The 139,815-nt window shown below is 53.8% G+C and overlaps 6 protein-coding genes across 60 annotated transcripts; all 6 read right to left on the bottom strand.

Moving 5' to 3' along the window:
• Window positions 1-20,361: 20,361 nt before the first annotated feature.
• TMEM121 (transmembrane protein 121) lies at window positions 20,362-23,804 on the bottom strand. 4 transcript variants are annotated; one of them, XM_049899394.1, is made up of 2 exons: window positions 23,718-23,804; window positions 20,362-21,771 (listed from the first exon to the last, which is right to left on the bottom strand). In XM_049899394.1, the coding sequence occupies exon 2, from the start codon at window positions 21,576-21,578 to the stop codon at window positions 20,625-20,627; it is 954 nt and encodes a 317-aa protein (XP_049755351.1). In that variant the 5' UTR covers window positions 21,579-21,771; window positions 23,718-23,804; the 3' UTR covers window positions 20,362-20,624. The 4 variants fall into 4 exon arrangements, with proteins under 4 accessions (XP_049755351.1, XP_049755354.1, XP_049755353.1 ...); XM_049899397.1 differs by lacking the exon at window positions 23,718-23,804 and adding an exon at window positions 23,607-23,706; XM_049899396.1 differs by lacking the exon at window positions 23,718-23,804 and adding an exon at window positions 23,408-23,592.
• A 22,892-nt stretch (window positions 23,805-46,696) lies between these two features.
• TEDC1 (tubulin epsilon and delta complex 1) lies at window positions 46,697-58,408 on the bottom strand. The gene is made up of 8 exons (XM_049899392.1): window positions 58,232-58,408; window positions 58,061-58,139; window positions 56,842-57,044; window positions 56,248-56,415; window positions 54,515-54,613; window positions 51,590-51,676; window positions 50,222-50,401; window positions 46,697-48,713 (listed from the first exon to the last, which is right to left on the bottom strand). Exons 1-8 carry the CDS (start codon window positions 58,382-58,384, stop codon window positions 48,390-48,392), a joined length of 1,293 nt encoding a protein of 430 aa, XP_049755349.1. The 5' UTR covers window positions 58,385-58,408; the 3' UTR covers window positions 46,697-48,389.
• A 3,234-nt stretch (window positions 58,409-61,642) lies between these two features.
• CRIP1 (cysteine rich protein 1) lies at window positions 61,643-63,692 on the bottom strand. Its single transcript, XM_049899403.1, has 5 exons — window positions 63,588-63,692; window positions 62,328-62,422; window positions 62,018-62,075; window positions 61,880-61,926; window positions 61,643-61,774 (listed from the first exon to the last, which is right to left on the bottom strand). The coding sequence occupies exons 1-4, from the start codon at window positions 63,625-63,627 to the stop codon at window positions 61,886-61,888; spliced, it is 234 nt and encodes a 77-aa protein (XP_049755360.1). The 5' UTR covers window positions 63,628-63,692; the 3' UTR covers window positions 61,643-61,774; window positions 61,880-61,885.
• A 4,166-nt stretch (window positions 63,693-67,858) lies between these two features.
• LOC126084692 (uncharacterized) lies at window positions 67,859-69,700 on the bottom strand. Of its 3 annotated transcripts, XM_049899400.1 has the most exons (3): window positions 69,137-69,700; window positions 68,653-68,813; window positions 67,859-68,108 (listed from the first exon to the last, which is right to left on the bottom strand). In XM_049899400.1, the coding sequence occupies exons 1-3, from the start codon at window positions 69,483-69,485 to the stop codon at window positions 68,034-68,036; spliced, it is 585 nt and encodes a 194-aa protein (XP_049755357.1). In that variant the 5' UTR covers window positions 69,486-69,700; the 3' UTR covers window positions 67,859-68,033. The 3 variants fall into 3 exon arrangements, with proteins under 3 accessions (XP_049755357.1, XP_049755355.1, XP_049755356.1); XM_049899398.1 differs by lacking the exon at window positions 67,859-68,108 and having other exon boundaries at window positions 68,122-68,813; window positions 68,981-69,700; XM_049899399.1 differs by lacking the exon at window positions 67,859-68,108 and having other exon boundaries at window positions 68,122-68,813.
• An 845-nt stretch (window positions 69,701-70,545) lies between these two features.
• Window positions 70,546-77,246, bottom strand: CRIP2 (cysteine rich protein 2). The gene is made up of 8 exons (XM_049899402.1): window positions 77,136-77,246; window positions 73,859-73,953; window positions 73,596-73,653; window positions 72,434-72,574; window positions 72,287-72,355; window positions 72,108-72,202; window positions 71,664-71,721; window positions 70,546-71,586 (listed from the first exon to the last, which is right to left on the bottom strand). The coding sequence occupies exons 1-8, from the start codon at window positions 77,176-77,178 to the stop codon at window positions 71,519-71,521; spliced, it is 627 nt and encodes a 208-aa protein (XP_049755359.1). The 5' UTR covers window positions 77,179-77,246; the 3' UTR covers window positions 70,546-71,518.
• A 4,469-nt stretch (window positions 77,247-81,715) lies between these two features.
• On the bottom strand, window positions 81,716-132,384 carry MTA1 (metastasis associated 1). Of its 50 annotated transcripts, XM_049899391.1 has the most exons (21): window positions 132,320-132,384; window positions 114,871-114,938; window positions 107,968-108,061; window positions 104,350-104,400; window positions 103,708-103,834; window positions 103,571-103,634; window positions 98,881-98,998; window positions 94,779-94,881; window positions 94,030-94,129; window positions 93,178-93,366; window positions 90,548-90,622; window positions 89,992-90,050; window positions 89,320-89,435; window positions 88,821-88,972; window positions 88,533-88,722; window positions 88,211-88,300; window positions 86,519-86,671; window positions 86,380-86,415; window positions 83,118-83,149; window positions 82,523-82,674; window positions 81,716-82,433 (listed from the first exon to the last, which is right to left on the bottom strand). In XM_049899391.1, the coding sequence occupies exons 1-21, from the start codon at window positions 132,345-132,347 to the stop codon at window positions 82,283-82,285; spliced, it is 2,148 nt and encodes a 715-aa protein (XP_049755348.1). In that variant the 5' UTR covers window positions 132,348-132,384; the 3' UTR covers window positions 81,716-82,282. The 50 variants fall into 50 exon arrangements, with proteins under 50 accessions (XP_049755348.1, XP_049755305.1, XP_049755307.1 ...); XM_049899348.1 differs by lacking the exons at window positions 103,571-103,634; window positions 103,708-103,834; window positions 104,350-104,400; ... (1 more) ...; window positions 114,871-114,938; window positions 132,320-132,384 and adding exons at window positions 84,528-84,539; window positions 100,851-101,712 and having other exon boundaries at window positions 98,881-100,806; XM_049899350.1 differs by lacking the exons at window positions 103,571-103,634; window positions 103,708-103,834; window positions 104,350-104,400; ... (1 more) ...; window positions 114,871-114,938; window positions 132,320-132,384 and adding exons at window positions 84,528-84,539; window positions 100,851-101,712 and having other exon boundaries at window positions 98,881-100,769.
• Between the last annotated feature and the right edge of the window lie 7,431 nt (window positions 132,385-139,815).

The following is a 139,815-nucleotide window of genomic DNA, read 5'->3' as shown; positions in this document are numbered from 1 at the left end:
CCTCAGTAAAAAGTTACCTAAGAGGAGGTAGGAGGGGAAGGAGGCAAGAGAAGGCATAACAGAGAGGATGAACACAAAAGGAAGGAAAGAAGGGAGGGAGGAAGGGAGGGAGGGAGGGAGGGAGGGAGGAAGAAGAGGAGAAAGATGAAGGACAGTAGGAGAAAGGCAAAGACAAAGAGGAAAAAGAAAAGAAATAAGGAGGAAGAAGAGGTAGAAAACAAACAAACCAGTAGAAAAAAATGGATGGAAGGCATAAAAAGTAATTTTACAGGAGAGAAATTGAATATGGTCAAGACACATGTAAAGAGATGTTCACCATCATTTGAATCCAGAAAATATAAATCAAGACCCCAATGCAATACCATTTTGTACCATTTAGTTGGCAAAAAGTCTGATAGTGCCATGTATGGAAGAGGATGGGAATGTTAAACTTAAGGAGGCAACATCCCAGCATTCATTAATTGCACACCCTGGCATTTCACACCCTTGCCCATGTACAAAAAGAGACATGTACCTGAGTGTTCATAGCAGCGCTGTTCACATTAGCGAAATTTGAAAATTATCCAAATACCCATCAATGGGAACATGATTGAATAAAATGTAGAATATTCGTATATTGAGTTTTAACTGGTAATCATGATGAATAAAATAAGACAACAATATGGACGAATCTCAGCAATAAAATACTGAATTAGAAAAATAAGTCTCAGAGACTATGCATAGCATTATATACTTTTCATACAGTTAAAAACAACTAAAACCAAAAATATACATTTCAGAAATACATACAGATTCAAAAAGACTGTATAAAAAGGAAAGCAAGGGAATGGCACTCAAGATTCAGAGAGATGGTACCTCGAGCGACTGAGGCAGGGAATGGGTTGGTGGGAAGACCCACAGTTACATGGAGGTTATTGTCAAGATTGTAACTTTTGAATGAAGAAGACTAAAGACCCAAGGGAAAGATTAGTCCCAAGGACTAATAGACCACAACTACCACAACCTCCGCCAGACTGAGCCCAGAACTAGATGGTGCCCACTTACCACCACCAACTGCTCTGGCAGGGATCATAATAGGTCCCAGATAGAGCTAGAGAAAAATGTAGAACAAAATTCAAACTCACAGAAAAAGACCAAACTTAACTGGTTTGGAAAGAAACCCCCAGAGTATGGCCCCTGGACAGCCTTTTAACTCAGTACTGAAGTCACTCTTGAAGTTAACCCTTCAGCCAAAGATTGGACAGGTCTATAATGCCAACAATAACACACACAAGAGATGTGCTTCATAGTTCAATCATATATACGAGACTAAAGGGCACAGCAGCCCAAAAGCAAAGACCAGAAGGCAGGAAAGGACCGGAAAACTGGACAAATGGACACAGGGAATCTGGGGTGGAGGAGAAAGCATTGACACATCGTGGAGTTGGCAACCAATTAACAAAACCATTTGTATCTTAACTGTTTAATGAGAAACTAACTTGCTCTGTAAACCTTCACCTAAATCACAATTAAAAAAAAAAAAAGAGATTGTAGCTTTTGTTTGGGATGGTGGGTTTGCAGATGCCTATTACATTATTAAAAACAACTAAATACGCAAATAAACGTGGACCTAGTATGTACCAGTGAAGAGAGCATATTGTGAACCAAGGATAACGATTCCTCCAATTATGTGCAGCAATTAAAGGTTCAATTAAAAAATTTTGTAACCATAATATACAGGAGTCCTCCATATTAATAATACACACACACACATATCTATATGAATGGCCAATAAACATATGAGAAGATGTCAGCTTCATGTAATGCAAATCAAAACAAGTAAATTTTATGTCAGCTGTATCAGATACACAAAAATTGACAAGCCCGACCAGACCAAGTATCAGTGAGGTGGAGCAACTAGAACTCTCATGTACTGTTGGTGACAATGGAAGTCAGTCTGACTGCTCTGGAGAAATAATTGTGAAAAAGTCTAATACGGTGAAAAGGTGCATCAACCCTGCTCTTTCATGGTTGACCTCTCAGCAGCATCCAGGCCACTTCTCCTTCTGCACGCTCGCTTTTCTGTGCATCCCCTCTGTTGGTCCTCCACCTCTGAGGCTGCCACTCCTATCTTCTCCCTTACCCATCTTCTTGGCTCTCAGCTCTTGCCTCCAGCTGCCTTCCCTGAAAGGAATGGCTCTGCTCCAAGGTGCTCCATGTGCTAACTTGTCTATTTATGCACTTAAGCTCCACCCCCCAAGATGATCCTTTGTGGGCAGTGCCAAAACCAACCAAACCCACAGCCGTCATAGCAACCCTATATGACAGAGTAGAACTGCCCCATAGAGTTTCCAAGGAGCACCTGGCGGATTTGAACTGCCGACCTCTTGGTTAGCAGCTGTAGCACTTAACCACTACGCCACCAGGGTTTCCTTGTGGGCAGTACACTCCCTGAAATCCTGTGATGGGGTGGGGTTTTTTCCCCGTAGTCTCTCTCAGTTAAGTGACAGTTACGGAGTTTTTACAACAAGTCAAGCAAGTGACGATGTCGTTTTTTGGAACCCTGGTGGTACAATGGTTAAGAGGTAGGCTGCTAACCAAGAGGTCGGCAGTTCGAATCCACCAGCCACTCCTTGGAAACCCTATGGGGTAGTTTTACTCTTGCCCAGGTTTCATTGGGTTTTTGATGTGATTTTTCAGGCTGCCTTCTTTCTTCTGCCTGTGGCCATTAGCAATAAGGACCCCAGGAATGAAGAAGAAATGGCAGCCATTATAATTTGGGCAATTATTACTATGGCTTTTTTCTTCTGGGGTTATAAATTGGTGGATCACTATTATTTTACTGTACAAAATGAATCTGATAATGTGAAATTTTAAATATCATTTAAGATGAGTATGTTTAACTTTTGCCAAAATGTGCTTTTATTATTATGAGGCTATTTTCCCACAGAGAAGTTAAGTGTGATTTTGAATGGAGGATGATGGGTGAGAAATTTCAATGTTTTTTAATCTTTTTGAGTGATCCATTTTCTGTCTGCAGGAGAGTGGGCTGACTCTGACTTGTCTCCCACAAGCAGGTGAAGGCAGGTCTGGCCAGACCCCCACCATCCAGGAGAAGGGATGAGGGATACATGGTAGGTCCCTCACTCTTCACCAAGACGGGAGGGGTGGGTCTTTGGCCAGGGTGGGCCCTCAGGTGAGCAGTGCATGGTGTTCCCCAAGGACTCAAGGGTGGATTGAAGTTTTTGGACCGAATCACCTAGGGAGAGAAATGATTAGCATCATGATACAGAGTTGGAAATTGGATGCACTGTTCTTTGTTTAGGGACTTAAATATGGGCTGATTTTATGTAGAAGAATAAGCAATTGATCCTGATCCTAATCTTTGTATGGCCAAAGGCAGTTCAAAAGCCCAACACTTCTGCAGAAGATGAACTGAGACAAATTTGTGAAGTATTTGGTGCCTGCAAAATGTCTGATGCCACGTTGGAGCCTCCTGAGAAACGTCAGACGGAGGGTGGGCTTCCACCAGCTGTGTAATACAGCCGACTTGTATCTGCAGGACCCAGCTGGGCCCTCTACATTTCCCTCGGGGGCTTGCATGCTGATGTGGTTGATGCCTGCTGCTGTGAGTAAAAACGCCTTCTGTCTCTGACCCAGGAGTCTGTGTCTGGTAAGCTCATCCGTTTGCTTTCAAGTAAGGTGAAATCAAATTCCTGACCTGACTAGTCATGGTAACCCCATGTCCCGTTGCCAGAAATTGGTACAGGGGTTGTCATGAGAAATGGTTTCGGACCATGGAGCCTGAGAAGACACAGGCCAAGGACTTCTAAGAAAGATTTTCCTACCAATAGTAGAGAGAATCACAAGGATTTTGCCCCTTTCCTTCCTGCATTTGGATGCTGTTTTTGAGAGGTGGTGATGCTTGGTGCTGTTGGCCCCCTTGAAACCCTGTGGAGAGATGTCGCCAACCCACCAAGATGGCGGAAAAGAAAGACGGAAAGACCCTGAATCTTCCATGACATAGCAGAGCTGCTGATGCAAACCTAGAAGGGCTTGCCTCAAACTTCTCCCTAATTGAGATGACAAACGTCCTCATGGTTGCAATCTGTTCTTCACGCTCAGACACACCGTGGTCTTTGGTTATTGCCTCAGATCTTGACAAGGCAAGCTCCATGGGGGTCTGGAAGTGGGTCACTCTCGCCAGTACGGTTCAAGCTGGGAGAACTGCAGATCCCACCACCATGGATGGTGTCTGGCAGCTGTTAGTGTATTTAGAGATGGAGTTTTTTTTCTGACCCTTGATTGACTCTCTTGTCTGCAGAGGTCTGTAGGGAGGGACCATGGGAGAAGGAAGCACCTGAACTGCCTGGGAGGAGGGGGCGGCCAGGGTGGAAAGGCCCCTGATGATGTCAGCAGTGGGCTAGACCCATGGGAGTGGGTACTGCACTTGGAAACAGCCCCTTTGTCAGGACCATGACGGAAGCTGCCTAATTCCTCTCCCCACTTCTCTCACCCCGTCTTTTCTAAGGACTTGGCTGCACTCCATGCCTTCATTCCACCTTCCCACTCACCCTTCAACACCTTCAAGTGGAGCTTCCATCACAAGTGACTGAAACTGTTCTTGTCAAGGTTACCGATGCTGACTCAGTGAGTACTCCTCAGACCACATCTCACTCAGCATCTCACAGGCCTTCAGCACAGCTGACCACCACCCATCCTCCTCCTTCTGAGCCACCCGCCCATCTTCCTCCCCTGCTCCTTTCCAGCCTCCAGCCTGACCTCTGTAATGCCTACATAAGGAAACTCCAGTGAACACTCTGGATACAGAGCTTCCTGGTTAGTGAAAGACATCCGTGCTCAGGACGGTGACACACCCCTCGAGACATGGGAGTGCCACACTGGCAACCCTCCCAGACCTCCTACCATGTTTCTTCATTTGTATCTTTTTTGCTACAATAAAACAGTAATTGTACTTTCCCAAGTGTGTCATTCTAGCAAACTATCAAACCTGAGGAAGCAGTGGGAACCCCCAAATTTGTAGCCAGCAGGTCAGAACTGAAGATGTTTTCGGGACCCCCGAGCTTTCAGCTGGCACCTGAGGTCTTGGACAGTCTTGGCAACCTGGAGAACTTTAACGTGAGCTCTGACCTAGCTCTGGCGGTCAGGGTCAGAGGAAGAGCATTTGTAGTTGCTGTCAGAGAGAACATTTAGGGTGTGTGTTGGAGAAGACACACATTACAAAGACACTTCAGAAGCCATCCACCTCTCTCCACTCTCACCTGGATGGTACAGCGGCATCCCTTCTGGTCCCACTGGTCCCCCACAGCCATGCTGGTTCCTCTCACATTGGTTCCTGTAAAGGTTGGAATGACCTTCTCCAGTGTTACTCAAACCACATCAGTCCCAACCCTCCCGGGGCTTCCACTGCTCCAGAGCCCAAGGCCAAACCCCTTTCCTGGGCCTGGAAGGAAGGTCCCCTGGGATGGCTAGGCTGGAGTCTCTACCCTATCCCCAAGGGAGACTCCAGAGGGCAAAAACCTCAGGCACAAGCCTGACAATGGCCCCTGGGTTCCCAGCCCACCAAGGTCTGAGGCTGGAGCAGCAGTTCACACCAGAGAGATGTGGGGGTGGAGAACGGGGCATCCATGCAGATGCTCTCAAAAACGCAGTCAGGAGGGGCAGATTGTGAGGGCCACGAACATACAAGATGGGTCCTGCCTGCAAAGAACTCTGGGGAAGAAGCAGAGTCCCTGACCGAGCAGTGACCTGGGCCAAGAAAACACACACCAAACATCTGACTTCGTGGTAACATCAATTGGAACCCATTAACTAGTACAAAAACAACCCCATCCATAGTAGATTAGACATGTTTTTTCCTGGTCCCCTACATGTACTCTTGCACCTAAGCACTAGATATTCAAACCCACACCCACGCTGTCCTGCACGGACCCCTAACCAGGTGACTCAGCAACACTGTCCATCACAGGAATCTTGGTGCTGACCTCTGTCTATAAGTTCCCTAATAAAAGCTAGATCTGATCAACCCGGCTTTTTCTGCCTCTCTTTTTGGAATCGGATCTGTGCCCCCTGGAACGTCTCCTGTCACTGGTCCTGTGAGGTGCAACAAATGGTGCTGTGAGCAGGATTCCGGAAAAATGGGCTAAGAGAAGATTCCTAGGGGGAAACCCCTGTTTGGCCCCAGGCTTCAATGTGGAGGGCCTGTAGTAAGTCTGCCTGATGTCTGCAGACCCCTGAGGGAGTATGGGGACAGCCCCAAAACTCCCACAGGACTGGCAGAAATTATAGAAAAATTAAAGCTGATCAACCTGAGTAAGGATGGCTGCCATGCAGTAGCCAGCATGGAATGGCTGTTATTCTGGGTAGTGGGGCAGAGCAGTTAGAAACAGAAGCAAAGATTAGAAAACTTGAAGAAGAGCTAAGACTACCAAGGAATATTAGAACTGCTTTTATGTTGGTTACTGACTTCACTGGAAAAACACAACAAAAGAAAAATAATTGCGAACAAGGAGAACCTTCAGCTCTTCCCTTAGAAGAGAAAAAGGGGCTGGAGGAGCAGCCAGGAAGAAAGTTCCTTTGTCCTCTCCCCTGTCCCGTGAAAACCTGGCCAAGGTTCGGCGCAATGTAAGGCCATTCGGGGCGCCGGGGAGGTTGGCTGACGTTGGAACTGAAGGTACTTTGATTCTTGGTAATCCACATAAAATTGCAGGTCACCTTTTGAGTTTATATTTCTCCTATTCCTGAAAATATACTGGGCATTGACACCTTGCCCAGAGCCTCCAAAAAAAACAAGAGAGTGTTCTGCTTGGCTTGTGGGCTAAGAGTATAAAACCAGTTCTTGAGGGTTGGACTAAGTGGTAGAAAATCTCCAAACTATAATGGATTTGGAAAAAATGTAAATTATTACTCAGGCCCAAAGCCCTTACAATGGCCCATTGTGGCCTGTTTCTAAGCTGGAAGGTATGTGGAAAATGAAAGTAAATTACCAGAAACTCCTCCTATTCTGGAGCAGCTGACTACCTATTCAAGAGACTATCATACGGTTTCAGATTCAGCAAATGCCATTTTCAGTATTCCCCTCAGCCAGACTGTGAGGGACATGTTTGCCTTCAAGTGGAAGAAAAGGCAATGGACTTTCCAAGTACCACCCCAAAGATATTTGCATAGCCCTACAATTTGTCATGGCACGGTAGCTCAAGATTTAGCTGCTATCCCCTTCTCAGAGGGGGTACACATGGAACATTATGTAGATGGTATCAAGTTAACCTCTAACGATTTGAGTCTTTTGCAAATGGCAACCAATCTAGTAGTAGAACACCTCCAACAATGAGGATGGGCTATAAACCCACAAAAAATACAGGGACTGGGGCTCACAGTCAAATTTCTAGGAGTCATCTGGTCGGGTGAGATTTGAGTCCTGCCTGCCGTGTTACAGATAAAATCACTGCCTTTCCCCATCCCTAGAGTGTTAAAGAAGTACAAGCTCTTGTGAGGTTATCAGGATGTTGGGAAGCCTGTCTCCCACACTCGGTTCAGCGCCTTCAATCACTCTATAGACTGATGAAAAAGGGAACTACCTGGGACTGGGAAACCTCACACTCAAGCCAAAGCACTAGCGCAACAAGCCCAGGCATTAGAGGCCTTAGAGGAAGGGGTGCCTTTTGAATTAGAAATCACTGTTGCGGAGGATGGCATGGGTTGGGCCTTGCGGCAGGGGACAAGTAAACAGGGGCAGCTATAGGGCTCTGGTCGCAGATATTCAATGGTGCAGTGACATGCTACACCTTGATAGAAAAACTATTCTTGGTCGTGTACAATGTATTATTGCAAACAGAAGCCCTCAGCAGAGAAGCACAAGTGGAAGTTAGAACAGGATACCCTATCACAGGTTGGGTAGAGAGTCTCCTTGCCAGGCCACACTCAGCAGCACCTTGGTAAGGTGGCTTGCCTATTTGCAACAACATGGTAAACTGTCCTCTAGCTTCCTCTCTGAAGAGTTACAGGAATACTTGGGATCTATCAGATTTACACAGGCTCACATGTGTGGATACCTACAGTGGGGTACTCCAAGCTTTCCCTACTATAAGAGCCAATCAGACTGCCTCCTTTTTAGATTTGGAAAAATGAATACCCATGTATAGCACTCTTAAAGAAACTAACAGACATTATTGAATATCACATGCAAGTAAAACTTTGCTGAAGATAATTCAGAAGCGGCTGCAGTAATTCATCAACTGGGAACTGCCAGAAATTCAAGCCAGATTCAGAAGAGGACACAGAACCAGGGATATCATTGATGATGTCAGATGGATCCTGGCTGAAAGCAGAGAATACCAGAAAGATGTTTACCTGTAGTTTATTGACTATGCAGAGGCATTCGACTGTGTGGATGATAACAAACTATGGATAACACTGCGAAGAATGGGAATTCCAGAACACTTAATTGTGCTCATGAGGGACCTGTACATAATTCAAGAGACAGTCCTTTGAACAGAACAAGGGGATACTGTATGGTTTAAAATCAGGAAAGGTGTGCATTGGGGTTGTATCCTTTTACCATACCTATTCAATCTGTATGCTGAGCAAATAACACAAGAAGCTGGACTATGAGAAGAAGAATGCAGCATCAGGATTGGAGGACGACTCATCAGCAATCTGTGATATGCAGTTGACACAACCTTGTTTGCTGAAAGTGAAGAGGACTGAAGCACTTACTGATGAAGAGCAAAGACCACAGCCTTCTGTATGAATTACACCTCAACATTGAGAAAAGAAAAATCCTCCCGGCGGTCACGGTCCCCAAACCTTCTGTTGGCCCAGGATAGGAGCCATTCCTGAAGACAACTCATCAGACACGGAACGGACTGGACAATGGGTTGGAGAGAGATGCTAATGAAGAGTGACCTACTTGTATCAGGTGGACACTTGAGACTGTGTTGGCAGCTCCTGTCTGGAGAGGAAATGGGAGGGTAGAGGGGGTTAGAAACTGGCAAAATGGTCACAAAAGGAGAGACTGGAAGGAGGGAGCGGGCTGACTCATTAGGGGGAGAGTAAATGGGAGTATGTAGTAAGGTGTATACAAGTTTGCGTGTGAGAGACTGACTTCATTTGTAAACTTTCACTTAAAGCACAACAAAAATTATTTAAAAAAAAAAAAAAAAGAAAGAAAAATCCTCAGAACTGGACCAATAAGCAACACCATGATAAACGGAGAAAAGTTTGAAGTTGACAAGAGTTTCATCTTACTTGGATCCACAATCAACACCCACAGAAGTAGAATTCAGGAAATCAAAAGACGTGTTGCATTGGGCACATCTGCTGCAAAAGACCTCTTTAAAGTGTTGAAAAGCAAAGATGTCACCTTGAGGACTAAGGTGGGCCTGACCCAAGCCATGGTGTTTTCAATCACCTCCTATGTATGTGAAAGCTGGACGATGAATAAGGAAGACCAGAGAAGAACTAACTCTGAATTGTGGTGTTGGCCAAGAATATTGAATATATCATGGACAGCCAAAAGAACAAACAAATTTGTCTTGGAAGAAGTACAAACAAAATGCTCCTTAGAAGCAAGGATGGTGAGACTACATCTTACATACTTTGGACATGTTACCAGGAAGGATCAGTCCCTGGAGAAGGACAAGATGCTTGGTAAAGTAGAGGGTCAGCAAAAAAGAGGAAGACCCTCAACAAGATGGATTGACACAGTGGCTGCAACAATGGGCTCAAGCATATCAATGATTGTGAGGATAGTGCAGGACCAGGCATCGCTTCATTCTGTTGTAAAAACAGTCGTTATGAGTCGGAACTGACTCAACAGCACCTAACAACAACAACAAAGAAATCAACAGTAATCAACAGTCTCACTTTACAAGGGTTTAAACAGAAGGTATAGACGAGCACTTTCACCTACTTTATATACTCAGGTAACAGGATTATCTGGAAGAAAAAATAGTCTCCCTAAGGGACAAATAAAAACACTGACTGGCTTGCCTACCTTGCACCATTGAGTGATTGTTTTGTCCAAAGGTATGATAGCGTTAAATAAAGTTCCTGCTATGGCAGGGAGAAGAAGCCCGGATGGCAAAGTGGTTAAGTGTTCAGCAGCTAACTGAAAGGTCTGCAGATTTGCAGTTTGAATCCTCCAGCCACTTCTTGGGAGAAAGATGTGGCAGTCTGCTTCTGTAAAGATTTACAGCCTTGGAAACCCTATGGGGCAGTTCTACTGTGTCCTATAGGGTAGCTATGAATTGGAATCGACTCAACAGCAGTGGGTTTGGTTTTGGATTTGATGGGAGGGAGATACTCATTTGAACAATTAGGTAGTGAGTCACCCCCAGGTCATGACATAATTCAAGCTGGATTCAGAAGAGGACATGGAACCTGGGCTATCATTGCTGATGTCAAGTGGATCCTGGCTGAAAGCAGAGAATACCAGAAAGATGCTTACCTGTGTTTTACTGACTATGCAAACTATGGATAACATTGTGAAGAATGGAAATTCCAGAACATGTAATTGTGTTCATGAGGAACCTGCGCATGGATCAAGAGGCAGTTATTCGAACAGAACAAGGGAATACTGAGTGGTTTAAAGTCAGAAAAGGTGTGCATCAGGGTCGTATCCTTTCACCATACCTATTCAATCTGTATGTTGGGCAAATAATACAAGAAGCTGGACTATATGAAGAAGAACAGGGCATCAAGATTGGAGGACTCATTAACAACCTGCGTCACGCAGATGACATAACCTTGCTTGCTGAAAGTAAAGAGGACTTGAAGCACTTACTGATGAAGATCAAAGACCACAGCCATTACAAAGACCATTACACCTCAACATAAAGAAAACAAAAAATCCTCACAACTGAACCAATAAGCAACATCATGGTAAATGGATAAAAGATTGAAGTTGTCAAAGATTTCATTTTATTTGAATCTATACTCAATGCCCATGGAAGCAGCGGTGAAATCAAACAACTCATTGCATTGGGTAAGTCAGCTACAAAAGACCTCTTTAAAGTATTAAAAAGCAAAGAAGTCAACTTGAAGACTAAGGTGCACCTCAACCAAGCCATGGTGTTTTCAATGGCTTCATACGCATGTGAAAGCTGGACAATGAATAATGAAGACTAAAGAAGAATTGATGCATTTGAATTATGGTGTTGGCAAAGAATATTGACTATACCATGGACTGCCAGAAGAACAAACAAATCTGTCTTGGAAGAAGTACAATCAAAATGCTATTTAGAAGCAAGGATGGTATTTCATCTCATGTACTTTGGACATGTTATCAGGAGGGATCAGTCCCTGGAGAAGGCAAGTACAGGGTCAGCAAAAAAGAGGAAGACCCTCAACAAGATGGACTGACACATGGCTGCAACAATGGGCTAAAGCGTAACAACTGTGAAGATGTTTCATTCTGTTCTGCACTGGGTCGCTAGGAGTCATCAACATCTTTAAGAGACTAACCAGACTTGAGAACCAATTTAGAAAACTCACTGTTAAAATTTTGTTTCTCTAGAACCACTCTTGATACCAAATGTCTTAGGCTGGGTTCTCTAGAGAATCAAAACCAGTGAGTGTATAGAGAGAGACTTGTATTAAGCAAATGGCTTACAGAGCTGTAGAGGCTGGAACAACCGAAGTCCGTGGGTCAGGATAGAGGCCTCTCCTGACCTGATTCACATAGCCACCGGAGCTGGCAAATCCAAGATCAGCAGGTCAGAGAGCAGTGCTCTTTTTCACAGGCTGTGAAGATGGACAAATCCGAAAATTGGCAGACAAGACCTCAAGTAAGCTGCTATCTGTAGTTCCAAGAACCAGAAGTCAGATGCACAGGAGCCTGCTGCAGGATCCAGAGTGAGCAAAAGCCCAGGAGCCTTGACAAATGTCCACTTATATTGGATGCAGGCCACACACCCAAAGCAACTCCTTTTCAACTGATTGGCTACTCACAGCAGATCCCATCATGGAAGTGATCACATTATATCAAATCTCATCATGGAAGTAATCACAACATCATATGACTGCCAAACTACATCATAACTGCCAAACCACTGAGAATCATGGCCCAGCCAAGTTGACACGCAATCTTAACCATCACAGTCACTGAGTCAGGACCGACTAGATGGCACCTAACAACAACAAATTTTAATAGAAAATAATGAATGTCATACTTATGTACCTGTTATGGATTGAATTGTGTCCCCCAAAAAAGTATGTCAACTTGGCTAGTCCATAATTCCCAATATTGTGTGATCGTCCACCGTTTTGTCATCTGATGTGATTTTCCTGTGTTGAAAATCCTACCTCTATGATGTTAATGAGGTAGGATTAGCGGCGGTTATGTTAATGAGGCAGGACTCAATCTACAAGATTAGGTTGTGTCTTAAATCAATCTCTTCTGAGAAACAAAAGAGAAAAGGAAGCAGAGAGGCAGGGGGACCCCATACCACCAAGAAAGTAGCACCGGGAGCACAGCAAGTATTTTGGACCCGAGGTTCCTGTGCTGAGAAGCTCCTAGACCAGAGGAATATTGATGACAAGGACCTTCCCCCAGAACTGAGAGAGAGAGAAACCCTTTCCCTAGAGCTGATGCCCTGAAATTGGACTTCTAGCCTCCTAAACTACGAGAGAATAAATTTGTTTGTTAAAGCTTCCACTTGTGGTATTTCTGTTATAGCAGCACTAGATAACTAAGACAGTACCTAATAAGTGTCTTTCTTCCTGCTAAAGGATAATTACTCACCCTTAATATTAGTAATACTATGGCTAAGACTGAGATTTTAGGAAATGTATCTCTTTGGCCTTGAACGACACCGAGCATGTACTGCCTGGCCTGAATGAAGACACTGCAGCCATGAGAAAGGTGGTGCTGGAAAACAAGATGGCTTTATACAGGAGCACTGCAGTGCAAGAGGGCACCTGCGCTTTACTTGAAACTGATAATGAAGCACCAGTAAATCACTGCCTTATACATTCACAAACAAACCTAGATAGAATTGAGCACCTGACAGTGGGTTGAGATCACAGGGTGGTTCTCTGGACGGGAAGCTTGATGGAAAAATTACTTTTTAGATTATTATGTATAAATATTGGTGGAATGTTTTGTTGTTATTTGCCTTTACTGTTGGGGTGGATTTTGCTTACAGTATTTTCCAAAATTGGGACTTAAGGCCCTGATAACATTACCCACACGTCTGTCAGTCTGTTGTACTGTGACGGCTTGCATGTTGCTGTGATGCTGGAAGCTATGCCACCGGTTTTCAAATACTAGCCAGAAAATGAGCCCCTCGGTTTGGAAGCTTTTCGAAATACAACGGGGGCAGAGCTGCCTCCTCAGAGTAGAGTTGACCTTAATGACGTGGATGGAGTCAAGCTTCTGGGATCTTCATTTGCTGATGTGGCACAACTCAAAATGAGAATGGAATAGCAGCAAACATCCATTAATAATCAGAACATTACGAACCCAGGAAAATTGGAAGTCATCAAAAATGAATAATTTTGCATAAACATTGATATTCTAGGCATTAGTGAGCTGAAATAGACTGGTATAGGCCATTTTGAATCGAAAAATCATATTGTCTACTATGCTGGGAATAACATCTTGAAGAGGAATGGCATTGCATTCATTGTCAAAAAGAGGATTTCAAGATCTATCCTGGAATACAACATTGTCAGTGACAGGAAAATATCCATATGCCTACAGGAAGACCAGTTAATACGACTGTTATTCAAATTTATGCACCAAACACTAAGGCCAAAGATGAAGAAATTGAAGATTTTTACCAACTTTTGCAGTCTGAAATTGATCGAACATGCAATCAATATGCATTGATAATTACTGGTGATTGGAATGCAGAAGTTGGAAACAAAGAAGGATCAGTAGTTGGAAAATATGGCCTTGATGATAGAAACGATGCTAGAGATCGAAGGACAGAATTTTGCAAAACCAACAACCTCTTCATTGCAAATACCTTTTCACCAACATGAACAGCGACTATATACCGGGACCTCACCAGATGGAATGAACACACAGGAATCAAATCAACTACATCTGTGGGAGAGACGATGGAAATGCTCAATATCATCAGTCAGAACAAGGCCAGGGGCTGACTGTGGAACAGATCATCAATTGCTCATACGCAAGTTGAAACTGAAGAAAATTACAACAAGTCGACGACAGACAAAGCACGACCCTGAGTATATCCCACCTGAATTTAAGGACCATCTCAAGAATAGATTTGAAGGGTTGAACACTAATGACCAAAGAACAGACGAGTTGTGAAACGACATCATACATGAAGAAAGCAAGAAGTCATTAAAAAGACAGGAAAGAAAGAAAAGACCAAAATGGATGTCAGAAGAGACTTTAAAACTTGTCCTTGAACGTAGAGAAGCTAAAGCAAAAGGAAGAAATGATGAAGTAAAAGAGTTGAACAGAAGATTTCAAAGTGGGGATGCAGAAGACAAAGTGAAGTATTATAATGACATGTGCAAAGACCCGAAGATGGGAAACCAAAAGGGAAGAACATGCTAGGCACTTCTCAAGCTGAAGGAATTGAAGAAAAATTCAAGCCTTGAGTTGCAATATTGAAGAATTCTAAGGGGAAAATATTAAACCACTCGGGAAGCATCAAAAGAAGATGGGAGGTACAACCACTTTGGAAATCGATTTGGCAGTTCAAAAAGCTAGAAATAGAACTACCATACAATCCAGCAATCCCACTCCTTGGAATATATCCTAGAGAAATAAGAGCCTTTACACAAACAGATATATGCACACCCATGTTCACTGCAGCACTGTTTACAATAGCAAAAAGCTGGAAGAAACCAAGGTGCCCATCAATGGATGAACGGAAAAATAAATTATGGCATATTCACACAATGGAATACTACGCATCGATAAAGAACAGTGATGAATCTGTGAAACATTTCATAGCATGGAGGAACCTGGAAGGCATTATGCTGAGTGAAATTAGTCAGTTCCAAAAGGACAAATATTTTATAAGATCACTATTATAAGAACTTGAGAAATAGTTTAAACTGAGAAGAAAACATTCTTTTGTGGTTACGCGATGGGGGAGGGAAGGAAGGTGGGAGAGGGGTATTCACTAATTAGATAGTAGATAAGAACGACTTTAGGTGAAGGGAAAGACAGCACACAATACAGGGGAGGTCAGCACAATTGGACTAAACCAAAATCAAAGAAGTTTCCTGAATAAGCTGAATGCTTCGAAGGCCAGTGTAGCAGGGGCAGGGGTCTGGGGACCATGGTTTCAGGGGACTTCTATGTCAATTGGCATAATAAAATCTATAAAGAAAACATTCTGCATCCCACTTTGAAGAGTGGCGTCTGGGGTCTTAAACGCTAGCAAGCAGCCATCTAAGATGCATCAATTGGTCTCAACCCACCTGGATCAAAGGAGAATGAAGAACACCAAGGACACAAGGCAATTATGAGCCCAAGAGACAGAAAGGGCCACATGAACCAGAGACTACATTATCCTGAGACCAGAAGAACTAGACGGTGCCTGGCTACAACCGATGACTGCCCTGACAGGGAACGCAACAGAGAACCCCTGAGGGAGTAGGAGAGCAGTGGGATGCAGACCCCAAATTCTCATAAGACCAGACTTAATGGTCTGACTGAGACTAGAAGGACCCCGGTGGTCGTGGCCCCCAGACCTTCTCTTGGCTCAGGACAGGAACCATTCCCGAAGCCAACTCTTCAGACATGGATTGCACTGGACAATGGGTTGGAGAGGGATGCTGGTGAGGAGTGAGCTTTTTGAATCAGGTGGACACTTGAGACTGTGTTGGCATCTCCTGCCTGGAGGGGAGATGAGAAGGTGAAGGGGGTTAGAAGCTGGCAAAATGGACATGAAAAGAGAGAGTGGAGGGAGAGAATGGGCTGTCTCATCAGGGGGGAGAGTAACTGGGAGTGTGTAGCAAGGTATATATGGGTTTTTGTGTGAGACTGACTTGATTTGCAAACTTTCACTTAAAGCACAATAGAAATTATACAAAGAAGAAGATGGGAGGAATACACAGAGAGAGACACTACACCAAAATGAATTGCTTGACCTTCAACCATTTCAGGAGGTACCACATGAGCAGGAACCAATGGTACTGAGGGAAGAAGTCCAAGCTGCACTGAAGGCACTGGCAAAAAACAAGGCTCTGGGAATTGATGGAATACCAATTGAGATGTTTCAACAAACTGATGCAGTGCTGGAAGTGCTCACTTATCTATGCCAAGAAATTTGGAAAACAGCTACCAAGCCAACCAACCGGAAGAGATCTATATTTATGCCTATTTCCAAGAAAGGTGATCCCACCAAATGCAGAAATTATTGAACAGTATCATTAATATCACATGCAAGCAAAATTTTGCTGAAGATCATTCAAAAGTGGCTGCAGCAGTATATGAACAGGGAACTGCCAGAAATTCAAGCCAGATTCAGAAGAGGACACAGAACCAGGGATATCATTGCTGATGTCAGATGGATCCTGGCTGAAAGCAGAGAATACCAGAAGGATGTTTACCTGTGTTTTATTGACTATGCAAACACATTTGACTGTGTGGCTCATAATAAATTATGGACAACATTATGAGGAACAGGAATTCCAGAACACTTAGTCGCGCTCATGAGGAACCTGTACATAGACAAAGAGATAGTCGTTTGAACAGAACAAGGGGACACTGAGTGGTTTAATGTCAGGGAAGGTGTGCATCAGGGTTGTGTCCTCTTACTGTACCTATTTAAGCTGTCGACGGTAGTGGGCGGGTTATTTAAGCTGTATGCTGAGCAAATAATTCGAGAAGCTATATGAAGAAAAAGAAGGCATCAGGATTAAAGGAAGACTTAATAACAACCTGTGTTATGCCAGTGACACAACCTTGCTTGCTGAAAGTGGGCTTAAATGACTTACGGAAGATCAAAGACCACAGCCATTACAAAAACCATTATACCTCAACATAGAGAAAACAAAAATTCTCACAACTGGACCAACAATCTACATCATGATAAACGGAGAAAAGATTGAAGTTGTCAGGATTTCATTTTACCCTGAATCCACAATTAACACCCGTGGAAGCAGCCGTCACGTAATCAAACGACTCACTGCATTGGGCAAATCTGCTGCAAAAGACCTCCTTAAAGTGTTAAACAGCAAAGATGTCAACTTGAAGTCTAAGGTGTGCCTCACCCAGCCATGGTGTTTTCAATGGCCTCATATGCACGTGAAAGTTGGACAATGAATAAGAAAGACCAAAGAATTGTCACCTTTGAATCGTGGTGTTGGTGAAGATTATTGAATACACCATGGACCACCAAAAGAAAGAACAAATCTGTTTCAGAGAAACTACAGCCGGAATGCTCTTTAGAAGCAAGGATGGCGGGACTACATCTCACACACTATGGACATGTTATCAGGAGGGACTAGGCCCTGCAGAAAGACATCATGCTTGGTAAAGTCAAGGGTCAGCGAAAAAGAGGAAGACCCCCAGTGAGATGGATTGACATAGACACAGTGGCTGCAACAGTTGGCTCAAGCGTAACAACGATTGTGAGGCTGGCGCAAGACTGGGTAGTGTTTCGTTCTGTTGTGCATAAGATCACTACGAGTCAGAACCGACTCGATGGCACCTAACAACGAGGGAAAAAATACAGAAGGACGCAGGAAATGTCAAATGAAGACGGAAGGAATACACAGTCACTGTACCAGAAAAAATCGGTGGACGTTCAACCATTTCAGGAGGTAGCGTATGATCAAGAACTGATGGTTCTGTTGTACAAAGGGTCGCTATGAGTGGGAACCGACTTGACGGCACCTAACAACGATAACATTACCCACTTCCCATGTGGGCTCAGGAAAGACTGCAGAAAAGGGAGGCATGTGAGATTGTAAGAGTTGGCAGAAAGGCACAGATTGTGAGGGCCATGAACATACAAGATGGGTCCTGCCTGCAAAGGACTCTGGGAAAGAACCAGAGTACCTGACCGAGCAGTGACCTAGGCCAAGAAAACACACACCAAACATCTGACTTCACAGTAACATTAATTGGAAGCCATTAACTAGTAAAAAAGTCAACCCCATCCATCATAGCTTAGACATGTTTTTTCCTGGACCCCTTACATGTACCCTTGCATCTGAGCACTAGGAATATAAACCCAAACCCCACTGCCCTGCACGGACCTCTACCTGGGTGACTTGGCATGGCTGTCTGTGGCACATCGCTGTCCTTCACAGGACCCTTGGCACTGATCTCTGTCTTTAAGTTCCCTAATAAAAGCTAGATGGTGATCAGCTTGGCTTTTTTGGCCTTTTTTCAGAATCCGACCTGTGCCCTCAGAGCCACTCCTGCCGCTGATCCTGTAGGGTGTGACACAGATGGGCTATTAAACTTGTGAAGACAGAGTGGGGCCAGGTTCCCCCTTTGGCAAAAGAGGGAAGCCAGGACACCATTGAGGGATGTGCTGGGGGGTGGTCAGGAAGGAGGTGAGAAGGAAGGGGTAGGAGGAGGTACTGAGCAGCTCCAAGGGGAGGTTTACCAGGGTGCATACCCCTGAGCAAGAGCTGGGGTGGGTGTGCCAGCACGGGGTGGGGGGCCAGGGGGTGGGAGCAAGGGTGGTTTTGAACCCTAGGCTTTCTCCTCGCCCCAGGAGCATGCTGAGCTCTGGATGGCGAGGTCCCAGCTTCCAATGCCAGATGTGAAAGAAGCCAAGCCAAAGCTGACGTCACAGCCATCACTCCCCATCAGTGACCCTCTGTCCCTGATGAGCCAGGAAGGGGACCCTCCTGGACGAGCCCCGGGGACTGGGCAGAAAGGGTCAGGACAGATGGGAACCGAAGGAAGTCCAGAAACCCCGGCCCCAGCTGCAGACCCTCCCTCTCCCATGTTGCAGTTGCAGAACCCTCATTTCTTCTCACAGACTCACCAGTGAGATGCCCAGGGCCAAGAAGGTACCCAGGGCTTTTCTTCGGGACTGAGATACAGCCTGAGCTGGGGCTGGGAGCCCACAACGTACAAGATGGGGCAGGGACTTCAGCAGGAGGAGACATGGTCTCAGGCCCCTTCCCCCTCGGGCCTCAACCAGCTGGGTCTCACCGTGCTGTGGCTTTAGTTCTAGCCCTGTCCCTCAGGAGCCCCCAGACCACACCCTGCCCCCCTACAGCCTCTCACACTCTCCATACTCCCACCGGCTGCACTTCTCCACGCCCCAGGGCCGCCCCTCCACTCTGCACCTCTCCTCTGGTGGTACCTATGGACCCGACATGTGCACACCCAGAAGCAGGTGCCCGTCCAGCTCCCTCTGCCCAGGGCCCTGAGCAGCCACACTGGGCACTCACAGAAGGGCTGTGAGGACTGGGAGGGCGAGGCCAGCAGCAAGTTTAGACAGTGGACGCTGGCTTCCGGCCCCCAGGGAGAGCAGAGTTATAGCCACAGTGGTAGCCGCTAGGCTCCAGAGGAGAGTGGTTCCTGAGGCCGGCTGCCTAGAACGCAGTAGTCTTCCAAAAGAGGTAGTCAGTGCACCCAGAGCTGGGTGGGAGTGGGGCCGTGCCCTGAGCTACTGCTGCTGGAGGGAGGCAGCCAGCCCAGTGTCCCTTCTGGGAGTGGTCACAGACACAACCAAACCTTGGCCTTAGTTCACTTGTTAAAAATGCGTGTCGTCACACAGAAAGTGAGGATAAACACAGTGAACGCATGCCTGGCACGAAGTGAGTGCTCCAGAGAGAACGTGTGCCGTGAGGACGTGATCCCACAGGCTGCTTATGCCCTATGAGAAGACAGGTCAGGGCCAGCATGGCAGCCGGGGGGTGGCGGGAGGCCAGGCTTTGTGTTCCTGGCCTGAGGCTATGACATACACCTGGGAGCAAAGCTGGACCCAGAGCCCACCTAGCTTTGGCTTGTCTTCGGCTGGCAGAGCCCACAGGCCAAGTGGGGCTGTCCTCAGGTGGGGAAGGCCAGGGTGCCAGGGCCTGGGGTGTGCAGGCCTGACACAAGAGGTCAGAACACACCTGGGGGTACTTGAGATGGGTCAAGGTATCTGGAAAGCTAAGTCTGGAGGTGGGAACAGTGAGGGGAAAGTGGTGGTCCACCCCAGAGCTTCCAAGAACCAGGCCCAGGAGGAGAGGAGGCCAAGGAAGTGGACCCGCCCAGCCCCCACCGCGTCACCCACCTCCCTGCTGACACACCCTTGTTGGTGACAAGGACACAAAACAGGCAGAGCAGTGTCGCTTTGATTACAAAACTGTAAACGCGAGTCTTTAAAACGACAGAGGCCTCCTTGGGCCCAAACGCCAGGACAGAGGTCTCCACTGGGGTCCAGACCACTGCCCACACTGCCCTCCCCTCCCACCCAGATGGCCTAGCAAGCCGCCTCCGCTCCGTGCCAAGACCCTCAAACTGCTCCAAACCCTGGGGCGGGCGAAAGAGCAAGCGAGGTCCTGAAGGGCCGCAGTCTGAGGGATTCCTGAGATGAAGAAGCGTCTGCGGCCCCTAGCATGGGGCTCATTGCCATGCCCCGCGGGAAGCCCGCCCCACCCCATTCCATGCAAACCGAGTGGCCCACGGCTCGCGTCTTTCCACCGCGGGGGCGTCCCTGGGGGCCCCGCGGGCCCTGTCACGTGTCCAGGACGTCCCGCGTGGGCGAAGGCCCGTGGGGTCTACCGGGCGGGCCATGCAGGGGCGGCGGCGGCGGCACCGAGTTGCGCTGCGGCGGCGGCTGCAGCTCCAAGGCGAGCGCCGGCGGCGGGAAGTCGCGCACCTGGCGTCGGTACTCAAGGAAGGTGCAGGCCTTGGTGGCGAGCGCCACCACGTTCTTGCCGACGAAGATGGCTGAGACGCGGCTGTCGCGGAAGAGCGCCATGTTGGCGGCGCGCGCCAGGACGGCGACCACGTTGACCGTGGCGAGGCTGAGCACCGGGTAGACCATCATCTTCTGCGGGGCGATGTGCTCCCCCTGCATGCTGACCTCGCTGAGCGCCACACAAGGCAGTACCAGCAGCAGCATGTAGCAGTAGAAGAAGGTGAGGCCCTCGGCCCATAGCGGTAGCCCTGTGCGCGGCGGCTCCCACAGGTTGGCCTGCATGTCCAGCAGGTCCAGCAGGTCGAGTGCCACCCAGAAGAGGCGGCCGCGCAGGTCCTCGCGCTTGCGGAAGGTGCGCACGTACTCCATGCGGTCGAGCGCCACGAGCAGCAAGAAGAGGCCGGGCACGCACACCGACAGCAGCAGCGTCAGCGCCTTGCGCGTCACCGGGTCGGCCACGCCGCGCCGCGCCGCCTTGTAGTTCTGGAAAATGAAGTAGAGCTTGATCTCCAGCACGAAGATGTACAAGAACCAGAGGATCATGGCGTAGCCACGCTTGGCCGTGCGCACTTCGGCGCCCACCCACACGGCCACGTAGCGCAGCACCAGCAGGAAGCACACGTCACCCACCAACACAATGATGCACACGCCGATCTTGCGCGGACCCTGGTTTTGCTCCACCAGGTACGCGTCCATGACTGCCATGCTGCCCATGATCACCAGCGTGGTCAGGCACACGTGGCGCCGGTCCGGGGGCGGCAGCACCATGATCGGCCGCCCGGGCCCCGACCTGGGCGCACGCCGCACCCACGCGAGGTGAGGCGAGGTCCTGCGGCTGACCTGGAGCGCGGTGGCAGCGCTCGGCGGCGCTCAGCCCGCGGGCATGGCCTGGCGCTGCCCGGGTCTGGGCCTATCCCGCTGCCCGGCGGACGCCACCGCTCCCAACCGGCGAGCTCAGCACCTGAGGATGACCAGAGGGGACAGGGTCAGTGCGCGGTTCGGGGCGGCCTCGGGAGCTGGGGAGGCTGGGCACGCGGCGGCCTTTCCTCCCCGGGCAATGTATCCTGCGCCGGGCCTCTCCCAGCCGCACGCCCAGAGTTGGAGGGGTGGGGGGAGGCCGGGAAGCGGGGCCTCCAGGGGGCGCTCCAGCCCTACCTGAGGAACCTGAGACCTCATTCCCGCCGTTAGGAAGGAAATGGAACGGAAGTGGTTTCTACCCGCCGCGCGCGCATCCCTGGAGCCCCGGTGGTTTGTCACTGCAGGGCCCACGCCGCCGTCCCTCCTGGCTCTGACAGCTACCAGCCTGGGTTCCAGGAGTCCTTTCTCCCAGCCAGTGCGTCACTGGCCAGGAGGGCCAGCTCAGCGGAGGCCGGAGGCCCAAAGAGACCCCAATGCTGGGAGATTGGGTTCTGGGCAGACTTTCTGCCCCAGGGCTGAGGGCCATTCAAGTCCCGGTGTCTGCTTGCATGTCCAGGCCTCCCTGCTCCTGCGTTGCAGCCCCATCCTCTCTCTTGCTCTGGGCCACCCGGCCTGGCCCCTTCCTATCCAGGCACATAGTGAACCATCAACTGCCCTGACCCACCATGGCTCCCCATTGCCTTTGGTGCCTCCTTCAGAGCCAGTGCACCCTAACGCCCCCTGTGGCTCGCTCTGGGCTTCCCCAACCTCTCACAGCCCTCTCTCACGCCAGCCCTGGTTGTCATTGCTGCCTCATCTGCCTTTGCCCCACAGCAGAGTTCCAGTCCGCACACCTGACCCTGTCTGGGAGACCAACACCCTCACCCACCCCAAAGTCACTGGCGGGCTCACACCCAGCCAGGCCTCGGCCCTTCCCTCCCCCCACCTCCCCAAGTCCTCTGGCCCCTATTTACTGCCCTGTCTAGACAAGGATGTAAAATTTAATGTCATCCATGACTGTCAAGCACTCAGGCCAACGCTGGTGACACTGCAGCCCCACCGACCCCAGAAAGCACAGGCCAGACATCCAACAGGTACAGACTGTGCCCTCCTTGAACTCAGAACCTGCCCCACCCAGTACCTACCCTGCAGGAGTCCCCCAACCACACATAGGACCCCCAGCTGTTCTGTGCGTCCAAATTCTCAAGTGGGTCAGCGGTCCATGGTCCATGTCCCCTGCCTCCACGGTTCCACTTCTTCCCCCTCCCCACCTACACAGTCACCTATTTTCATGCCCCTGGGTAGACACTCCTGACCCAGGAAGCCCACCTCCAGGGTCCACCTGGGGCTTCTCTGGCTGCAGGCACAGCCTGAGGAATTTCCAGGCCAAACAGCAGCTGCTCTACCAACCCTTTCCACCCCATCCGCCCATCCGCGTTCCCCTCGGTCTGTCAGTCAGTCGTCAAACCCGCGCTGAGCTCTCTGCGCTGGTGATTTGGCACCATCCCCGCCGCGAGCTCGCAGAGGGAGCCGGTCGCTCCGGAGAGCCAGCGCCTGGGCCGGCCACCCCTCCCCCATGCCTGCCAGCCTCTCCCCTCGGGATCTGGCCCCAGGCCCACCGGGCACGGTCTCCCGTGCCCGCCCAAGTGCCCCAGGCCCCACTGCCTGAAGATTCCGGAGCCTCCAGGCCCTTCACTTACCCCTTCCCTCCCCGCCCCGCATGGATCATCCCTAGAGCCCTCTCCATGCCCAGAGGGGAGAGGGGCCGGGGAAAGGAGAGGCTGGCAAGGCGGAGGCCGCGGTCAGGAGGGGCTCAGCTTCTCCGAGCCTGCTCGTCTCGCCCCACCAGAGCGTCCCCAGCAGGGCCTGACCGCCGCCACTCTCCGGGCCCGGTCCTACCGGCAGGGCCGGGTCCTCCCCATCCCCCGACCTCGGGGGTGGGAGTGGGGGTGGGCTCGCCCAGGCCCGGCCGGCCGCGCCTCCGGCCCAGCGCCCCAGCTCCGCGCCTACCCCGCCGCTGGCCGATGCTGCGCGGACCCAGCCACCCCGCCGAGCGCCTCTGCGACGGGCCGCGGCCGCTGGGCTCGGTTCGCTCAGGTTGCTCCGGCCCCGCCCGCGGCTGCGCTCCGCCCCGCCCCCATCCTCCGCCCCGCCCCTCCGCCCCGCGCCCCGAGCCGCGCAGCAGCGGCCCCGGGGACCGGGACAGGGTGGGGGGACTGAGGGGAGCGATCCTGGGCCCTGCGCAGCGCCTGTCTCCACGGCGACAGCACTGCGCAGCGGCGGCGCCCAAGACCGTGGTGCTGGGAGGCCGGACACCTCCAGGGTCCCCCAGCACCCCTAGGCCCCCTGAAGCCTCAGCTCCACGCCTTCCTCACCCTCTGCCAGTGCCTTGCCCGCTGCCCTTCAGTCCCACACACTCCCTGAAATTCCGCCGCAACCCCCTGGCTCAGACCCATGCGGCCCACCCCGGACACACAGACCCCACTCATCGCCAGCAGGCAGCCTGGGGACCCTCTGCCCGCGGCCCCGGAGGTGGAGGAGGGGCCGGCCGCGGGGCTCACTGAGGTTGGCCCCACAGGACCTCAGTCGTGGCCAGGCCGCGGCCGAGGGGAAGGCCACCGAGGGGACAGAGCAAGAAGGCCATGGGGCCTCCACACAGCTTCTGAGAGCTTGCCCTCTGTTAGCCCCACCGGGGGGCTGGGGTCCTTTATCTATCGCCTGCAGGGAGAAATCCAGGCATCCAGGGCTTATCCTGAGCCCAGAGGAGGGGCATGTGGTAGGCCTGCATCTGTTGCAGCCCATCAAGGGGGCAGGCTTGGGTTTGGGGACTCAGGGTTCATTTACCCACTCCTGATTCCCCACCCTGCCCTCCCCAGGCTCCCCAACTTCCACCCCTGTTTGTCCATCCTGAGGCAGGAGGCTGTCTTGTGTGAGCCAAAAGGCAGAGAGCACACCTCCTCCTTGCCTGTCAGGTCCCAGTCTGCAGCCAGGGCTCCTCTCCCCACAGAGTGCTCCCACTTCCCTTTGACAGAGGAAACTGAGAGTCAGATAAGAGACACCCAGGATTCCACAGCTATGAACTACTGGAGCCCAACTCCAACTCAGGTCTGCTTACACCCAGGTATTGTGCAGTGCCCAGGTCTGTGCAAGGGCCAGGGTCTGTGCAGGTGGGCCAGATGTGAGCAAGTGGCCTGAGTCTGAGCAGGTGCCAGGTCTGCAGCTCTCCCTCGGTGCTGGGACAGAGTGTATTAGAGACCAATGGGAAGAGTGGGGAGCAGGCCGTCCTGAGCCTTCCAGGAGCAGCCTAGATGGGGTACTGTGAGATGCTTATTGGGGTGAACCCTCAGCACGGAAGACTGGGGGAAACCAGTCACCCCCAACGCGCGCGCGCACACACACACGCACACATTCTCCATGTCTCCACCTCCCACTCACTCTTCCCGCCAAGGTGGACTTGCTCCCTTCCTGTGCTCACCTCAGGGCAGACTCATGCCTTGTAGAGAGCCAGGCACAGGGGAGTCTGAAAGGTGGGACAACTGGGGTGCTGGGAGGAGGGCCAGGCCCCAGCCCCAATTGCCAACCCTACAAGAAGCACCCAGGTCCTTCTTGCTTCAGGGGAGATAAGGTTGTTACCTGACAATGCATGTGAGGGGGGCTTCTGGCCCCATCCCTCACCTGCCCCACAACCTCCCCACTCCCAGTGACTGCTTAAGGCCCTGTGGGTAGAAGCAGACCACACCAGTGCCCAGATCTCCAGGACCACGGGAGCTGGGGGGCAACTGGAGAGGCAGGGAGACCAGGGAGGGGTGGTGAAGGCTGTGGCTGCAGACTTGAAAGGCCAGGTAGAACTTCTCAGGTCCTAGTACATCCCCTTCACATCTCACCTCTCCACTCTTTCTTCTCTATCAGGACTTCGGGGACCCCTCCTTATCTCAGCCCTCAATTACCACTGGCCTCAGATCCTTTCAACCGATAGTCATTTCTCCCACTCTGTAGCCAGGGTCATTTCCCCAACTGGCCCACCTGATTGTGTTTTTCCCCTGCTTCAGGCCCCACTGTGGCTCCCCATGGGCCTTGACAAGAGGACCAAGCTCCTCAGGCTGAAGTAAAGTCCCCCTACCCAGCTTCGGCCCTGTGAACCCCCCAGCTCTAGCTCTGCCGATCCCCATTTTCCCACCTTGGACTTTGTCCATGTGGCTCCCTCTGGCTGGGACCCTGGCACCCTTGCTTCTGCCTGCAGATCTGACCCCATACCACCTCCCTCTGGACAAAGTCTTCATCGGCCTCAAGGCCCAGTCAGCTGCTGTCTCCGTCTCTGTCCAGGCCTTCCCCTTAGCTGTGCCTTCCCCCTGGCTCTCACTCCTGCAATCAGCAGAGAGGCCTCTGTGCTCCACTGGGCTAGGAACTAGGAGAGGAGTTCCAGGATTGCTTAGACCCACATCCACCCAGGCCAGGCCCAGGGACCTGCCTTGGAGGGCTGATTGAGCTGAACTAAATCTGCAAAGTCACAGGGGAGCTCCAGTAGGGCTAGGATTCCCTGGAGAGGTGCTAAGTGTGCTAAGTACTAGTGATTAAGTCTTGGGGAGGAAAGGGTGGGGGTAGCCAGACTCAGAAGAAGAACAATGGCAGAGAGCCATAGCCCAGGATAGTGTCAACTATTTCCAGCTTGGAACACAGTTTAATGTGATCCAGGACTTGTAATGTTGTTAGGTGCCATTGAGTGGGTTCTGACTCATAGCGACCCTATGTACCACAGAACAAAACACTGCTGGTCCTGTGCCATCGTGGCAATCATTGTTATGCTTAAGCCCATTGTTGCAGCCACTGTGTCAATCCATCTCGTCAAGGGTCTTCCTTCCTACTTTTTGCTGACCCTCTACCAAGCATGATGTCCTTCTCCAGGGACTGATCCCTCCTGATAACATGCCCAAAGTATTTAAGACACAGTCTTGCCATCCTTGCTTCTAAGGACCATTCTGGCTATACTCCTTCAAAGGCAGATTTGTTTGTTCTTTTAAGAGTCCATGGTAAATTCAGTATTCTTTGCCAACACCCCAATTCAAAGGCGTCAATTCTTCTCTGTTCTTTCTAATTCATTGTCCAGCTTATGAGGAGACCGAAAACATCACGGCTTGGGTCAGGTACATCTTAGTCCTCAAGGTGACATCTTTGCTTTTCAAAACTTTAAAGAGGTCTTTTGCAGCTGATTTGCCCAGTGCAGTGGGTCTTTTGATTTCTCGACTGCTGCTTCCATGTGTGTTGACTGTGGATCCGGTAAAATGAAATTCTTAACAACCTCAATTTTTTCTCCATTTACCATGATATGGCTTATTGGTCCAGTTGTGAGAATTTTTGTTTTCTTTATGTTGAGATGTAATCTTTACTGAAGGCTGTGGTCTTTGATCTTCATTAGTGATTCAAGCCCACGTTAAGCAAGCAAGGTTGTGTCATCTGCATAACCCAGGTTGTTAATGAGTCTTCCTCCAATCCTGATGCCCCGTTCTTCTTCATATAGTCCAGCTTCTCAGATTATTTGCTCAGCATACAGACTGAATAGGTATGGTGAAAGTACACAGCCCTGACGTACACCTTTCCGGATTTTAAATCACACAATGTCCCCTTATTCTGTTCGAACAACTAACTACCTTTGTCTATGTACACGTTCCTCATGAGCACAATGAAGTGTTCTGGAATTCCCATTCTTTGCAGTGTTATCGATAATTTGTTATGATCCACACAGTCGAATGCTTTTGCATAGTCAATAAAACACATGTAAACATCTTTCTGGTATTCTCTGCTTTCAGCCAGGATCCATCTGACATCAGCAATGATATCCCTAGTTCTGCATCCTTTCTGAATCCAGTTTGAATTTCTGGCAGTTCCCTGTCGATATACTGCTGCAGCCACTTTTGAATGATCTTCAGCAAAATTTTACTTGCATGTGATATTAAGGATATTGTTCAATAATTTCCATATTTAGTGGAATCACCTTTCTTGGAAATAGGCATAAATATACATCTCTTCCAGTTGGTTGGCAAGGTAGCTGTCTTCCAAATTTCTTGGCATAGATGAGTGCGTACTTCCACCACTGCATTTGTTTGTTGAGACATCTCAATTGGTATTCCGTCAATTCCCAGAGCCTTGTTTTTCACCAATGCCTTCAGTGCAGCTTGGACTTCTTCCTTCAGTACCATGGTTCCTGCTCATATGGTACCTCCTGAAATGGTTGAACGTCAGGCAATTCTTTTTGGTATAGTGTCTCTCTCTGTGTATTCCTTCCATCTTTTTTTTTGATGCCTCCTGAGTTATTTAATATTTTCCCCATAGAACCCTTCGATATCGCAACTCCAGGCTTGAATTTTTCTTCGGTTCTTTCAGCTTGAGAAATGCAGAGCATGTTCTTCCCTTTTATTTTTCCATTTTCAGGTCTTTGCACATGTCATTATAATACTTTACTTTGTCTTCTGGATCCCCCCTTGAAATCTTCTGTTCAACTCTTTTACTTCATCATTTCTTCTTTTCACTTTAGCTACTCTATGTTCAAGAACAAGTTTCAGAGTCTGTTCTGATATCCATTTTAGTCTTTACTTTCTTTCTTGTCTATTTAATGACCTCTTGCTTTCTTCATGTATGATGTCTTTCATGTCATTCCACAACACGTCTGCTCTTTGGTCATTAGCGTTCAACACATCAAATCTATTCTTGAGATGGTCTTTAAATTCAGGTGGGATATACTCAAGGTCGTGCTTTGGCTATTGTCGACTTGTTATAATTTTTTCAGTTTCAACTTGCATATGAGCAATTGATGGTCTGTTTTACAATCAGTCCCTGGCCTTGTTCTGATGATCTTGAGCATTTCCATTGTCTCTCCCACAGACGTAGTCCATCTGATGCCTGTGTATTCCATCTGGCAAGGTCCACGTGTATAGTCACTGTTTATGTTGGTGAAAAAAGGTATTTGCAATGAAGAAGTCGTTGGTTTTACAAAATTCTATCGTGGAACCTCAGGCATCATTTCTTTCACTAAGGCTATATTTTCCAACTACCAAGCCTTCTTTGTTTCCAACTTTTGCATTGCAATCACCAGTAATTATCAATACATCTTGATTGCATGTTCAATCAATTTCAGACTGCAGAAGTTGGTAAAAAAATATCCAATTTCTTCATTTTTTGGCCTTAGTGATTGGTGCATAAATTTGAATAATAGTCATATTAACTGGTCTTCCTTGTAGGCTTATGGATATTATTCTATCACTGACAGAATTGTACTTCAGGATAGATCTTGCAATGTTCTTTTTGACAATGAATGCAATGCCATAACTCTTCAAGTTGTCGTTCCCAGCATGGTAGACCATGTGATTGTTTGATTCGAAATGGCCAATACCGGGAGGTGGGGCCAAGATGGCGGAATAGACAGATGCTTCTGGCAAGCCCTCCTACAACAAAGACCCAAAAAAACAAGTGAAATGAGTATATTTATTACAAGCTAGGAGCCCTGAACATCAAAGGCAAAGTTAGAAAATGAACTGAGCGGTGGGGGAAGAAGAGACGGTTCAGAAGCGGAGATGAGTTACCAAACCTGAATCACCGGGAGCCCTCAAGCACCATTCCCGGCAGTGGCTGCGGTGGGCTGGTACTAGCGTTCAGCTGCAGTTTCCTCAGGGAGAAGCAGCCAGCCACAGAGCCTACGCACACCTCCTGAACCAGAGAAGAATGGCGCTCTTGGCAAAAGCTAAGTACTTGTGTATATTTTACCATGCCCCACCCCCCACCCCCAAGCCGGCTTCAGCGGCTGTTGATTTCCCTGGGCCTGAGATGGGCCCTGTTCAGCACCTAGGGCCATCCTCCTGGCCTTGGAGAAGGAATAAATTTGCAACAGGGGGAAAAGATAATCTGCCAGCTCCACTAACCAGGGGAGTTCAGGACAGAAACGGCTCCTGTCCAGGCATAAACAGTCCGTGGACTTTGAGTACCTTTCACCCCTGCATGGACCTGTGTGGGCCTATTTCAGGATAATACACCCTTGTTGGCAGACTTCAACTGTTTCAGCTGTGCGGTGGAGAGGTGGGTGTTTGATGTTTGACACCACTTTGCCTATTAAACAGGGTCCTCACTTACCCACATCAGGGGCCTAAGGACTGGTGGCTCCACTCAGGTCACCCAGCCACTCATGACAGAGGTCCAAGGATAACTGGTACCTCCCAGTCCCTACAACCAAAAACATTGGGTGCCCATGGTCTGTCTGCAGAACCCACCCACCTGTACACTCTAGGGAAGAGGGACACGCTTTCCTCAGAGACACTTGGGGGATGATTCTCAGCCCCCTGCCTTATTCAGATACCAGTACCTACACCAATCATCCCTGCTCCTCTAAGACTGTAGGACAGAGCCTGTACCACACACTTGATCAGCTACCTGGACACCTGAGCTGAATTCATACAAGAAAAGGGAATGGACTCCTAGACTGATATACCTGATAACAGCTCTAGCCATCTGGGGACAGGACGTCAGAACTCAAAGGTGAAAATAATCAAGCTAGCTCACTCAAGCAACTCATTTGGGCATATCAAAACAAAGCAAGAAGCTACGATACAGTAAGCAAACATAAAATAAACTAATAACAATAACTTATAGATGGCTCGGAGACAACAGTCAATATCAAGTCACATAAAGAAACAGACCATGATTGCCTCAACAAGCTCTCAAAACAAAGAATCAAGGGATCTTCTAGATGAAAGTGCCTTCCTGGAATTACCAGATGCAGACTACATAATGGCCAATACCAGTCCATTTCAGCTCACTAATGCCTAGAATACCGATGTTTATGCATTCCATTTCATTTTTGACAACTTCCACTTTTCCTAGGTTCTTACTTTGTACATTCCACATTCCGATTATTAATGGATATTTGCAGCTGTTTCTTCTCATTTTGAGTCATGCCACATAAGCAAATGAAGTCCTGAAAGCTTGACTCCATCCGCATTATTAAGGTTGACTCTACTTTGAGGAGGCGGCTCTTCCCCAGTCGTCTTTTGAGTGCCTTCCAACCTGAGGGGCTCATCTTCGGGCACTATATCAGTGTTCTGCTGCTATTCATAAGTTTTTCACTGGCTAAATCTTTTCAGAAGTAGGCTGCCATGTACTTTTTCCCAGTCTTTTTAATCTGGAAGCTCAGCTGAAACCTGTCCACCATGGGTGACCCTGTTGGTATTTGAATACTGGTGGCATAGATTCCAGCATCACAGCAATACAAAAGCCCCACAGTACAAAAAACTGACAGACACATGGGGTCCAGGGCCTGACAGAAGTGCACAATTCATCTCTCTGGAGGAAAGTGCCTCCATCACAGGCCTCGACTTATACCTCAAGTAATTTGACCAATACAATGTACACCACAAAGTAGGCCCCAGGAACAAGCCAGCAGAAACACAAACAGAGACCAGCCCCAAAAGACTTCAGACACTGGAGTTATCAGATGCAGCCTAAAAACAACTGCATTTTCTGTGAACAAAAAAGTAGAGGCAAGCTTGAAATTTTTGGCAGGGAACCAGAAACTGTCCATATGACAGAGCAGATTTGAAAAAGAACTAAATAGAAATTCCAATACTAAAAAACACAGTAACTATAATGACATCAAAGGGAGAGTTAACAGCAGATTTGACAAAACTGAAAAGAGAATCTATAAGTTGGAGTGATCAGAAGAAACTATCCAGTAATCACTGTGGTACATACACACAATGGAGTACTGTGCAACAATAAAGAACAACCATGAATCTGTGAAGCATCTCATAACATGGATGAATCTGGAGGACATTATGCTGAGTGAAATAAGTCAATCACAAAAGGACAAACATCGTATGAGGCCATTACTGTAAAAACTCATGAGAAGGTCTACACACAAAAAGAAAATCTTTGATGGTTACGAGGGAGGGGAAGGGTGGGGATGGAAAAACACTAAATAGACAATAGATAAGTGGTAACTTTGGTGAAGGGTAAGACAGTACACAATACTGGGAAGTCAGCATAACTTGTATAAGGCAAGGTCACGGAAGCTCCATAGACACATCCAAACTCCCTGAGGGACCAAATTGCTGTGCTGAGGGCTGTGGGGACCATGGTCTCAGGGAACATCTAGCTTAATCAGCATAACATACTTTATGAAGCAAATATTCTACATTCTACTTTGGTGAGTAGTGTCTGGGGTCTTATACACCTGTGAGCGTCCACCTAGGATACTCCACTGGTCTCACCCCTTTGGGAGCAAGGAAGAATGAAGAAAACTAAAGATACAAAGGAAAGATTAGTCCAAAGGACTAATGGACCACATCTACCATGGCCTCCACCAGACTGAGTCTAGTACAACTAGATGGTGCCCAGCTACCACCACTGACTGCTCTGACAGGGATCACAATAGAGGGTCCCGGACAGAGCTGGAGAAAAATGTAGAATAACTCAAAAAGAAAGACCAAATTTGCTTACCTAACCGAGACTGGAGAAACCGTGAGAGTATGGCCCCCGGACACCGTTTCGGCTCAGTAATGAGGTCACTCCTGAGGTTCACCTTTCAGCCAAAGACTGGACAGACCCATAAAGCAAAACGAGACTAAAGGGGCACACCAAACCAGGGGCAGAGACTAGGAGGCAGGAGGGAGCAGGAAAGCTGGTTATAGGGAACCCAAGGTTGAGAAGGGAGTGTTGACATGTCGTGGGGTTGTTAACCAATGTCATAGAACAATGTGTGTACTGACTGATCAATGAGAAACTAGTTTGTTCATCTTCTAACCTTCCTCTAGATTACAATAAGAAAATTTAAAAAAAGAAAAAAGAAACTATCCAGAATGAAGCATAGAGACAGAGATGGAAAATGCAAAGATACAGTAAGAGATACAGAAGGTATGGCGAAAAGCTCTCATGTATGTATGTAATCTGAGTGTAATTAAAATCCCAGAAACAGGGACCAAATGAGCCACCAAAAATTAAAAAAAAAAAAAACCTGTTGCCGTCAATTCCAACTGATAGCGACCCTATAGGACAGAGTAGAACTGCCCCATAGGATTTCCAAGAAGCAGTTGGTGGATTTGAACTGCCAACCTTTTGGTTAGCACAGCTGAGGTCTTAACCACTGCACCACCAGGCCCAAAGCAATATTCAAAGAGAAGATGGCTAAGAATTTTCCATATCTCTTGAAACATACCAAACCAGATTCAAGTATACCAACCTACCCCTAGAATTATTTTTTTTTAATTATATCTACACCCATGTGCATCACATAAAGCTGGTGAGAACCAAAGACAGAGAAAATCTTAAAAGCAGTCAGATATAAAAAAAATCAGATGATCTCAAAAAGAAAGTCATCTGACATCAGACTTCAGTGTTGCAATAGTGGAAACCACAAAACAATGAGAATGGTATCTTTAACCTGCTAGAAGAAATGAATTGTTGTGATCAGCAGAGTATTGGTTCCCCCAAAGATGGCCATGCCCCAAAACCTGTGAAAACCTTACATGGAAAAGGGTCTTCTCAGATGTGATTACATTAAGGATCTTGAAATGGAGAGTGATCCTGGATTATCTGAGTGGGCCCAATGTGATAAGGGGATCACGAGAGAGAGAGGTGTTTGAGAGTCGGAGAGAGATATTGGAAGACGCCGTGCTGCTGACTTTGAAGATGGAGGAGGGGGCTACAAGCCAAAGAATGGAGGTGCCTATGTTGTTGTTAGGTGCCCTCTGTCGGTTCCAACTCATAGTGACCCTATGTACAACAGAACGAGACACTGCCAAGTCCTGCGCCATCCTCACAATCTTTGGTATGTTTGAGACCATTGTTGCAGCCACTATGTCAGTCCAACTCCTTAAGGGTTTTCCTCTTTTTTGCTGACCCTTTACTCTACCAAGCATGATCTCCTCTCCAGGGACTGGCCCCTCCTGATAACATGTCCAAGGTACATGAGACAAAGTCTTGCCATCCTCGTTTCTAAGGAGCATCCTGGCTGTACTTCTTCCAAGACAGACTTGTTCGTTCTTCTGGCAGTCCATGGCATATTCAGTATTCTTTGCTGACACCATAACTCAAAGGCATCAGTTTTTCCTCAGTCTTCCTTATTCATTGTCCAGCTTCCCATGCATATGAGGTGATTGAAAATACCATGGCTTGGGTCAGGCACACCTTAGACCTCAAGGTGACATGTTTGCTTTTTAACATTTTAAAGGTGGCCTCTAAAAACTGGAAAAGGCAAGGGAACGGATTCTTCCCTAGAGCTTCTAGAAGGAACCAGCCTTGATTTTAACCCAGTGGGACTTCTGATCTACAGAACTGTAAGATAATAAATGTGTTGCTTCAAGCCACTAAGTTTCTGGCAATTTATTACAGCAGCAACTGGAAACCAGTGCAGTTACGGACCTGAAATTCTTTACTCAGACAAACAGAAACAGTTCGTTCCCAGCAGGACTGCACTAAAAAATAGTCTAAAGGGTGCACTTCAGGGAAAAAAAAAAATAATCCCGAATATAAGGTCAAGGAGGCAAGAAAGAAGAGCAAAAAAGTGGCAAATATATGAGGAAATCTAAATGAACATGAACTGTATGTAATATTAATAATAATTAGAAACGATAAGGTTTTAGGAAACACAAAATTAAATATGAGCCAATAACACCAAGAGGGAAATGTAGAGGGGGTATTAACCCTTATAAGTCAAGGGAGCAAATTGTGACTTCTAGGATAAACACTAAAGGAATATAAACAGAATGTATAACTTACAAATATGTAGAAAAAAAAGTCGATGCAAAAGAAGAAAAGAAACGAAAAAAATAGAGCAGCTGGAAAAATTAGAAAACTTTAGAAAGATAGATTTAAGCCTTAGTATGTAAGTGAACTAAATCCTCAAATTGCAAGACCAAGGTTATCAGTCTGATTTAAAAAAAAATCAAACTAGACACTGTTTAAAAGAACCTCTAAATCATGAGAATATGGATGGGAAAAGATACATAAATATGCACCAAAAGAAAGATGGTGTATGGAATAACTGAAATTGTCTTAGGTGTGGTAATGGTCTTGTGGTTCCATAAGAGATTGTTCTTATTCTCGGAGACGCATGACGAACTATTTAAAGTGAATCGTTATGGTGCCTGTAGCTTACTTCCAAATGTCGTTGCTGTTGTTAGGTGCTGTCGAGTCGGTTCCTACTCGTAGCGACCCCATGTGCCACAGAATGAAACACGGCCTGGTCCTGCGCTATCCTTACAATCGTTGTTATGCTTGAGCTGGTTGTTGCAGCCACTGTGTCAATCCACCTCGTTGAGGGTCTTCCTCTTTTCCGCTGACCCTGTACTTTACCAAGCATGATATCCTTCTCCAGGGACTGATCCCTCCTGACAACATGTCCAAAGTCTCGCCATCCTTGCTTCTAAGGAGCATTCTGGTTGTACTTCTTCCAAGAAAGATTTGTTCGTTCTTTTGACAGTCCGTGCTGTATTCAATATTCTTTGCTAACACCACAATTCAAAGGTGTCAGTTCTTCATTCTTCCTTACTCATTGTCCAGCTTTCACATGCATATAATGCGACTGAAAATTCCATGGCTTGGGTCAGGCCCACCTTAGTCTTCAAGGTGATATCTTTGTCTTTCAGCACTTTGAAGAGGTCCTTTGCAGCAGATTTACCCAATGCAATGCATCTTTTGATTTCTTGGCTTCTGCTTCCATGGGTGTTGATTGTGGATCCAAGTAAAATGAAATCCGTCACAACTTCAATCTTTTCTTAGTTTACCATGATGTGGTTTACTGGTCCAGATGTGAGGATTTTTGTTTTCTTTATGTTGAGGTGTAATCTATACTGAAGGCTGTGGTCTTTGATCTTCATTAGTAAGCGATTCAAGTTCTCTTCACTTTCAGCAAGCAAGGTTGTGTCATCTGCATAACGCGGGTTGTTAATGAATTTTCCTCCAATCTTAATGCCCTGTTTTTCTTCATACAGTCCAGCTTCTCGGATTCCTTGCTCAACATACAGATTGAATAGGTATGATGAAAGGATACAACCCTGATGCATACCTTTCCTGACTTTAAACCACTCATTATCCCCTTGTTCTGTCCAAACAACTGCCCCTTGATCTATGTACAGGTTCCTCATGAGCACAATGAAGTGTTCTGGAATTCCCATTCTTCGCAATGTTATCCATAATTTGTTATGATCCACACAGTTGAATGCCTTTGCATAGTCCATAAAACACAGGTAAACATCCTTCCGGTATTCTCTGCTTTCAGCCAGGATCCATCTGACATCATCAATGATATCCCTGGTTCCACATCCTCTTCGGAATCCGCCCTGAATTTCTGGCAGTTCTCTGTCAATACACTGCCGCAGCCACTTTTGAATGATCTTCAGCAAAATTTTGCTTGCATGTGATATTAATGATATTGTTCGATAACTTCCACATTTGGTTGGATAATCTTTCTTGGGAATAGGCATAAATATGGATCTCTTCCAGTCAGTTGGCCAGCTAGCTCTTCCAAATTTCTTGGCTTAGATAAGTGAGCGCTTCCAGCTCTGCATCCGTTTGTTGAAACATCTCAATTGATATTCTGTCAATTCCTGGAGCCTTGTTTTTCGCCAATGCCTTCAGTGCAGCCTGGACTTCTTCCATCGGTTCCTGATCATACGTTTCCTTTTGATATGGTTGAACGTTGACTAATTCTTTTTGGTATAATGACTCTGTGTATTCCTTCCATCTTCTTTTAACGCTTCCTGCATCATTTAATATTTTACCCATAGAATCCTTCACTATTGAAACTCAAGGCTTGAATTTCTTTTTCAGTTCTTTCAGCTTGAGAAACGCTGAACTTGTTCTTCCCTTTTCGTTTTCTATCTCCATCTCTTTCCACATGTCATTATAATACTTTGTCTTCTCGAGCTGCCCTTTGAAATCTTCTGTTCAGTTCTTTTACTTCAGCATTTCTTCCTTTTGCTTTAGCTCCTCAACGTTCAAGAGCAAGTTTCAGAGTCTTCTCTAACATCCATCTTGGTCTTTTCTTTCTTTCCTGTCTTTTCAATGACCTCTTGCTTTCTTCATGTATGAGGTCCTTGCTGTCATTCCACAACTCATCTGGTCTTCAGCCATTAGATTCAATGCATCAAATATATTCTTGAGATGGCCTCTAAATTCAGGTGGGATATGCTCAAGGTTGTATTTTGGCTCTCATGGACTTGCTCTGATTTTCTTCAGTTTCAGCTTGAACTTGCATATGAGCAATTGATGGTCTGTTCCAGAGTCAGCCCCTGGCCGTGTTCTGACTGATGATATTGAGCTTTTCCATCATCTCTTTCCACAGATGTAGTCGATTTGATTCCTGTGTATTCCATCTGGTTAGGTCCATGTGTACAGTTGCCATTTATGTTGGTGAAAAAAGGTATTTGCAATGAAGAAGTCATTGGTCTTGCAAAATTCTATCATTCCATCTCTAGCATTGTTTCTATCACCAAGGCCATAGTTTCCAACTACCAATCTTTTTTGTTTCCAAGTTTCGCGTTTCAATCACCAGTCATTATCAATACATCCTGATTGCATATCCAGTCAATTTCAGACTGCAGAAGCTGATAAAAGTCTTCAGTCTCTTCATCTTTGACCTTAGTGGTTGGTGCGTAAATTTGAATAATAGTCGTGTTAACTGGTCTTCCTTGTAGGCTTATGGATATTATCCTATCGCTGACAGCGTTGTACTTCAGGATAGATCTTGAAATATTCTTTTTGACCATGAATACAACACCACTCCTCTTCAAGCTGTTACTCCCGGCATAGTAGACTATATGATTATCTAATTCAAAATGGCTAATACCAGTCCATTTCAGCTCACTAGTGCCTAGAATATCACTTCCAAATTGTCAAGAATAAAATATATATACATACACACGCACACACACACACCAATAAAGACAAATCAAATGAAAAATAAATTTTAAAGAGGTAAATGTGGCAAGATAATAAGAGATGAAGGGTTTATGTTTGTTGTATTATTCTTTTACATTTCACTGGTTCCAGTTTCTGGTGAGATGGAGTAAACACAGTTGACCGTCTCCCACAAAATGCAGCTATAAAATTGGACAAAATATGCGAAGTATTTGAGGACTCTGAAAAGTAAGCAGTAACAGGCAGATTGGGGGAAAAGGCAAGAACTTAAATTACTACCGAACTGGTGGTAAGTTTCCTGATTTTTCTCCTGTATGCCCACTTGGACTCAAGGCAGTCGAGAGCCTGAAATGAGGGCCAGGACCAGGAAAGGCCTCCAATTCCGCCTCAAGGAGTGGGGAAAGGGTTTCCTCCTAATGCTCCCAGAGTGTGACCCTTGGGGGATTTTAGGGTTCAAGACAGGGATTTGGGTTTTGTTTCGTTTTGTTTTTCTGGTGGTGGTGGTGGTGGTACTTATTATCTTCTTCATTCTCTCGTGCCTCCACACTGCGGCAATCCCATCACAGCCTTGAGAGTGGCAGCAGGATTCACAAGCACCTAGAATGCTGCAGGAGAGAAACGTTCCTCTCCAATTTGAGGAGCTGTGGTCCCAAGACAGTGGGACAAATCCTCGTTGTTTTCTCTCTCTGTCCACCCACTGCTTGGCCCAAGATGCAGATGCAGTCCTGGGAAGTCCAGGAGGTGGGGTAACTAAAGCCCCAGATTTCTAGCCAGAGGACTGAAAAGGAGAACTCCAAGGCACCAGAAAGATCATGGAGAGACAGGAGGCCAGAAAGTGACCCCATGAAGTTGTTTATGATTCTTGGGCTCAACCACAAGTAAGCACACATGAGACCGACCCTAGTTAGCATATCAAAGACTGTGAGAGCTGAACTACAGGAGACCGCTGCCCAGGTCCCAGGTTGGCCAGTGTATGGTGCACATGAGGGACAGATAAAAAAACACTGCAAAACTGACCTTGAAACCATAACCCACGGAAGTGTATTTGAACTTGTGACCTGAACACAACTGGGCTGATGGCATGCTGAAACTAAAATATCAGCATTCTCAATGGAATTTAAACAAGACTAGAGTCTCACAGAAAACCCGAGTGGTGTAGTGGTTAAGAGCTACACCTGCTAACCAAAAGGTTGGCAGTTTGAATCCACCAGATGCTCCTTGGAAACCGAATGGGGCAGTTTTATCACCAAGGTCTTATTTTTCAACCAGCAATGCTTCTTTCCAACTTTCACGTTCCGATCACCAGTAATTATGAACGTATCTTGATTTTGTGTTTGATCAATATCAGACTACAGAAGTTGGTAAAAATCTTCAACACCCTCATCTTTGACCTTAGTGGTTGGTGCATAAATTTGAATAATAGACGTATAAACTGATCTTCCACCCACATCATTAAGATTGACTCTAGTTTGAGGAGACAGCTCTTCCCCAGTTGTAATCTGAGTGCCTTCCAACCTGAAGGGCTCATCTTCCGGCACTGTATCAGACAATGTTCCGCTACTATTCATAAGGATTTTACTGGCCAGTTTTTTTTTTTTTTTTTTGGAAGAAGACTGCCAGATCCTTCTTCCTACTGTGTCTTAGTCTGGAGCCTCAGCTGAAACCTGTCCTCCAAGGGTGGCCCTGCTGGTATTTGAAATACCGGTGGCAAAGCTTCCAGTATCACAGCAACATGCAAGCCACCACAGTACAACAAACTGATAGACCCATGGGGGATTCAATATTAAGAAAATGCAAAATTAAACTATAATGAAATACCTCTAAACACCTATTAGAAGAGCTATGAGTTGATAATCTTTTGGATGTTATGGGTACTTGGGGGTTCATAGATGGTATATTAAAATGAAAATATATTAGTAATTACAGTAATTGCAAATAGATTAAAAGATTCAATCATAAGACAAATATATTGTTTCTACAAGACATACTTAAAATAACTATCCAAAAAAATACAAAATACAGTAAGTATACATACATACGCCATTGACCGTGGGAAAAAAAAAACAGAAAATAATAAGTGTTGGTGAGAATGTGGAGAAATTAGAGCCCTCATACATTGCTGGTGGGGATGCAAAATGGCTTAGTTACTGTGGAAAAGCTTGGTTGTTCTTCAAAAAGTTAAACACTGAATTACTATATGACCTAGCAATTCCGCTAATGGCATATATCCAAAGGAATTAAAAGCAGGAACACAAACATATTTTTACACCCATGTTCACTGCAGCACTATTCACAATAACCGAAAGGTGGAAGTAGCCTAGATGTCCATCAACAGATGAATGGATGGATAAACAAATGTAATATCTACATACAATAGGCTATTACTCAGCCATAAAGAGAAATGAAGTCCTGACACTTACTACAACATGGATGAACCTTGAAAACATTATGCTGAGCAAAGTAAGTCAGTCACGAAACATTAAATACTGTAGCATTCCATTTATATGAAATATCTATCATTTACAGTTGTACAGAGATCAAAGTTTACTAGTGGTTACCAGGGGAGGGCCAGAAGGAGCGGGGAAGGAAGACTCGATGCTTAAAGGACACCATACATCTGTCAGTGTGTCGTAGTGCAGTGGCTTGCCCGTTACTGTGATGCCGGAAGCTTTGTCACTGGTATTTCAAACACCAGCAGGGTCACCCATGATGGACAGGTTTCAGTGAGCTTCCAGACAAAGGCAGACTAGGAAGAAGGACCTGGCAGTCTACTTCTGAAAAAAATGGCCGGTGAAAACCTTACGAATCGCAGCAGAACATTGTCTGATACAGTGCTGGAAGATGAGCCCTTCAGGTTGGGAGGCACTCAAAAGATGACTGGGGAAGAGCTGCCTCCTCAAGGTAGAGTTGACCTTAACAACGTGGATGAAGTCAAGCTTTCAGGGCTTTTTATTTGCTGAGGTGGCATGATGCAAAAAGAGAACAGCTGGAAACATCCATTAGTAATCAGAATGTGGAATGTATGCGGTATGAATCTAGGAAAATTGGAAGTCATTAAAAGTGAAATGGAATGCATAAACATCGACATCCTAGGCATTAGTGAGCTGAAATGGATTGGTATTGGCTATTGTGAATCAGACAACCATATGGTCTACTATGCCAGGAATGACCAAGTGAATAGGAAAGCCATCTCATTCATCAACAAAAAGTACATTTCAGGATCTATCCTGAAGTATAATGCTGTCAGTGATAGGATAATATACGCCTACAAGGAAGACCAATTAATATGACTATTTTTCAAATTTACGCATCAACTATTAATGCCAAAGATGAAGAAATTGAAGATTTCTACCAACTTCTGCAGTCTGAAATTGATCAAACATGCAATTAAGATGCATTGGTAATTACTGGTGATTGGAATGCAGAAGTTTCAAACAAGAAGGATCTGCAGTTGGAAAATACGACCTTGGTGATAGGAACAATGTCGCAGATCGCATGATAGAATTTTGCAAGATCAAAGACTTATTCATTGCAAATACCTTTCAACAACATAAACAGGGACTGTACACATGGACCTCACCAAATGAAAACACAGGAATCAAATCAACTACATCCGTGGAAAGAGAAGATGGAGAAGCTCAGTAACATCAGTGAGAACAAGGCCAGCGGCCAACTGTGGAACAGACCATCAATTGCTCATATGCAAGTTCAAGTTGAAGTTGAAGAAAATTAGAACAAGTCCACGAGAGTCAAGGTACAACTTTGAGTATATCCCACCTGAATTTAGAGACCATCTCAAGAATAGATTTTACGCACTGAACACTAATGACCGAAGACCAGACGAGTTGTGGAATGACATTAAGGACATCATACATGAAGAAAGCAAAAGGTCATTAAAAAGGCAAGAAAGAAAAGACCAAAATGGAAAAATGGATGTGAGAAGAGACTCTGAAACTTGCTCTTGAATCTAGAGTAGCTAAAGCAAACAGAAGAAGTAATGAAGTAAAAGAGCTGAACAGAAGATTTCAAAGGGTGGCTCAAGAAAACAAAGTAAAGTATTATAATGACACGTGCAAAAAGCTGGAGATAGAAAACCAAAAGGGAAGAACACGCTTGGCATTTCTCAAGCTGAAAGAACTGAAGAAAAAATTCAAGCCTTGACTTGCAATTTTGAAGGATCCTACAGGCAAAATATTGAATGACACAGGAAGCATCAAAAGAAGATGGAAAGAATACACAAAGTTATTGTACCAAAGAGAATTGGTCGACATTCATCCATTTTAGGAGGTAGCATATGATCAAGAACCGATGATACTGAAGGAAGAAGTCCAAGCTGAATCCATTGGTGAAAAACAAGGCTCCAGGAATTGACAGAATACCAATTGAGATGTCTCAACAAACAGATACAGCACTGGAAGTGCTCCCTCATCTATGCCAAGAAATTTGGAAGACAGCTACCCGGCCAACCAACTGGAAGAGATCCATATTTATACCTATTCCCAAGAAAGGAGATCCAGCCAAAGACAGAAATTGTTGAACAATATCATTAATATCACACGCAAGTAAAATTTTGCTGTAAGATAATTCAAAAGCGGCTGCAGCAGTATTATCAACAGGGAGCTGCCAGAAATTCAAGCCAGATTCAGAAGAGGATGTGGAACTAGGGATATCATTGCTGATATCAAATGAATCTTGGCTGAAAGCAGAGAATACCAGAAAGATGTTTACCTGTGTTTTATTAACTATACAAAGACATTCAACTGTGTGGATCATAACAAATTGTGGATAGCATTGCAAAGAATGGGAATTCCAGAACACTTAATTGTGCTCATGAGGAACCTATACATAGACCAAGAGGCAGTCATTCAAACAGAACAAGAGAATACTCTGTGGTTTAAAACCATAAAAGTTGTACCTTAGGGTTGGATCTTTTCACCATACTTATTTAATCTGTAGACTGAGCAAATAATCCAAGAAGCTAGACTATATGAAGAATTTGGCATCAGGATTGGTGGAAGACTTATTAACAACCTGCAATATGCAGATGACATTACCTTGCTTCCTCAAAGCAAAGAGGACTTGAAGCACTTGCTGATGAAGATCAAAGACCTCAGCCTTCAGTATAGATTACACCTCAACATAAAGAAAACAAAAATCCTCACAACTGGACCAATAAGCAATGTCATGATAAATGGAGAAGATTTAAGTAGTCAAGGATTTAATTTTTTTTAATTAATTTTTATCGTGCTTTAAGTGAAAGTTTACAAATCAGGTCAGTCTCTCATACAAAAATTTACATACACTTTGCTATACACTCCTAATTGCTCTCCCTCTAATGAGACAGCAGTCCTTCCCTCTACTCTCTCTCCTGGTATCCATTTGGGCAGCTTCTGGCCCCCTCTGCTCTCTCATCTCCCCCCAGACAGAAGCTGCCCACATAGTCTTATGTGTCTACTTGATCCAAGAAGCTCATTCTTCACCAGCATCATTTTCCATCCCATATTCCAGTCCAATCCCTGTCTGAAGAGTTGGCTTTGGGAATAGTTCTTGTCTTGGGCTAATAGAGAAGGTCTGGAGACCATGGCCTCCAGGGTCCTTCTAGTCCCAGTCAGACTATTAAGTCTGGTCTTTTTACGAGAATTTGGGGTCTGCATCCCATTGCTCTCCTGTTCTCTCAGGAGTTCTCTGTTGTGTTCCCTGTCAGGGCAGTCATCGGTAGTAGCCAGGCACCATCTAGTTCTTCTGGTCTCAGGCTGATGTAGTCTCTGGTTTATGTGGTCCTTTCAGTCTCTTAGGCTCATAATTACCTTGTGTCTTTGGTGTTCTTCATTCTCCCTCCCTCCAGGTGGGCTGAGACCAATTAATGCATCTTAGATGGCCACTTGCTAGCATTTAAGACCCCAGACACCACTCTCCAAAGTGGGATGCAGAATGTTTTAATAGATTTTATTATGCCAATTGGCTTAGATGTCCCCTGAAACCATGGTCCCCAAACCCCCACCCCTGCTATGATAGCCTTCGAAGCATTCAGTTTATTCAGGAAACTTCTTTGCTTTTGGTTTAGTCCAGTTGTGTTGACCTCTCCTGTATTGTGTATTGTCTTTCCCTTCAGCTAAAATAAAGCTTATCTAGTATATAGTGAAAACCCCTCTCTCTTGCTCCCTCTCGCCCCTCGTAACCATCAAAAAATATTTTCTTCTCTGTTTAAACTATTTCTCCAGTTCTTGTAATAGTGGTCTTATACAATATTTGTCCTTTTCCAACTGACTAATTTCACTCAGCGTAATGTCATTTTTTTTAATGTCTTCCAGATTTCTCCATGTTATTTAATGTTTCACAGATTCATCATTGTTCTTTATCAATGCGTAGTATTCCCTTATGTGAATATACCATAATTTATTTATCCATTCATCCATTGATGGGCACCTTGGTTGCTTCCATCTTTTTGCTATTGTAAACAGTGTTGCAGTGAACATGGGTGTGCACATATCTGTTCGTGTAAAGGCTCTTATTTCTCTAGGATATATTCCAAGGAGTGGGATTGCTGGATTGTATGGTAGTTCTATTTCTAGTTTTTTCAGGAAGCGCCAAATCTATTTCCAAAGTGGTTGTACCATTTTACATTCCCACCAGCAATGTAGAAGTGTTCCAGTCTCTCCACAACCTCTCCAACATTTATTGTGTTTTTTTGGATTAATGCCAGCCTTTTTGGAGTGAGATGGAATCTCATTGTAGTTTTGATTTGCATTTCTTTAATAGCTAATAATCATGAGCATTTCCTCATGTACCTGTTAGCAGCCTGAATGTCTTCTTTAGTGAAGTTCCTGTTCGTATCCTTTGCCCATTTTTTAATTGGGTTATTTGTCTTTTTGTAGTTGAGTTTTTGCCGAATCCTGTAGATTTTAGAGATCAGGCACTGATTGGAAATGTCATAGTTAAAAACTTTTTCCCAGTCTGTAGGTAATCTTTTTACTCTTTTGGTGAAATCTTTGGATGTGCATAGGTTTTTTTTTTCCCAGTTATCTGGTTTCTCTTCTGCATTTTTAGTAATGTTTTATATACCGTTTATGCCATGTATTAGGGCTCCTAACGTTGTCCCTATTTTTTCTTCCATGATTTTTATCGTTTTAGATTTTATGTTTAGGTCTTTGATCCATTTTTAGTTAGTTTTGTGCATGGTGTGAGGTATGGGTCTTGTTTCATTTTTTTTGCAGATGGATATCCAGTTATGTCAGCACCATTTGTTAAAAACACTGACTTTCCCCCCCAATTAACTGACTTTGGGCCTTTGTCAAATATCAGCTGCTCGTATGTGGATGGATTTATGTCTGGATTCTCAATTCTGTTCCATTGGTCCAAGTATCTGTTGTTGTACCAGTACCAGGCTGTTTTGACTACTGTGGTGGTATAATAGGTTCTAAAACCAGGTAGAGCGAGGCCTCCTACTTTGTTCTTTTTCAGTAATGCTTTACTTATCTGGGGTGTCTTGCCCTTCCATATGAAGTTGGTGATTTGTTTCTCCATCTCGTTAAAAAATGTCATTGGAATTTGGATCAGAATTGCATTGTATCTATAGATTTTTGGTAGAATAGACATTTTTACAATGTTAAGTCTTCTATCCACGAGCAAGGTATGTTTTTCCACTTATGTAGGTCTTTTTGGTTTCTTGCAGTAGTGTCTTATAGTTGTCTATGTATAGGTCTTTTACATCTCTGGTAAGATTTATTCCTAAGTATTTTATCTTCTTGGGGGCTCCTGTAAGTGGTGTTGATTTGGTGATTTTCTCTTCGATGTTCTGTTTGCTTGTGTAGAGGAATCCAACTGATTTTTGTATGTTTACCTTGTATCCTGACGCTCTGCTGAACTATTAGTTTCAGTAGTTTTATTGAGGATTCCTTAGGGTTTTCTGTGTATAAGATCATGTCATCTGCAAATAGAGATACTTTTACTTCTTCCTTACCAATCTGGATGCCCTTTATTTCTTTATCTAGTCTCACTGCTCTGGCTGGGACAAGGATTTAATTTTACTTGAACGCACAATCAGTGTCAGTGGAAGAAGCAGTCGAGAAATCAAAGGACATATTATATTGGGCAGATCTCCTGCAAAAGGCCTCTTTAAAGTGTTGAAAAGGAAAGATGTCACTTTGAGGTAAGGCGCACCTGACAGAAGCCAGATTTTCAATTGCCTCATATACATGGGACAGCTGGACAATGAATCAGAAAGACCGAAGAATTGATGCCTTCGAATTACGGTACTGCTAAAGAATATCAAATATACCAGGACTGCCAGAAGAATGAACAAGTCTGTCTTGTGAGAAGTGCAGAGTGTTCCTTGGAAGTGAGAATGGTGAGACTTCGTTTCACACACTTGGGACATGTTGTCTTGAGGGCCCACTCCCTGGAGAAGGACATCATGTAAAATAGAGGGTCAGCGAAAAAGAAGACGACCCTTGATGAGATGGATTGACACAGTGCCTGCAACGATGGGCTCAAACATAGCAACAATTGTGAGAATGGCGCAGATCCACAGAGTGTTACGTTGTTGTTCATAGATCACTGAGTTGAAACTGACTTGAAGACACCTACCAACACCACCACCACCAGAGAAGGATGGGAGGGAGAGGGAAAGGAAGACTCAGTGCTTACACGGCACTGGGTTTCCCTTAAGGGTGATGGTGGTGGCTGGACAAGATGGTGACCATAATTAATGTCACTGAACTATACATGTGAAGATTGTTTCAGTGGCAAAGGCTTTGTTACCTATATATTTGCCACAATAAATTAAATGAAACAAAAATAAATTTTAAAAGGTATGAAGTACTGATACATGTCACAATGTGGATGACTCTTCAAACCAAAGTGAAGGAAACGACACAAAGTCACAAAGGGTATGACCCTATTTACGTATCAATAATAAATCCATAGACACGACACAGACTGGTGGTTGCTAAGGGCGGGGGGGAGAGGAGGATGGGGAGAACCTGCGTGATGGGCAACGGGCTTTAGTCTAGGGCCACGGAAGTGCTTTAGAGCTAGAGATGATGGCTGTACAACACTGAACGGACTACATGCCGCTGAATTGTTCACTTTAAAGCAGTTTATTTTGCATTATGTGAATTTCAGCTAAATAATTTATTTTTAATTTCAGTATTTAAAAAGCAAAAAAGCATTTACGTATACAGAAAAGTTGAAAACTAGAGAATGGAAAAGCTGTCATGCACACAGGAGCTAAAAGAAAGTGGCCGAGGGTAGACAGCTCCCAGACAGAGGCTCTGTAGCAAAATCAGTAACAAATAGCCTGGAGAGGAGACTCAGGAGGCCGACGTTACAAGCGACAGAGCTTCAGACGAGGCTGGTTCCTCTGGCGCAACTTCATGGCCACTGTCCCCATAACTGCACCCCGGACTCAGGGCTGGAGAGGACCTTGGGGGCTCTTGGAAAAGACAGTGATATCGTGAAGGCCTCCCCATAAGTTAAGTCAGACCATGCCAACAAACCAAATTCCTCTCCTAAATGTCACTCAGAAATCTCCTCCAACCAAAGTGGGATTTCAAGAAGACATTGGAAACCCTCCCCAAGGCGTCCCATGGGTATTGCCTGGAAGGGTGGGCTTCAAGACATCAACAGCCCAGGGTCAACTAATGACAAGGGACAAGACCCTGAGCTGAGTGGAGGGTGAGAGCTGGCCCAGTGGGTGACACAGTCAGGAGTCAAAAGGATCACTGAGGTTGGAACCAGACAAAACAAGACAAGCACAGGAACACGAGTGTGGTATTCCATTTTATGCTTAGTTTTTGTACATGTAACATCTGATACACCCAAAGGCCTTCAGCCTGCCACCTTCACCAGGCTCCTGTCTTCCAGGGTCTGAAACCCTTAGGCAGAGGCCAATGGCTATGTAGACAGAGACAGGCTGTCTGAGACCAGAGGCACAACAGCCATGGAAAGAGGAAGGTTTGGTGCAGGCAGCAGGCTGGAGGTAGCCAGGCTGCCTGTCCCTGCTGGTGGGGGCGGGGGTGCTGTGAGGAAGGGCCATTCCGGCAGGTGGGGGACACATCCTGGAACACAGATGGCTCTTTGTCTAGGCCTAGCTAGGATTGCCAAGCAATCTCTAAGACAAAGCCCCTCTGTCCCCAGGGTGGGCTTCCCTCCACCCAGAGCACCGCCCCCAGGAAGCGAGCAGAGCCCCCACAGGGCGCTCATCCAGCACCCCTCCCCCCCACCACACCAGGCACATCTCACAGCTGGGGGGGTGGGGGGGCGTGTCCAGGGCAGGGTATTGACACATCGGGCCAGGGAGGCCTGGGCTCCTGTAGAGCCTCCCCTACTCACTGTATCCCCTGAGCCCTCTTAGCAGGGCTGGTCCCCGACACCCACCCCGTGCTTCAGAGCTCAGACCAGGCTGGTCTCTCTGGCACTGGCCTCAGCTACTAATGCCCAGGTGTCTCCCCTCTGCCTGAGACTCATCTCTGCCCACTACCATCCCCAGAGATACGAGAGGACCCTAGAGGGATGGCCGGGGCCTAAGCCCCCAGGGAGGCCTCCACGAGTGACTTCTGAGCCCATTCCAGGCCCTGACACCCATGGCCACCAGACAGGACCTCTTGTGACCCCTGGGGAGGGGACAGCAGGTAGGGACTGCTGGCCAAGGGACTGGGATCTGGCCAGTCAGGACAGCCCCAGCCCAGAAGGAGTGCACCTCTCAGAGGCTCTGTGTCAGTTGTCCCTGTTGTCACTAGGGCAGGATAAGCCAGGTTCCCACTGGGGACGATGCAACCGCGGTCCTCAGCGTCCATGTGGCGGGATCCAGATGACTCCTGGCAGGGCTCCAGCCAGCTTGGCCAGCTCCTGCTGACTCTGTCCCTGCAGCCAGCATAGCACTGCCTCCAGGCAGGCCTCCTTGCTCCTCAGTGCCCCGATGGCCTCAGTGGCCCACAGGCCCTGCCCTGGGGGAGCCCCAGCCTCACTCCTCACCAGCCGGTTGGGCCTGTGGGGCTGGGCCAGGCTCCCCTCTCGCTCCCAGGCCTGCCACAGGGCCGCCAGCTCCTGCCCCACAGCCTCCTTCGAGGCCCGCATCTCAGCACTCCACTCGGGCCCCTGGCCGCGGACCTGTGGGAGGGGCGTGCAGCTCATAAGGCAGAGGGCAGTCTGCCCCACCGGGACCCTCACCCAGTGTTCCCTCGGCACTCCCCATACAGGGGTGATAGCCCAGACCTCACCTCGAGGCCAGCTCAAAAAGGCCCAGCCCTGCACCCCCCTCACCCAGCACCTGAGTCCCTAAGTCAGCAGACCATTCTGAGCTCAGCAAAGACCCTTGGGGATACCCAGCCCCCAGCCCCACCCACCAGTCTAGGCTCCCACCCAGCCCCTGAGCCCAGGCCACCACCCACCACACCCAGCCTGATCTACTTCTGCCCTCCAGCAGAGAGGACAGGCCCCAAGGGGCTGGGACTGAGGAAGGCCCGAAGGGAGCCTCACATGGCTGGCTCTCAAGGTAGTTCCTATCTCTGCGGACAGCTAGCCCAGACCCCACCCCCACAAAGCTTTGAAGAGGCTGGCTACGATGTGGTCTACAGCCCACACACTGTAGCCACCAGCCCACTCATCCACCAAGTCTGTCAGCCCAGTTCCAAGAGAACTGCCCAGAACCCCACAGGCTCTGCCTAAAACCACATTGCCCAGCAGCTTCCCAGAAAGAAAACACCATAGACCCAGAGAAGCCGCCGTCAGAGTACTTCAAAGGCACGCCCCTTTGGGGAGGGGGCCAAGAGGCACAGCCGTGTGTGGCCCAAACAAGGAGGCGCATGGGGCCATGAGGAGGTAGTGGCCCCTGGGGCAGTGCACAGCAGCTCCCATCACCCGGCTAGGGTGGTTGGGGTGAGGCGTGGTGAGCACAGAGGGCAACGGCCTGCTCTTTAGAGAGGCTAGTGAAGACTTAAGGCAGAAAATCATGCCTGCATTTTTTAAAAAAAAGAGTCAGGAAGAAAAAAAAAGAGCAGCAAATGTGGCAAAATGTTAATGGGTATAAAATCCAGGTCCTATGAGGGCACTCCTTCTCCTGTGCAAACTGACAGGGACCCTTGGAGTCTACCCCCTTACCTAGGCACTGGCCACCCCTTCTGGAGAGAACTACTTGACCCTCGACAGGTTAAACAGGTCTGGTACAACAGTATGGGGCAGGACACACTCTGTGCACCAAGGAAGGGGGGCCGGCATCTAACTGGTCTACCCACGTCTAAGTGCTCCAACTAACTTGAAGGAATGAAGGGCGTGAGCAGACTCAGGTGCAGCAGGACCGGGGCAGGGCCACCACGGGCTGGCTGACTTACGTACCCTGACAAAAGGAGCAAGACCTTCAGCAGGGGACCCCTGTAGGCCTTGGGCAGCTGGGGATGGGACATGCAGGGACTTCCACCCCAGTGAATTTGGGGCCATGTCAATGTGTCACACTCTCACAAGCTTAATCAAACTGAATGGTATAGCGCTCAACAAGTGGCTCTGTCCAATGCACCCTCGTGTGCCCCCCCTGCCCCCAGAGATGTCTTCTGGGGAGAACCAAACCATGAGGGGTGCTGCTGACTGAGTGGGTGAGGGGACAGGAGGGCCCAGGTGCTCACCTGGGCCTCCCACGATGCCCGCCGCACCTCCACGGCCTCCTGCAGCTCCTTCTGAAGGGCCTGCAGCTCCCGAGACACCAGTTCCAACTCCCCAGCCACTCGCTCAGGGATGCTGGGCAGAAACGTGGGCTGTGAGCCAGCGTTGGGGGAGTCTGGGGGGGAGGCACCCAGGACTGTGTCCTGCAGAGAGACCCAAATGAGAGGGGGACAACAGCACAGACCCCCAAAGCCACACCTGGCTTTGTAGCCAGCAGGGTCAAGGACACAGGGGCTAAAAGGGACAACACCCCCCCAGGCCTACCCAGCTGGACAGCTACAGTCACCCAGTAGATGCGGCATCCATGGAGCCCCAAAGGCCAGACCTCCAGGAGGCCACAACCTCTGAACCAGAGAAGTCTTGGCCAGAAGTGGGGCTCTCCAGGAGCGAGGAAGCCTGGGGTGACCACGCGTGGGCCTTGATCCCCAGACCACAACAGAAGATGCACGGTCTAGCCATGTATCCTCGCCAGTCTTAGAACCACCTGCCCCCTCACCCACGGTCCTAGCCCAGCCACACAGGACCTGCAGGTGGCCCAGGACCCTGGGGCCTTCAGAGTCCCCTAAACAGAGGCAAAATTCAGGCAAAGCCAAGTGGCTGCCAGCCAGGGGTAACAAGGGCACCCTGGAAGGACCTCTTGGCATCGTCCCTAGGTGGGGCCAGGGACCTCCAGCAGGTCCTGAGGTAGCTGGCTCCTGGCAGGGAGTTTCTGTTTCAGGACCCAGAATGGACACCCCGGCTACTGTGGGAAGCCCCCTTCCAGCACCTCTGACCCAGTTCTCCAGCCCCAAGCAGGAAGACCCGCTTGACTCTACGAGAGTGACCTAAGGCAGATGCCTTGCTACTCAGACAGGGCAGACAGAAGAAGGGGTAAGGTGGTGGGGGCAGTTGTGCGGGCTGAACAGGCTAGGGTCGGCACCAAGTATTCACGAACGGCGAAGGCAGACATGCCCTCGTTGCCCAGATGTCAAAGCCCACTCTGCCCGCAAGTCTGGGCCGGATGTGTGAGAGCCCGCATTTGCGCCTGCCACAGTGTCCCAGCGGTCCACAGTCGGAAAGGCAGCCCTTCGCAAGTTTATGGTTGCTGACACGGATGTGCTGTGGGACACAGCTCTCCTGGGCACTCAGTGTGAGATGAGGCTGCCAGAGGGATGGGGATGGGGCACCGAGGGATTTGCATCAACTTCCTGTCCCCAACCTCCAGCCCAGCGCATCAGGGCACCAGCTGCCATGGCTCCAGAGAGACAGCTGCTGTTCTCATCCGTTCCTGCCTGGGAATGGGGAGACCCACCCCTCCCCTGCTGTGGTCCAGGCCGGGGGTGCCGCATTACCATCCATTGCCAGAAGACCTGCTCTAGGCGCCGCCACTCGAGAGCGGCCTCCAGCCGCACGTTCTCAAACTCCAGCATCTGCAGCAGCTGCAAGCAACCGAAGCCAGTGAGGATCCAGGACCCAGATCCCCACACACACTCCCCCCACAGTACAGCCCAGCACGGGAACCTTCCCCACACACACACTCCCCACAGTATAGCCCAGCACGGGAACCTTCCCCACACACACACTCCCCCCACAGTACAGCCCAGCACGGGAACCTTCCCCACACACACTCCCCCCACAGTACAGCCCAGCACGGGAACCTTCCCCACACACACTCCCCCCACAGTACAGCCCAGCACGGGAACCTTCCCCACACACACTCCCCCCACAGTACAGCCCAGCACGGGAACCTTCCCCACACACACACTCCCCCCACAGTACAGCCCAGCACGGGAACCTTCCCCACACACACTCCCCCCACAGTACAGCCCAGCACGGGAACCTTCCCCACACACACTCCCCCCACAGTACAGCCCAGCACGGGAACCTTCCCCACACACACACTCCCCCCACAGTACAGCCCAGCACGGGAACCTTCCCCACACACACTCCCCCCACAGTACAGCCCAGCACGGGAACCTTCCCCACACACACTCCCCCCACAGTACAGCCCAGCACGGGAACCTTCCCCACACACACACTCCCCCCACAGTACAGCCCAGCACGGGAACCTTCCCCACACACACACTCCCCACAGTATAGCCCAGCACGGGAACCTTCCCCACACACACTCCCCCCCACAGTACAGCCCAGCACGGGAACCTTCCCCACACACACACTCCCCCCACAGTACAGCCCAGCACGGGAACCTTCCCCACACACACACTCCCCACAGTACAGCCCAGCACGGGAACCTTCCCCACACACACACTCCCCACAGTACAGCCCAGCACGGGAACCTTCCCCACACACACTCCCCCCACAGTACAGCCCAGCACGGGAACCTTCCCCACACACACTCCCCCCACAGTACAGCCCAGCACGGGAACCTTCCCCACACACACTCCCCCCACAGTACAGCCCAGCACGGGAACCTTCCGCCATCTTCCAGTTTCTTGGGGAAGCCCCCTGAGGCACACACTAGGCTGCCTGCTGTCACAGCTTACCCACACACCCCAACCTGTGAGCCCAGGGGCGAGGGGCTGAGACCCAGCCTGGTGGTGGGTGGATTCCCTCGTGGGCTCCCTGACCCAAGAAATCTGTGACCCCACTCCTAGGGAGGCTGTGAGCAGAGGTGAGACCCAGACTGGCAAGCCTGCTGGGCAGGGTGGGAGGGGGCAAGCCCCCTTCCCATGTGACCTCAGAAGCCCCAGGGGCAGGGAGGAGGTTGCAAGTGATCCAGGTAAGAGATGCTGGAGGAGAAGCCGCCAGGCCAGGCCAGGCTCCCCCCGACTCCCCCAGGTGCCGTCAGGTCCATTCCAACTCATAGCAATCCTATAGGACAGAGCAGAACTGCCCCATGGGGTTTTCCAAGTAGCGGCTGGTGGCCAGGCCAAATAAACCAAACCCATTGCCATCAACCTGATTCCCACTCATAGCAACCCTACAGGATAGAGCAGAACTGCCCCATAGGGTTTCCAAGGAGCAGCTGATGGATTTGAACTGCCGACATTTTGGTTAGCAGCCAAGCTCTTAACCACTGCGCCACCAAGGCTCCGGTGGCAGGGCAGAGGGCGGGGGTGGAGGAGGAGACAGAACAACACTGGGGATGGGTAACAGGGCTGCTGGGAGAGAAGGTAGTCAGGGCATAGTGGGTACCCAGGGCCAAGCCAGCTCCTCTCCAGAAACCCTGGAAGGAAAGTGGCCTCAGTCCAGTTTTTCAGCACCAGCGGGCACCAGAGGCCAGGGTCTAGCCCATGCCCACCATCCCAGGCAGGATCAGGGGGACCCGGGCAAGAAGCCTGGGCCCCGCTGAGTCATCCCTCAATGAGGATCAGAGCCAAGGACACACCAGGATGCCCAGACACTACCGCAGCACTAGCCAGAGCCAAGTGCAGGCCCTACACAGCTGGGCTCAGCAGATTTGGCCAGGGACATAGGCAGGGGCCAAGAGCCAGGCAGCCGTCACTGGCAGCCCTCCTGTTGGCCATACGCTCTCCCAGGGCCAGGACAGGCCAGAGCCTGACCATAGAGGACACCCAGCCAACACTGGCCCAGAGAAGGAGATGGTGCTGACAGATGGACAGACGACTGAAGAGGAAGGACAGGAAGCGGAAGAGAAAGGGTGGCAGGGTCAGGAGGAGCCAGGCACCCTGTGGGAAGGGGGTGGGCACGAGGGACGCCATCCAGAGCCTTGACCTGGGCCAACCCCAATATTCTTCCCATTAGTGCCTGGTAGCCCTGAGATGAAGAGGACACTCAGGTCAAGGGCGGGGATGGGATCTGCCCAAGATCACATAGCCACCCAGAGCTCAGAGCTGGGCTTTACCCAGGATCTGTCCAGGACCCTGACATCCCATCACTTGGGGAGGCCCCTGCCTAGAAGGCACTGTGCCCACTGCATGCTGGGTGGAGCCTGGGTGGCAGCCCTGTCCCCAGGACCAACATCTATGCCCAACTGGATGAGCTCCCCACCCCCTGCACCCCGGGCCTCCTATTCATCCAGGGGGTAGAGCTGCTTGGGCTTCAAGGCTGTAGGTGGTAACTCCAAGACTGTGTTCCTGGAATTCCAGTGGGGCAGACACAGTTCCTCCCCCTTGGGCCCTCCCTGACCACACACAGTGAAGACACATGCCTCTCACCCATGCCAGCGATGATGGTGAACTTGGTAAACACAAAAGGATACTCACAGCTCACAGCCCTACGACTGCCCTCCTCCTCCTTCCCCAGCCATCTCTCCTACTGAGCAGTGCTCACTCCAGCACCTAGACCAGCCTCACCTGCTGGCCACCCTCCGGGTCCCTGAGCAGCTCCGTTTCAGCAACAGACAGGTGGCCAAGGTTTCGGTCACTGTGGCAGCCCTGGGTGTACTTATGAATCTGAAAGAGACAGACCCCAGGCTGGGCAGGGAGCAAATACCTACTCCCAGCACTAGGGGCCTGCCCAGCGCTCAGGGCTCCAATGGGAGGCCCCCACAGAGGGGGACATCTGGGACACTCCAGGCTCTGTCGGTGGGAAATTCCACCTGTGATCTCCCCACCCCACCCAGCTTCCCAGAAGGGTACAATGCGCATGGAGAGGTCACCCCTGCTTCCCCGGTTGATAGAGTGCCCTGTGCCATGCATGGAGACAGAACAGCTTCCAGAGAGGCGCTGCAGTCCAGTGAGCCCCATCAAAGGGACAGGGGAGCGACTGCCTTGGGGCGGGGTCAGGGAGGTCACCCCAGCTGAGGGTGAACAGTGGGGAGTGTTCCAGGAGGGAGGGCCAGCTCAAGCCAGGGCCCGGAGCAAAGGCCAGCAGAACCACAGCAGAGGGTAGCCATCTGCCAAGGGCAGGATGTCCCAAGCTGGAAGCTTCCCAGAACCAGAAGGAAGGAGGCCAGGACTCTGCACAGGTGAGAGCCCTTGGCCACTCGCCCAGCCCTGACTTCTCTGCTGGGCCTGTGGGAACCTTGTGCAGATAGCCATGCCCCTCAGCAGCTGACTGCCCTACCAGCCTTCAGGGGCCCCACTGCCCACGTCAGCCTACCCTAAGACGACGGCTGTGGGCCAGGCCGCTTGTTCTCAGGAGGCAGGAACAGCAGTGGCTCCACCAAGCTCAGTGCCACGGGTCAACGTCAGGTACCCCTGGGGCACTTGGGGCCCCAGGAGCCCACAAGAAGCAAATGAGCCCCCAGCTTCCCTATCAGCCAGGGGTCTTGGACATCACAGGAAAGAACTCGCACGTGTTGATGAGCACACCAACACAGACACGGCTCAGCTTTGGGAAACGACACAGCAGAGCAGACCCTGCCGGAGTCTCGCTTGCAGGGGACCCCAGGATTCCTGCAGGCTCGACCCAAAGAGGGCAGCAGGAATGAGCAGCACAAGAAGGACAGAGGAGCCAGACTCCTGTTCTGAGGGTACCCAGAACTGTGGGTGGGGACGGAATAGCCTCCAGATGTGCCCTCTGCCTCGGGCACCTGCTCTAGGATAGGTGAGACCCCAGGTCACTGTCCCTCCGGCCAAACCCTCTTGCCCTTTCTGCAGTCTGCACCAGCCCCACCTGGGCAGTGGTGCTGACGGTAACCAGGAATCCATCCTGCAGGTGGCCCCACTCACAAGAGACAGAAACCAGGCTGACCATGCAGAGCAATGGACACAGGTGATGCTGCTACCCCAAAGGCCAGTGTCTCCCCCGGTAAGCATGCCCTCCATTGACAATAATAATTCATCAGGACTGTCCCAGCATGGTCTGTATCAGCCCTGCCCAGGCCACCTCTGGTCTTGCCTGCGTGGTATTCTCACCACTGAGCAGAGTCTGAAGACTTCTCAGGTACAGGCACCCCCAAAACCTGGCTTCTGCCCCCCAGCTGGCTCTCCTGCCCGTGTTGCCCAGCCCTAACTGCTCTGTGACCCCATCCCAACCCAGGACACCACACCAGGACAGTACCCAAATCCACCACCCCCAGTCAAGGCCAGTCCCCAGGTATGCAGGGTCCCCAGGGAAAGGAAGCCCGAAAGGGCAGCACTACCTTGCTCAGGAGGGCGCAGTGCTCCTGGTGACTGGAGATAAGGCTCCGCCAGCGGAACCGCAGCTTTCCCATCAGCCACTGCACATGACGCACGTCCACACAGCTGTCAGCATCCTTGCTCGGTGTAGGCAGACCAGGGCTGGCCCTGCCACAGGCTAGGTCCTCACACTGCAGGGCGGCAAGGGTCAGGCCTGTCCCCACACCCCCAGCGACACCAGGGTGCAGAGGGAGAGGAAGGGACCCCTGGAAGCGTGACCTCTGGGGTCTCGGATCCAGAGGAGCTAGGGCTGGGCCCTGCCCTGAAACAGGGCAGAGGGGTGGAGGGATGCGCACAGTCATGGGAGCCCAGGGGGCAGTGGGGCATAGCCACGAAGAGAGGTGCAGGAGTGTGTCACATGGACCTAACTGATACAGAGCCGAGCCTGTGCGCCCTCATGGGACAGCACTAACGACCACTTGCAGGACTGTCTTGAAAGCTAGGGCAGTGGGTGACACAGAGCAGGAGCTGGGCTGAGGCTCTGGCCACCAGGGTCAAGACGATGGAGACTTGGGCCCAGCAGGTGGCACCCCTAGGCCTCCTAACCACGAACTAACCTCGCACACGGGCATCTCGTCACCCAGCCGGACGCGGGTCCGGGCCAGCAGCTGCTCGATAAGGGGCCCTCGGGCCAGAAGCCAGGACAGGGCCAGCAGGAGCTCGCGGCTGCCCTGGGAGCCGTCCTCCGGAAGCTGGAAGAGCGCTGGCCGAGGGTAGCCCTGGGAGCGCATTGCTGACTTCACCAAGCGGACCTGGGCCTCTGGGGGGGAAGGGGGAGGTGTAATCAGCTCAGGGGGGTCCGCCGGGACAGATCCCACTGGAGCACCTCCAGGGACCCGGTCCCACCCCAAATAGAGGCCTGGCTTGGAGGTGTGGCCAGAGTCGGACAGAACCGGGAGGGCTGACGCAGGGTGGGCGAGGTCACAGGCTAATTGGTCGGGGTCTACATTGTACGGGGCGCCCTGGTGGCGCAGTAGTTAAGCACTCAGCTGCTCACCAAAACGTCAGCAATTCCAATCTACCAGCTACTCCTGGGAAACCCTGTGAGGCAGTTCCACCCTGTCCTATGTCGGAATGGACGGGACAGCAATGGGTTCTGTGGTTACATTGGGTGGGCGGGGCCAGGGACTAACGAGGCGGGGCCTGTGGAGCGGTAGGAGGCAGGGAGGGCGGGGCTAACCAATAGCGAAGTGGGGGGTCCTGCGGGTGGGCAGAGGTGAAGCTAACCAGTTGGGGCTTACAGGGGTGGAGCCTACAAGATGGATGGGGGTCACAGGCTAACCAGGAGATGGATGGGGTGGCTGGGGGCAGAGTAAGGGGGTGTGGCCTACAGCGGCGGGTGGTGCTACAGGGCAATTGGCCGGAGCTTTCACGGTGGGTGGGACAAGGCTGCTGGGCGGGGCTTAGAGGGGTGGAGCCCACAGAGACAGAGGGGGCTACCGGCTAACAGGAGAGGTTACACGGGAGGGTCGAGGGGGGCAGACTAGGGCGGGCGGGTGGGCGGGTGGGGTGACGGGGGGGCAGTCGGGGTGACCGGGGCGGGGACACCGGGGGGCAGTCGGGGTGACCGGGGGGGCAGTCGGGGTGACCGGGGCGGGGACACTGGGGCGGGGAGACCGGGGGGGGCAGTCGGGGTGACCGGGGCGGGGACACCGGGGCGGGGAGACCGGGGGAGGGGCAGTCGGGGTGACCGGGGCGGGGACGCCGGGGCGGGGCCCATCGAGGCGGCCGCGGCCACGGGCTAACCCGGCGCGCTCGCAGGGGGGCGCTATCTACCGCGGGTTAGCGAGCCAGTGGTGTCGGCCTCCGAGCGCGGCGAGAGCACACAGGAGAGCAGCCGCCAGAGCGCGGGGGCCTGTGGGGACGAAGAGCCGGCGGTCAGCGGGCCGCCTCCCCGCGCCCACCCGGGCCCCGTTCCCGCCCCGTCGCCGGCCCCGCGGGCCTCACCGCCTCCGGGAGGTCGAACTTGGCGCGACGGAAAGTCTCGGGGCCGGGCCCTGCGGGCAGCGTCCGACACAGCGCGGCGATGGCCTCGGGCAGCGCCCTCGCCCCCGTCCCGGTCCCGGCCGCCCGGCCCGCCGGACGCCGCCGCCGCCCCATGCAGCCGCCCCAGGCCTCGGCCTGACCGCCCGCCGCCGCCGGCCGAGCCTCCGCCTCCAACTACCGCGTCGGCCGGGGCCCACGTCCAATCACAGCGCTGCACGCGGACTGAAGTCCAATCACCTCCGCCGGTTCCGCCTCTGCGGCCCTACCTCCAACCACGGCTCTGACCTGGCTCCGGTGTCCAATCACCACAGCCGGCCTGGTCCTACAGCCCAATCAACGCTGAGAGTCTCCGCGCCGGCCCCGCCTCTGAGGCCCTGCATCCCATTGGCGGTTGGAGTTCCGTCCAATCCGGTGCGGGGGCGCTTCCGGGCCCCGGAGGGTGGTCCCGGGAGAGGGCTCCGGACTTCCGGCCTGCGGGCCCCGCCCCCGCCGGGTCCCCGACGTCGCCACCAGCCATTGCTGCTCGTCCCGGGCGCCTCAGCCGCGAGTGGGGACAGTGCAGACGCGATCGAGGCCGCCCCGACCTCCGCTCTGCTGAGAGTGGTCCCTTAGAGGAAGGCGGGCCGGCAGCTCTCCACGCCCCCGGAGCCGCCGCCAACCCGCCCGTGCGCCCCGCGCCCCCCTGCGCCGCTCTGCGCCCCCCTACGCCCTGCGCCCCCCGCGCCCCCCTGCGCCGCTCTGCGCCCCCCTACGCCCTGCGCCCCCCGCGCCCCCCTGCGCCGCTCTGCGCCCCCCTACGCCCTGCGCCCCCCGCGCCCCCCGCGCCCCCCTGCGCCGCTCTGCGCCCCCCTACGCCCTGCGCCCCCCTGCGCCCCCCGCGCCCCCCTGCGCCGCTCTGCGCCCCCCTGCGCGCGCGCCAGGGCCCCCGGCTCCCTCCGTCCCGCACCTCCAGCTCCTCCTTCCTGCCGTTTGGAAACAGTCTGGCAGACTTTCTTCAGAGCTCACCGTAGATTTACAGGGCCACGCCTAGGAGCTTTTGTTATTAGTCGGGGTGTAATCGATACCGACTCATGGCGACCTTTAGGAACCTACCCAAGATAAATGAAAACACAAAGACGTCCACGCGGAAATGCACAGCAGCTTTGTTCATAGTAGCCAAAGGAGGCAACCCAAGCCCAGGAGGTGATGGGCGGGTAAACAAAGTGCCCTGTCCACACAATGAAACACTGATCGGTAGTGAAAGTGAACACACCGCTGTGCACGTTACAGCGCCGATGAGGCTCAAGGACATTATCCTAAGTGAGAGCGGTGGTCTGGGGAAAAGACTGGGAACAGGAAGTGACCAGGAGGGCAGCTGGGGACTCTTGGAGGCAACAAGAATGTTCTAAAACCTGTTGTGATGGTTGCACAACTCAGCAAATTTTCGTAAAATCATTGAATATACAAGAGTGAGTTTTAAATTACACCTCAGAGCTGTAAGAAGACAGAGAAGATGGGGCAAGGGAGGAGGAAGACGAGGAAGGAGGAGGAGAAGAGAGGGAAAGAAGGAGGGAGGAAGGAAGAAGGAGGTGAGGAACAACGGGAAGAAGGAAGAAAGGAAAGAAAGAGTAAGTAAGTTAGTCTTCCCTGGACGGCACACGGCCTCCACCCTCCCCAGCCAGGGCTGAGCCCACAAGAAGTGCATCTTAGGCTCCTGGTTCTCTTCAGTCTCCTGCTCCACCCTTCAGCCCTCCCTACAACCAAACTCCTTCTGCTATCAGTCTTTTCCTCAACCTCAAACCCCGTGTCTCTAGGGTCCCTATGCCACTCTGCATCCCCCTCCTTGTCGTAAATGGCCCATGCACCTACACGCACAGCTGGACCCACACTACCCTCACCTCCCGAGCTGCTCTCCTCCCACCTGTGTGGGAGTCATACTGCCTATTCCGCCTTACCCCTCTATCAGCCCTCCCCTCCGGAATCCACCTTCATCTCAGGCCAGGACTGGCACTGGCTTCCAGCCTGCCCCACCTTCGCTTCCCCACACTGCAGCTCAGAGGTCTTTCTGGCTGCCCTCCCACTAATTCTTACACAGTTCTCAGCTGTGTGGATACAGACCACAGGCCACATTCCTTACCCCTCCACTTTGAATCCTTTTACAGTGGGATCCTTGAATCCTATGAGGCCTTTCCCTCTCAACACCCTGCACCTGCTGAGCCTTCAGTCTGAAATGCTCTCTACCCCACTAGTGACCCTGCTACTTCCACTCTTCTTTCAGGTCTCAGCTCTCTGAGAGCTCACCCCATATCCACCGCTCCTTTTCTGACTGAGCAAGGGAGAGGAGCAAGTCGGCCCAGGTTGCTTCTCCCAGCTTGCTCAGGACAGGCTTGCCTTGTGCACCTATGCCGCTACCCCGCAGTGCCTGCTCTGGCCAGTGGGTGTCCCCTGTGCCTAAAGGCCCAGTCCCACGTCCCCAACCTATCCATCCATCACTGAAAGCACTCAGCTCCCACGTCTTGGAATTCCACAAATCACTCCCCACCCACCAAGAACATGCACGTGCACGCGCGCACACACACACGCACACGCTGCCTGTCCAGCTCAGGTTTCCAGGACCCTTACCACATCCAGAGCCAAGTCAGCCCCTCAGGTACTGAGAGGGCTGGCTGCTGCCACAGCAGGAGTCCCAGAGTCCCAGGAGGGGGCTCTGAGAGGTACCCAGTCAGCACCTGCTGCCTGGTTTGACATGGGAGTTTCCAGAAAGCCCCAATCCTCAAGGCACAGCTAGTGTCTCAAATCCCCACTGGTAAGTCTCCAGGCGAGGCAGAGGGCAAATGAGGGCAAATGGGGGCAAATGGGGGGACAGCATGCCTGGGTGGACAGGGCCAGAGCTCTCTAGCAGCTGCTACCTTCCGCTGCAGAGGTGGAGGCAGGGCGGCAGGAAGTGGGAAAGGGGTAGGCAAGAAGTTCCCCACCACAACTCTCCCAAAAGTGTCTCAAAAAGAGAACCAGAAAGAGCTGCAGCTGACTCACCCCTGTGGACCCCCCCACCCCCACCCCGAGGCCGGGCCCTCCCCAGCCCCACCTGCTCCCAGGCCTCCAACTCCTGGCCCAGCCTTCAAAGCATTGTTACCCTTGCACATCCCAAAACCACTGGGGCAGGCTGGGCATCTCTGCATATATGAGGGTAAGATAGCTTCCAGCCTCTGTAGGCCTGGCCTCTCACCCACCCCTGCCTTTGGTGGGCCCCAGGGCAATGCCTGCTGCAACAGGAAAAGTGGGTACAAGAAGATTCAGGGTCAGACCCCAGCTGAGCCCCCTGCCCATCCTGGCACACTTGTGCGTGAGTGCAAATACACGCACGCACACACACAGGCACACATGGCCACGGGCCTTTGGAGTGTTTGGAATTTATTGAGGGTGTGGGGGGGGCTACAGGGGAGCCGTGGGTGCTGGAGGACAAGGCCTGGCATCTGCCTGAAGGGGCAGCATCGCGGTGGATGGCTCGCCAGCAGGGCGAGGGGCCTGCACAGACAGAAAGGAGAAGTGAGGGCTGTGCCCACCTAGCACCCTCCAGGCCCGAGGGCCGTCAGACCCAGGAAGGGGTAGCTGAGCTGGGCAGGCTGGTACCTGGGTTTACTTGAAAGTGTGGCTCTCAGCTCCACCCCGCCCAAAGCCTGCAGAAAAAAGGTTTACAGATTAGGGGGATCCAGGGGCTGTGGGGGCTGGGAGCTGTGAGGGCTGGGTCAGAGGTTGTGGGGAGCATACCTTTGGGCCCAAACATGGCCGCATAGCAGGGGTGGTTGCAGTAGGGTTTGCCCTCGTGCTGCAGAGAGAAGGGTAGTGAGGGAGGCCGTCACCCTGTGCCCCTGCACACCCCAGGTCTTGGCACCAACCCCTGCCTCACCTCAGCGTGGCCCCCACCCCTGTGAGCTTTACCCCAGGTCTATCCTCGATGGGAGCCTCCCACCCTCATCCTGTGCCCTGCACCCCAGGCCTCGGCCCCCACCCCTGCCTCACCTCAGCATGGCCCCCCCACCCCTGCCTCACCGCAGCATGGTCCCCACCCCTGCCTCACCTCAGCGTGGCCCCCAGAGGTCAGTGTTTTCCCACATTTCTCACACTTCAGGCAGGGCCGATGCCAGTCCTTCCCCAAGGATGTCACCCGCTCCGCTGCAGAGCACAGACTCCATGTGAGACACTGCTAACCACATGGTGCCCCCTCACACTTGGCCTTCTGGTCCCTCTCGGTCACCTGTGCCCAAGGCCTGCCCTCCACTTGGGGATCCTCTCTGCCTGTCCCTGTACTCCCCCCGGTCCAGCCTAACAATCAGGGGAGCTGGTACCGGGTCCTAGGCGGGACCCAGGCGGGCCCCAGATGGTCAGGTGAGGCTGGGGGAAGAAGAGAGGTGGGGAAGAGATGGGGGGACAGGGCAGGGGGTCTGGGGCCTGGCACAGGTAACAGGTGGAGCTGGTGTCGGGAGGCTCGAAGGGGAATTTCCCGCTTCCTCCCACCTCTCCCCGTGGGTGGGGTCAGGGGCGGGGGCCGGTCGACTGCTCCCTTGGCCGCAAGGGCAAGGAGGCAGGCGCCCAGGATCCGAGCTCGCCCCGTTTGCGCCTTGGGTGCTAGTTTCCGCGTTTGTTTCTACTTAGCGCTGGGAGAGGCGGCAGAGCCAGCGTTCCTTCTTCCCCTCGGGGTCCCCGCCCAGGGCGCGCCCGGGGAAGGAGAGAAAGAAAGGGAGGGACCCAGAGACGGGGGACAGAGAGTCGGGGACAGACACAGAGACTGGAGGAGACAGTGACAGGCGAAACACATACACAGCGAGACAGAGACGGAACAGAGACAGGAGACATGGAGACAGAGAAGAAGAGATGCAAAAGACAGACTGGATTAAACCACAGAGACAGCGAGACAAAGATGGGAGAGCCAGAGACGGGCAGACCCAGAGAAGGTGAGATCCAGAGAAGAGACACAAGAACAGCGAGACACAGAGACCGGGGAGACATGGAGACAAGACAGGGAGACACAGAGAAGAGAAGAGACAGCAGCACGCAGAGACAGGGGGAGCCCCAGAGTCGAGGATACACAGAGCAAGGGCAGAAAGACACGGGGAGAGAGGGGCCCCGAGAGGCCCGACTCAGCCAGACAGCGGGACACCCGACGCCGGCGCGTGGCTTTGGCGCAGAGGCGAGGCGGGTCCCGGCAGCACAGCCCGGGGGCCGCGGGCAGGGCTGAGATCTCGGCTCCGCCCGCCGGCGCCCGCCGCGCGGACCCCCGCCCGCCTGCGGGACCCCAGCTGCTGCGCCCGGCCGGGCACCGCCCCAGGGGCCGTCTCACCGAAGTAGACCTCCTTGCTACACTTGGGGCACTTGGGCATGGTGGCGCCGGGTCGGGCTGCAGCTGGGCCGGGTGCGGGCAGGCGGCGCGGATGGCCGGGCGGGGCTGGGTCCGCGCCTTTCAGGCCCCGGTGCCCCCGCCCCCTTGAGACCCCGCCCCTCGTGTCCCGCCCCGACGCTGGGACTTGGACCCCCGGGACCTCTGCTCCAGGCCAGCCCCCGGCAAAGGTCATCTGGTCCACCCCGCCTGCGGCCAGGACGCTGGCCCCGGGTTCGGGAACCGCAGGCTATTTATGGAGGCTCGGGGACCGGACGAGGCTTTTCCCGCGGGTCATGCCCCTCAACCCCGCCCAGGGCTCTGGAGTCGCTAGGGTCCTAGATTGGGGGCGGGGGAGACAAACAGGCTTCCAGGGAGCAGAACGGTTGGCCCCCCGTCCCTCCCTTCTGCACCTGCTCAAGGCCCCAAATCCACCGGAGCCGGAGAGAGGACAGGCAGCCGCTAAAAGGCAGGCAGGTGCAAATTAACGCCTGAGACGTTCTCCCAGCACGTTTTGTAGGTACCGGGCACCCGCGAGGGGGAATCTCGCCCCCAGGACCCCTTCCACCTTCCAGCCCACACCGGGGGCAGGAAGCCCGCCCCATCCCTACCCCGCGGGCCAGACGGCCTCTCCGAGCCTCCCTCCCCGTCCCTGGGGGGTTCAGAAGGGGCGGTTTCAGCCGGGGGAGCCCCCTCCCTGCTGAACCCCTCGGCATGCGGGGGCAGGGGACGACCGTGTCAGACGGCCTTGGAGCTGGGAGGGGTGGGGCGTTAGCTCCGCGGAGAGCGCCCCTGCCCAGCCCGGGAGGTGAGGCCGCCAGGCACCTCCCTGGTGCCAGGTACAGACTGCCTGACCCCGGCCCAGCCCCGCGGGGTCATGGCGTCCATCCCTCCCCCCCTCCCCTGAGAGACCTGGAGGGTGACCTGCGGATCCAGGCGGGGTGGGGGTGTGCATCTCTCCTCCTTCCCTTAGCCCGGCCCAGTCCGTGGTGGGATTCCCGGCCTCCTTGTCCCCCTCTTGGGAAGTCCCTGCCCACCTGGTCACTGTCCACCAAGGACACCTCTCCCTCCTCTCTGTCTCTCTGTATGTCGGGGGGCGGGGGGAGTGCCCGCTCTCTTTGTAGATGCATCACCTCCTTGCCCACATGGTGCCCCCACGACCACACTTCATTTCTTGGCCTCACCAAGCCTCCTAAGCTCCCAGCAGTGCCTTGTCAACTCCACACCCAGCAGTCCCTCTTTCCCTTCCTCTTGTTCCAGGTTCCTCCCCATCCACCTCCCATCTCCCCTCCCAACACGCAAAACAAAACATCTCTGGACACCATCCTCCAACCAGGGTCCCAGGAAGTCAGCCATGACAGCCCCCTGCCCAGGCTGCTGCTGGGACCCTGCACTCAATCCACCCTGGCACAGGCCTTAAACCCTTTAGCACTGGCTGCCTACTGCCCCCTGGGAATGGGGGTGAGGTCTTCTACCAGTGGAACCCTCTGGCCTCTGGTGTGAGAAAAGCAGGCACCCACTGTCATGTCTGGGCCCGCTGGTGCCTCTGCCTGGCAGGAGGCACTGCTGTGTGCTTTCTGGAATTAAGGCCACCAGTCTGACCCTTCCGACCTTCCACCGTCCCTCAGTGTCCCCTTGGCTTGGGCTTGATACTGCTGCTTCCCCCAGCTCAGGTCCCTAACAGGAGAGTGGCCCTGTTTCCCTCATCTCCCGGCTCCAGGGTTCAGAAGCTTTGGGGCAGGAGAGAGAAGGAGGCAGGGCAGACAGACAGCTACAGCCGCTAGGGACAGAAATGTGGACATAGGCAGGGAAAGAAGCTAAGGTCCCAAGGCAGTGGCCAGAGACGGCTGACCAGAGACAAGCTGCTGTGATGGAGGGGACCTAGACAAGGCCAGGGCTTGGGGCCCCTAGACTGGACATGAGTGGGGGCAGGGCCTGTCACAACAGATCCCTTGGCTTAGGGCACACTTCTTGCACACACAGAAGATGACAGCTGAGCCTGCCTGCAGCATGTGTGGGTTAGAGGTCCGTGGTCACCAGGCTGGGGGGCCTCCCACCACAGGACGGGGTGCTCACAGGTGCACACATGTCTTCTGGGAGATGTCTGTGTGCATTTGTCAGGTGCTGTGGATGAGATATGTGTGCCTGTTGGCATATCTGTGTGTAGGTGTGTATATCTGGCTGCGTCCCTGGAGTGTGTGTGTGTGCGTGTGTGTGCGTGTGTGTGTGCGTGTGTGTGTGGTTGGTCTCTCTCGAAGCAGCTATCTGCCCATGTTTCTGTTCAACCAACACCCCCACCTGGCAACTCCCAGCCTGGCTGCTTTGTAGGGACACTAGCTGGTACGGTGAAGGCAGTGACCCCGGTCTTTGTCCTCACCTCCACTACCCCATCCCATGGATGGCCCCGACCCCACACTCTGGGCTCCAACCCTTCCCTGCCCGCTGGGGAGGCCCCCCTTGAAAACTGGAGTGATGAGTCCCTTTCTGACTTTCCCCACTGTTATTTTCCATTGCCATGGCCACGGGTGGAGGAAGCGGATGCCAAGGGGGGCAAGCTATGGGGCCTTGTCTGCTGACTTGGTACACAAACGCAGTTTTTCCAGACACTCAACTCAAACACACACACACTCACAGACACACATAGTCACATACTTAACAACACATTCAGACACACACACACTCCCCAGGGCACCCCCAAAACTTCCCCACAGACTGGTTGCCCCTCAACACCTGTTTGGCCTGTGCTTTCCACCCAGTCTACCTTTGGGGGCTGCTACCCTCCTCAGCTGCAGCCCCCAGCTCCCCAGGGCTGTGGCTGATGGAGGGCTCTTTCCTCTACCCAGACTCCCAGCCCAGGAGGCCCTGTCCTATCTGGGGCTCACCTGGGGCCAGTTGAAACCCCTGCCAGGTTCCTCAGAGGCCTGGGCTCCTATCCAGACACAAGGATAGGAGTCCCATCAAATCATCTGTCCCTGCTCTGGGCCCAGGGGGTCAACCTGACTCTGGGCCACCTGGTCCAGTTTAAGACCCACATCTGCCCTGCCCGCCCTACCCCCACCCCCAGGCTAGGTGCTGTTCACATTTGCTGCTTGAACAAATGGGGCAGGGTGAGCTCCCTGACATCGCCCTCCTGCAGCCTGTATCGCAGCCACATACTGGGCCAGCTGGCACCTCAGCTCTGCCAGCCTTCTCCTGCCAACATCGGCCAGGTGGGGACAGGGTGGTTAGAACAGAGACACTGAGAGCTGCTTGCCCCTGGCTTCCTCTGTTCAAAGATCATTCCACCCTCCACCAGGACAACATAGGGGCATACCAGGGCCTGAGACCTAGGGCAGGGGGTGCAGTAGGGGGTTCTGGGTGCACCATACTGAGGCCTGTTCCACCTGCTCCCTCCCCCCTCCCCCGCAGGCCCCCTGAAATTCTGTTCATGGCCTGCTTGGACTGATGAGAGCAATCAGGGGCCCTGCCCTGGAGCAGGAGTCCAGAGAGGGCCCAGACACCACATTTTGGTGAGGCATCTGGGGCTGCCAAGCCCAGCCCACAGTGACTGAAGAGGAATTCTAGCCTCAGGGTAAACGGGTGTGAGTGGAAGGAAGCCCCTTCAGGCTGGGCTGGTCCTGCTTCCGTGCACCCAGGTGCCCTGCATGACCAGCACACAGTCTGGGAAACTGTGTGGAGCCACAGCCCGACTGGGACCCAGGCCTCCCAGAGCATACTGCCCCTCCATTAGGCCAGCTGAGTCAGGGACACTCAGACATTCCCAGGGCCTATTTTCAGCGTCTGATCTCCTGGGACCCCTTGTCTACCCAGAGATCCTGCCCTGGGGTGGGCCTGTTGGGCCTGAATGGGGCTGGGTGAGTGGGGGCTAGAGGCTGCCCTTTCCCAGGAAGGGTTCCCAGCCCAGGCAGCGTCCTGCGCCCAGGTGGGAGGGCGGTGCCTTTCCTCCTCACCTGGAAGCAGGAGTCCAAAGTTCTCCTGTAACTCCCCCAGCCAGCCCCACCCCCAGCCAGCCCCACCCCCAACCAGTGCACCCCTACCTGTGTCCATACTCTGGCCATAACAGAGGTCCCCCTCCCCCTCCGTCAAGGCTGGGCCTGGTGCTGGAATCTGAGTCCTGGAGCCAAAGCCCTGCAGAGCCGCTTCCAGTTCAGTGTTACTGGCCCTGCAGCTGGCCCGGTTTGGGGCCCGGAGCCCCCCTCCCCACTGCCCCTCTGAGACTTGGGAAAACCACCACACCGGGCCACCCTCGCATGCGCCCAGCACCGGTCCCCCCGCTTGCGGCCCAGGTTGGGGCCACTGACAGTGTTTTCTTGATACCCTGCCCACCTCCTCCAGGCACTGATGCAGTTTGGGGGCCAATCATCTGGCACTGGATCCAGGGGTGGACTGAACTCATATCACCCCCAAGTCCTAAGGAAGTTCAGGGAAGCCAGCTTGGGCTTGGTGTGGTCTGCAGGGTCTGGGAGAGCCAGGAACAGGTGGAAGCTGGGGCGGGGGGGAGAAGACAGATGGGGGGGCAACCCGTCTCCCCAATGCCAAAGGTCACCATCAGGTGGAGTGGTGGGGCTGGGGCCGGGGCAGGAAGATCTGGGTCCTCAAAGAAGTGGGGCAGAGGGAGGGCAGACAGAACAGGCCCTGCAGAGAGGCCTTCCTGGGGCCCTAGCCAGAACCCTCCAGGGCCAGGTCTGATGCAGTGCAGTCAGGGCTTAGGACAGTGAGGGAGGCCGCAGGACCCTGTGAGCAGCCCAGCTTAGTGGAGCAGGCTGGGGGTGCGGTTGGCCTGGCAAGTCACCAGGGGCCTCGGGGGTCTCTAGGCTTGGTTCCCGTGGGCTCTGGGCGGGGGGAGGGGTGAAGCAGTTCGATGGGCATTCTGGCTGGAGCCGGGAGGTGGAAGGGAGGCCTAGCAGCCTCGTAGGGAGGGGCGGTGAGGCCGGGGACACACCCAGGGACAAAGGCGCGCATTCCTGCGGCCCTTCCATCTTGAAGGGGAGTGGAGGGCGTTCAGGGCTGCGGACGCCTGAGGAAGCACCTGGCTCGCAGCCTGGAGGGGAAGGGGTGTGTGGGGGGTGTTCCTGAAGCTGGTGCCATCGAAGGAGCCCTGGCAGCCAGGCGCCCACCGCCCCCGCCGACGCAGCCAGGCGACGCAGAGACAAACAGTAGCTGTACCCGCCTGGGTTTCCATGACAACGCCTAGGAAACAAACAAGGCTGCACGTCATTCTCCGCCCGCAGGAAATGGGGAGGGGCCCTCCCTGGGCAGACCTGGGGGCGCTGCTGTCCCTGACCAGCCCGGGGGCTGGGGGCTCATCCTTCCTGGAGAAGACCCCCCTCTCCCGCCCAGGCGAGGTCCTTACTCACAGATCGGCTGTCAGCCCCCGGCCCAAGCTTTGGGAAGGGCGCGCCGCCCACCACCGTCTGCTTCCGACATAGTTTCCACTAGAGCCTCCCGAGGGAGGGGCTCCCAGTAGCCTCCCACCCCACCATCTCCACTCCCATGGAGTCAGAATTTCCCACCAAACACCCGGAGCTGCAGCGAGCTGGGGTTGGGGCAGTCTGAGCTCTCTCCAAAACGACCTCCAGCCAGGAAGCCTTGGCCAGGTTGGCATGGAAGTGAAAGGAGGAGTCGCCCCAGTCCCTCCTCTGAGCATGCTACGTGGGCCCCAATACTGGGCCCAACCTCCCCTCTGCCTGGGGTAGGGACCGAACGCCCCTCCGGGGTCCCTGCTCCAGCTGCCCTCGCCCGCAGACCAGCCGCCCGCCACCCGTTCTGGCTGCATTCCCAGCCTCCAGGTGGGGCAGAGACGCAGCTGCCCAGGCCAAGAGCTGGGCTGGCCGAAGGCTGCACCTGGGGTGCAGAGCACATGTGGGCCGGGGGACGAGAATGGAACCCCAGACACTGGGGTCGGGGATAGGGGCCCGAGAGGTGCCCAGGCCTGACACCCCTCGCAGACAAGACTGGGGCAGGCAGAGGTGGGGGAGCACAAAGCCCGAGGTGGGGGTCCCAGACTGGGCCAGGGCAGGCGCTGAGCTGAAAGAGGGCGCCCTTCCGGAACAACGCTGCATGTGGGGAACGGCGCCCTCTGGTGGGAGGCCCAGGCATGGCCAAACAAAGGGAAAGCAGTCAGGAGGGCCCAGGCTGGAGGCCTGGGGATGTGGCGGGGCTCCGTTATCACTGCAAACCCAGACACTCGGACGCTGGTCTGCCGGGAGCACGGCCTAGGGAGGGGTGCGGGCCCCAGGCCCTGGCCCCCGGCCAGCCATCCCTGCTCCTGGGCTACCCCCACCCACCATGAGGCAGACCACACCACCAAGGCCTCCATGTCACCCTGTGCACAGCAGTGGGAGACTGCACAGCTGATCCCTGCTGGTCCTGTCCTGACCACACCCCTCCCCCTTTCCCTCAGCACCTATCCCCCTCCCCCCACATGGGTACATCCTCAGTTACACGGGCTGGTCCCCCACTTGATGCATGGTGCCTCTGGGCCTCTAACGGGTCCATGTGTACCCCGTACCCCCAGGCCCTCTGTTGCTCCTGGCTGCACCGAATGCTGGCATTTGGGGGGGGGCGGGGGTGCAGGCTTAGCCACACATGCACTCCGCCCATTACCATAACCCAGGCTGCTCCCCTCCATGGATCCTCTGCCCACCTGCTGCTGGCCAGAACCTCAGGATGCCTCCTAGGCCCCCTCCTGCCCTCCTGCCATTCTGGCTCCTCTCTCTGCCACCCACCCCATCTCAGTATTGGCACCATTGCCCAAGCCCCTCTCAGCCCCATCTCTCCTCATCAGAAAGGTCTCTGGACTCTGGCCCTCCTCCCATCACCCTTGGGTACAGGATGCTGCCCCCACCAGGAACCAGGCACAGGGGTGTCGGGAGCACTTGTGGACAGAACAAAGGGACCCTGTCCTAGACTCTTGTCCATCCCACAACCAGAGACACAGCTATGATGGCCTGCAGTTCTCAAATTCTTTATTGACAGCAAAAGTCCGGGCGACGTTGTGTCTGACCACATGAGGGCCATAGGGCAGGGTGCTTTTGAGATGGTGTGGGTACTGGGCAGAGGGGTCTGGGCAAGGGTGCATTCAGCCTGTGGGAGCTGTGAAGGGCGTGGCCCAAGGGGAGCATAAATAATACTGGTGGGCAGGCCAAGGGAGCAGGGGAGGGAGAGAGAGCCACCTCCAAGAGACCCATACTCAGGGACACAGGACATATGGGGACACAGAACACACGGGGACACCGGACATGGGACAAAGACACAGGACACATGGGGACACAAGACATGGAACAAAGACACAGAACACATGGGGACATAAGACGGGACATGACATGTAGGGACACAGGACTCACGGGGACACAGGACACTGAACACACGGGGACATAGGACACAGGGGGACATAGGACACATGGGAACACAGGACGCATGAAGACACAGGACACACAGGGACACAGGACACATGGAGGCACAGGACACATGGGGACACAGGACACGGGACACAGGATACACGGGGACACATGGGGACACTGGGAGGCACAGGACATATGGGGCCATACAGACACGGGGACACACAGGGATGCATAGGGACATGGAGGTACACAGGACATGCAGGAATACACAAGGACACGGGGCAATTAACACAGGGGCAATTAACACAGGGGAAACAAGCCGACTGAAACACAAAGACAACACAGAAAATGGGGAAGGGCAGATGGGCCTTGTCGGTAGATAGTGAGAGGCCGCCTCCTCCCCAACACTCACGCCCTGACTTGCAGGCTTAACGGGCTGGGGCAGAACAGGAAGCAATGCCCGCCGCACCCCCTCCAGGGAGCCAAGCAGTGGGTCCAGCAGGGGCAGGGCAGAGGCAGAGGCAGAGGCGGGTGACTGCGGAGGGCTGCGCCCTAAGGCTGAACTTTGCCTTCGGGGTCCCGGTCATAGATGTAGCTCCCCACGGCCCCGGTGTTCACGCCTGTGGAGATAGGCAGGGGTGATGGAGAGAGGCACGGAGGGGCACGTGAACCCCGGGAACCGCTTGAGAACACTCACCCTTGGGTCCGAAGAGTATTCCGTAGCAGGGCTTGTGGCAGTAGGGTTGGCCATCATGCTGGGGAGACACGGAGGGGCTGAGACCGGAGTTTCACTGGCCCCTCCACCCTATGCCCCAGTGCCTTTCTCTTCCACTCAGACAACACCATTACGCGCCTGTCTCCCTCCCTGTGCGCCCTCAAGCCCCCAAGGCCAGGTGCAGGCTCCCTCACCTGGGCCACTAGGCATCTAGGAGCCCGCGTGTCTCCACTCCGGCCACCAGGGGGCAGCCCCACCGCCTTGGCCCTCCAGGGCTCCCCAGAAGCGCACGCTCGCCCAGTCCCACGGGCCTGCCGCCTCGGGAGCCCCTTCCTCTGCCCCTCCGGCCCCAGCCTGGCCCCATGCGTCCCCCACCCACGCCCCGCCCCTTCGTGCGCACCTTCCGGCCCACCCGAGCACCCTCACCTCTGCGTGCCCGCCGGGCGTCAGCGTCTTCCCGCAGCGCTCGCAGCGCAGGCACGGCCGGTGCCAGTCCTTGCCCAAAGACGTCACCTTCTCGGCTGGGAAGGGGGAGAGGGTGAGCCGAGTCCCTCGGTGGAGGCTCGCAGAGGCTGGGTCGGGCTAGGGCAGGGCCTGTCACTCACCGAAGTAGACCCTCTTGTTGCAGCGAGGGCACATGTTGGGCTCTCCAGTGAAAGTCGTAACGCTGGAAGCTGGGGGTGGGGGCAGGTCAGGGCAGGTGGGAGGGGCAGAGGCTGCCCCCACACTCCCAGACACCCAGCCCAGCCCACCTTTGCTGGGCCCCTTGGGGGGGCCGCTGGCCTTCCGGTCCTCCGCTCGGGACACAGGGACCTCAATGGGGCCAGTGACTTGGGGCCCCTCAGCCAGGGGCTTCTCATAGATGTAGGAGCCCGCGCCACCGATGTTCACACCTGTAGGGTGTCAGGCACAGGTGGGGTGGGTGGACAGAGGCCTGGCCATCACCCAGCCCCCACCCCAAATGTCTCAGAAAATGGCCCTTCATGGTCCATCCCATAGGGTCAGGATTTCCCCCCAGGAGGTGTGGGGAGGGGGCTGGGGACAGATTCCCAAGAGGGGCATGGAGGGTAGCTGCTCTCGGGTTGGAAAGGGCTGTCCAGGAATGGCCCATTGTGGGCAAAGGCTCCAAGCAGGAATGGGATGGGAAGCCAAGGTGGTGTGGCGGGGGCGGCACCCCCGCTCCACCCTGGGACCCACACTTGGTGCAGCCCTGAAAGCCCTGCCAGCCCTCACCCTGCTCCACTCGCTGGACCTAAGCTGTAGGTGGTCTCTGGTGTTGGTGGCTGTAATGGATTGAACTGTGTCCCCCCAAAATATGTGTCAACTTGGCTAGGCCATATGTGGCTGTCCTCCATTTTATGACTTTCCTATGGGTTACAATCTCTGCCTGTGGTTAAAGAGGGTTAGGGTGGGATGTAACACCCTTGCTCAGGTCACATCCTTGATCCAATGTAAAGGGAGTTTCCCTCGAGTGTGGCCTGCACCACCTTTTATCTTACAAGAGATAAAAGGAAAGGGAAGCAAGCAGAGAGTTGGAGACCTCACACCACAAAGAAAGAAGCACCAGGAGCAGAACAAGTCCTTTGGGCCTGGGGTTCCTGAGTGGAGAAGCTCCTAGTCCAGGGGAAGATTGATGAGAAAGACCTTCCTCCAGGGCCGACAGAGAGAGAAACCCTTCCCCTGGAGCTGACGCCCTGAATTTGAACTTCTAGCCTGCTAGACTGTGAGAAAATAAATTTCTCTTTGTTAAAGCCATCCACTTGTGCTGTTCCCATTACAGCAGCACTAGGTGACTAAGACAGTGGAGAATCAGCGCCACCCACCTCAGCAGGGCCCGTTCCAGCGCATGGGGTGGGGGCACAGCTCCCAGGCCAGGGCAAGTCCCAGAAGTCGGGGGGAGGAACCCATGCTCACCTTTGGGTCCAAACAGTGTGGCGTAGCAAGGCTTGTGGCAGAAGGGCTTCCCGTCATGCTGGACAGAGGGAGTGTGGGGGTGAGGGCCATGCCCACCTCTGGGCCCTTTCCCAGAGACTCCTTAGGAACCCCTCCCTGCCTGAGGAAGGAGGGAGCCAGGAAGCTGACCCATCCCGACCTTGGCCCCCACCGCAGCACCGCCCCCATCCCACCCCTGACCCCTGTCCCACCCCTAATCTACACCCCCAAAGGAGCGGGCTCACCTCAGCGTGGCCCCCCGGCGTCAGTGTCTTGTTGCAGCGCTCGCACTTGAGACAGAACTTGTGCCAGTCCTTGCCCAGGGAGCTCACCTTCTCGGCTGGGGTGGGGGAAGGGTCAGGACATGGCCAGCACCCCACCTGTGAGTCCATGCACTACCCAGCCACTGCCTGCCTCTTCACAGGCAGGCGGCCCCAACAGCCCCCAGGGACCCCTGGGGTTAGCCCCAGCCATTCCATGTAGCAGCCTCAGCACACTTTCCAAAACTCCCAAGAGGCAGCTTGCCTTGCGCCCCGCCCCTCAGGGCACTCTGAGATGGCCCTCCATCCTGTCCTGGGATGGGGGCCCCTCCCTCCACCACCCTTCTTTAGCAAGGTTAGAAGGGTCAGAGGCCTTTCTCAGGAGGCCTTGGCTGGCCGGCCCCAGCAGCCAGGGCCCTGTCCATCCGTCCCCCCTCTCTGGGTCTCTGTAGGCACATGGAAGACCCTGGAGTCAAAATCTGCAAGGGGTCCATGCCATTAATCCTCCCAACAATGCAGTGACGAAGCCTTGATCACACGTGCTCCTCTCACGTCTCTGCTTCTCCCACACCTGCTTCCCTCATACACCTGTCTCCTTCACACCCACTTGCCTCCCTCTCATCCCGACTCACATTCACACACCTGCCTCCCCCCACATAAATGTCCCTCCATACATACCTGCCTACCCACACCTCTGTCCCACCCCACCTATGTCAGGCCCTATTGGAGCTGGCAGAGCATCCTGCACAGGGCCTGGGAGCTGGGGGTGGGCCCCTCGCCTCCAGCATGGCCTGTGGGAAGGCCAGCCCAGGTCAACACAAAATGCACCCATCCTTGTGCCTCTGTGGCCCCAGGCAGGACCCCTGCCATCTATATTTAGCTTCCTCATCCTGAGCCCTGGACTCCCTGTCACTCCCTCTACCTCTGGCTGCTACTTTGTTGCCAAAAGTCTGAGACCAGCTGCAAGGGTCGGGTCAGGCACCCTCCTGGACCCTCCCCCAGGCTGCTGAGCTGCCTCCCAATGGACGGAAGCCAAGGGCCTCCTCATGGGAGCACAACAGGAAAAGGGAGGAGGAAACGGGGCAGGAAGAAGGGCCAGAGCAGAGCCGGAATTCCGAAGGGCAGGGGCGGCAGAGCGTCGGTGGCGGGGGGTGGGGGGGGTCAGCCAACCTCCCCTGGTTGTATTCCACGGAGCCATCTGGCAACCTCGGGGAGTAGGGGCCTGGCCAGGACCCAGCCCACCCTGAGAGACCAGGGTGCTGCTGGGGAACAGTTAGCTGATCAGGCCCAGGTGCTGGGGTTCTCCAGGTTGGCCCAGGGGAGGGGCTTTGAGTGCCAGATCTCCTTAGACCCCGCAGACCATGCCCCTCATCCCACGGCAGCCCTGACTTCAACCTCTCTGGCATGAACCATTCCGTCTGAGGCCACCGGACCTCATCCAGGGCAGGTGGAGCTGGCTAAGCCTTTGGGCCCGGCTCTGGTGCCAGGCCTGGTGTCCCCTCCCAGCACCCTGATAAGGCCCTGGAGGCTGTGACAGCAGCAGCTCAAGGCTGCCAGGGCCTCGATGCTTCAGCCAGGCTCTGGGGTGGCCCTCAGACCCAATGGCCCATTGACACCGTACACGCGGGGCCTGATTGGGAACATGGACTGACTGGACCTAAATGGCTTGGAAAGAAGCTGAGCTCTTGAGGCAGTGGTACAGCCTCCTCGGTTCTTCAGGGTATCCTGGGCCTGATTCCACACAATTCTGCTTAGGAGTGTGGGCTGATGAGGCAGGGCAGGCCTAGGCGGTGCTGGGTGAAGCCTGGTTGGGGGGTGGGCCGGATCCTGTGCTTCACCCCCGCCCCTTGCAGTGCCTCCCAGACAGGACAGGAGCCAGCAGGAGCCAGTGGGTCTGAGGAGTCTTTGTTTTTTGTTGGATGCCAGCAGCCGCCAGGCAGGCAGAAGCACTTTTCCGGGTTATCTGGAGGACTGCTGGCCAAGGCTCGGGAGAGCCCCAGGCTGGCCTCTTCTGGCGTGGGGCAAAGTCATAGGCAGTGGACCAGCAGGACAGCCCTTGGGGGTGTCCCCACTGGACCTGGGGCCTTGCAGGGCAGGAAGGGCCCTTGGGAGGCAGCTGGAAGCCCCTCAGCTTCAAGCCACCAGCTACTGCAACACTCCTGGCCAAATCTGGTCCCTTTCCTCTGGGAACAGCAAACAAAGTGTGTGCTCCCCCTCCCAAAGGGCTTCCTTCACTGCAGCCTGGCTCTGACCACTGTCCGCCGGATGACCCGGGAAAGATCCCCTGTCTGTCCTGGCCCTCAGGCTGTCTTTGGTTCTGGCACTAAGTCGGCCTCTGTCTGTGCAGGCCGTGGGGGTGGGGGTGGGGGTGGGAGGGTAAGTGGGCAGGACCCTCCCTGGCAAATCTAAGGAGAGAAAGAAGGGAGTGGGCAAGAGCAGAGCAGGTAAGTAATCCAGACCCCACTGTGAGTAGCAGGGTGTACCAGTGCCTGCCTAGGGCCTCAAAAAGTCCAGGAGAGGGGGCTCCAACTCAGGGGCATCCAGGCAGAGAAACCGCCAGCCCACTACGCCCTTGTGTCGGAGCTGTTCTGACCTTGAGGAGGAAGGGGGGCCTGGACACCGGTGCTCCCTCATGCTCGTGGGGACCCGTGTGTCACCTGCCCTCCCCCCCCACCTAAAACTCCTGGGGAAACTCTAAAGAAGCCAGCGCGTTGGGACACGCAGGAGGGGGAGGCCAAGGTCGCCTCCGCGTGGAGTCCAGACAGAGCCCAGGCCCGGCCCGGCGTGGGCAGAGGTCGGGGTGGGGGTCAATGCTCGGGGCCACGAGAGCCCGGCCGCGTGTCTGCGGGCCGGCGGGTCTGGGGTCCCGCCAGCAGGGAAGGGCCCCGAGCGCGGGCGTCTGGAGCCTCGCCCGACCCGGTCCGGCGCAGCGGACCGCGATGCGCCCGCACCCCGGAGCGCACCCCAAGCCCCCGGCTGCGTCCCGGGCCGACCGAGCTCCGCTGCCCCCTGCCAGCACGGGCCCCCCAGCCCCCAGCGGCCCGATCCGGGGTCGGGCGGGGCCGGCTACGCCTCGTCCCAGCCCCACCCTATGGCAGCACCCGCGTGGGCAGCCCGCGGCGAGTCGGATTCCGGGCCGCATCGGGGCGGGGGCCGGCGCACGTTGTGTCCGCGGGGCGCTGGCTCTGCGGCAGGGGGCTGGCAGCGAAGGGCGGCTACGGCGCTGGCGCTGGCGCGGAGCCGGGCCGGGCAGGGCACTCACCGAAGTACACGGTCTTGTCGCACTTGGGGCACCTGGAGGCCATGGTCGGTGCGCCGGCTCTGTCCGCGCCCGCGCTCCCGCCGCTCCCGCCGATCGCCGCCGCCGCCGCCCCGCCCGGCCCCGCCCGGCCCGGGCCGCCCACGTGCCCATTGGCTCCGCGGCCGAGGCGGGGCCTCCGGAGCCCGCCCCCGACCGGACAGCCGCCTGGGGGCGCCGCGGGGGCGCACCTGCCCCAGGGTGAGGCCCCGGCCTGGCGCCCCCGCTGCTGTCGCCCGAGGAGGCATCTCCACGGCCAGCCCGGGGGAAGGCGCCGTCGCCCGCGCCCTGGCCGTTGCCATGGCGAAGTCAGGGCCGCGGGGCAGGGGGAGCGGGGGGCAGAGGTCGCGGGGCGGGGGGGGGTGCTGAGGTCGCAGGGCAGGGGGCAGAGGTTGCGGGGCGGGGGTCGCGGGGCGGGGGCGCGGAGCCGGCGCCCCTGTGGCTCCCAGGGAGCTCTGGAAGGCGGGCCTGGGCCCTCACCCGCGGTCCCCGAAGACGCACACGGACGCCCCGACAGACAGGTCCAGTCCCCCGCGCCCAGGCTGGCCCGGGTGGGGGCGCGGGCTCCAGGAGGATCCCCACCCCGCCCCGCCGAGCTCGCGCTGTGCCCTCTCCACTTCCCTTTGTTGCTCGGTTTCCATAGCAACGGCCGCTCGGAGGGATCGGAGCCGGATTCCAGGCGGGGCCGCGGCCACCCACACCAGTCTCTGTCTCGTCCCGGTCCGGGTCCCGGTCCCCGCTCCCCTCCCCCGACCTAACACTGTCTGTGGTGCTGAAGCCTGAGCGGAGGCAAGGCTTGGGGACTTCCCCTGCCACCTCCAAAAACACGACCGAGAGGAGCTACGGGCGGGGTGGGATGGGGTCTGGATCTGAGCGCGGGAGGAGTGACCAAGGGGACCCGCCAGCGCCAGGGTCGTGCTGCACGCACTAGAGGCGATCTACCCAAGCACCCCCACCCAGGGGGCAGCCAGAGAGACCGTGGCCGGAAGACTTGGGGGCGGGGGGAAGGGTTGGGGGCAGCCCCCAGGACTCGGTCGCTCGAACTACCCCGGACCTCGGCGGCATGCGTCCCTTTCCTGGACTCATGATGACGCGGACCTCAGGCCTCGGGCCTCCTGTCGGCCTGGGGAAGCAAACCAGATCCGGTCACCACCTACCGGCCCTTAGTGCCCCTGGGATGCCCCTGTCCTCCCTCAGCCAGGGCCCACCTGCCCACCCTGCCCTCCCGTGGCCTCCTTTCCGGGCTCCACCTCACCTTCAGGACTTCTCTGCCTGGCCCGCAGACCCTTCCTCAGCCCCTTATTGGACAGAGCAGCCCTCTCCGGGGCCCACAGCCTGGCTTTGGGGCCAAGACCTGCCCACTCCCTCCACCTGGTGTACCTGCCAGCAGAGGATGAGGACAGGGCTTCCCTCACCCCCGCCAGCCCCTTGCACCTGACATATTTTTGGAGTGAATGGGTGAGGGAGCCAGTATCCCAAGGCCCCTGCCCTGGGACTTGGGAGTACAGGCCCAGGGAGGATCCTTTACTGCTCCCCTGACCTGGTTCCCCCCGGGGCCCCTCACCAGAAGCCCAGCAGGAAGTTTCCTCCCACTGTACTCAAGTCCCACAGACACTGCCGTCTCCCTGGCAACAACAGCCTGGAGCCCTGTCCCCCCCCCAAGCCCGACTGACCAGCCTGACCAGCCCCCCCACTCTACCTCTGGACCTAAGCCAGCCCAAGCTCAGTCATTCCCGGCCCCACTGCTCAGGCTCGGCCTGAATAATTCATGGGTCCCTTCCACTCCCCAGGCCGGGAGCTCCTGGCCCAGCAGCCCCACCCCAGCCCCACCCCTGGCCACCAATATCTGCAGACCTGCTACGGAAGAGGGGAGGACCCCAGCCCTGAGTGGGAACATGGGTGGCGGCCCAGGAATGGCATTGGCATGGGCCCTGGGCGAAGGGGAGCAGCAGAGTGGGGCCCAGGGATGCCTCCAGCCCTGCTCTTGCCCCCCCCGCCCCATTTTCTTGCTGCAGTCCCTGGGCCAGGGCCAGCAGCTCCTGAACCAATGGGTCTATTCCAGGCCTGGCAGGAAGGGACATGGATCGATGGGTGGCAAAGCAGTGGCCTTGACCCTCACCTCTGAGGCCAATGTAGCTGGGGCAGTGAGAGCTTGCGGGCTCCCAGTGCCGGGGGTGCATGTGGGGCCCTGGGTGGGCAGTGGCAGAGGTGGCCACAGTGGCAGAGTGCCCTGTTGGATGGCCCAGGGTTCCCTTATAACCGTGTCAGGTCACCAGGGATCCCCAGTATCGGCCTTCCTGTCTCTCCTTTGCTGTGGGGAACCCGCATCTGGGCTGAGGGGTGGCGTGGGGGAGGTCTAGAGCAGGGGAGGTTCACCCAGCATCACCAGACTAGCCCGTCAGCTCTGGAAGGGTGCAGCCCCTGCTCTGGGGCTGGGCAGGGAGGGGCCTTACAGGACAAAGTGGTATGTGGCCACACTTCTGGGCCCAGAGCCCTTGCCCGCCCCAGACTGTGACACCCCCCACTCCAGTTCCTGAGCCTCAGCTTGGCCCCTTCAAGGCCCTGGGCTCAGACCTGCCCAATAAATGGGTACAGCAACCAAGGCATCTGGTAGAGGAGAAACCCCAGGAGCAGGCAGGGACCCCAGCCCTCCTCATCTGAACAGCGCTGCCGGCCAGGACCTGTGAGAGAAGCCCCCTCACACCCGGGATGGCAGACGGCACAGGGCGGCCTAGGGGTCAGGGGAGAGCCAGGGCCTCTAGGCCTGGCCAGGGACACCTCAGTGCTGGAACGTCCAGAACAGAAGACAGAAAGGGGACTGGGGGGAGGGGAAATGGTGGGTCTTGGTTCTTCGAGGCTCCCAGCAGGCCTGAGGTGAGGCCTCCCACACCCTTGCCATCCTCCAGCCCCCAGGGCCAAGGCCGGAAAGGCCTTGAGGCAGGCTAGCATCTTCCTCAAGGTCATGGCCTGGCCCCCAGTTCCCCGCTCAGACCCTGCAGGTAACGCCCGGCAGGGGCTCACTTCTTGAGGACAACGGGTACCAGGACTGCCGATTAGCCGAAATGGCTGTGGGGTGGGGGCCAGGCAGCTCCTGTCGGGGGTGGGGTGGGGGCCAGGCAGCTCTTGGCGAGGGTGGGGTATGCTGCAGGCACTTCCCGACACCCAGGCCCGCCACCCCACCACAGACTCTCGGAGGCCAGGACGCCCCCTTATCTGCCTTAGGCAGGCACACAAGTGGTTTCTATTTTAACTCCTCGCTGAGATTTCCAGCGTCACAGGCCCCCAGCAGGAAGTGGAGCTGGGGGAAGGGGGAGGGGGCAGGGCCACCACCCAGATCATCCTGGGTCCCAGGCCCCAGGCGGCACACCTGTCAGGCAGGCCTGAGGAGGCAGGGTATAGAGGTAGCACCGAAGTAGGATTTCTGAGAACGAGGGACTGGCTGAAACCTGAAAACTCTCCTTGTGGAAGAAATTTCACACCTGCCAGTAGGCAGCCCCCTTGGCTCCGAGTAGGACGTCTGACAGCTGGGCAGGCCCTGCCAACTGTGGAGGGTGGCTCAGGCCCTGGGCTGGGCTGCCAGCTCTGCCATGTGTAGGAAGGGCCCAGGGAGGTGGGGAGGAGCCGTTTCACCCACCCCAGCAGGGCGGGTCCAGGGCAACCGTGGGAGGAGCGGCCCCCATACCCACTTTTCTGAGGCTGCTGTGGCCAGGATCACCTGGGAGTCCCACAACCCAGGAGTGCCAGGGGAGGAACGAGCAGGGATGTACCAGCTGGAATGGGATGGGGAGGGGAGGCATCCTGCAGACACTGGGGCTAAGGGGCACAGGACAGGCACTCTGGGATGGGGTGGGGGGTGTTGGTCCCATTTTTGCCCCAGGGCCAGTACCAGAGCTAGGCTCCCCTGGGGCCGATCCATGGGCATTGCTAAGTGACAGGCAACTGGCTTGGCCTGAAGTCAGGCCACTGGGCCTCTCCCTGCCCCGAGCCCCAGGGGCTCCTCTGAGTGTTCTGCTGACCCTGCAGCCTGCTGCCTTGGACAAACACGTGCTCACACAGCCCACTACATGGTTATCTGACAGTGCGGGCCCCCGCTGCACTGGCTGTCCCTTGACTGCTTTGGCACTGAAGGGCCAGAGGAGGCATGTTGGACAGCTCCAGTGAGGGTGGTGCTGGCCACAGCCTGCAGGAGGTGGATGTGCAGGGCACAGGGCCCAGGTCACAGCAGGACCCCAAGCCCAGCCGTAGAGTGTGACCGCTAAGATGAGGGTTCTCCCCAGAGCCAGCATGCTTATGGGAGGACCACCGTCCTGGGGCCCACACGTGTCTGCCCACCTGCTATACCAGCTGGCCCTGCAGAGTCCTAGCTCGGGGTACCCCAGGGTCTAAGACACGACCTCGCCTACCCTGTGAGAGCCAGGGGGCTATGCTGTGCTTGGTAGGCAGCCCCTCAGCCCTAACACAGGGGACCTGCAGGGAAGGTCTGCGATACTCAAAGGTGTTGGGGGGGGAATCTAAGACAAGAAAGGGGTCGTGGATGAAAGACACAAGGAGAACGGGGGAGAGGACCAGTTTTTTTATGAGATTTTTTTCTTTGTTTTGTTTAATATGAAAATTACTTGAAAAGACAAGGGCCGACCCAGCAGGCAGCACAGCCAGTGCCGGCCACACCGACCCTAACATTCCGGGTGTGAGTGTTACAGAGCTCAAGTTCATCTACAAAAAAAGTAATAAAAATAAAATTTAAAATGGCACCTTCAACAAAACACAACGAAATCTTACAAGCCAGCCTCCCGCTGGGACGAGAGGCCCCGCGGTGCACCCGGGGCCCGAGGGCAGGCACCATGTCTCCGCTCCGGCCAAAAGTTAACACAAAGCTAGGGGCTCTGGGCATTCTCGGAATAAGTTAACCGCACTTCTCCCCAGTGTCCACGAGAGGGGCACGTTTTCTGGAGGGACGGTACGGGAGGGGCCACTACCAAAAACTGAAGAGGGGGAAAGAGGCGGCGGCGGCGGTGGCGGGCGGGAGCAGTCTGGTTGGGGGGCGCCGCCAGGCCAGGTGCCACAGTCACACTGCACGGCGGCTCTGAGCGGTGGCACACCGGCCAGTTGCCCTAGTCCTCGATGACAATGGGCTCATCGTTCACAGGTGGAGGTGGCGCTGGCCGAAGGGGCAGGGCCTGGCTCTGGCGCAGGGCAATGGGCTTGTAGGGCCGGCGGGCGGCACGCTTGGTTTCTGAGGACGACAGCAGCTTTCGGACCTTCCTGCAGGCGTGGGGACACACAGAACACAGGACGTGAGGCCAGGAACGGGTATGTCCCCATTACCCCCACCCCAGGGAAGGCCTTGCCACCTGGTCTCCTCGGTGGCCATGTAGAACACATCATCGGGGGCGTCAATCCAATTCATCCGCCGCCGCTTCACAGGGGGCAGGGAGCCCCCCCGGATCAGGCGCACTTTGGTGGGGTATGACTTCCCATTGAGCAGCAGGTTCCGGCTTGGTCCCTGCAGCAGATGGGAGGTGAGGTGTGACAAGGTGGTGTTGGGGGCTCAGCCACCTCTGGCTGCCTCAGGTCCCCCAATGTGCACACAGGATGGCAGCCCCTGCTGCGTCTGTGCTAGGCACCACACAAGCAGGAGGGGGACACCCAGGGCTGCAGCAGCTTCTTTGCCTGCACAGACCCCACACCCCCGCCGGCAGGGCCTCCTGAGGGCTGTACAATTCCCTATTTGCTGAGCCTGACACCAGGGGCCTGTGATGGGCGGTGCCCGCTCCCCCTCCCGGATGCCCCCATGTGGTACCTGGCAGGGTCACACCCGCCTGGGGCATGTGAGCGTGCAGAGGGGCTGTGGGCACCCGACGATGCTGTGTGCGCTGTGTGTGTGGGTGAGTACATGTGTGCATGTGCGTGTATATTCACACGCGGGGGGTCAGGACCCCCTCTTACCATGTGCCTGGTCTGTCCGTGGTTTGTCAAACCTGAGGGGAGAAGAGAGGACAGGACCATAAGACCCCGCGAGCAGCAACCTGCTGACAGCCACAGCCTGCACAGGAGGGATCAGGCTGCAAGGCGGTGCTCCAGCGTGGCGGGGAACACCCTCGGGCCTGAGCTGTCCTTTGTCCAAAGCCACGGCATCCTGTGCAGGCCTGCCCTACCAGCTCTCGGGGCTCTGAGCCTGCACTGGGCTGGGCAATAGGGATACCTGTGCTTGGGCTCCAAGGAGGCAGGGCCTTGGCCGGCTGACAGCTCACTCACCAGGGCTGCGCCACCCCTACCCACTTGACTGGGCCAAGACAAACGAGCTGTTTACACAGTAATCAGACGACGCCCAGCACTGCTGTCAGTACAGCAGCAGCACGTGGGGCAGGCAGAAAGCCACTCCAGACTCCAGGTGTAGCTCCCCACAGGGTCTCAGGGCTGCTTTGGGTCAGGCCACCCCGGGAAGAAGCTCCTAGGAGCTGGGCAGGTAGGGTGGCCAGCCAACTCTGGCCATGGCACAGGTTCCTCCACCCCGTGGAGTCAGGTGGTCTGGAAGCCACTGGCTAGACCAGGCAGCCACCACCTAACACATGGGGACGAGCATCCGCCTCTAGGCCTACCACCTGAGCCCTGGCCACCCCAGCAGGGCCACTGCTGCCTCTTTGCTCTGCCTGTGTGTGGAGGTGTGTGATGTGCACGTGTGAGCGTGAACAAGTGAATGTGAGTGAACTTGAGTGCATATGGGCGAGTGTGCATGTGAACGCATAGGTACAAGTAGGTGAGAACATGCATGTGGGCGCATGTACATCTATGTACGTGTGTGGGCATGCATGTACGTGAGTGTGAACGTAAGTGCATGTGCACATGAGCCTGTGTGTGTGGAAGTTCACATGGGGTGTGGACCCGGCTGGAGCTGGGGGGCACAGGGGTGCCAGCAGAACAAAGCCTCCGACTCCAGTGCCACATGCCTGCCCACCTGCCCGCCTGCCACATGGCTGCCCACCTGGCCACCTGCCTGCCAGCCCACCTGCCCGCCACATGCCCGCCCACCTGCCTGCCCGCCCACCTGCCCGCCACATGCCCGCCCACCTGCCCGCCACATGCCTGCCCACCATGTCGGCCTCACAGGATACCATGTCCCAAACACACACTTCTCAGCCAAGGTTTGGTTCGAGGAGCAGAAGCAGGCAGCCCAGGCCCCACCCGCAGGCCAAAACGCCCTCTGCCAGAGCACAGCCAGGCCCAGCCTCTTTCCTCCCAGCTCCAGGAGCCCCACTGCTTGAGCGGAGGGGAGGCTGTGGCACATGGCAGCCCCCAGGCCATGAGTCGAGGTGTCTGGCAGAGACCCAAGGCCCAGAACCCACGGCAGACACTTACCTAGGAAGGCTCCTAGAAGTTTGACAGATGGAGGAGGAAAGAAAGCACACGTTTCAGAGTCAGGGAGGGAGGGGCGGTGCCTCCCCCCTCCCCATGCAGCAGGCCCCCAGGCTGCGGCACAGTGATGCTTGGCGGTGGCCCCTTGCCCAGGCTGGACAGAGACCTCCACAGGCCCCATCTCCTCCCACAACAGAACCCTCCTGGAACCCGCAGGCTGGGACTGGGGTCAACACAACTGGTTTTTAAAAAAATCAACTGAACTAAACGGACTTTAATCTAACTTGTTTTTTTAGCAACTTTCCTCAACACAAACCCAAAAGCCCAAAGATGCTTGCTGACGAGGATCGCTTTCTGTGCAAGACTTGAGTCGGCCATTCCCACAAAACTGGGGACGGTGGGGGCCGGAGGGCCTATCCAGAGGGAAGGCTCCTGGGGGGCTGGAAAGAATGCCAGCCCCGCCTTGTCCCACCCCACAGACTACTTGGGAGGACAGAGGAGAGGCCCGTGGAGCCCCAGCCCTCAGAGTTCTTTACCACGGGGCAGATGGAATGCGATGGAGAAGACCATGTCCCATCTCAAGCAAGTGTGTGAGGGCCAAGGCAGCAGCCAGCCGGGCCAGGTGCTCACTCTGGGCTCACCTTGGAGGGGGGCCCAGTGAGAGGTGAGATTCCCCAAGATCAGCCAAGAAAGAGGGAGTGCCAAGGGACAGGACTGGGGCCTGGATGCCACCATCTCTGGGTCCCCATGGCCCAGCCACAACTCGCAGATGGCAGGACATCCTTGAACAAGACCATACCTGGGGGGTTCCACACCCAGAGGCCCCGTCACACCTGGGGGCTCCAGCTATCCAACCCCAGCTTCCCTTAGGTACCCAGGCCTGGTTCCCCTCAGAGGAATTGGCTCCGTCCACCATCGGTAGGATACTGGGCCCCCACCCAAGTATACGTATATCCATTTACAAACTACAAACATGTGCTACTAAGGTCAATCGTTAATGGCTTGATGTCTCTCTTTTCCCCGCTCTGAATAAGAAGGTGTAAGCATGAGTTCTAATACTCCTTTCTCCCTGGAGGTGGAGAGGCCTGCTGGCTCTGGGAGGGGCACATGGGGCACCATGTCCACCCTGTGGCCTGACCAAGGTTACTGGGGACTGGAGAGAAGGGCCTGGGTGTGCTTCTGCCTCTTTAGGTCGGCATCCCTGGGGGCCCTGGGGCCTCCTGGTCACTGCTGACCCCACGTTGAGGGCACCGAGGCCTGCTCCTCACCCACCCTCTACATGCTGGTACCCTAACCTTCTCCCACTGCCTCAGACCTGGGCAACCTTTCCATCCCACCTTAACCCCCCACTTGGGGGAGGTGCTGCTATCTCAGCTCAAGAACACCCCACCCCAGTCACACCTCCTACCCTAGTCAGAGCTATCCCTAGAGTGCCCTGCCCTGCGGGAGGCCCCAGACCTGCCCCCGACAGCCCCCACAGTTCAGGGAGAATCAGGAGGGGTCAGGGTCCTGCAGCTGCTGGGAGACCCCCACCCCACACCCCCCAGGCCGCCTGTGCAGAGGTGCACACAAAACTGCAGGCACAGCACAGGGCTACACGAGCCAGGCACAAAGCATGCGGCAGTCACAGCGTGAGCGCGGGGCAGTGCGGGCACCAGGGCCACGGTGCAAGGCCGTCCACGGGCCGGGCGCTGGCCGGGCCCCACCACCCACATGGAGGAGGTGGCCTGGGCGGGGTGGGCCAAGGCTGGCGCTCGGCGTGGACTGCCTTGCACGCTTGCACGCCCGCCCACCCTCCAAGCAAGCAGCACAGCAGACACGGCCCGGCTGGCGCCCAGTGGCGCGCCTGCCTTACCCCTACTGGGCATCAGGAGGCGCTTCTTCATGTTGCCTGGCAGCGCCCGGGGACAGAGAGGGAGAGAAGACACAGTGTCAGCGGGCGTTCAGGCGGGCGTATCCCCGGCCGGCACCCAACACCCGTGGGCCGCGCTCACCGTCTGTCCCGTTGTGCTGTTCATAGCTCCGTTTGCCCAGGATGGTAGGGGAGCCGTTGTTGATGACGGGGGCTGCCTTGGCGGGGGTCAGGCTGCCGGGCGCACCAGCCATGCCCCTCATGGGCTCGGGCTTCGGAGGGCGAGGGTGGGCCTCTGTCAGGGAGACACGGTGGAGTGAGGGCAGCTGGCTGGTAGGGTAAGGGACAGGGGACCAGCCAGACCAAGGCAGGTGGGTTGGGAGGCTCAGGCTTTGCCTCAAGGGTACCAGTGACACCATCGAGAGCTACGTGCCACATTCTGACCCCACACGTTGAGCATGGCGAGCTCCATGCTAGGATGGCTCTGTCAGGGGCCCCAGCCACCCTCACTCCGTGGCCGGCAGAGCACTCCCCAGTTATGCGGCCCCAGGCCACGGGGAAGGGCCGTGTAGAGGCTCTGGTCAAGGTGACTCTGGTCCCCTCCTTCAGCCCTCAGTTTCCCAGCACGTTGGGGGCCTTGGGGGAGGCCTGGACAAGGACATGGCTGATCTGGGGCACTAAGGGGCCCCTCCCAACTGGGCCACACCAGGGGATCCGAAGGAAGAAGAGGTGTGTCCAGTAGGGCCTGTCCCCCACCTGTCCCTCCCCCTCGGGGCCACGCAGGGAAACCTGAGGACCTCCAACTGGGGCAGGGGCAAGGTCACTACCCCAAGACCAAGGCTGCCATGGGCTCAGAATGGCCCTAACCAGCACAGGCCCCCCACATGGCCAGCCCCTCAGCCACCAGCCTGGGATGGTCAGGATCCAAACACAGGCCCAGACAGCACACACTCTGCCCATGAGATGCCCCGTTTCCAGGCCACTGGAGCTGGATGGCAGAGGGCTGGCAGGTGGCCAGACGACAGGGTGACTACTTGGGGCCTGTCCAGGGACACACTGCAAGAACTGGACCCACATAAGGCCCTGGGCTACACCTGGGTCTGACCTGGAGGAGCTGGCTGCCAGGGCTTGGAGTCAGAGGCTCTGGTGGCCTTCTGAGGAGCCGGCCAACGCCCACAGGATGGAGCAAGGCCAAGCCTGGCCGACCCCGCCCAGCAAGTGGGGCCAGAGCCATGGTGTCTGCGGGCGGTGAGCTCATGCCCCTGGAATGTCCCTCATGGGGACAAAGCCACCTCCACAGCAACGGAGCTGACTCACAGGCCTGGCGGGCCACTCAGCTCCTCCTGGACGTTGGCAGAGCCCTGGGAGCAGGATGCCTGTGGTGGGCTGGGCAGTGGGCAAGGCTGGTCCAAGGACGTTAGCAGAGGGTGAGGGTGCTCCCTGAAAGGCTGCTGGCCCTCACCAAAGGCTTACCTGCCCCAAAGACACTGGGGTCCTGGTGTGCCCAGGGGCAGCAGGCGCAAAGGGAGCAGGCTGGGGGAGCTGAACAAGGGTAGGGGGGCAGAGACCACCCCTCATACCACCTGGGATGGGTCAGGGCTGTTGGGGCCCCAGGGCCAGGAGTGGGAAGCAGCACTGCCCCTCTGCTCTGCTTAGGCCTGGCACGGTGCACAGGGGCCGAGCAGCCACATCCCAACAGTAGCTCCCAAGACGGGTGGCAGGTATGGCAGATGTGTGGGGTGCTGTCCTGGGACACCCACAGCCTTTGGGCACCATCGAGGCGGCCTCCTCCCTCCAGGCCATCCAGTGTGGCCTACCGGGAGGGCAGGCTTACCGAGGTACCGGAGCACGGCTTCCAGGGGCTTCCGTACCACCTGCTTCAGCACCAGCGGGCTCTGAGAGGCCTCGGGCAGCCGGGCCGTGCCTGTGGGAAACGTTCTGCGTGAGGGGAGCCACCTGTGGGTCTCAGCCTGGCTACTGGGCTGGCACACAGAGGAGGGAAGCGGGGGGCCCTGGGAGAACTCTTGTCAGGGTTACAGAACCTCCCCTGGCCTGGACCCCTCTGCAGGGTGGCAGGGGGTCACGTGTCACTGTTGTCACTCCACTAGCGCCCCCTCTCGTCCTGCAGGGACAGAGTGCATGTGGGGGACACTCACACTCAGCCTTGATGGCGGCGCTGTTGATGGGCATGTAGGGGTGCCGGGCAGCATGGCAGGGGCGCAGGATCTCACGGCACAGCCGCCGGGCAATGCGCGTCAGCTTGGTGGTGTGCAGGTAGAAGGCCTGCCTTGTCTTCATGGCAAACTTGGGGCTCCCGCTGCTCCGGGCCGGGATGCCGTGCGGACTCTGCGGAAGGGGCGCGGCGGCCCGACACAGCGCCATGACTGGGGGCCGGCCGGGGGAAGAGGGTAGGGCATGGGGGAGGAGGAGGAGCACCCCCTTACCATGTTACTGCGGTTGGGTCCCGGCCTCTCGCCATCTAAGCGGGTTGGCATTTTCAAGCCACCATATTTCTTCCAATATGTCCAACAAGAGGCACAGAGACGACACTGCATGTTAGGGGGACCCCAAGAATACCACTGGTAAGACTGTGTGGCTACGGACAACAAAGTTGAAGATATACATGTTCTTAACAGAACCAGTGACGTCAGAGCATTTCAGAGCTGCCACCTCCCTCCCAGCCCAGCCACAACCCCACCTGCTGAGGACCCCGCCTACAGGTGCCTTGCCCACCGCCTGCACACATGTCCAGAGTTAAGTCCCAAGAGGTACCGTACTCCTTTCTGGCTCCCCCGCGCCCACCTCAAACCTCTGCAAGACTCGGCCCCTCCCCTGACAAGGTCATTTCAGAACCCTCTGGGCTTGGGAACAAGAAGGGGCCCTGGCCAGCGCTGCGGGAGTGGTCTGTGGGGCAGGCCTGGCGCCAGCTACAGCATCACTTACTGTAACAGCTCTCGCAGGCCCGGCCAGCACCGGGGCTCTGGCCTGGCGCCCCCGTGCCGTTCACCACACCCGCCTTGACGCTGTTGACGTTGATCTGGTTTGGGTTTGGCTTGTTACTTAGAAAACAGGGAAGAGAAGGAACGACGTCATACAGAGCCAGGCTGCAAGGGGCCTGAATGCAGACCTTGCCCCAGACCAGTGTCTAGAAGTGGTTCCCACAGACCTTCTACCATCCATAGAGGCTCTAAACCCTCAGCTCTGAGGCTGAGCACTAGGGCCAGCCACTGCCCACCCTCCTCAGTGGGATGGTCCAGCCCCATGGCCAAAGACCCCCTTCACTGACTCCCAAGACCCCCATGTGTCTAGCACTGGGCCAGCGCTAGGCATCGTGGGGGTCCCTAGAACCCCAAATGGGCCAGACTCCACCTCTCTCCAGGGCTGTCACAGCTGCCTAGTATAGGCATGCACCCTTTGGGGCTCCCGCACTTGCCCCAGCTGGAGCCGTGTTCTCGGCCCTGATGTCCCAGAGCCAGAGCCAGGCAGTGTGGGAGCCCCAGCCACCCTGTGGTCTTCCGGCTCAAGGGGACACAGCCATGGGGGTCTGCCCCTGACCCTGGAACTCTGCCTGTGATCGCACCATCGGCCCCCAGGGATTGCAAAGGCAGGACTTACTAGTTGGGTATATAAACTTGCTTTAACTTGCTCTCAGCTTCAGCCGCTTTCAAGCGTTTCTTCAAACACACAAAATGAAGGGTCAGAGGTCAGCCAGGCACATTGTGCACCCCCCTCCCCCAACCAGGATGGGAAGCTGGGTTGAAGGGTCAGGCTGATCTCAGAGGCCTGCAATGAGGGGCAGAGCACCGTTGGCTGTCCCAGAAGGCACACGGCCAAGCCCCAGGAAAAGTCACCCCAAATCCACACAGAACCTGGGGAACAGCTAGAGGGAGGGGCCCCGCCCAGGGTCTGAGCACAGCTATGCGCCTCTCAAAGCTGTTTTTCCTGAGCTCATCCTTGTGCACTCTGGGTCCCTGGCCCAGCGCCTGCAAGGAGCTTGGGTGGGAAGGCCTGGACCAATGAAGCCAGAAGCTCACCACTCATGGGGCAAGAGGATTAGGCGTAAAGGGCACAGAACGGACACAACCCAAGGAGTATCTCAGGCTAGGGTTTGCTTGCTCATGATGTGGGCACGCAGTGGAGGGACCAGTGCTGGCTTTGGCCACTCGCTCACCTGCTGGACGTATCTGTCGGTTGTCTTCCACATGTAGTAGTACTCGATGATGCTGGTGAGGGACTTCCACGGGAGCTGGGCAGGAGAAAGGCCAGGTCATGTCGGGCAGGGCAGGTGATGAGACACAATGGGGAAGGGGCGCATATGGGAGAGGACACTGTGAAGTGTGAAGGAGGCCAGTGGTGGAGTCCCAGGGAGCGGGGCACAGAGGGTAGGGGCAGGGAGGCACGTGCTCGAAGCCTTGTGCTGGCCTGCCTCCTCTCCGCCTGCGAACAAGATGCCGAAAACAACAGGAAACTTCACAACACAGACAAGTTGGAAAACAAAACTGATTCTGAGTGCCAGGCACCACCAAGGCCACAGAGCCCCACGAGGGTCACATCACGGTAGTACCAGCAGCCTCACGCCCTGCCTTCACGAGGCTGCACTTCACGGTGGTCTCAAATGTAGATTTCTTGTAACACTTCTTCTCTAGACCAGACAATCACTTTATGGCTTCTCTATTCCTTCTATAAAAGCTTAGTATCATTGCTCAGGTTAATGTAATTTTTTCCCACCTGTGGACAGCAGTGTTTAAAGCTATGAATTTTCCTGTTTCCTTGGCTACATCCCAAGGATTTTAGGTTTGCACTGTTTTCATCAAAATTGTTTTCTAGTGTTCTAATTGTACCATCGAGTTCTATCTTAAACTACCTTGTAGGATGGTAATTTTTCTTAATTTCTCAGGGATTGAGTTCTTGCCCTTAGTGAAGTCTAGCGACATGGTTAGAGAACCCAGCTATAAAATTTTTGCTTCTTTGGTATTTATGGGTATTTTTATTACAATCCATTTTCTATAAACATATGGAAAAGTTATATGTTGTGGTATGAGTTTATCTAATAATTCTGCCTTGTTAAATATAGAATTCAGATAACTTCTTTCTATTTTTAATCCACTTGAGCTGTTGGAGAGAAAAATAAGGGAAGATGTTCTCTCAGAGGGAGGTTCTTTCAGCTCCTCCTCTTGTTTCTATCCGGGTTGCTTTGTTTTGTTGCTACATAGCTTGGAACATGTAGGTTCAGCACTGGTGAACCTGCCTCTGTCGTGACCTTGTGCAGTGCCTTCTACCTTAAATTCTATTCAGTCTATTCACTGCCCCACTGGCTTTGCTTTCAGTCCAGCTGATGGAGTCTATTTCTAGCTCATGTCATCTCGTTCATTTTTTTTGGTCTGAAAAGGTCTCTCTCATTTTGTTTAGTTTATTTAGTCAAAGTTATACACATATATGGACTGCAGAGGCCTCCCGTTCTCTAGGCTGGTCAGAACAGCAGCCGCCCACCCTCCCCGCCCACAATACTCCTCTTGCGTTCGTACTCAGCTGAGATTCACTGCTCTTCCTGACAAGAGCTACTGCTTCAGGGTTGAGTTTTGCCCTACAGGGCCTTGGCTGGTCCATCAATGACCCCTGGGGGATCGACTGTCTGGCCAGGCTTGGGCCACCTTTGTCCAATGTCAGTGTCACTTCTCCTTCCAGGCTGGCCCTTCAGTCTGTGAGGCTCCTTGTCTCTTTCACCCCATGTTTTATTTCTTCTGCTCTCTGGACATTTCCCAAGCCTCTGCTGCACTGGTCTGGCTCTTTGTCCTGTCAGCTTTGTCGTTTACTGTTTCAAGTGGCACTTGTGATCAGAGGACAACGATCCCGTGTCCTGACCCTGCTCACAGGCTCCTTCCCTGCCCTGAGACGGCCCCTGCCTCCTGGGAAGTCATACCCCACTATGTTCCCCTCCCAGCCTGCTTACTCTCTGCCAGGACAGCCTATTGAGCTTTGCCTCTGGCTCTGAGAACACACTTCCTCTCAATGATTCTCAATGCATTTTGCGGATTTAAGGGGAGAAGGCTCCGGAGGGCATAGCTCACTCTGCTCACACTGGAACTCCCATAGGGGATGGGGCAGACGAGCTCACTAAACAGAAGACCCCAAACTCATGGGAACTCTCAGAGATACAAATAAGTTTAGTGAAAAACAACAAACCAAAAATTAAGAACAAAAATTTAAGAACCAAAGACAAGTATGGGGTTGGTATGTCTTGGCAAGAATCCCCCCAAGCGACCACCCAGGGATAAGTCCCCAGCCACAGCGGTGCTCTAACCCCAGGCTCCAGATAGGTACCCCTCTGCTGTCCTCTTCCTTCCAATGGCCTCAGCACCATGATGGCCATTAACACGCAGGGTAGGGCAGGACATCTGTGGCCTCTGGGGGGCATGCCCTGCTCTGGAGTAGCCGCACAAGAAGAGGGGCCACGGATTGGGGAGGGGGCTGCGGCATGACATGGGAGATGTGGCTGGGACAAGGGGGCTGGCTGTAGGCCAGCCGTCCAACCAGTGAAAGCAGCAGCCACAAGCGGACCCGTGTGACTTAACATGGGGCTGCGGGGGCTGAGGGTGGGGAATACCTGGGCCATGGGGCACAGCACCGTCTCCTGGCTGAGGACCTTCCAGGGCTGCAGGGGGCACGAGTGGGCAGAACAACCCCACCTTGACCAGCAACCCCAGTGCCCATGCACCATGCCCCCTGACCCCACCCTGGGACAGGAACACAGCACCACAGCTCCTCTTGCCTACCTGCGTGTCCCGCCCCCTCAGCACTTACAAAGTCCTGCTGGATGTCTGTGAAGTCCTTCCCATACTTCTCCAGGGCCTCCTCAAAGAGGTTGGCCTCCGAGGCAGACCACTCCTCCATCTCATCCCGGCACAGCACTGGCCCTCCCTGCGGCACCAGGGCCGAGATGGCCTTAGAGATGTCATAGATGTTCTTGTGAAGCGTGTCCATGGCGTGGAACTGTGTAAGACAGTGAGGGGTTGGCCTGGCACCCTGCCTGCCTACCACATCTATGGAGCCTCCCTGAGCCCCCATCCCTACCCCAGCCCCAAGCACATCCTTCCTTTGGGGACACTGTCCCCGTGGAGGGATGCCTGTCCCCCCAGCACACATGGCTAGTGTTTGGCGAGAAGACTGCAAGGGCAGAGGCTGAGTGGAGCAGTTGGGGCTGACCAACCCACCTGGGAAGAGCAAGGGAAGTTCTCGGGTGGTAGCGGGTGAATGGGGCCCAGTAGGGCCTCAGGGACATGGGGGGAGAGGAGGGACTGCAAATGGCAGCAGGCTTGTTCCAGGGGCTGGCAGGAGAGCCCTCCATAGGGGACCCAGGAGCCTGGTGAAAGGCTCTCGCTTCCCCGTAAGTACCCCAGGGAACAGAGTCCAGCCCTCTAGGGGCAGCAGACAGGATGGCCCAGGCCACCCCACATCCCTTCTGGCTGGGTGGGTGGGGACCCCAAGGAGAACACACCCTGTGCACATGGATCCAGAATGTCCACCTGCCCTTGACGAGCAAGAGGTGTGAAGGAGTGGGGGGCATGTGTGTGTCACAACCTGGCAGCCTGAAGCCCACTAGGCTCCCCCGAGCCAACCGGCGTCCAATACATGGGGCAGACAGTGGGTGCTCACCAGGGTGATGTCCCGGGAAGCGGCTGCAGCACTCATGTGCAGACTGGGCTGGCGGACAGAGCTGCTACAGTCCAACGCACGCGCAAAGGTGCCCACAGAGCTGGGGGACAGGAGACTCAAAGTCACAGCTCCACACGGCCACCTGGGGCCTGGGACACCAAGGACTTAACTTCCTCCCATGCTGTGTCTAGACTGTCCGCAACCCTGGCTGGGGCTCCCTTATCAGAGAACTCTTGGATCTCCCTCCTCTGTGATGAAAACTCAGGGGTCATCTTTTGAGTTGTCTTGTTCCCCAGTTGTCACTGAGATCAGGTGACATTGGGGGCACCCCAGGCCTCTACACCTACCTTCTCCCTCCCATGACCACCAGGGCTCCTGCACAGGTGGGAGCTGCTCCATTGGTGACAAGGTCCCCATGGCTCTAGGGTCCACACCCTTCTTCTCTCCCTTCCTGAGTAGCCATTTACCCAGCCCCCTACCCCAGTCTGGCAGGTCAGGTGGCTGGGGCTGGCACAGTGCTCACAGCCCCGTCCCTGCCTAGTCCATCCCTCAAAGTGCACACTAACCCCAGCCCCCAACAAGCCGTCTTCGGGAACCACTGGGGCCTCTTCAGGGGTAGGGGCCGTGCTCAGGAGAGAAAGACCCTGAGCAGTTGGCCCTGTGGCTTTCACGCCACTCACACTGGAGGTCTTTCCAAGACAGGCATCACAGCCCTGGCCCCCGCACCCACCCACCCACCTACTGCTCACCGGGCCACCACCAGGAACTGGTCGATTTGCTTGTCGATGAGGGGGTTGTGCGCCTCCCAGACCTTCGTCTCCAGCTTGGACTGGTCACGCCCATCCTCCTCACCTGCAAGAAAGGAGACCATAGCTGCCTGAGGCAGGCTACCTTCTGAAAGCAGCCTTGGCTGCAGGTAGGCTCTAGGCCTCCATGGGCCCGTTCCTTTCCCTGGCCTGCACTCTCCTGCCCCAGATCTGGGGGACACTCAAGGTGGACAGGCAGGCGGGCAGGGGCTACCCAGAGCTCCAGGGGCAGGCTGGGCATGTGGTAGACTCTTACCTGGAGACACAGAGCACCCGGGCTGAGTGGAGCCCAGTTATCTCTGGCCAAAGACTCTGGAGAGACTGAGAGGCCCCAGGCCTGGCCCCTCCTCAGAGCATAGCTGTGATAGTGGCTGTGACAGATACCAGGCTCCTGGGAGGCCTGGGACAGCACCTTTCGTTAATGACACTTTTTATTTTGAGATCTCTTGCCGACTCACACGCAGCTGTGTGAAGTGACATAGAGACTACCTGTGGCAACAGCCAGTATGCAGGACCCCTGCTGAGCCCTGGACAGCAAGGACCTGGGGCAACTATAGCACACACGGACCTTCATGGGGCCAAAAGGGCCAATTTTATTCTGTCCTTGTTTCCCAGGCGAGAGGTCCCAGCCTGGCACCGCCTGCGAGCTCTCATTCTGAGCCACACAGCACCTGTCCATCCACGTGCATGGATGGCCTTGCCATTGTCCCATACATAGTCCCCAGGAAGACTCGAGGCCTTAGACAAGGATGTGTCCCGGAATCAGACACAACAGGATCTGCTGATGGCACCAGGCCAGAGGAGCCCACTCAAGCTTTGGCCCTGAACTGTACGACCAGCAGAACGGTACCGTGTGGCAGGTACACAGGTGTGGTATGTACACGTGTGCAGTAGGTACATGTGTGTGCCAGGTACACAGGTGTGGTAGGTACATGCGTGTGGCAGGTACACACATGTGGTAGGTACACGTGTGGCAGGAACACACGTGTGGTAGGTACACGTGTGGCAGGAACACATGCGGCAGGTACACATGTGTGGCAGGTACACACTGGGGGCTGGAGCAGTGGCCTGATGTTGTGTAGACTGGAAAGATGAGACTGACATGGTACATGACACACGGTGGTGCCTTCACAATGCACCATGCACATAGACAAGAGGACACACACACCACAGGAAATGTGATCACCTGTGGGGGGCAGTAAAATGGAAAGGAAATGCGCATAAAGCGAACAGGCCACCAAGAAAGGGCAGCATGGGCCTCGGCTAAGATGGGCCGACTCACAGAGGCCCCATCCCCTCTGCCATGCCACCGCCACCCTCGCTGGAGCCCCCCTTCCCAGTGGCAGCCCTCTCAGCCATGGCATCCCTCCTGGACAGTGCCTCCTCTGGCTGCCCTACCCATGGCCAGTCCATTGCCACCTCCATCTGAGCACCTGCTGACTGTTCAGGGCAACCTGCCCCAGGTGGCAAGGACAAGGTCCACTTGTCCTTCCCTGAGGCCCAGCGCTTCGTGGGGGTGGTGCTGTGAGTGACAGCAAGTGCGGGCCCAGCTCCTACCTGCTCCCCTCACAGCTCTGCCAAGAGGAGGCAGGGGGGCAGGCCTAGCTCGATTCTGGCAAAATCTGCCTGGGGGAACCCAGGAGCTCTCCAAGGTGACAACTCCTTTTGTTGTTCTGGGGCATTTTGCAAACAATTCTGAGCTGGCTCATCAAGAAGCCATGGAGCTGGTGATGGGACGTTCTGAGGGTCATCGGGGCTGTGAGCATGGAAGGGGCCGCAGACACTGTTAAGAGTGCTCAGCGAACAGCTGGGCAGGACAACAGAGCTGTGCCTACCATGGGTGCTTCCTCCTCATTCCTAAAGCTGCTAACAAGTATTCAGGGATACAAAGGCACAAGGCCTGTGATTACTTTAAAATATTTCAGCAAAATGAAACAAAGACAAAGCAAATATAGCAAAACAACTACTAATGCAAGTGGGAAGTCCAGGGGCACTTGCTCCCCTTCTCCGTGTGCAAAAACCCCTGGGACCCAAGACCACAAAGCCCAAGTCACATACGGGTGCTGTGCGCCGCGGTCCCATGGCAGTCACGGGCCAGGGTCAAATTTTATTATTTACTCCCAGCCCCGCTTCTGTCTCTGCTTCCCCTCCTCCAGCCCTGAGACACACCCTCTCATAGGTTTAACCTGTGATCCTCCACTGCCTTCCAGGTGGTTACCCACGTTATTTAAAAGCAAACAGATTGGCGGCTGACAACACGGTAAGCACACGCAGTACACTGATGCACACCTTCAACCGACTGTACAAGGATTCCCCTCAATAAGTGTACACATGTGTATGTGCGTGTGCACGTGTCATGTGTAAACGCAGTCACAGGGTCCTATGGGACAAGAGTATACAGTCACACGCATGTTTGCAGGTTCTGTGGGACAAGTCCCTGTCCTGACAGCTGAAAGGTGGCAGAAGCTACACTGACTCGGACGGCATACAGCCGCTTTCTCAGCACGGGGACTGCCAGACGACCCCAACTCCCTGCTCCAGCAAGGTAAATGCAGGGTGGACCAAGGGTTTCATTCAAGAATGAGGCTCAAAGCCCTGGAAGTGAATGCTTGGAGCTTTTTGCAGTTTGGGGGCAAAGAAGGCATTTCTGGCCCAGATACATGGGCCCAAAGCCCCGGAGGAAGAGGCTAGTTGGCCCGGCCCTGGTCCCCTGCCCTGCTCACTTGTGTCCCTTGAGAGCCCCGGCACCAAGGCCCGTCCTTTGTGGCATGGGCTCTGCTGACCTGCAGGCAAGATGTGTTACAGCTTCCACGAGGGTGGCCCCAGCTACCTCACAGCTCACAGAGCTGAGCTTGGGCATCTCCCACTGCCTCACCAACAAGGAGGCCCAGCCAGCGGCCACACGTGCTCTACCCCACCCCGGTCATCATGACAACACTGGCACACCTCTACTTCACCGATGATGGGGGCAGGACGTGGGCCCAACCCTGGGGGGAGCTACTCCTCACCCATTGGTCCTGGACACGGACACCCACATGCACTCCTCTGACTGGCTTTGAGGTTTACATTTGGCACCATCTTCCACTTATATCATAGGAGGCCCTGAAATGCCCCTTGTGGGGCATGTAACAGGTACCAGTCAGCAGGTGACAGGTTCAGGGACAGAAAAGGAAGAACATGACTTGCCATGAGGAGGATGAGGAGGGGCTGGGGTTCTGAAGCCAGACGCACGCAGGCTCTGGGGTTCTGCCCCTCCTGTGGTACCATGGCAGCTCTGCCCACCCCACAGGGACTCGGGGTCCCCACACCCTGAGACACACCAGGGCCCCATAGGCTGGAAGGAGGCCTCCTGGGTGTGCTTTTTTGAGGGACTGGTGCGGCCTCCATCGGGCACTTCCTTGTTCTCTGACCCCAGCCAGTCACTAACCTCCAGGACCAATTGATGCTGTCCCCAAGGAAGATGCAGGGTAAAGCTAGCCCCCCCATCCCCACCCCCCTGGAGTGGGATGCAACCGATCGAGAGAAGGATGGATGACCACCAGCCTCTGGGACGCCTCAGGGCCAGCCTTGGAAAGTGGTCCAGGTGTGAGGGAGGGAACGAGTGGGTCACAGCCCATGTCCACGCTTGAGCGTCCATGTCTACCCCTGCATGTGTCCGCACCTGCCAGTGTCCACACCCACTCCGGGAGCGTCCACCCCTGCCACAGGAGCGTCCACCCCCGCCCCGTGAGCGTCCACGCCCATGGGCAGTCTCTGCACACAGGGCCATCCCCAGACAAAGTCAGCAAAATGCCTGCAGAGCCATTAAAAAAGGGAAGTTTTTTGGAGAGAAAGAGCTTTAGGGATATAATGGGAAATAACTGCTGAAAGGGATCAAAACCCAACGTGCCAGGTAGTGCCATTGCTAAGTCCCATCTCAGGGGTCTGGACACACTGCTGGGACCCTAACCCCACCCACAGGTCAGGCTCCACAAGAGGCAGTCAGCGCCCTATCCCTCCTGTTCCCTCGCCCGTGGGTACCCGCTGCAGCTGGCTGGCCCCCTACCTTCCTTCAGCAGGTCAGTGATGTCAGCCTGGTACCGGTTCCCCACGCGGATCTCCCCCTTGTCAGCCAGCAGGGTCTTCTGCTGGGGGTCATAGACTAGAGAATAGAAGAAGAAATCCTGAAAAACACCACACAAGACACAGCAGGTTAGCACATGCCAGCGGGCATAGCAGCATCCTTGCCCCAGTGCCTGGGCAAGGCCCCGGGATACGCCCAGGGAGTCTGGGGGACACGGGGGCGCTGACAGGCTCCCTGGGCCCTCAAGGCAACGCCTGGGAGGAAGGCCATGGTGTGCGGCCACAGGGAATGAGGAGGGGAACGAGTCCATTGTGTGACATCATAGCGACAAGAGAAGGAAAAGAAACACCAAGAACGAGAAACAGGGAGAAGGTCAGAAGCGACCATCACAGAAAACGAGGGTCTGCTCGATCTGATCAAAGCTGTGCGATAGGAGGTACGAAAACGGCCACACTTCTATCAGCATCAACACTGAACATTTAACTTAAACCAACCTAAACAGAGGATAAGCCAACAGACCTGGGCAGGACCTGGAGTGGTTACCACAGGAACGGAGCTCTTCTCATGGCAACTGTCCCTCTGCCTTTAGACAGCAGTGCGGCCATAGCTGTCCCCCGGCCAGCCAGTTACACCCCACCGTTCAGCTGTGTTCCTTGTAAACAGCTCAGGGCTGGTTCCCATCATTGCTCAAGAAACCAGTCACGTCTTTAACTGGCACTCACTGTGTCCGCGGTAGATGTATTATGCCCACCACCTGCGCTCACGCCCACCACCTGCGCTCACGCCCACCACCTGCGCTCACGCCCACCACCTGTGTCTGGGCTTCTAGGTTCTTTTTCATGTGTCTATTTGGTCCTTTTCTCGATCCGTTTTTGGTTGTTTATTCCAAGCTTCATTCCATTTCCCCCTCCACCATTCTGAAAACGATCTGCTCTGGCCATTCTTCAGTGGCTCCCTTTGCAATGTCCGCACTCTCCCAGGTGCTGGCTGGAGCTGACCGGCGCTGGCGCCTCCTACTGACAGGGCATTGCCCACGAGGCCTGCGCTTGGCTTCCAGGCAGCGGCCCGCCCTCAGGCTCTGTGCCAAGTCTCTAGGTCCCTCCTTTACCTCATAAAATGGATCAGACTTGTGTATTTTCTATTCCATCAGCCAAGATCTTGGTGGGTCTGAGTCTGCTGTGTTGTTTCTGCTGATTCTGGCTCCTTTGTGTGTGATTTTTTTTTTATTGTGAGCCTGTGTTTGTCAGAACTTTATCTGTGAGAATTATCTGAGGCTTGGGCTGGGGTCGGCTGGCAGGCCCTGAGAGGTACTACCAACCCCAGACCACTGTAAATTAAAAATTTTAGACCACATAAGTGCTCGCTGCAGAAGTCCGCACTGAGCAGCAGGAGGGCTCCCAGGTATCATGTGGCCCAAACAGAAGCTTAAGTGTTTTCATTACTTGAGGATTACCTGCTTCCTAAACAGACAGATGAGCAACAGGGACCGGAGACAGGCACCCCAGTGCTCATGCACCAGTCCCCAGCCACCTCTACTCACCTATGTGTACAGCAGAGGCTTTCTACAAAGCGGCTGATACGGCATTTACTATCTTACAGCCTGCTCTCTGGATCACCAGTGCCTTTTCGTGCCTCGGATACATTTCTGCATCATCACTTTCATCGGCTGCAGAGAGTTTATCTGTGAAGCTCTGTCACTAAGGGTCTTTCTAAAACCCAAGCGGCACCTCTCACTCGCCAGCCTCTGCCCTTGCCTGGATGGCCTCCCCAGGCTCCAACTTCTCCTGAGGTCAGTTACCCACAGCCCTTCCCACTCCGCGCTCCAGGCAGCCACCTCTGGGCCCTGCCCACTCCGCGCTCCAGGCAGCCACCTCTGGGCCCTTCCCACTCCGCGCTCCAGGCAGCCACCTCTGGGCCCTGCCCACTCCGCGCTCCAGGCACCAGGCAGCCACCTCTGGGCCCTGCCCACTCCGCGCTCCAGGCAGCCACCTCTGGGCCCTGCCCACTCCGCGCTCCAGGCAGCCACCTCTGGGCCCTTCCCACTCCGCGCTCCAGGCAGCCACCTCTGGGCCCTTCCCACTCCGCGCTCCAGGCAGCCACCTCTGGGCCCTGCCCACTCCGCGCTCCAGGCACCAGGCAGCCACCTCTGGGCCCTGCCCACTCCGCGCTCCAGGCAGCCACCTCTGGGCCCTGCCCACTCCGCGCTCCAGGCAGCCACCTCTGGGCCCTGCCCACTCCGCGCTCCAGGCAGCCACCTCTGGGCCCTTCCCACTCCGCACTCCAGGCAGCCACCTCTGGGCCCTTCCCACTCCGCGCTCCAGGCAGCCACCTCTGGGCCCTGCCCACTCCGCGCTCCAGGCACCAGGCAGCCACCTCTGGGCCCTGCCCACTCCGCGCTCCAGGCACCAGGCAGCCACCTCTGGGCCCTGCCCACTCCGCGCTCCAGGCAGCCACCTCTGGGCCCTGCCCACTCCGCGCTCCAGGCACCAGGCAGCCACCTCTGGGCCCTGCCCACTCCGCGCTCCAGGCACCAGGCAGCCACCTCTGGGCCCTGCCCACTCCGCGCTCCAGGCAGCCACCTCTGGGCCCTGCCCACTCCGCGCTCCAGGCAGCCACCTCTGGGCCCTGCCCACTCCGCGCTCCAGGCAGCCACCTCTGGGCACACAAGTTCTGCCCTTTCTTGGCTGAGTCCTACTTTTCAGCACTAGTTATAAGCATCATCGCTTCATGGAAACTTCCTGACTCCTCAAGGAGTTAGGGTACCTGGGGCATGCCCGCAGCACCATTCTCCCTAGATCATTATCGCCTGCTCACTGTCTGTCTGTCTGTCCTCCCACCCACCCACTGTCCATCTACTCAGTTGTCCAAACATCCGCACCTATCCATCCACAGTCCACCCAACCATCCATCCATGCGTCTGTCCAATTATCTACCATCCATCCGCCCACCCACCCACCATCCATCCGCCCACCCACCCACCATCCATCCGCCCAACCAGCCGCCCAACCATCCATCCACCATCCATCATCCACGTCCAACTGACAACACCTGTGATGAGCTGGACTCTGCATGAGGGGTGGGGACTATGGCCATGAGCAGGAAGTGGTAGTCCCTCCCCACCACAGAGCTCCTCGTCTCATTAGGAGCCAGACACTAGAAGGCAGTCAGAAGCCCATTTGAAGTATGTCGTGACGGGTGAGCGGAGGCTGGGGGGCAGGCTGCAGGTAAGTCCCCTACGATGTGGGGTGACACGTGGCTATCCTGGACCCCCCCCCAGAGTGAGCAGCCTTTCTCACAAAGCCCCAGGTGGACTGAGGGACAGCCAAGACAGAGACAGGATGCCACTGGCACTGGCGACATGCAAGGTGGGGAGCCCCTTCTAGGGTAGCCTAGAGCTTGCTGGACATGGGAGGGGGACGGCTGGCAATGATCTCAGGACACAAAGCTCCTACCAGGGCACAGCAGAGCCCTGGACGACACTGAGACCCCAGCTGCAGGCACACAGGCCCAGGGGCCCAAGGACACACCTCCCTCCTTACCTACCCCAGGTGTTTTCTTAAACTCTCACACACGTCCCTCTAAGTAACAAAAAGGCTCCAGCTGTATGAGACCCCAACTGGCCTTAGGGAGTCTGACCCCCAGTAGCCATTTTTTACAATATCCTCAGTGCGGTGGCCTCAGCCAGGAGCATCTCTGTCCCTGAGGACACGTGACGTTGGAGAGCTTTCTGGTGGTCACAACTCAGGTAGGGGGAGGGATACTGGCATGTAGTGAGTAACACCCCCCTAGGGGACAGGACAGGCCCCCGCACAAAGCCACAACCCCAGTGTGGGCTGTGCCAGCATCCCAGTCCTCCAGGCCAGCAGAAGCCAGCCTGTGCAGGATTAAGTCCCGCTGCCCTTGTGATGTCCGCACATCCAAGGCAGGCATCACAAGGCTTGTGTCCAGCAAGCCCCCACGCATGGCGGGGCCCAGTGCAGTAGCAGCAGGAGAAGCCTGAGGACAAGGCACCACGAGCCTTTGCTTCAAGACCCCACTGGCTTGGCTGAGGTGGACGCCTACCCAGGCGCTCATCAGGGACAAGGAGTTTGGCTCTATAGTCCCAAGTACCCAGCGTCAATCTCAGAAAGAGATCATCACCACCACCACTTGTCTCCCAGATGTGGTTCTGGATTGGTACAACTGGGAATGGACGCCATGGCCGCCCACCTGAAGGGGAACAGTACCCCCAACTCCACAGCTGCTGTGAGGCCCTGAGGGGTCCCAGTGCCCAGTTCCAAGCAGACATGCATCAAGTCTGGTCACTGTCACTCATTGCCCTTGGAGACAGTCCACTCCACACAGGAGAGTGGGCCTGGCTGTGGCCCTGGGACCCCCGCCCAACTGCGTCCTCCCCATGAGGGGCTGTGTACAGCGTCCTTGCAAGGTAGGGGGCCTTCCTGGGGTGGGGGAGTGGACGTCCACACGCTGATCATCCCAGGAGCAGGTGGACACTGAGGCAAAGGCCAGAGACACAAAGAAGCAGGGAGGGCACCGACCGAGGACAGTGATCATGCCACCTGGTTCCTTCCTCACAGGTCAGCCTGGCTCAGGGAGCAGCTGAGCCTGGTCATGGGTGAGGTGGGGCCGTGGGGCCATGGGGCCAGGGCGGCGAGGATGCGGTGCGACTTACCTCCCGTTCCAGGTAGGACTTGAGTGACTCGGTCTCGTTGAGCAGCGTGACACTGCACTTGCCCCTGGAAGAGATGGGGAGGCATTAGGGGTGTGGTGGTCAGGGTCAGTGCACCCCCGGGTGGTCCGCGGCCCCACCTGATATGCGTGGCAGGCAGGGACTCCAGCTGCCTCGACAGGAACAGCTCACGGTGCCGCAGCTGGTGCTTGAGCTTCTCAGGCAGATCCACCATCTCCGGGTTCTCCATCTCCTCCTCCATCTCCCCTGAGGACGAGAGGCCACTGGCACTTCCTGCAGACTCCCAGGCTTCACGCAGGCCTGACCTGGCCACCCCCACTGGACGCTCAGTAGAGCTGTGCCTGTTCATGCCCTGACCACCTGAAAGCATGGGCTCCCCTGCCCCGGGCATCAGGGGGACAAGAAAGGAGGGAAGATGACAGTGCAGCCCTGGGAGGAAGAGGAGAAAGCAGCCGCCGCCACATACCTGGGGTGGCCAAGCAGGGGGCCCCTCTGTCTGTTGGTCCCACCCCAGCCCCAGAGGCCACACAGCCCCGAAGCCCACACTGGGGGAGCACCATGGGCAGCCGTGGGGGCCACCAGCTCTGCGCCTGGCACACAGCCTCTGTCCACACACAGCTCAACCCTCAGGATCCCACAAGGCTGGCCCAAGGGACACCCAGCTGCTCAGCCAAGGCTGGGCCGTGGTCACTCGCTGGCCTATAGGAGTGGACGTGCAGCTGTAGGCTGTTCTCACCCCCATCCCCGAAGGAGCCGCTTACCTTCCTCCTCGTTCTCCGACCCTGGTCCGGCTTTATAGCAGACTGACAAAGCTAGATAACAGACAAACATAAACATGCCCACGGTAGAGGTCAGGACAGCACCCCAGGCACGGCCACCCAAGGGCCCCATGACCACACAGCATGGCTGGTGGAGAAGGGACAGAGGGTGTAAGGGGTGCAGGGCAGCCCCTGGAGGGAGATCTTGGGGCACGGGACACCCCATCTGGGCTGAGGCATAGCCTTGCAGGGGCTCCCTAAGGGTCAGAGGCATGGCGAGGGACAGAGAGAGGGGATGGGGGAAAAGAGGTGCTGAGGGGTTGAGGACACCAGCCCACTAGGTAGGTGCCAGCTGGGACAGGACTCCAGGAAGGGGCGCAGAGCAAGGTCAGGGGCCGCCCCTACCCACTGTGCTGACTCGAGTGGGGCTGTCAGGGTCGCCCCAGTTGCAACACCCCAGGCATACCCCTGGGCCCTAGGCAACTCTGACTCCACCCTCCCAGCTCTTGAAAGGTACCCTGGATGCCCCTCTGCTGACTCCCAGTGGCGGCTGTGGGAAGTCCTGGCTGCATGTTGGCCGTGGTGGACTTCAGGGGGCAGCTGGGGTGGGGTGGGGTGGGGGGAAGCTCCATACAGGAAAGCACCCTTGTCCGTTCAGGGTGGCCCTGCTGAGCCCCAGGCACCTCAAGCATCCACATGGCCAAGCCCACTGTAGCCGTCACCTTCCTGCCACAGAGGGGCAGAGCCCACCAGAGCAACCCTAGTCCCAGCATCAGCCAATAACCCCTTCTTGAGGGACCCCATGGGCAATCTGCACCTGTTCTCAACCCCCCAGGGGTACCTACAGCCTCAGAAATCGCCATGGCTTCAGCTCCAACCCCACGAGGGAGCTGAGACCCCCCACCACCTGCAGGTGCCAGACAGGGCCTGGGTCAGTGGAGGCCTCTCTCTGCACCTCCGCACATGGCCTTGGGGAGTCTGAGCTGACCGTGGGATTAATCCAGGGCATGGCAGGCAAAGCACCTTCTCTGGAGATGCAGCACACCAGCCCTGGGCAAGGATGAGGCCCTACCATGGATGAGCTGGTTCTGGCCCAACAGTGACCCCAGGTATAGCCCTGCCCCAGGCTGCCCTTGACCTGGTTGCACCCTCCAAGCCCTCGCTCCCCTCAGCCAGTGACCCTATTCCATGGCCATCTCCTGATTCACCCAGGAGCCCACCTCCTATCCCTCAAGCCCCAGCCAAGTCCCCTGCCTAAACTCCAGCCCCACGTCCAGTGCCTCCTGGTCCCTCTCCACTGGATGCCTGCCAAGCAGGCCCCCAAGACCTCATGTCCAGACCCAGCATCCTGCTTTCCCATGACCCCACCCAGCCAAAACCAGGGAACCTCCAACCACATTCAATGTGCAGTTCTGGCTGCCGCATAGTAGGCTCCGCACTGCACCTGCCACCTGGCCAGCCCCACCTGCATCAGTTTGAAACATACACACACAAATATACAGACATACACATAGGTACATACACACAGAGATACACCTAGACACAGACACACACATGTACTTGACACATATACAGATACACCCAGGCACACATGCATACACACTGACACACACAAATACACACATACGTACACATTCAGACGCACATTTGACACACGACACACCCCCAGACTCTCTCTCACGCAGACACACGACATAAGCCTGAAGCCTGGCAATCACGTCATGCTGGGAGCCTTACGGGTGCACAAAACATGCCTCCAGGCGGGCCTCCCACAGGGAGCTTTCCAGGGACGGGGTAGGGGGCCCTGTCAGGCACCCAAGGGTTCAGTGCCAACCGCCCGGCTAGGTGCCCCCTCTGCCCCATCCTGCCTGCTCCAATGCGGCCCTCTGGAAAACCTGCCCTGCACACTCCCTCTCAGAACACCGGCTGCATGTCCAGACCCCCTTGTCTCCTGGAGCCCCTCTGACCCCTGCCCAGGCCTTTCTGGGCCCTCAGACAAAGCAGCCCCGCTGGGAAATCGGGCTTGCTCCATGTGCAGAGAGGGTCCGTCACCAGCCTGCCCGACTTGGCCACCACTGGTCACCACAGCACTTCCTGCTCCCCAGGCCTCCCTGAGGTGACGCCAACGGCACCCCGGGCAACTGCCCAGCACAGACCAACCCCGAACATACAGGGGGCCCTTCTTGACACTCCTGCAGGGCTCTGGCCATGGCCCGCCCTTGGAGCCACGAGGAGTGTGGACCAGAGACCCCAGCTCCTTTTCTCAGCACCCAGAGACCACAAGACACGGGGCTGGGCACAGGCTTGCAGGCAGCAGTCTGGAACCAGCATACCCCACCTGAAGCGCCTGTCCTGAACACAGCCCGCTCCAACATCTTTAGAGATTAGACCCTGTACTGGGGGACAACATACCCTAGTAACAAGACATCCACGAGGCATACGCCGCCTGGGAGCAACACCACAACCAGGTGGGCAGAAAGGGCACCTAGACCCTGGACCCAGCTCCCCCATGGGGCCACCCAGGGTCACACCCTCTGGGCCAGCCAGTCCACGCCCTCACCCTGGGGCTTCACTGGGAGCTCATGTCTCCTCTGTTCCAGCCCTGATGTCAGTGCAGGGCTGAGGGGTGCACCTCAGGGCACCAAGGGTCAGCCATAAGGCCTGACTTGGCCGGGGGAGAGACTCAGGACCACGCTGGGTCCCAGAAGATCCAGTCACAGGGCCACGCCTCCTGGAGCTCATTCCCCACCTGGGATGCCTGAAGCCATCAGGCCCTGGGCACCACTGAATGGATCTTCCCACCTGACCCCCACCTTCAGGGACCCAGACAAGGCCTGTGCTGACCACCTCGGGGGTTCAGCAGAGAAGACATCGGGAGGGATGCTTGTCAAGCCACAATGAGAAAGGTCACCACCAGTGTGCAGATTGTAGGGTCTGGTGGCAGCCACCTACCTCATCCACTGGGAGCACCGCTGCACAGACCTCAGCCCCACGGTCCCTGGCTTGGGCAGATGCATGGCCAGGCTGGTGGGCCTCCCTGAGGGATCCTGGTCACAGTGTGCCAGGGACTTCGCCCCCCACCCTGCAGCGCTCCCACCTGCAGCTGCCCTTCTGTCCCTCCCTCCTGCAGTCAGGGACTCCTGTCTGTGGAGCTACACCACACGGAAAGACAGGGCTGGTTTTCTGCAAGCAACATCTGGAGCATAACGGAGTCTTCTGGTGAGACATCTCAGTGTCTCTGCCCAAGCCCAGGTGTCTCACCCCATGGCATCCTAGAGCCACCTCCAAAATTAGGCTTATTAAAATAAGACTTCCATCACCGCCCTGCCCTGGTCATGCCCCACACGAGCAGCAGCGGGAGGGAGAAGGGAGGGGCAGGGGAAGGGGGAAAGGAGAAGGAAGGGTGGGGGGAGATAAGGAGGAGGCAGGTCAGAAGGTCAGTGACAGAAGGACACAGAGAAGACAGAGAAAGTGAGGAGGGGTCCTCAGCAGGGCCAGGCCCAGAAGGCCACACCCTGTGGGTGGGCATCAAGGCCACTGCCAAGGGTCCACATACAGCTTGGACCCCACTCCCCGCCTGGTCCCTCCAGGTGAGTGCTGCGGGGTGTGGCCTGGACTCACTGGCATGCTTGTCGGCCAGGGCGATGAGCGTGCTCGAGATGTCCCTTCGTCTGTAGAAGCACACCACTTTGGCCTCCACGTTCCCATTGGCCGTCTGCAACAGCAAGGCGGGTGTGTGAGGAGGGCGCCTCAGGTGTGGGCCCCGCGGACAAGGAACGGACCCTGTGCAGCCCACAGGAGGCAATGGCCCAGCACGTAGGGAGGACACGCCCACCCTCCCTCATACCTCCCATTGGAGCAGGTGTACCTGCACCCTGAGAACATGGGGACAAAGTGAAAAGGACCCGGCGTGGAGAAAAAGCCCAGCTCCTGGGAGCCCGTGTGCTGGCCGGCATCTTAGGCCCTACTACCCACTCCCCACTAGGACCAAGGAACCAGGCATGGGTGGGCCCAGAGAGGCAGGGTGGCCCCAGCAGTGCCACAGCCTAATGACTCGACCAGTGGTGGGCCTGGGCTGAGCATCCTGGCCTCTTTGGAGACCCCGACAGCAGGCTCCTCCCCCAGACCTTGCGGTACAGCTGCTGCTACTTGACACCTAGCGACAGAAGCAGAGACTGTACACGAAGACCTCGCCAGACGGAACACAGAGAAATCAAACTGACTATATCTGTGGAAAAAGATGATAGAGAAGCTCAATGTCATCAGTCAGAGTAAGGCTAGGATCCAACTGTGGCACAGACCATCAATTGCTCATATGCAAGTTCAAGATGAAGAAAATCAAACAAGTCCATGAGAGCCAAAATACGAAGCTGAGTATATTCCACCTGAACTTAGAGACCATCTCAAGAATAGATTTGACACACTGAACACTAATAACTGAAGACCAGATGAGTTGTGGGATGACATCAAATCTGAAAAAAGCAAAAGGTCACTAAAAAGACAGCAAAGAAAAGATCAGAATGGATGTCAGAAGAGACTCTGAAACTTCCTCTTGAATGCAGAGTAGCTAACGTGAAGAGATGACGAAGTACAAGAGCTGAACAGAAGATTTCAAAGGGCGGCTCAAGAAGACAAAATATTATAATGAAATGTATAAAGACATGGAGATAGAATATCAAAAGGAAAGAACACACTAAGCATTTCTCAAGCTGAAAGAACTGAAGAAAAAACTCAAGCCTTGAGTTGCAATACTGAAGGGTTGTATGGGCAAAACACTGAATGAGGCAGGTGGCATCAAAAGAAGATGGTATACAGTCACTGTACCCAAAAGAACTGGCTGACGTTCAACCATTTCAGGAGTTAGCATATGTCATGGATTGAATTGTGTCCCCCCTGCCCCCAAATATATGTCAACTTGGCTAGATCATGATTCCCAGTATTGTGTAATTGTCTACCATTTTCTCATCCGATGTGATTTCCCTAGGTGTTGTAAATCCTGTCACTATGATGTAATCAGATGGATTAGTGGCAGTTATATTGATGAGATCTACAAGATTAGATTGCGTCTTCAGCCAATCTCTTTCAAGATATAAAAGAGAGAAGGGAGCAGAGAGACAACGGGACTTCGTATCATCAAGAAAGCAGCACCGGAAGCAGAGCACGTCCTTTGGACCTGAGGTTCCTGCGCTGAGACACTCTCAGACCAAAAGAAGACTGATGACAAGGAATCCTTCCTCCAGAACTGACAGAGGCTTTCTCTGGAGCCACTGCCCTGAATTCGGACTTCTAACCTACCAGACTGTGAGAGAATAAACTTCCCTTTGTTAAAGCCATCCACTTGTATTTCTGTTATAGCAGCACTAGATGGCCAAGACAAAATTTGGTACCGTGAGTGGAAATTTGGTACCGTGAGTGGAAATTTGGTACCGTGAGTGGGGTGCTGCTCTAACAGATACCTAAAATGTGGAAGTGATTTTGAAACTGTCAATGGATAGAGGACTCAGAAGGAAGTAAGGAGAAGTGTTAACACTGGAGATGGCGCAGATGGTGAGAAGCAGTAGCAGAGAACCAGGAGACCAATGCCAGATAGCGCTGGAGCTGACCCACTGAGAGAGCGAGCTGAATGCCTTTGTGCAAGATGTTTCCTGGCAGAGTCGGGTGCCTTCAGGCACTTCCTGGTGGAGCTACAGAGTAGGGCACGTGCAGGCTTCCAAGAGGCCAAGGAACCAGGAAGCCGAAGCTGAAGAGACAAAGAAAACAGGAAGCTGAGCTGCCTCAGTCTCAAAAGGTATGGCCATTTCAAAAGGTATGACCTCTGGGGTTTCAAACGGTGGAGCCACGGCCTCTAGTGCTTCTAAGGGTGGAGTTGCCACTCAGATGGAAGAGAATGGTGCGCCTACAGCCGAGGGTGCAGAGTTGCTGTCCCACTAGGCCTGGGAGGTGGAGCTGATGCCAAGAGCCAAGGGGCCTTCACTCAGAATCTGGAGAGTGTGGCCAATACCTAGAGTCCGGAGGGGAGGGCTATTGCATGAATGGTCTCAGAGAACAGAGGATTATTGTCAAGTGTTGAGGGCTAATGTAATGAGTTCTGTTGACCTGCCTGGTGCCTGTTATGCCTTCTTTTCCTCCAATTCTCCCATTTGTAATGGGAATGTGTAGCTTGTACCTGCCTGTTGCACCATTGTACCTTTGGAAGCAGATAACCTGTATTCTAGATTTCATAGATGAAGAGGAATTTTTGGATTTTGGACTTGGAGTTCCTTTAAGACTTTTGCTGATATGATGGGGTGAATGTGTCTTACAAGTAGCAAGGACATGAATTTTGGGGGGCCAAAAGGTGGAAAGTCATAGATTGAATTGTGTCCTCCAAAAATATGTGTCAACTTGGTTAGGTTATGATTCCCAGTACTGTATGACTGTCTACCACTTTGTCATCTCATGTGATTTCCCCATGTGTTGTAAATCCTATCACTATGATGTAATCAGACGGATTAGTGGCAGTTATATTAACGAGATCTACAAGATTAGATAGTGTCTTAAGCCAGTCTCTTTTAAGATATAGGAGAGAGAAGGAAGAGACAAGGGGACCTCATACCATCAAGAAAGCAGCACCGGGAGAAGAGCGTGTCCTCTGGACCTGAGGTTCCTGAGCTGAGACGCTCCCAGACCAAGGGAAGACTGATGACAAGGACCTTCCTCCAGAGCTGATAGAGAGACAAAGACTTTCCCTGGAGCCGGCGCCCTTAATTCAGACTTCTAGCCTACTGGACTATGAGAGAATAAACTTCTCTTTGTTAAAGCCATCCACTTGCGGTATTTCTGTTACAGCAGCACTAGGTGACCAGAACAGCTTATGATCAAGAACCAAAGGTACTGAAGGAAGAGGTCCATGCCGCACTGAAGGCACTGACGGAAAACAAGGCTCCGAGAATTGACGGAATACCAGTTGAGATGCTTCAACAAACAGATGCAGCACTGGAGGTGCTTGATCACTGGCTGACAGCCTGGTAGTCAAGTTTCTCCACTGTAATGTTACTCTCCCCCCTTCCATACCGTAAGCTTTGGAAGGAAGTCGCTCTGCACAGCCCCCACCTAAGGAGTAAGGGAGTTATGCTCTGCCTCTTTGAGGGTGGAAAATTACTAATTATTTGGAATTCTTCGGCACTGGGTTTTTTTTTCTATACCAGAGATTTGTCTCTTCTCCCTCATTTATTTACTTACTCACTTATTTATATCATGTGGACTCATGGACGCTATGAATCGGAATCAACTCGACGGCAGTGGGTTTGGTTTTTTTGGTTTGGACTCATGGATATTATTTTATATTTTGGGTTATAATCCAGTAATTATTTATTTTGTTGCTCAAATTGTTCCATTGTTGGCCACTGTGTTCTTTGACATGATCCCATCATTGTGGGGGTAAAAACAGCATTTATTTTCAAGACTTATTTTATCAAAGTAATATGTGTACAGTGTAAAATGTCAAAGAGATTTATAAAACTTAAAATGAAAGACAATAGTCATGTTTCCAACTCTGTCACTTTCATCTCTTCGCAACAGTACGCTGTACTGCCAGGTTCTGGCTTTCCAACTTTAAAACTCCATCACTAATACCTATTACAGAATTCTCATACCCCAACACATACCCACCTCAACACACACACTCACTTCCATTTTTAGGGGTTATGATTGTGATTTGGTAAATATGTAAAATGGCTGGGCCAACACTACGCTTAACGGTCTTCCTTTTCCTTCTCATACGGCTTTGTCTCCTGGGTTAGCAACTGCCTTAGTCATCTAGTGCTGCTATAACAGAAATACCACATGTGGGTGGCTTTAACAAAGAGAAGTTTGTTCTTTCACAGTCCAGTAGGCTAGAAGTCTGAATCAGGGCACTGGCTCCAGGGGAAGGTTTTTTCTCTCTGTTGGCTCCAGAGAAAGGTCCATGTCATCAGTCTTCCCTTGGTCTAGGAGCTTCTCTGCACAGGAACCGCAGGTCCAAAGTACACGCTCTGCTCCCAGCACTGCTTTATTGGTGGCATGAGGCCCCCGTGCCTCTCTGCTCATGTCTCTCTTTTATATCTCAGAAGAGATTGGCTTAAGACACCATCTCATCTCACAGGTCTCATCAATGTAACTGCAGCTAATTCATCTCATTACATTGCACTAATAGGATTTACAACACAAAGGGAAATCACATCAGGTGACAAAATGGTAGACAATCATACAATACTGGGAGTCATGACCTAGTCAAGTTGACAGACGTTTTTGGAGGACACAATTTAATCAACGGCAGCAGTCCTCTCATTTTCTTCACTTGCCAAGTTTTCTATGTATCTATCCCTGACTCTTCCCCGAGACTTTCAGCAGCACAGCTCCTGAACAGCGCGGGCAGACAGGGAATCATTTACTCTGGGAGATGTCGCCCTTAGATCACCCAGCCCCTTCTACCTGGCTTCGTGGCTGCTTTCCTCCTGAGCAGATGGATTCTGTGCCTGCCTTCCTGGATTACTCTCTTTCGGTAGCAGATAGCCTCCATGGGCTTCCTGAGAAAGGTGCTTACGGGTGAACGTTCATGTCTGAGAATGTCTTTAGTCCACCTCCATACATGAGGGCAGTTCAGCTGGGTATAGAATTCTAGGCTGAAAAATCATTCTTTTTCACAATTTTGAGCTCAAAGACTTGTCATCTCCAAAGCTGTTGCTGAAAACTCCAATTGTAGTTTGATTCCTGATTCTTTGTTAATCTCTAAAACCATTTATGGTATTTTCACCTCCTATGTTCTGAAACTTAAAAATATGCCCTGAAGTAGGCTCTTTGAACCTATAAATTCAAGTGTTTCAGTTCTGAGATGTCTTCTTAATTCTTAGGCTATTTCTTCTTCCTGTTTACAGGGTTCTTGCTTTCTATAATTCCTGCTAAGCGGATTTTGGCTAACTCATTCTTTTTTCTCATTCTCTGAATACTCCATTTTCACACCATCCTAATTATACTTCATGTATACATTATCTTCCCTTTCTCTGAGGACAACAGTTTTAGTTTCCGTCCATTCCCTGCATCATCTCTTCTTTCTCCTGGTTCCTTTTTTCTGCTTTTTCTTTTTCATCTATTCTTCTATGTTAAAAGCCCTTCTCAAACACCTTATGATTCTTAGTTGCTCATTGCTACTTAAGAGTTAACTTCATAACAAGCTAAGATTTGAGAGCACACACAGGCTGGTCGAGGGATGGCTTCATCATCAGGTCATGGGCTGGACAATTGACATTCTGCTGGGGACCTCCCCCCACCCAGTTTCAGTGGCTTTGGTCTGGCTCTCCAGAAAGAAGCACCCCAATGCCTTCCTGGACAGTAAAATCTTGGGCCACTGAGGTCTGGGAGCTGAGGGGGCAGGAGGTACAGATGGCTGCTCAGGGGAGGGTCCACAAACAGATCCCCATTTTTAGCCCCTGCCTCACCCACGGTTGGCTAGGCCTGGTGCCCCGAGTCAGTGGCCTCTCTGGGTCAACTTCTCCAGGCCAGGGAAAGAACCCCAATCTTCCTCTAGCGAGGTCAGCTGAGGTAGGGGAGAGTCCTGGTTGATTTGACCCCCACAGGCTTCCAACCCATTCTCTTGTTCACAACCCCATCCTTCGCCCTCCCTGTCAGTGGTGCCAAGGTCCCAGTTCTCACAGGTCCACACAGTTCTGCTTCCTTTGGCAGGGTCCCAGCAGCACCAAGCCCAAGGCAGCCGTGTCCCTGAGCAGACAGTCTTTGTTTGAGAAGGCGGTGCGGCAGCCTCATGGGACATCTGGTCACCATGCCTGCCCATCCGTTTTCTGCTCCAACCAGCCAGGGTTGTGTCTACAGCTCAGGCTGGGGCTGAGCTTTGGGGATGGATGGGCATACCCCGGTCCTTGTCACACGGCCACAGCTGACACCAGAGCAAAGGGCCCTCAGTAAGCACCAGCTGAGGGGGAGGCACAGTGGCCACCCCTCCAGCTCCACCCTGGGGTCAGTGCAGACACGGGTCCCACAGCCCTCAGGGCAGCCAAGGGGTCAGAGCTCTTGAGGAGGCCTGTCCACTTATGCCACATGCTAAGGCTGGCCCACAGAACAGGGTCTTTTGGTGGTGGCTAAGTCTGACACAGCACCCCAACCTTATGCACCTCTCTGTTCCATCAGGTCCCAAGAATCCAAAGTCACCCCACTTCTGAAGGTCCTCAAGAGGGACATACCACCTCTAGGGGCCCAGAACCCAGCAATCAAAGTGTTAGGGTCTGGAGTGGCCTGAGGCACTACCTGAGGGAGGCTCCGGAAACCTTCACTAGTGGGGTCTCCTAGGAGGGGAACTCAGGTCTAGGCAGGTGACCCTGGATGAAGCCACCTCAGCTGAGCAGACCAGCAGTGGTCCAAGGCCAGCTCTAAGCCTCGGTGGCACCTCTCTAGCCCAGGAGCCCACGCCCTGCCCTGGGCAACCCAAGGGCTGGGGGAGGGGTATTTCATCTCATCTTGATGTCAGTCCTCTGGGGAGGGGGCAGGCAGTACCTTGTTGAGCTCCTCAATCCTTCGGATCAGGTACGGGTTGCTAGAGGAGTTCTCGAAGTAGACATAGTCTGTAAACAGTCACAGAGAAGGCGTCACCAGTGTGCCAGACCACAGAACCCAGTGCCCCCTCTTGCTTCCCCAAGAGGAGAGGACCTCATAGGCCCTGCAGCTGGGGAAGCTGCCTGTGTGAGGCTGATGCCCATTTAGGCTGTTCCAGGGGCTGGGGTCCAGCAGGGGGTAACACAGGCATTGTCCCAATGCCACAGAGCGCACGTCCTGGGAGCAGAGAGCATGTCCTGAGGAAGGGACAAAGCCAGATGGGGGCCAGGGAGGCAGTGAGAGGGTGGTAACTTGGGGCAGGGCAGCCGTACCTCATAGGATCCCGCCGCGTGTATCCCAATGTCAGCGCCCTCCAGTTGGTCCCTTGGGGAGGCAGGGGTACCCCAGCACAACCCTGCCTGGGACTCCCTGAGACCCTGCATGAGACCCTGTGGCTAACTTGCCATGCGACACATGCTGGCCCAGAAGGGGAGCAGCTGGGCAGGGGGATTCTGGAGCCCAAGAGCTGTGTGGCCGGGGCTGCTGGAGACAGGACCCCAAGAGCAGGTGGGCCCCCAGGGAGGCACTGTCACCACAGGTGCCAGAGAGACCTTAGCACACCTAGGGGCCCCCTGTTATGCTCCCACAAGAGCACCCTCCAGCACCACCTGTGCCCACCACAGCACCCCTTCACGTGCCTCCAAAACGATAAAGGCCCTGCCCGCCAGCAGATGGGCACAGGAAGGACCGCCCCATCCCAGCACTGGAAGGTGGGAGCAGTGGGCTCCCTTTGTGTGCCGAGGACCAAATGGCAGGGCAGTGTGGAGGGTTGGCACAGGACATGTCGGGTGGACGAGTGTGTGGGAGAGCACGCACGTAGGCAACGGACAAGTCTGGAGTCCACAGCATGCTGCCCCAAGACAAGCCTGGGGGGTTGGCCATAGACAACACCCAAAGACAGGCTAGGATCCCCGGCTGGAGCGACCCACAGCAGGAAGGCAGCGTGGCCTGCCAGGACAGGAAAGGTCAAAATGGCATCTCTGTACCAGGAGGCTCATCGTAGCCGGACACAGCCCAAGGGCTTCACAAATGGGAACTGGCTCAGCAAACTACAGCAAGACCAGCCCAAGGAAGCTCACCCGCCACGTCCACAGGAGCACACCTGTGCCACCTGGGTTCTGTGGGAGGGGGTGCAGAATCATCTCCCTCCTGTGGTCGGCACACACCTGTGAGCACCTGATCCCCCCGGCTTCCTGTGCAGCACCAAAGACATGGATGATCAGATACCAATCCCCAAATAAGACAGTGAGGCCGAAACCACAGCTGCTGCAGGCCACACGGGGCTGAGGAGCACGCACAGCCTCAAGACTATGGAGGAAGAAAGGCCTGTAGGAAGAGACCGCCATGGGCACGGGGCTTCTCTTTAGGGTGAGGGAATGTCCTGCACTTAAGCTAGGGTGGTGCCTGTACAACTTCGTAAAAATACTAAAACTCATTGAATTGTATGCTCAAAACAGGTGACTATCTCAACATGGTCACTTAAAAGGATTCTCAAGTCAATAACCTTTCACTTTAAAAAACTAAATAAAGAGCAAATTAAATGCAAAATAATCATTCATAACTGCCAAAAACTGGAAACAAGCCAAGCGTCCCTCAGGTGAGAAATGGATGGACAAGCTGGCGGCCACCTGCCCGGGACCCAACGGAAGACTCTGTGCAGTCATGCGGCGTGACACCTGCTGACGCACCACAGACAACCCTTGGTACCACGTCAGGAGGCGGCCAGACACAAAAGCCGAGGCGCAAAATTCTCAGTATCTCAAAAAGGAAAACTAACGGAGCAAAACAGCTGAACGTTGCTGGGATGCAGGGGGTGACCACAAAGGGAGTGGGGGACTTTGAGGGTGATAACCTGTTCCATATCGTGACTGTGGTAGTAGCCACACAACTGTATAAAGTGGAAAAAACTTTTTTTTTTATACACTTGCTAAAATCCACAGAATTGTACACTTAAAAGCGGTGAGTTTTAGCTTACACCCCTTTTAAGTGCACAGTCCTGTGAATTATTCTTTAATAGAAGAAATGGAAAAATAAACCAGGGCAAGAAAGGAAATAATAAAGAGCAGAAATCAATGAAAGTAAAAGGAGAAAACAAGAAAATAAAAAAAAAGCTGATTTTTAAAAAGATCAATGAACCAATAAATTTCTAGCCAGACTAGTAAAAACCAAAAAGAGAAGTCACAAAGCAGCAATATCAGGAGTAGAAGAGGGAACATCACTACAAATTCTAGATGTGAAAAGGGTGATAACAGAGGACTAGGAAGAGCTGTATCAAACCCAACAACTTAGATAAAATGGACCAATTCCTTGAAAGAAAAGCTACCAACACTCCCTCAGAAGATAAGGAAGAAATATAACTTTACACCTATTAGATAAATTAATTCATAGATAAAAATCTTCCCACAGAAAAAGCTTCAGGCCCAATGGCTTCACTGAATTCTACCAAACGTTTAAGGAAGAAATGACTAACACCAAGCCTACACCACCTTTTCTAGAAACAGAAAAGGAAAGAGACTCCCCAACTACAGGAGGCCCTCATTATCCTGACACCAAAACCAAAGATATGACAGAGGAATCCACAGACCAATTACCCCTCATGAATATGCTGTTATTATTTTTAGTTGTCACTGAGTCAGTTCCAACTCAAAGTGACGTTACGTATAACAGAACGAAACGTTTCCTGGTCTGTGTCATCTTCGTGATCGCCGGTATGTTTGAGTCCATTGCTGCCACTACTGTGTCAGTCCATCTCATGGAGAGTTTCCCTCATTTTTGTTAGCCTTCTACCAAACACGATGTCCTTTTCTAACAATTAGTCTTTTCTGATGTGTTCAAGGTAAGGAGGTCTCACCATTCTCACTTTTAAGGAACATTCTGGTTGTTATTCCTTCTAAGAATGACTTGTTCATTTTTTTGGCAGTCCATAGCACATTCAACATTCTCCTTGACCACCACAGTTCAAACACATCATTTCTTCTTCTGTATTCTTTTTTCACTGTTCAAAATCGCATGCATATAAGGTGAATGAAAAGACCATGGCTTGGGTCAGACTTAGTTCATCAAAGTGACATCTTTGCTCTTAAAGAGGACTTTTGCAGCATATTTGCCCAAAGCAATACATCGTTTGACTTCTTGACCGCTACTTCCATGGATATTGACTGTTGACCCAAGTAGAATAAAATCGTTGACAACTTCAGTTTTTTCTCCATTTATCATTATGTTGTTTATCAGTCCAGTTGTGAGGATTTTTGTTTTCTTCACATTCATGTGTAATACACACTGAAAACTCCTGAAGTCATCATGAACACAGATGTAAAAATCATCAATAAAACATTAGCAAATGGAAGCCATCAATATATAAAAAGGACAACACATCTCAGAAAACCAGCTTCTGTTAAATCGATTCTGACTCACGTCAGCTGGGATGATCTGGTATCCAAGGGTGGCCTGAAAATCAATGTAACGTATTAACAGAAAAACCCCATGACCGTCTCAGTAAATACAAGGTAAGGATTTGAGAAAATTAAACACTCATTCCTGATAAAAACTCTTAAGCTACCAAGGAATTAAAGGGAGCTTCCTCAACCTGATAAAGGCATCTATAAAAATCCCACAGCTAATATCACACTTAATGGTGAAACAAAATGCTTTTCCTCAGATCAGGAGCAAAGAGAAGACAGCCACACTCACCACTTCCATTCTTCACACTGGAAGTCTTAGCCAATGCAATGAAGAGAAAAAAAATAAATACAAAGCATACAGGCTGGGAAGGAAGAAATACAACTTTCTATTTGCAGATGACGTAATTACCTAGGTAGAAGTCCCTAGAGAGTATACCAAAAAGCTAGTAAGACTAGTAAATGAAGAGCTTAGCAAGCTCATAGGACAAAAAGGTAAATATATAAAAACTGCATATTTATATATACTACTAATCAACACTGGCAGCCCTGATGGCGTAGTGGTTAAAAGCTTAGCTGTTAATCAAAAGGTTGGCAGTTTGAATCTACCAGCCACTCCTCGGAAACCCTGTGGGGCAGTTCTACTGTCATACGGGGTTGCTACGAGTTGGAATCAACTCCACGGCAACGGGTTTGGGTTTTTGGTTAAGGAACACTCAGAAGCCCCAGTGGCACAGTGGTTAAGAGCTTGGCTGCTAACCAAAAGGTCAGCAGTTCAAATCCACCAGTTGCTCCCTGGAAACTCTATGGGGGCAGCTCTACTCTGTCATATAAGGCCACTATGAGTCAGAATTGAGTCGAAGGCAACAGGTTTGGTCTTTTTTTTTTTTTTTCGTTTAACGAACACTCAAAGGAGCCGTGGTGGCACAGTGGTTAAGCACCTGGCTGCTAACTGAAAGGTCTGCGGTTTGAGCTTACCAAGAGCTCTGCAGGAGAAAGATGTGGTAGTCTGCTTCCGTAAAGATTACAGCCTTGGAAACCCTATGGGTCACTTCTGCTCTGTCCTACAGGGTTGCTAGGAGTCAGACTTGACAGCAACAGGTTTGGAGCAAACACTTGGATATTGAAATTTTAAAAAGTACCATTTACAATAATACCAAGAAACGTTGAATACTTAAATATAAATTTAACATGTGCAAAAATCTATATGCTGAAAACCACAAAACACTGTTGAGAAAAACAATGAAGCCTAGATAAATGGTGATATATAAAGTATACCATGGATTAGAACACAGGTTGGCAAACTTTTTCTGTAAAGGACCACGTAGTAAATATTTTAGGCTTTGTAGGCTGAGGTTAAATCAAGGATATTATGTAAGTTACTAATTTATCAAGAGACAAATTTTCACAAATGTTTACTAACGAAATTTAGAACAACAATTGAGTACAATTTTCCACAATACAGGTGAACTTACGAATTATTTTTGGGGGAATAACATTTTGTTATTCACCATACCTAATCGGTCTGTATGCTGAGCAAATAATCCCAGAAGCCAGACTCTATGAAGAAGAACGGGGCATCAGGATTGGAGGAAGACTCATTAACAACCTGCGGTATCCAGATGACACAACCTTGCTTGCTGAAAGTGAGGAGGACTTGAAGCCCTTACTAATGAAGATCAAAGACCACAGCCTTCAGTATGGATTGCACCTCAACATAAAGAAAACAAAAATCCTCACAACTGGGCCATTGAGCAACATCATGAAAAACGGAGAAAAGATTGAAGTTGTCAAGGATTTCATTTTACTTGGATCCACAATCAACACTCATGGAAGCAGCAGTCGAGAAATCAAAAGACGCATTGCACTGGATAAATTGACTGCAAAGGCCTCTTTAAAGTGTGGAAAAGCAAAGATGTCACCTTGAGAACTGAGGTGTGCCTGATCCAAGCCATGGTGTTTTCAATTGCTTCATATGCATGTGAAAGCTGGAAAATAAATAAGGAAGACCAAAGAATTGATGCCTTTGAATTGTGCCGCTGGAGAAGAAAACGGACTGCCAAAAGAATGAACAAATCTGTCTTGGAAAAAGTACAACCAGAATGCTCCTCAGAAGCAAGGATGGCGAAACTGCGTCTTACATACTTTGGACATATTATCAGGAGGGATCAGTCAGTCCCTGGAGAAGGACACCATGCTTGGTAAAGTTCAGGGTCAGCAAAAAAGACGAAGACCCTCAACCAGGTGGACTGACACAGTGGCTGCAACAATGGGCTCAAACACAGCAACAATTGTGAGGATGGCACAGGACCAGGCAGTATTCTGCTCTGTTGTGTATAGGGTTGCTCTGAGTTGGAACTGACTCAATGGCACCTAACAACAACAACAGTTTGTTTAACTGGGGCTCAGAGTTAGTGTTCCCTGTCATGAAAATCCACCACAAATGTTCACCTGTTAATGCTGATCTGCGATGAGGCCTTACATGATCATCTTTAAATATCTTTCCACAGACCAAACAAAAAACCAAACCTGTTGCCATCAAGTCGATTACGACTCATAGCGACCCTACAGGACAGAGTAGAACTGCCCCATAGCTTCCAAGGAGCGCCTGGCGGATTCGAACTGCCAACTTTTTGGTTAGCAGCCATAGCACTTAACCACCATACCACCAGGGCTTCCTTCCACAGACAGGTGCTGCCAAACACCGATGCTAACCCACAAGCATATAACTGAGCATACTAATCACCTGGAAGGCGTTTACTCAACTCTAGCAGGTTCTTCTCTAGACAGTTTCTTTTCAGCACATGCGCAGTAATGGATTAACGCGGCAAATCTGGCTTGTCTATGCCCTGCATGCTCCAAAGCAAGGCTTGGTCTTTGACCTGCTCCTTTGAGCTGACCTCTGAGCCCTTGGAATGTCCTGCCTGAAAAGTGTCTTCACCTTGGGGCCCTGGGCCACACCAGATAGTCTACAGTGCCAATATAATTTACGGTGGGGGCCTTGGGTCACCAGGTATCAGCTTGACCTCTGAAGGGTCTGGAGACTAAAATTAGCCTTGTAGGCAGTCAGCCACATCTATATGACCGACCCCCAAGAAAAGCTCTGGACACCAAGGTGCAGGTAGGTTTCCCTGGTTGGCAATACTCCCTGCGTGTTGTCACCCATCGTTGCTAGAATTAACCACACTGGGAGAGGACACCTGGAAGCTCACGCATGGCTGGTTTCTCCTGGACTCAGCCCCATGCACCTCTTCCCTTTGCTGACATGAGTCTGTATTCTTTTGCCATAATCAACTGGACCATGAGTATTAACAGCTTTTCTGAGTTCTGTGAGTCTTTCTAGGGAATGATGGAGCCTGAGAGTGGCCTTGGGAATCCCCAAACAGCAGCACATCAGTAAAGTGTCGATCAATCACTTTAAAGGAAGGTTAGGTGGAAGTTCCTCAACTCCACAGTTAGATGAATTTTGAAATATACGCTGTCTGTACTTGAATCGAGGTCCAAAAAAGGATAGCTAAACTGTAGCTTGAGTTCAGAAAATACGCTCGTAGCAATCTTGTGTGGCAATGGAGACCTCGCTTCTTGTTTTAACTTTTGACAGTAAGGAAACTATATAAAGCGGCTTGACACTATTTGTGATTTGAACGTTAGTTGTCATCACAATGACTCAGCACACTGTAAGTCTGGCCTTGTAATTTTAGGGTGACTTAAGAAATATAATCAACTCTCCAGCAAAAGTGATTTTCCAAAGTCACTCAGCACGCAACGGTGGTGGCTGAGGGTGGGTCTTCTCCTTCCAGAAAAGTTCAATTTTAAGCCCTGAACTCAAAAAATCACATTAAAACTTTACTAATGCTTAAGCCATCAAACTGCTGCATGGTAGAATAAGTCAATATATCCAGCTTCAATTTCTGACAAAAATCATAAAACTGGTAATGCTTAAGTTCATGAGAGCAAATGAGGTTTACTGTTGACACTACTTATTCAGTAACACATGACAGATTCAAGTATTTCCTGCAAAGTACCTGCTGATGAATAATACAATTAATAATGATAGGTTCTAACCCTCTTACGTTTTCATGAGTTTTGTAAATCTGTCGAATAAAGTCTTTTTCTGCTCCATGCGTTTTATCACCATCAGTTGTAACACATCTTAGCAGGTTCCACTTCAGGTTGGTTAGTGTTCTCCCATCTCTTTGGAAATAGTCCTACCTGTGGTTCTTCCCCAAAGACTATTCATAGTGGCTCATTCTTCAGTAACTTCGAAGCTCAGTACTGATGCTTCCAATACACAACTGAACAGTATCAGTTAACGTCTGCTCACTCAATGAGAGCCAAAGAAAGCCACTCAAAACCATTTACCTTGCTTTTTAAACTATTACTGTTGCTCCCAATGTCCTCAACTCTTCAAGAAACTCTTCTCTCCGAAAGGCTAACTGTCTTACACAAGTCTATTTTCTCTGGACACATTTCTTTGTTGGTCACAATCAAAACACGATTTAATTACCTCAATGTGGGTAAATGGCTTTCCTTGCTGGGCTAATAAAGGAGTCACTAGGAAACTTACCTTGACTGCAGCCTCATTTTCATTTTTTGTTTTTGTGAAGAAATTCTGTGATGAGATATTCCATTTAAACTTCCTTACTTTTTCTTACCGTTATTTTCCTATGAGTTGAAAACACTGTGATGAGTGCATAATCTGGTGATATCATACAGTGTATTCCTCCAGTGAAGTTAGTGTCAGCGAATAATAAACGATGCTTGACATCTCACTCAGTATCAAAATGATCCGCAGCCCACTGAGACTTAAGAGCGCAACACTCAGGATAAACTAAGTGCAGTCCACGTGCACAATGGGCTAGTGTTCAGACATAAAGAGAAACTAAGTTCTGATACATGCCACAATGTGAATGAACCTTGAAAACATGATGCCAAGTGAAATAAGTCAGACACAACAGGACAAATACTGCATGACCCCGCTTCTATGAAGTATCTACAACTGGTGATGGTTGTACAACACTGTGAATATACTAAATGCCATGGAAATCGTGAACTCCAAGATGGATAAAATGGCAAAATTTATGTTATATACATTCTACCACCAAAAGAGTACAACATTCCAAGTCTACTATTTCCCTTCCTGTTTGGACATGATGGTTATACACTGATAATAAAAAATAAAGAAAACGTCCAGGCACGGCGATGCACGTGGCACTCGAGATGTGGACGCATCTTCACTGTGTCGGTACGACATGCCCTGCCCTGAGCAGCAACATGTGACGAGGGCGCCACGTGCAATCTCTCACAACTAGTGGGCTCCGCCACTATAGCTGGAGAGCGGCCACAGACCACATGCTGACCATATAGCGAGGCTGGGTTCCAATACAACTTTTACTGTTGGCCACCAATTCATGGTGACCCCGTGCACAGTGCACCAACGTGCTGCCTGTCCTGGGCCATCCCGTGACTGGCTGCAGACTGGGCTGCTGTGATCCAGAGGGTTTTCGCCGGCTGATATTTGGAAGTAGGTCACCAGGCGTTTCTTCCTAGTCTGCCTTAGTCTGGAAGCTCCACTGAAACCTGTTCAGCATCACAGCAACACGTACGCCCCCACTGACAGGCAGGTGGTGGTTGTTCTTGAGGAGCACTGGCCAAGAACCGACCACAGATGTCCCACACAGATGGCCACTGAAATTCGAATTTCATATAATTTTCATGTCTCATGACTACTATTCTTCTTTTGACTCTTTTCTCAGCCACTGAAAAATGTAAAAATCATTCTTAGTTCATGAGTCACATAAGAACAGGCAATGGGCTGCAGTGTGCCAATTCCTGGGTCAGAAGACTCATGTTGATGTCAATTCTCCCCCAAATTGACCTATACTATGATTTCAAAACAATCCCAACCAAAATCCCACTAGGTTCGTTTTGTAGAAATAGATAAGTCATTTCTAAAATCTATACGGGAAAGCCAAGAAACTGGAATAGCCAAAACAATTTTGAAAAAGAAGTACAAAATCGGAGGACTCATAGTACCTGATTTCAAGACTTGACTAGAGAGCTACACTCATCAGAGTGTGCTGGCATAAGTAGGCACAGGGACCAGCGGGACAGAATGGAAACGGCAAACAGAACCACAAACGTAAGAGGAGCTGATTTCTGACAATTTGGTGAGAAAAGGGCTGGGACAACTGGATGTTATCTATATCACACTGTGTATAAAAATTAACTTGAATAGATCAAAAACTTAGAAGTAAAACACAAAACTATAAAAACTCTAAAATGAAATCGGAGAAAATCCTTGTGACCTTGGGTTACGTAGACGGACAAATTATAAAAGCCACAATCTGAGAGAAAAATTCGCAAAACACATTCTGATAAAGGACTGGGATCCAGAATATAAAATGAACTCTCACAGCTCAACAAGAAGAAAACGCAGAACCCAATTTAAGAAATGGGCAAAACATTTAAACAGACACTTCACCAGAGAAAATATATGGACGGAAATAAACACATGAAAAGATTCCCCACATCATTTGTCATTACCCGTTGCCGTCGAGTTGATTCCAACTTGTAGTACCTTACAGAGCAAGGCAGAACTGCCCCAAAGGGTTTCCAAGGCTGTAATCTTTATGGAAGCAGACTCCCACATATTTCTCTCATGGAGCCACTGGTGGGTTTGAACCATCAACCTTTCAGTTAGTAACCAAGCGGTTTAACCACTGTGCCACCACAGCACCTTCATTAGTTATTAGGGAGGTGCAAAGGAAAACCCCAATGAAATGCTCTTACACACCTGTTAGAGTGAGTAAAAAACAGGAAAACAAAAACCTGACAATACTAAGTGCGGACGAGGATGTGGAGCACACGGAACTCTCAGAAACTGCTCTGGGAATACAAAATGATACAGCCGTTCTAGGAAACAATTTGGCAGTTTCTTAAAAGTTAAATATACATTTCCCGCTCGACCTAGTGAGCCCACTCCTGGGTATTTTTTAACCCAAAAGAAATAAAAGCACACGCTCATACAAAAATCTGAGCATAAATGTTCACAGCAGCTTTACTTGCCATCACCGTCAGCCGGTGAGTACGCTGAGGCTTTCCACACGTGGAATACCATACCACGCAGCAGAACCGGCACACGCAACAACAGGGGCCAATCTCACATATGTTTTCTGTGAAGGAAGCCAGGCTCAAGGGGCTGCACACCGTGTGATTCCACAACACGGCATCCAGGAAAAGATGAAACTGTAGGGACAGAAAGCAGATGCGGAGTTGCTGACGCTCAGGGGGCTGATTACAAATGGGCCCAAGGGGACATTGGAAACACCCTGAAGACGGTGGTTTACACAACAGAGTACACGCAGAAGGGCGAGCTTTAAAAAAAAAAAAAAAAAAATTTTTTTTTTTTTTTTAGTGTGTAAACTATACTTCAATAGACCTGACCTTAAAAAATGTTCATATGCAGATGTTGACACAGTGAGAGAAACCTGTGAGAGCCGGACCACTAAGGCACTGCTTTGTTTCTTGTTTTTCTGGGTCTCTCAAGTTTTCCACCTTTGACAGGATATAGTCTTACCACTTTTCTATCACTGCTAGTGGAAAATATTTCAGTTTTCCTTCTCTAACAGGTTTCTGCCTTACACAGGTTCCAGTTTTTGCAGGTTTTACTGGACACAGATGGGTAGATACAGGCACAGACAGACGGACAGACAGATATGAAGCGAGAAGGAGAGGAGACTGGGAGACATCATGGACAAAGCACGTGTGACTCAGGTAGAGAAAAGGTGGGTTCCAGAGACCATGTGCACCCAACCAGCCTAAGCCATGCCTCGGGCACGCCGCTGACACCCACAGCCCACCACAGGCTGCCTTCTTGATCCTGCCACAGGAGTCTCCTCCCCAGCCCCCAGCACATGGGGACCCTGAGTGGAGCTCTGTCCCATTTGTTAGAATCCTGGTAGGGCCAACGCCCTCCAGCTCCCCTGAGGCCCAGGGTAGGGAGGTGGTGGGATGGGGAGCACAGGACCTGGAGCCGGCCTTGGACCAGCAGGAGCTCCCTTGGTCACCCTCAGCCAGGTCTGCCAAAGTCAGAGGCAGAAGACATGAACCAGGACACACAGGTTGACAATCTGTTTTCACACTTGGGGGCAGGACCAACAGGGACAGAAGCAGTCCTCAGAAGGCCCCAGGACCCCTGCCCCTCCAGCTGGCTCCTAGGGCAGACCCTGCCCAAACCAGGCCCAGTGCCTCCCTCTGCCCCTGAGCCCTGGCGAGGGTCAGCAGCCAGCCTGGGGGACACAACCTCCCTGTAACCCCAGGGCTGCAGATTGAGGGCAGGCTGCCAGGCAATGAGAACTTCAGATACACACAAGTAACTTTCGTGTAAGTGCGTCCCAAATGCTGCAGGTTATCCTGGATTTTTCCCTGCTAAATCTGGCCACTTTCCACAAGCCCAGGAGCCTGGCCCATCCGCTGTGCTGGGCTCAGCCCCTGAGCGGCCAGTGCCTCCCCTGTGTCCCTCCCAAGGCACACTTAGTCCACCGCCCACATCGGCTTCCCCCAACCCTCAACAACGGCACGGCCACACAACACACCCAGCCTGGTGAGACGGCCAAATAAAGCTCTGATTCCACACTGCTGGCACGCCAAGGCCAAGAAAGGGGTGAAGGTGGGAGAGTGGGGAGAACTCCTGCCAGGGGCACCCTGCATGGGAGAGGTGCAAACACAGAACCCACCAGAGCTGAGATCCTTGAATCTGTCCAACCACCTCCCACCCCATCACCACAGAGAACAGGGGTCTGGGTTAGGCCCGTTGTCTGGAGCTGGGTGGGGTGCCCCAGCTGTGCTGTGCCCAGGGCAGGCCTTTAGAGGGTCTGGGAGAAACAGGACCTCAGCAGCCCTCACAGCCTCCCACACCCTGAGTCAGTGAGACAAGGAAGCAACCCCACAGGGGTGCCCGCCACCCAGCACAGCTCCCCAATTCACATATCCCACCTGGCACAAGGGTACCCCACTGGGCCCCCAGGAGCACAGTGATGGCCACCTCGCTGCCCACACAGAAATCTAGGCAGAGTCCCAATCTCCCTGGCACTGCTCAGATGGTAGAGGGTGGTAGACTCTCAGGAGGTGACCAGGCAGCTGTGTAGACCACCTTGCACAGCCCCGAGGCATGGGGGCGGGTCACTGCCTTCTGGAGGTTGCTAGAGATGGATATGCATGGACACTGTGGAGGAGCCTCCCAACGCAGCCAGCTGTGCTCTCTGCAACCACCCAGTGACGGGGGCTTGACCGCCAGTCTCCTGGGCCCACGGGGACGGGGAGATGGGCAGGCACAGCCTCGAGCTTTAGGAGGAGCAGCGGGCACAGGGCCTCAAGGGCTCACAGGGTTAAGCGCTGAGCAGGGTTAAGCAGGATCGGCTTCCCAGGGAGAAGATCATCCCCTTAGGATAGTCGTTAACAGCTGGGGGGCTCCAGGGCAGTCCCCATCAGGGAAGTGTGCAGAATGCACCCCAACAACACTTACATACTGATGCCCCGCCTCGTCCTCCCAGCCCCTCGGCCGTCTGCATGCACTGGCCTGGTCCCAGCACACCTGGCTGCTGCTAAGGGGCCCCTGAGGCTGCCCAGAGCAGCCCCCCGAAGACAGAGAAAACCAGGACAGGGAGAGGAACGAGGCCCCACAAGAATGGTGCAGGAAGACGTACAAAGATCCTTCTCAGAAGACCATGTTCTTGAGAGAAGGCACCAGGGTATCACAGATTGGGGTGAAGGGGGGCTCCTTCCGAGGAGCGGGCACAACCTGGGGAGGAGGGAGGTTGCTTTGGACCATTTACTCCAAATGCCTCAAAAATCTCTCATTACCTTTCTTCTTTTCTTTAATCCAAGAACTTAATGGCCAAATTCTTCTCTCAAAAACAGAGAGATGGCCCAAAGCAGGCTAGCCCTCTTTGGAGGGGTCCTTCACCAAATTCCTGCCCTAGGTCAGCCTATGGTGTCGGCAGGGCCCCAGCCCCAGCCCAGATGCCCTGGGGGAGAGGGGAGAGACCGGAGAGCAGCCTGTCACCTGGCGGAGCAGCACTGGAGACCACCGTATGACTCGGCCACAAGGGGCAGCGGATGTGAACAGTGAGAAGGAAAAGCAGCCCAGAAAACAAAAAAAAGCCGCGATGGAGATTAATAAAAAGCAGAAGCGCCGAATGCCAGCTCGTGCTGTAGGGCAGCTTACGGGTACCGTCCCTGTTCTCCTACTTTTGAAATATTATCTGACATCTCTGTACTCAATTTACAGAGAGAAACAATGTCCCAGTCACCCCATGGTCCACCTCAGCCCGAGGCTAGCTTCAGAAGCCCTAACTGGGTACCTCAGGAGGGGCGGCCACCATCCACGGCTGCCTGCTCACCCCACACGGACAGGCCACCGACAGAGGGCCTCTGTCCCTGCAACCAGCGCTAGCCTCCCCAGGAAGAAGCAGGCCCTATTCCTGCCCAGGCTGACCCACTTCAGCCAGCCAGTCGGTTGGCACAACGCCGGCACCCACGCCCTCATCCCTGCCCAGACCATCATGGCAGATAAAACACAGGAGACCAGAGAGCTGGAATTCCTGACGCACTTGAATAATCCTTGGTATAAGTATGTCCCATGCAATATTAGGGCCATACTTATACTAAATAAGTTGTTCGCTGTATACCAGAAATTCAAATTTAACTGAATGTCCTGTATTTTTACTTGCGAAACCTGGCGCTTCTGCGTGGAGGTCCCTGCCTTTGGAAAAGGCTGATTTCTTAGAGTCTGGGTGGAGGCGCCAGGAGCAGGACCCTCCCCAGCTCGGTCCCCCATGGGCCACTACACCAGGTGACACTATAAGCCCCAAGAGAGCCCTACTCCGGGAAAGAGGGACAAGTCTCCCCTCTTCTGGGGGCTAGGAAATCCAGACAGCCCCTCCCCAAGCCAGCAGTCCCGGGACACAAAGCCGACCAGGCTGTGCAGGGACCCACAACAGCACCTTGGGGCCCAGTCCACAAGCATGGTTCTCTGGGAGCTGCCAAGCAGGCTCGGGAGGGATCAGCAGTTTTGGAGTGCCATTTGAACGTGGGGCAGTGACAAGGCGGACCTCAGGGCACCCTTGGGTGTGGGACAACCACTGGACTGACTCGGGGGGCTCCTGGGAGGGTAGGGTATGGGACCCAGGCCCCTCATCCAGGCCCTGAGGGCCACAGGGCCTTCATCAGGCTTCAGCCGGACACCCCAGGGGCCTGGCATGGCCACCGAGAGTGAGGCACAGCACATCTGTGGCACCATAGCATCCTGAGGGCATGGCCGGGGCGCAGTGCTCCATATTAAGGGATAGGAACCCTAACCTACCGGCTTTGTCGTCTACAAATAAAGGGAAAAAAAAGCCCCTTACTCAGGGAGGGCCCAATCATCTCATGGCTGGGGGATCCACGCCCACCCCCATGGCACTGCCCGGTCACTCTGCAAGCCCACACCAGGTGCTAGGCCAGGGTCAGACATAGGGATGGGAGGCCCCAACCAGGACTTGCTGGGAAACCTGTGCTGTATCCTAACCAGGGCTGGGTCCCTACAACCTGGGTAAGTGAGGGTCGGGCAGGCCTCCCTGGAAGAGGTCTCCCTAGAGGTGAGAAAGGTCCGCACACAACCAGACACAGCAGGAGGGCAGACAGAGCTCTCGTACAAGTGGGGGAAACTGAGGCCTGGGGGGGCCTGAGGTGTGGACCAGGTTGGGCTGACCTGAGAGGCCACATTCTGCAGGTGGCCTCTCCAGCTGGCCTGGGTGGGGGCACATCCCATGGACCCACACTGTGAAGCCTGCACAGGGCCAACTCCCCTAGGCTGTCCGTTCCAGGGCCTTCTGCACCCTGGAAGCACCAGCGCCACCACAGCCCCAGGCCAAAGGGCCGGCCCTCGGCGAGCCGTAGGGCCAGCTCAGGCCACGAGGGCTGTAGAAGCTGCAGGGCAGGGGCTCTGGGCCAGGGGCACCTGCTCAGTGGTGAAGGGGGCCAGCATCCAACGGCCCTGGGGTGACCTCACGGCCCTGATTCCACCCTCTCCAGCCCAGCACAAGGGAATCCGAACCCGGCCTCTGCCCTGGCCTTCCACCCCCAGCCACCATGTCATTCATTCACTCAACAAGGAGACCTTAAATCAGGGGCTAGAGACTGGGAACCTGAGCTGCTGAGAAGACCACTCTGCAGAAGGCAGCCTGGGCCCTGTGAGTGGAATGGAAATTGAGCCCAGGACCATTGGGCAGCTGGTAGTACTGGCAGGGCCCAATGGGCTCTGGGGCACGACAAGTGGAGCTACCCCAGAGGAGGGAGAGGGGCACCTGCAGGGGCAGTGAGGAGCTGGTCAGGACACAGGAGGACCCCAGCTGGTGGGGAGTAAGGGAGCCACAAATGGTGCTCCCCCAAAGCCACGCATTCAGGGGCAATGGCACCCATCTCTGGGGGGTGGTGCGGCTGGTGGGAGGGTACCTGCTCTGGTGACACACAGCACCTCTCCAGGGAGAAGACAGATGGGGGTGAGGACGGCAGGCCAGCAACCAGCCCAAGGTCAGAGCCCGCCTGGCTGGACCAGGGGGACCCCCAAACGCCTGTCTCTGCCAGAGTCACCAGCAGCAGAGCCATCGCGAAAGGGAGAAAGCGTCCTGGGCACCCAGGGTCAGAGTGACCAGGTGGGGGCAGGCCAGTGGGGGGCAGTGAGGACAGACGGAACATCCCCTTTTCACCCCCCACCCCAGCACTGCCTAGGCCTGACACACCTCCACAGCAGGGCACCACACCCAGCCCCTCACAGTGAGGAGGCTGAGGGACTGGGGGGTGGAGAGCTGCAGGTCTGGGGGTGATGCTGTACCCGAGGGTCCAAGCAGGGAAGAGCATGGGCCTGAGCATGGCTACTCAGTTCCCTGTAAAAGAGTGAGCAGAGGAACCCCCAGGATCCCACAGAGCCCCTACAACCGAGGGCAAGGCCAGGCTAGGGACCTCCTGGCACTGAACCACAGGACAGGCAGATCTGGGGGCTGTACCCCCTGACCCTGTGCCCATTCCCCAATCCTTGCAAAGTGTCTCCATGACGGGCTAGCGTTAGTGGGAGCCAGGGAAAAGTTTGGGGCAACTCAGAGACAAGCTCTGGGTGACCGCGTGCTATGACGGCTCTGCAAGGGGACACTGCTGTGGGGCCCCCACGCAAGCACGCAGCCCAAGCAACTCTGGGTGTCCCGGGGGCCACTCTATGCTGTGCCAGGGGCTCCGAGGGAGGAATGCTGGCCTTGGGGCGCATGAGCACCCTATCCCTCGAGAGGGACCTGTTCCCATCCCAGCATATGGGCCAACCCGCACAGCCCCAGGGGGACCCCAAAACTCCTGCTCCCAGGGTGCCTACGAGGAGCCTCCAAGGCCACGTGCTCCAGAGGGGCTCCACAGCCCCTGGCCCCAGGCCCCAGGCCCCAGCTGAAGCCCCTGGACCCAGGTGCCTCCGGAGATGCCCCGCCACCAGCCCGCGCCTCCGCGCGCCTCCTCCGCAGGGGCCCCACAGACCACCCACTCGGCCCCCAACAGGTGGGCAGAGCCCCCGCCTCCCGCCGGCTCAGCGCGCCGCCCGGCCTCCGGGGGCCATTTCGGGCCGGGGCGACATGCCGGGGCGACGCGCGCGAGGGCCAGGCCACTCCGAAGAGAAGATGGAGGGGCAGGGCAGGGGTGCCGGGCGCCGGGGGGCGGGCGTTGGGGTGCCGGGCGTTCGGGTGCCGGGCGGCGGGGTGCGGCCGGCGGGCCTGCGTGGGGGAGGGGCGGGGTGGCGCCGGGGTCCCCGGCGGGCGGGGTGGGGGGCCGAGGCGGGGGCCGGCATCGGGGCGCAGGGCCGGGGCGGCGGCGGGGGCGCGGGGGCGCGGGCGGCGCGGGGATAAAGGCGGCGGCGGGCCCGGGCGCGGCCTTACCTCCGACCCTGTACATGTTGGCGGCCATGTCCGCGCCGGCGGCGGCGGGAGGCCGGCGGGCGGGCGGGCGGGCGGGCGGGAGGCGGGAGGCGGGCGGGCGGCCGGGAAATGGAGGCTCGGTGCGGGGGCGCGGGCGGGGGCCGCGGGCGGTTTAAAGGGGCCGCGCTGTGCCGCCGCCGCCGCCGCCGCCGCCACCGCCGCCGCCGCCGCCGCCGAGGCCGCGCAGGGACGGGAGGCCGGCGCGGGCGGGAGAGGAAGAGGAGGAGCGGCCGGCGGCGGCGCGGCGCGGGGAGGGGCCTCGGGCGCCACCGCCCACCGCGCGGGCCGTTATCCGACCCCGCGCGCCGCGCCCCCGCCCCTCAGCCGGCGCCCCCACCCCTCGCCCGGCGCCCCCGCCCCTCGCCCGGCGCCCCCACCCCTCAGCCGGCTCCCCCGCCTCTCAGCCGGCTCCCCCACCTCTCATGCCGGGCCCCTGCCCCTCAGCCGGCGCCCCCACCTCTCAACCGGCTCCCCCACCTCTCATCCCGGGCCCCCACCCCTCAGCCGGCTCCCCCACCTCTCATCCCGGGCCCCCGCCCCTCAGCCGGCGCCCCCACCTCTCAGCCGGTGTCCCCACCCCTCAGGCTGCTTCCCGTTCCTGTGCCCTGTGGTGTTCCCTGGACATCCTAGACGGCCAGCAGCCCCATCTTAATGTGGACAGTGCCTGACTGTCTTGGGCCTCTGTTTCCTCTTCTGTCAGGCCCCCCGGTGGGCTTGTTCTGAGGGTCCAGGGCAGTTAGCTTGGGCCTCTGGCGCAGCATAATAAGGGGTAAATGTTAGCGGTGAGGATACTGCCTCTCACTCACTCCACAGATCCCAGCTGAGGGCTCCCTGTCTCAGGAGCAGGGAATAGCAGTGGGTAAGGCCCTGAGGTCACTCTCCAGAAGGCCCTGCCTGAGGCCAGGGTCCAGCAGCCTCACCTGTGGAAGGCCTCATTGACTCACGAGGGCCAAAGTGGGGCTGGGAGGTGTGACGCCCAGTGAACAGGGAAGGCAGGAGAGTCCAGGCCAGGAGAGACGATCCCACTGTCCACAGAGAGGCACCCAGCTTTTGCCCCAAGGCTGGTCACAATTTGTAACCGTGTATTTGTTTTTGTGCTTACTTGCTAAGGTTTGGGGAGAATAGAGAATCCCGTGGCCCAGATACCACCAGCAGTGAGAAGCATGAGATGGCCAAGGCAGCAGCTCAGACTGGGCGAGTCCCAGCCCGGACCAGCATCAGCGTCAGAGAGGGATAAAGAGAGTTAGGAGTGGCTCCAGGTGGGCAGCTGGAGCAACAAGTGTTATTACCCCATTCACCCAGCTGTGTGAGGGCTTTGGGAGCAGGAACATCCTTATGGGACATCCAATGGAGGCCTTGGGGCGGCGGGGGTACTCAGGAGGGAGCTGGTTCAGGAAGGGATGGGAGGGACATGGTCAAGGGCCGTGGTCGTGCTAAGATCCCAAGGACAGAGCGGGGATGAGAAGGGGCCTGGGGCAGAGCGCTGAGGGCCCCCACCACGGAAAGTTCTGTACAGAAGGAGCCAGTGAGGTGCGAAGGGAGCCAGAGTGGGCTGGAATGACAGCCAGGAAGGGGTTCCCAAGGAGGGAGCTGGTCAAAGCATCATGTGCCATGGAGTGGCCAGGCAAACCAGAAAGGGGAACACCACAGTGAGCAATGGGGCTTCATCGATGCCTTGGCTACAAGGGCTGTCTTGGTGGCTCGAGGGGGCCAGACTGGACCCAGTCAGGGGGGGCTAGTAGGGATTGCAGGACAACCAGTTCTCCAAGAAGCATAGCTGGAAGGACAGTGGCGGGGGGAGAGGGACCCTTCCTTTCAGATACCAGGGTCGAGGTTACGTTTGGTTGTGATGGAAGGGACTAGAAAAGAAAGAGAAGCTTAGGTGCAGGAGAAGGCCAGTTGCCTCCCAACTCCTGAGGACCCCATGTGCGTCAGAGTAGAGATGAGCACCACAGGGTTTTCAAGTCTGTTACCTCTCAGAAGCGGATCGCCAGGCCTTTCCTCAACTCTGGGTGGACTCGAACCTCCAACCTTTCAGTTGGTAGGTCAGTGCATTCGCCATTTGCACAACCCAGGGACTTCACAGAAGGGGACGATAATATATAGGCAAAGTTTCCAAAACCAGTGAAAGAAGGAGTCGTCCCCTCTAGTCAGCAAAGCTGCAGCATAAAATGTCTTTCCCCTAACACCTAACAAAGTAATCAAAAGTCAGGACTAGCAAAAAAAGCGTCCAGGTGAGCTAGCGGCACAGAGGAGCAACTCATGCCATGAATGTCCAGGTGAGCTATTGGCACAGAGGAGCAACTCATGCCATGAACGAAAGGTGAGCTATTGGCACAGAGGAGCAACTCATGCCATGAACGAAAGGTGAGCTATTGGCACAGAGGAGCAACTCATGCCATGAATGTCCAGGTGAGCTATTGGCACAGAGGAGCAACTCATGCCATGAATGTCCAGGTGAGCTACTGGCACAGAGGACAACTCATGCCATGAACGAAAGGTGCCGAAGACACAGAAGATTCTAGCAAGGATTGGGAAAGTGGCTCTGGCTATGTCAGAGACTGAACTGTGTCCCTCAAAAATATGCGTCCTAAGCCCTAAACTCTATGCCTGTGGTTTGCATGAGAAAGCTGGACGATGAATATGGAAGACCGAAGAATTGACCCCTTTGAGTTGTGGTGTTGGGAAAGAATATTGAACATACATACCATGGACTGCCAAAAGAACAAACAAATCTGTCTTGGAAAAAGTATGACCCGAATACTCCTTAGAAGCAGGGATGGCGAGACTATGTCTCACATCATGCTTGATAAAAAGGAGGGTCAGTGAAAAGAGGAAGGCCCTCAATGAGATGGGCTGACACAGTGGCTGCAACAATTGGCTGAAGCTTAACAATGATGGTGAGGATGGCACAGGATTGGGCAGTGTTTCGTTCTGTTGTACATAGGGTCACTATGAGTTGGAACCAACTTGATGGCACCTAACAACAACAACATGCCTGTGATGATAATCCCATTTGGGAATGGGTTGTATTTCTTATGTTAATCAGGATTAGTGTAGTGTGTATTTTGAGTTAATCTCTTGAGATCTAAAAGAGGTTAAACAAGCATGTGAAAAGTGGAGATGGGAGAAGAGAGATGCCAAGCTACATGAAGACTGCCCAGGAGCAGAAGCTCAGAAGAGACAAGGACCTTCCTTCAGAGTTGACAGAGAAAGACTTCTCCTAGAGCCAGTACCCTGAATTCAAACTTCTAGCCTTCTAAACTGTGAGAAAATAAACTTCTGTTTGTTAAAGTTATTCATCTTTCTGTTATAATAGCAGTAGATAAGTAAGAATTTGGTTCCAGGAGAGTAGGGTGCCACTCTGATACCTAAAATGTGGAAGCGGTTTCAGAATTGAGTAATGGGTAGAGGCTGGAAAAGTTTTAACGTGACTGATAGTAAAAGCCTAGGTTGCCTTTAAGAGACCGTTGGTAGAATTATGGACATGAAAGGCAATTCTGGTGAGGGCTCGGCAGGAAGTGAGAAGAGCTATAGAGAAAGTCCCTATGAATTAGATGATACATATGGCACCAGCAACAGAATTTTGATGGAAATGTGAATGTTAAGTGTGCTTCTGATGAGGCTTTAAAAGAAAATGATGAGCATATGATGGACAATGGGGGAAGGGTGATGATTTTTATGCAGTGGCAAAGAATTTGTCTGAATTATATTCAAATGTTTGTTGGAAGGTAGAACTTGTAAATGATGAACTTAGATATATGTCTGATGAGATTTCTAAGCAAGATCTTAAAGGAGCTGCATAGTTTCTCCTTGTCACTTATAGTAAAAAAAAGAGATGGACTTAAAAATGAATGGTGCAAAATGAAAACAGAACTTAAAGACTTGGAAAATTCTGTTGTACAAGCTAAGGACATGTGTCCTGGAATGTTCACCAACGATGTGGCTACACAATCTTGTGTTAAAGAGATTAAGCCTGTGACTGATGGAGCTAACCAACTACCACAGCAGAAAACTCACTAGCTTAAACTGAAGGGGGCAGGGAAAGAACTAAAGAATGCTGTTTGCCTTTTGGAATTCTACAGGTAGGAAAAAGGCCAAAGAAGCTACATTTGTTGTCCTCCAAGAAAAGAAAAGGACCATTCCTAGATCAGCTTGGAAATCAGCATTACTGTTGGAAGGAGCACAGGAACCAAAGCCTTCTTGATTTCAAAGGATGGGGCCATGCAATCCTGGATCTCAAAGGGTGGGGCCACAACCTCCTAGGTTTCAAACAGTCAGATATTCACAAACTGAGTTCTGAAGTGTGGGGCTGCCATTAAAGTGTGCCAGGGGATACGGCTGCTGCCAAAGCTGAGGGGATGGGGCTGCCATGCCCACGGGGCAGAGGAACAGGGCCGATTGGGGTCAAGGGGGTGGGGTCACCACTCAGATGGACTAGGAGAGTGGGCCCACCAAAGATAAGGGAGCAGAGTTGCCATCCCAGTGGGCCCGTAAGGTGGAGCTGAAGCCCAGGGCCAAGGGTCCTCCACCTAGAACCAGAGGGCATGGCCAATACCGAGAGTCTAGAGGGTAGGGCCGTTCCATAGATGGTCTCAGAGAAGAGAGAATCATTTTTAAGAAGTGAGAGCTAATGTAAATTGTTCTGCTGGGTTTTAAACTTGTTTAATGCCTATTATCCCTTCATTCCTTCCAATTTCTCCCATTTGTAATGGAAATGTCTACCTTGTGCTGTTCCACCATTGCACTCTGGAAACAGATAACTTGTAGTCTAGATTTCACAGGTTCACGGATTAAAAGGAAATTTTGCCCCAGGATGGACTATGCCTAAAGGCTCAACCATATTTTATCTGGATAAATTAGAAGATGAGATTTGGACTTGGAGCTGACTTAAGAATTTTGGGATGATGTGATGGTCTTTTTTGTGTGTGTGTGTGATGGTGTTAATGTGTTTTGCAAGTGGCAAGGACATGAATTTTGGGGGGCCAAAGGGTGGAATGTTGTGGGTTGAATTGTGTCCCCCAAAATATGTTGTAAATCCCAACTTCTACGTCTGTGGTTATAATCCCATGTGGGGATGGGTTATGTTTATTATGTTAATCAGACAGGATTAGTGTAAGGTGTAAGTTAAGTCAGTTCTTCTGAGATATAAAACATTAAACAAGCATTAGAAAATTTGAGATGAGGGAAGAGAGATACCAAGCCATGTGAAGATTGCCCAGGAGCAGAAGCTCAGAAGAGACAAGGATCTTCCTCCAGAGCTGACAAAGAGAAAGCCTTCCCAGAGAGCCAGCACCCTAAATTCAGACTTCTAGCCGCCTAAACTGTCAGAAAATAAATTTGTGTTTGTTAAAGCCACCGATTTGTGGTATTTCTGTTACAGCATCACTGGATGACTAAGACAACTTCCATCTCAGGAGTAGAATATACAGAACAAGCAGAATATACAGAATAAGCCCCCATGGGTCTGTCAGTTTGTCGTCCTGTGGGGGCTTGCATGTTGCTATGATGCTGGAAGCTATACTACCGGTATTCAGATACCAGCAGGGTCACCCATCGAGGGCAAGTTTCAGCTGAGTTCCCAGACTAAGACAGACTAGGAAGAAGGACCCGGCAGTGTACTTCTGAAAAGAATTAGCCAGTGAAAACCTTATGAATAGCAGCAGAGCACTGTCTGATATACTGCCAGAAGATGAGCCCCCCAGGATGGAAGGCACTCAAAAGACGACTGGGGAAGAGCTGCCTCCTCAAAGTAGAGCCGCCCTTAATGACTTGGATGGAGTAAAGCTTTCAGGATCTTCATTTGCATGACTCAAAATGGGAAGAAACAGCTGCGAACATCCATTAATAATCGGAACCTGGAATGTATGAAGTATGAACCTAGGAAAATTGGAAATCATCAAAAATGAAATGGAACGCATAAATATCGATATCCTAGGCATTAGTGAGCTGAAATGGACTGGTACTGGCCATTTTGAATCAGACAATTATATAGTCTACTATGCTGGGAATGACAACTTGAAGAGGAATGGTATTGCATTAATCGTGAAAAAGAACATTTCAAGATCATCCTGAAGTACAACACTGTCAGTGATAGGACAATATCCATAGGCCTACAGGGAAGACCAGTTAATACGACTATCATTCAAATTTACACACCAACCACTAAAGCCAAAGATGAAGAAACTGAAGATGTTTATCAGCTTCTGCAGTCTGAAATTGTTACAACATGTGATCAAGATGCATTGATAATTACTGGTGACTGGAAAGTGAAAGTTGGAAACAAAGGAGTGGGAGTTGGAAAATATGGCCTTGGTGATAGAAACAATACTGGAGATGGCATGATAGAATTTTGCAAGACCAACGACTTCTTCATTGCAAATACCTTTTTTTTCACCAACATAAACGGCAACTATATACATGGACCTCACCAGATGGAATACACAGGACTCAAATTGACTACATCTGTGGAAAGAGATGATGGAAAAGCTCAATATCATCAGTCAGAACAAGGCCAGGGGCCGACTGTGGAACAGACCATCAACCACTCATATATAAGTTCAAGTTGAAACTGAAGAAAATCAGAGCAAATCCACGAGAGCCAAAATATGACCTTGAGTATATCCCACCTGAATTTAGAGACCATCTCAAGAACAGATTTGACACTTTGAACACTAATGACCAAAGACCAGATGAGTCGTGAAATGACATCAAGGACATCATACATAAAGAAAGCAAGAGGTCGTTGCGAAGACAGGAAAGAAAGGAAACACCAAGATGGACATCAGAGGAGACTCTGAAACTTGCTCTCGAACGTAGAGCAGCTGAAGCAAAAGAAAGAAATGATGAAGTAAAAGAGCTGAACAGATTTCAAAGGGTGGCTTGAGAAGGCAAAGTATTATAATGACATGTGCAAAAAGCTGGAGATAGAAAACAAAAAGGGAAGAACACACTCAGTGTTTCTCAAGCTGAAAGAACTGAAAAAAAAATTCAAGCCTCGAGTTTCAATAGTGAAGGATTCTATGGGGAAAATATTACACGGAATACACAGAGTCATTATACCAAAAAGAATTAGTCGGCGATCAACCGTATCAAGAGGTGGCATATGATCAGGAACCAACGGTACTGAAGGAAGAAGTCCAAGCTGCTCTGAAGGCATGGGCGAAAAACAAGGCTCCAGGAATTGATGGAATATCAATTGAGACGTTTCAACACTCGTCTATGCCAAGAAATGTGGAAGACAGCTTCCTGGCCAACTGACTGGAAGAGATCCATGTTTATGCCTATTCCCAAGAAAGGTGATCCAACCGAATATGGAAATTATAGAACGATATCATTAATATCACAGGCAAGCAAAATTTTGCTGAAGATCATTCAAAAGCAGCTGCAGCAGTTAAGCGACAAGGAACTGCCAGAAATTCAGACCAGTTTCAGAAGAGGACATGGAACCAGGGATA

The sequence above is a fragment of the Elephas maximus genome, chromosome 10 (assembly GCF_024166365.1).
Source record: "Elephas maximus indicus isolate mEleMax1 chromosome 10, mEleMax1 primary haplotype, whole genome shotgun sequence".
NCBI lineage: Eukaryota > Metazoa > Chordata > Mammalia > Proboscidea > Elephantidae > Elephas > Elephas maximus.
This window is presented reverse-complemented; position numbering and strand designations above follow the sequence as displayed.

Excerpts from the sequence above, each read along its gene's own strand:
- TMEM121 (XM_049899394.1), bottom strand. The coding sequence starts at position 21,578 with ATGGTGCTGCCGCCCCCGGACCGGCGCCACGTGTGCCTGACCACGCTG.
- TEDC1 (XM_049899392.1), bottom strand. The coding sequence starts at position 58,384 with ATGGGGCGGCGGCGGCGTCCGGCGGGCCGGGCGGCCGGGACCGGGACG. Across the intron at positions 57,045-58,060 it reads CACTGGCTCGCTAACCCGCG|AGGCCCAGGTCCGCTTGGTG; the intron begins GTAGATAGCGCC and ends CTTCCCCCCCAG. Across the intron at positions 56,416-56,841 it reads ACGAGATGCCCGTGTGCGAG|TGTGAGGACCTAGCCTGTGG; the intron begins GTTAGTTCGTGG and ends GCCGCCCTGCAG.
- CRIP1 (XM_049899403.1), bottom strand. The coding sequence starts at position 63,627 with ATGCCCAAGTGCCCCAAGTGTAGCAAGGAGGTCTACTTCG. Across the intron at positions 62,076-62,327 it reads CCTCTGGGGGCCACGCTGAG|CACGAGGGCAAACCCTACTG; the intron begins GTGAGGCAGGGG and ends TTCTCTCTGCAG. Across the intron at positions 61,927-62,017 it reads GGCCATGTTTGGGCCCAAAG|GCTTTGGGCGGGGTGGAGCT; the intron begins GTATGCTCCCCA and ends TTTTTTCTGCAG.
- LOC126084692 (XM_049899398.1), bottom strand. The coding sequence starts at position 69,399 with ATGCAGCCAGAACGGGTGGCGGGCGGCTGGTCTGCGGGCGAGGGCAGC. Across the intron at positions 68,814-68,980 it reads CGGGGGCTGACAGCCGATCT|GCGTTGTCATGGAAACCCAG; the intron begins GTGAGTAAGGAC and ends TTTGTTTCCTAG.
- CRIP2 (XM_049899402.1), bottom strand. The coding sequence starts at position 77,178 with ATGGCCTCCAGGTGCCCCAAGTGCGACAAGACCGTGTACTTCG. Across the intron at positions 71,722-72,107 it reads CGCCCGGCGGGCACGCAGAG|CATGATGGCCAACCCTACTG; the intron begins GTGAGGGTGCTC and ends GTGTCTCCCCAG. Across the intron at positions 71,587-71,663 it reads AATACTCTTCGGACCCAAGG|GCGTGAACACCGGGGCCGTG; the intron begins GTGAGTGTTCTC and ends CTATCTCCACAG.
- MTA1 (XM_049899391.1), bottom strand. The coding sequence starts at position 132,347 with ATGGCCGCCAACATGTACAGGGTCGGAG. Across the intron at positions 94,882-98,880 it reads CACTGACCTGCTGAAGGAAG|GTGAGGAGGATGGGCGTGAC; the intron begins GTAGGGGGCCAG and ends CCTTTCTTGCAG. Across the intron at positions 90,051-90,547 it reads CCGACAGATACGTCCAGCAG|AAACGCTTGAAAGCGGCTGA; the intron begins GTGAGCGAGTGG and ends GTGTGTTTGAAG.